This window comes from Pavona decussata, unplaced genomic scaffold, assembly GCF_977016875.1.
Source record: "Pavona decussata unplaced genomic scaffold, jaPavDecu1.1 SCAFFOLD_38, whole genome shotgun sequence".
In the NCBI taxonomy this organism is placed as follows: domain Eukaryota; kingdom Metazoa; phylum Cnidaria; class Anthozoa; order Scleractinia; family Agariciidae; genus Pavona; species Pavona decussata.
The window spans coordinates 1,109,964-1,253,812 of record NW_028145460.1 but is presented as its reverse complement, the minus strand read 5'-3'; the positions used below and the strand labels follow the sequence as shown (position 1 = coordinate 1,253,812).

At 39.5% G+C, this 143,849-nt stretch overlaps 9 protein-coding genes and 2 pseudogenes across 11 annotated transcripts in view; 6 read left to right on the top strand and 5 right to left on the bottom strand.

Annotated features, from left to right (window-relative positions):
* Nucleotides 1-6,606: 6,606 nt before the first annotated feature.
* Nucleotides 6,607-8,846, bottom strand: LOC146483487 (importin subunit alpha-6-like). The gene is made up of 4 exons (XM_085105598.1): nt 8,565-8,846; nt 8,351-8,440; nt 6,851-6,947; nt 6,607-6,644 (listed from the first exon to the last, which is right to left on the bottom strand). Exons 1-4 carry the CDS (start codon nt 8,685-8,687, stop codon nt 6,607-6,609), a joined length of 348 nt encoding a protein of 115 aa, XP_084961724.1. The 5' UTR covers nt 8,688-8,846.
* Nucleotides 8,847-26,907: 18,061 nt separating this feature from the next.
* LOC146483485 (tetratricopeptide repeat protein 28-like) lies at nt 26,908-41,690 on the top strand. Its single transcript, XM_085105666.1, has 2 exons — nt 26,908-29,450; nt 41,561-41,690. Exon 1 carries the CDS (start codon nt 28,015-28,017, stop codon nt 29,446-29,448), a length of 1,434 nt encoding a protein of 477 aa, XP_084961792.1. The 5' UTR covers nt 26,908-28,014; the 3' UTR covers nt 29,449-29,450; nt 41,561-41,690.
* LOC146483486 (uncharacterized) lies at nt 36,670-37,400 on the top strand. Its single transcript, XM_085105597.1, has one exon. It carries the CDS (start codon nt 36,670-36,672, stop codon nt 37,246-37,248), a length of 579 nt encoding a protein of 192 aa, XP_084961723.1. The 3' UTR covers nt 37,249-37,400.
* A 15,210-nt stretch (nt 41,691-56,900) lies between the features above and the next one.
* On the top strand, nt 56,901-83,454 carry LOC146483483 (uncharacterized). The gene is made up of 5 exons (XM_085105584.1): nt 56,901-56,966; nt 75,977-78,408; nt 78,439-79,856; nt 80,922-82,397; nt 83,207-83,454. The coding sequence occupies exons 2-3, from the start codon at nt 75,988-75,990 to the stop codon at nt 79,852-79,854; spliced, it is 3,837 nt and encodes a 1,278-aa protein (XP_084961710.1). The 5' UTR covers nt 56,901-56,966; nt 75,977-75,987; the 3' UTR covers nt 79,855-79,856; nt 80,922-82,397; nt 83,207-83,454.
* Nucleotides 68,885-71,581, bottom strand: LOC146483484 (uncharacterized). Its single transcript, XM_085105683.1, has 3 exons — nt 71,363-71,581; nt 70,670-71,121; nt 68,885-70,294 (listed from the first exon to the last, which is right to left on the bottom strand). The coding sequence occupies exons 2-3, from the start codon at nt 71,085-71,087 to the stop codon at nt 69,378-69,380; spliced, it is 1,335 nt and encodes a 444-aa protein (XP_084961809.1). The 5' UTR covers nt 71,088-71,121; nt 71,363-71,581; the 3' UTR covers nt 68,885-69,377.
* Nucleotides 83,455-89,295: 5,841 nt separating the features above from the next.
* Nucleotides 89,296-92,595, top strand: LOC146483482 (uncharacterized). The gene is made up of 2 exons (XM_085105706.1): nt 89,296-89,695; nt 91,785-92,595. The coding sequence occupies exons 1-2, from the start codon at nt 89,455-89,457 to the stop codon at nt 92,351-92,353; spliced, it is 810 nt and encodes a 269-aa protein (XP_084961832.1). The 5' UTR covers nt 89,296-89,454; the 3' UTR covers nt 92,354-92,595.
* A 1,328-nt stretch (nt 92,596-93,923) lies between these two features.
* Nucleotides 93,924-115,164, bottom strand: LOC146483481 (zinc finger-containing ubiquitin peptidase 1-like). Of its 2 annotated transcripts, XM_085105675.1 has the most exons (11): nt 114,750-115,164; nt 114,557-114,619; nt 114,077-114,142; nt 112,498-112,676; nt 110,865-110,996; nt 109,573-109,741; nt 100,513-100,704; nt 99,691-99,753; nt 97,673-97,778; nt 95,853-96,022; nt 93,924-94,803 (listed from the first exon to the last, which is right to left on the bottom strand). In XM_085105675.1, exons 1-11 carry the CDS (start codon nt 114,922-114,924, stop codon nt 94,538-94,540), a joined length of 1,581 nt encoding a protein of 526 aa, XP_084961801.1. In that variant the 5' UTR covers nt 114,925-115,164; the 3' UTR covers nt 93,924-94,537. The 2 variants fall into 2 exon arrangements, with proteins under 2 accessions (XP_084961801.1, XP_084961802.1); XM_085105676.1 differs by lacking the exon at nt 114,077-114,142 and having other exon boundaries at nt 114,750-115,163.
* A 574-nt stretch (nt 115,165-115,738) lies between these two features.
* The window catches only part of LOC146483476 (serine/arginine-rich splicing factor 5-like), a 34,121-nt gene continuing 6,010 nt past the window's right edge, over nt 115,739-143,849 (top strand). Inside the window, exons 1-8 of one of the 2 annotated variants that reach the window (XR_014863789.1) lie at nt 115,739-115,968; nt 116,081-116,151; nt 117,823-117,888; nt 118,210-118,300; nt 119,618-119,691; nt 123,006-123,099; nt 123,443-123,513; nt 124,208-124,604. Coding sequence is in view for 1 of the 2 variants with exons in the window: in XM_085105699.1 (XP_084961825.1) it covers nt 115,831-115,968; nt 116,081-116,151; nt 117,823-117,888; nt 118,210-118,300; nt 119,618-119,691; nt 123,006-123,099; nt 123,443-123,513; nt 124,208-124,544 (942 nt within the window). In the remaining variant the exon portion in view is untranslated. Of the gene's footprint in view, nt 115,969-116,080; nt 116,152-117,822; nt 117,889-118,209; nt 118,301-119,617; nt 119,692-123,005; nt 123,100-123,442; nt 123,514-124,207; nt 125,357-143,849 lie in introns of those variants that run through there. The other variant, XM_085105699.1, reaches the window with a different exon arrangement.
* LOC146483480 (uncharacterized) lies at nt 124,933-127,788 on the bottom strand (annotated as a pseudogene).
* On the bottom strand, nt 127,957-130,137 carry LOC146483479 (uncharacterized; annotated as a pseudogene).
* Nucleotides 131,632-135,913, top strand: LOC146483478 (afadin-like). Its single transcript, XM_085105711.1, has 4 exons — nt 131,632-131,955; nt 132,095-132,164; nt 134,316-134,441; nt 135,643-135,913. Exons 1-4 carry the CDS (start codon nt 131,791-131,793, stop codon nt 135,777-135,779), a joined length of 498 nt encoding a protein of 165 aa, XP_084961837.1. The 5' UTR covers nt 131,632-131,790; the 3' UTR covers nt 135,780-135,913.

Sequence of the window (143,849 nt, the reverse complement as noted above, 5' to 3'; positions counted from 1 at the left end):
CGTTTAGGGGTTATAAATCCTTTCGTTTAAGGGTTGTAAATCCTTACGTTCGGTGGTTGTAAGTCCTTACGTTCGGGGGTTGAAAATCCTTATGTTTGGGGGTTTTAAATCCTTGCGTTCGGGGGCTGTAAATCCTTACGTTCGGGGTTTGTAAATCGTTTGTTTTGGGGGTTTTAACTCGTTAAGTTTGGGGGTTGTTAATCCTTGCGTTCGGGGGATGTAAGTCCTTTCGTTTGGGGGTTGTAAGTCCTTACGTTTGGGGGCTGTAAATCCTTACGTTTGGGAGTTGTAAATCCTTACTTTCGGGGGCTGCAAATCTTTACGTTCATGGATTGTAAATCCTTTCTTTTTGGGGTTTTAAATTCTTACGTTTGGGGGTTGTAAATCTTTATCTTCGGGGGCTGCAAATCCTTACGTTCGGGGATTGCAAATCCTTACGTTCCGGGGTTGTAAGTCCTTACGTTTGGGGGATGTAAATCCTTATGTTCGGGGCTTGTAAATTCTTACTTTCGGGGGTTTTAAATCCTTTCGTTGGAGGGTTGTAAATCCTTACGTTCGGGGGGTTGTAAGTCCCTACGTTCGGGAGTTGTACATCATTACGTTTGTGGGTTGTAAATCCTTATGTTTTGGGGTTGTAAATACTTACGTTCGGGGGTTGTAATAGCTTATGTTCAGGGGATGGAAGTTCTTACTTTCGGTGGTTGTAAGTCGTTACGTTCGGGGGTTGTATATCCGTCATTTGGGGGTTGCTAGTGCTTATGTTCGAGGGTTGTAAATCCTTACGTTCGGGGGTTTTAGGTTTTTACGTTCGGGTGTTATAAATCCTTACGTTCGGGGGTTGTAAGTTCTTACGTTTGAGGGTTGTAAATCCTTACGTTCGGGGGTTGTAAGTCGTTACGTTCGGGGGTTTTATATCCGTCATTTGGGGGTTGTTAGTGCTTATGTTCGAGGGTTGTAAATCCTTACGTTTGGGGGTTTTAAATCATTACGTTCAGGGGTTTTATTTCTTACTTTCGGGGGTATAAGTCCGTACGTTTGGGGGTTGTAAATCTTTACGTTCGGGGGTTGTAAGTCTTTACGTTCAGGGGTTGTAAATCCTTACGTTCGGGGGTTATAAGTCCTTACGTTCGGGGGATGTAAATTCTTCCGTTCGGGGGTTATAAATCCTTACGTTCGGGGGTTGCAAGTTCTTACGTTTGAAGGTTGTAAATCCTTATGTTCGGTGGTTGTAAGTCCTTACGTTTGGGGGTTGTGAATCCTTACGTTCGGTGGATGTAAGTCCTTACGTTTGGGGGTTGTGAATCCTTACGTTCGGTGGTTGTGAATCCTTACGTTTGGGGGTTTTAAGTCCTTACGTTTGGGGGTTGTAAATCCTTACATTTGGGGGTTGTGAATCCTTACGTTTGGGGGTTGTGAATCCTTACGTTCGGTGGTTGTGAATCCTTACGTTTGGGGGTTTTAAGTCCTTACGTTTGGGGGTTGTAAATCCTTACATTTGGGGGTTGTGAATCCTTACGTTTGGGGGTTGTGAATCCTTACGTTCGGGGGTTGTAAGTCCTTACGTTTGGGGGTTGTAAGTCCTTACGTTTGGGGGTTGTAAGTCCTTACGTTCGGGGGTTGTAAGTCCTTACGTTTGGGGGTTGTAAGTCCTTACGTTTGGGGGTTGTAAGTCCTTACGTTCGGGGGTTTTAAATCCTTACGTTTGGGGGTTGTGAATTCTCACGTTTGGTGGTTTTAAGTGCTTACATTTCGGGGTTGTGAATCCTTACGTTCGGTGGTTGTAAGTCCTTACGTTTGGGGGTTGTGAATCCTTACGTTTGGTGGTTGTAAGTCCTTACGTTTCGGGGTTGTGAATCCTTACGTTCGGTGGTTGTGAATCCTTACGTTTGGGGGTTTTAAGTCCTTACGTTTGGGGGTTGTAAATCCTTACATTTGGGGGTTGTGAATCCTTTCGTTCGGGGGTTGTAAGTCCTTACGTTTGGGGGTTGTAAGTCCTTACGTTTGGGGGTTGTAAGTCCTTACGTTCGGTGGTTGTAAGTCCTTACGTTCGGGGGTTTTAAATCCTTACTTTTGGGGGTTGTGAATTCTCACGTTTGGTGGTTTTAAGTGCTTACATTTCGGGGTTGTGAATCCTTACGTTCGGTGGTTGTAAGTCCTTACGTTTGGGGGTTGTGAATCCTTACGTTTGGTGGTTGTAAGTGCTTACGTTTGGGGATTGTGAATCCTCCCTTTCAGTGGTTGTAAGTCCTTACGTTTGGGGGTTGTGATTTCTTCCGTTTGGGAGTTATAAATCCTTACTTTCGGGGGTTGTAAATCCTTACGTTCGGTGGTTGTAAGTCCTTACGTTTGGGGGTTGTAAATCCTTACCTTCGGGGGCTGCAAATCTTTACGTTCATGGATTGTAAATCCTTTCTTTTTGGGGTTGTAAATTCTTACGTTTGGGGGTTGTAAATCTTTATCTTCGGGGGCTGCAAATCCTTACGTTCGGGGATTGCAAATCCTTACGTTCCGGGGTTGTAAGTCCTTACGTTTGGGGGATGTAAATCCTTATGTTTTGGGCTTGTAAATTCTTACTTTCGGGGGTCTTAAATCGTTTCGTTCGAGGGTTGTAAATCCTTACGTTCGGGGGTGGTAAGTCCTGACGTCTGGGGTTTGTAAATCCTTACGCTCGGGGGTTGTAATTCCCTACGTTCGGGAGTTTTAAATCATTACGTTTGTGGGTTGTAAATCCTTATGTTTTGGGGTTGTAAATACTTACGTTCGGGGGTTGTAATACATTACGTTCAGGGGTTGTAAGTTCTTACTTTCGGTGGTTGTAAGTCGTTACGTTCGGGGGTTGTATATCCGTACGTTTGGGGGTTGTTAGTCCTTACGTTCGGGGGTTGTAAATCCTTACGTTTGGGGGTTGTAAATCCTTACGTTCAGGGGTTTTATTTCTTACTTTCGGGGGTTATAAGTCGTTACGTTTAGGAGTTGTAAATCTTTACGTTCGGGGGTTGTAAGTCTTTACGTTCAGGGGTTGTAAATCCTTACGTTCGGGGGTTATAAATCCTTTCGTTTGGGGTTTTAAGTTTTTACGTTCGGGGGTTGTAAATCCTTACTTTCCGGGGTTTTAAATCCTTTCGTTTGAGGGTTGTAAATCTTTACGTTCGGGGGTTATAAATCCTCACGTTTGGGGGTTGTAAATCCTTACGTTCGGGGGTTGTATTTCTTACGTTCGGTGGTTGTAAATTCTTACGTTCAAAAGTTTTATTTCTTACTTTCGGGGGTTTTAAGTCGTTACGTTCGGGGGATGTAAATTCTTACGTTCGGGGGTTGTAAATCCTTACGTTCCGGGGTTTTAAGTTTTTACGTTCGGGGGTTATAAATCCTTACGTTCGGGGGTTGTAAGTTCTTACGTTTGGGGGTTGTAAATCCTTACGTTCCGGGGTTCTAAATCCTTTCGTTTGAGGGTTGTAAATCCTTACGTTCGGGGGTTGTAAATCCTTACGTTTGGGGGTTGTAATTCCTTTCGTTCGGGGGTTGAAAATCCTTACATTCGGGGGTTGTAAGTCCTTACGTTCGGTGGTTGTAAGTCCTTACGTTCGGGGGTTGTAAATCCTTACGTTAGGGGGTTGTAAATCCTTACGTTCGGTGGTTGGAAGTCCTTACGTTCGGGGGTTGAAAATCCTTATGTTTGGGGTTTTTAAATCCATGCGTTTGGGGGCTGGAAGTCCTTACGTTCGGGGGTTGAAATTCCTTATGTTTGGGGGTTTTAAATCCTTGCGTTCGGGGGCTGTAAATCCTTACGTTCGGGGTTTGTAAATCGTTTGTTTTGGGGGTTTTAAATCGTTAAGTTTGGGGTTTGTTAATCCTTGCGTTCGGGGGTTGTAATTCTTTTCGTTTGGGGGTTGTAAGTCCTTACGTTTGGGGGTTGTAAATCCTTACGTTCGGGATTTGTAAAACCTTACGTTCGGGAGTTGTTAATCCTTACGTTTAGGAAATGGTAAAACCTTATTTTCGGGGGTTATAATTACCTACTTTCGGGGGTTGTAAATCCTTATGTTCGGGGGTTTATAAATTCACTGGTTATAGATCATAGTCGCTCTATAAGTGAGACGATTTACATAAGGAGTGTTCTATTAATTTTTTGTGTTATTTTTTACAATTTTTTGTGTTATTTTTTACATAAGAGTCTGTGCCCAGCTACTGATAATGATCCCTTATTAATTAGTCGTTGTTCTTCGTTTGTCCGAAGCGCTTGTAATAGCAAGTCTCGTTCCTGTTCAGTCTCATTAATTAGTCGTTTTTCCTGGTTTGTCCGAAGCGTTTGTAATCGTAAATCTCGTTCCTGTTCGGTCTTATTAATCAGTCGTTTTGCCTGGTTTCTTCAAAGTTAATCGAAGCTCACGTTCAACTAGCCTGCGAACAGCAGACGTATTTCCGGTCGTGCCTCCGAAAAATAACGTCTGCGATCTCGAGCTCCGAAACGATTTCCGTGACGTCATTTCTTTTCTTCTTTACTCGACCAATGAAATTGAGTGATAGAAAGATGTTATTGATAACACCCGCAAAATCGCGAGGACCGACAACTGTTTCAGAAGCGGCATAAGTAGCCATGAGTGCGGAAACGTCGAAAAAAGTTACCTCGGCCGAAGGAGATTGTTTTTTGTGTAAGGATAAAATTCTCAGTCTGAAGAAGAAAGTGAATATCTTTGGTAAGAGTGAACTGGAGATTGGTGCGTTAATTCATCGCTCACTTGGAGTCGATTTGTCTGTTTACGTCGGCAGCGAGAACCTCGCGATATGTCGCTTTTGTTTTCCGATGTTGATTTGCTTTTAACAAATAGTTTAAGTGATGATTTGAACCAGAATTCTGTAACTTCTGTAATTTTCATCGCAAACGTGCACGAATTTACTCCGAGTGATCCGCCTTTGAACAAACACGGAGTGTCTTCAAATTTTACATGCGTGTTTGCACTCACGCGAAAAAACTGAAAGGTTTTTGCCTCTAATAGCAAATGTATTGTTTATTTCAACAAAATGTTTTGTTGGAAAAGCTTTTTGTTGATTTTTGACACTTTGTGAATCCATATATGCGTTTGAGAAGCGACAGATGCGTAATCAAGGACAATTTGCATCAGCGGGTTGAAATTTGATATGCCAAAGGTCTTCATCAACATGCCGTGAATTGTAGCAATTTTTGCGTTCAAGTGTGTTTTTCGGCAAATGATTAATAGGTAACGATATTATTTTACTTCAGAAAACATTTGTTTAATCATTCCAGTTTAATATTCAAAGGGTTAAGCTTCTCAAAGCCGAAAATGTCACATACTTTGGGAAACGCTTGGTCTAGCTAGTGAACTCTCCCCATCTTCCGCCATTATGTTTTTCTCGCGGACATCGAGATCCCCACGTAAAGCCCACGCGTGTTGGCTCCACAAACAGAAGAGCCGCATTCTGATTGGTGAAGAACTATTGACGTCACGGAAATCGTTTCGGAGCTCGAGATCGCAGACGTTATTTTTCGGAGGTACGACCGGAAATACGTCTGCTGTTCGCAGGCTAACGGGTTGTACTGCCTGTGATACTCCAAGCTGCCAGGCTCGTAGCAAGGCTAAAACAACGGAGGGGGCTTAGCGAAATGGTCAAACAAAACTACTCCCCCCCCCCCCCCCCACCGTCACTCAAAAACAGACTGATTTGGGAGTTTAAGACGCAACGAGAACATAAAAAAAACCGGTAGATTTAGTAAGTAAAACAATAACTTTGCACTTGGATCACACTCTTAGGTAAATGTTGTTGCCTTTTCTTTAACGTGGACTACTAGGTGAAGTTTCCTAATTTCAGGTTTGAAGGAGGACGTAGACAAACGACGACAAATTTTTCTTTCTCTTTTTAAATTTGGAATCGGGCAGTAAGAATCCGACTGCAGGAAAATTTTTTTTCTCTGGTCTTGAGGACATCAGTATTTGTGTGGCCTTTTTGTGTGACAACGCAGGAACACTAAATTGTTATTAACTAGGGACATTTGTATTGCTTAAAATGAGCGGATGTCTTAGAAAGCAAGTAGTTTATGTCGATAGCTTTCACGGCTTCAGATTGTTGATTTCAATCCATTTTGATTCTTATTTCCGATTCACAAGATAGGAGTGCCTGTTAGCGAAGGAAACTGACAGGAAACTGAAAGACTATTAAAGGTTGTGGAAAGGCACTTGCAGCGTCAGAATTCAAAATTAATTTGTTTTAATTATATATTTTTGGGCACATTGCTTTTTAACTTCCAAAAATTCGGGGGGGGGGGGGAGGTGGGGCTCAAGCCCCCCCTGCCCCTCCCCCCGCTACGGGCCTGTTTGCGGTTCCTCTGCTCTTGTGTTTCTTCCTGACGGCGGTGTCTTTGCTGAGCCAAGCGATGTTGCCTTTGCTCTGTGCTTTCCTGGTGTCTCCTTCATCTTCGCTGCTCGCACTTTCTCGTTGTTAAGGAGTTTCGTTGTTTAATCTCCGTCGGTGAATATGTCTTGTCCCTTCTGCGTGGTCCTGTTGTTCATTTGCATCACAATTTGGTCGTGTTTCACCAATACTAAACATTACTGTAGAACGCTCTGACTTCTATATTAGGCTCTACTGTCATGTAAACCAATCAACATTCGAGATTTCCAATGAGGCTACGGTTGAAAGATTACAATAATCAATTTAACATTGCACATTTGAAACAAACAATATGGTTCGTTCGTTGAAAATTATTCACAGATTAAAACGTGGAACGCACCACGTATTTTCACTGTAAATATAAAAAAAATTATATAAATGCAGCTTGAACAGCATGGCTTACACTTAAAACATGCTAATTCAATTAAATTATTGTACAAACCTTTGGAAAGTAGTTTTCTAAATTTTTGCATAGCTGCCAACTGTTTTTCTGGATCCTCTGAGTACAAGGCTTCAACTACATCTGGAGAAAATATTCCCTACAAAATACAAACTCATTTCAAATTTCATGCCAAAAATATTTTCCACTTAGTGTTAGCACATTAAACTTTAATCTAACAAGTAATAGCAAAACATTAAAATTGTGACATTATATGACTAGAGGTTTTACTGAAAAACTTCGGTACAAAAATTCCAACTAATGCTGTATGACGTTTCGATGATACTGCCATCATTATCAAGGTAAAGTGGCTGTTTCTTCATGGTTTGAATATAAATGAGTGAAAACAATATTATAGACATTTTGTTTCTTTTGTAATTATGTAAATATCTTAGTGCAGATAGAGTCGACCAAACTTTGAACCAACTTTAAACATGGCGAATACCAAAGGACAAGGGTATAGAAATCTTATCAAATAATTTTCTTAATTACTGAATTTCAAATTTAGTAGTAATTAAGTAGCATGGCACAACTCGACTTGAAATTCAGATGGCATTCATACTCCAGCAAGACCTAACAAAGCTAGGTACGCAAGTCATTATTTCACAATTTCTATTTCTTCCATAATTCTTAATAATTACAGTTACCTTACTTATTAAAGCTAGTGTTGTAATTTAGTTACAATTTTAACTAGTATGATATTCGTAATTTCTCTTTTCTTTCTTTCCCCGCCTCAATTAGTTAACTACATGCGGGTGGAAGTATGTTTTGCATTAATTTATTTGCTTGTAATAAAATAACGTTGTTGTTGTTGTTATTGAGAGGTTTCATAAAAGTAATTGCACAAGCTCTTGCTTAGAAGAAATATTGCAACTTTCTTTATTACTCAAGAATCTTAGTGTTTACCAATGAGTGCTAATTTAAAATGCTCAATCAAATGGGAAATTTGTTTATTTTGAGTAGTCTAAAACAAACAAATGTACAGGTTCACAAACAACAAATCACAAACAACAAAAATGAATTTGATGTAAGTACGCAAGCATCATTTAAGTTGTTACCTAACGTTCACGAAAGGTCATCATACCAAATGAAATGACTTTTACCATTCGTGACGTGGAATTAAGAAATTATCCTAAATTTTAGCGAACAAAATGAAATGTATTCTATACCTATACGTGCATATAAGGCGATTTTCACAAGTGAAATTTATAAACTAAAATATAAGGCATAAGCTTTATTCCTATGAAATGACAAAGTTAAATAGTCCAGAAGTCCATTGATGTTTCTCAACTTTCATTTTTTCCGGATTCAAATGAAGGAAGAATTGATTGGCTGCATGTGCCAAAATTTTAAATTAAAACTTGTTTCGAAATATTAAAGCTAAACAACTATTTAAAAAAAACTCTCCTTATCAAAATCTGGAGAATTCCCAACGATAACTTACACTACAGACAAAGGTACCTCGAGCAGGATTTGAATTGCGACACCGAAGTAGCTTTTTACCTGACCAACGTGGTCCGTGGTGAGCAGCGCCTCCAGTTCAGAACCTTGACTTGAAGATTTTGTCACATCAACATTTCTACGCTTAAACATCTGCGAAAACACACCAAAGGCGACACAAAAACAGTCATATTATCCAAAGACGAAGTCAGAAGCAGAATCGATCGAGATATCGTGTAGAAAAGCACGCTGTCATTTTTGTACATTTAATACTCACTTGTTCCTCACGCTTGGCCTTACGAATTTGTACCCCTTCTTCTTCGCGCCTTCGTCTCATTTCTGTGGAATCTAAGGCCTTGTTCTTGTAGGATTTCAGTCGTGCATTCGCCCGAGTCGCCATCTTCAAGACGGATCAAGGGAAAGCACAAAATCTTACAAAGAAAAGACGGCTATGAACCGCGAAATTGAAAATGTCTTGGCGAAATTTTTCGGCTCTACTCTGGGTGGCGTGCTTCCACATGAAAATGTGCGCTTGCGCAACATCTGTGGGCTCCAGTCTCGCGCAAAACTGAGTAGCTGGCAGTTTGAATTTGAAGCATGCACGAAAAAAAAAAAAAACACTCGATGTACATGTCTTACAAGGCAGTTCTTTAAATTTACTTGAAAAAAATGTTACAATGAGGTTCACGGAAGCTATTAAAGCTGGCAATTTGTAGCATATGAACGAAAAAAAAAAAATAAGCTCGAAGTCCTTCGTTTATACAAGGCAAGGCAGATCTTTTAATTTTCTTGACTTAAAAGAAGCTAAGTCAAACTAACTTGATTGTTGCCATACTGATTTCATTCCTCTTACCAAGAATGAAACCTTCAGGTTGTAATGAAGCCAGCTGAGGCAAAGTCCAAACTGAAACTCTCTCCCGGATGAAGAATTTTTATTTAGTTTTAAAACTTAATGGTCAGGCGCTTTACAATATTTGACAGTTTCCAATTTGCTGTAACCTTCAAGTTTTTCCCCTTTTCTGTTCCAAAATACTGAACACCTCGCTACGTATTTTTATATTCTGACACTGGTTGGAGAAAATTAATAAAATGCAGATGACCGTTCTGACATAGAACTACATATGGATTAGGAATTTTCTCTTGGCGAGCTAGACACATGAAGCCTTGCTTTTATCCGATAAACATTCGGCTCCTTGGAGACATATGACCGCTCTAAAAATGACCGTGTGGGAAGCTATTTGAACTGTGGATTATTGAAACGAATAATTTATTGCAATAATCACCTTCCAATTTTATCCTTGGTAGGGATGCTTGATCTAGCTTCACCGTAAAATCATTTCCTGGAAATTTCATCTCCACTTGGCCGGAGAACTCGGATTTTCTTTTTCCGAGAATATGCCGGCAGGACAAAATTTTTCAGACTTAAAAAGTTTTGTCCGGCCGGTTTTTGCCCGGTTTTCTTCGTCCTGTACATCCTCTTTTGATATACAGTGTACGTTACTAACGAAGAAACGTTGACTGAACAGCTGGGGGGTATATATGTACTGCATTTTACTTTTTCTTTTCCAATATTTCGTTAAGAACGGCCGCCCAAGTTAAGATATCCTCCCAAGTATTGTTTCTGAACAGTAGCCTATTGTTAGGGCCTTTTCATATGAGCCCGGTTACCGGGCTGGCCCGGAAGGCGGGACGAATTTTGTCTTCTGATCATATGCGAAATTTAATCCCCGTTACCGAGATGAAAAATGTCCTAAAGGCCCAAAATACCCGTGGACCCGCGTTCAACACAAATACAAAAACATCCTGAATAGGGAAATCGTGGGGTTAACCCTGTATAAAAACAATTTCCCTGACTTGTCAGCGACCTTACGAGCCATGCTCGGTTAAAATTGTTTCGTCCCGGTATCCAGGCTGGAGTGTTCATATGGGAAAAATTTCCAGCTCGGTTACCGAGATCTCGGTCGCAAAAACCGAGATCTCGGTAACCGGGCCAGCCCGCCTTCTCATATGAACACATCGAAATTTTTGTAAAGAAAAGAGTGGCGAAGCGAGATCTCGGAAACCGAGCCAGCCCGGTCGACCGGGCTCATATGAAGAGGAATAATCTTTGGTTAAGAAACAATTAGCCAGTAAAACTCAACGACAAAATCAAACGACGTCTCGGAGTCGTCCATCTTTGGAGACCCAGGGGCAGTTAGTAGGGTAACGAAACTCCCTCAGTTTACCCCACTAACTGCCCCTGGGTCTCCGAGGATAGGAGTCGTCATGCCGGATACCATTTTCAAGTTCGGTGAATTTCTTACACGAGGCTTCACCAATGGGACCACCAATAAGCCAAGCTTCGCTGTGTATCGCTGTTTTGGCTTCCGGTATGAAGCAAATTGGATACAGCAAGTCTGACATGGCCATGTTTACGATGAAAAAGTTTACCGACGTGTTCTCATTGCCTGAGTTCTGTAAAAAATTATTCCAATAAAACAGTTTCCGACCAGGGAAACCACAGCGATTATACGGTTAAAAAAAAAAATTTCAAGTTCAAAATTAAAAATTATAAAATGACGATGGCCTCGTGAATCTTGTCCCGACAACTTTGCTTTTGTCCTTTGTGTAATTTTAGCAGTTGTTCTGATAAGTATACGTTACGCAGCAGATTGCAACACTTACCGCAAAAAAAGTACTAACAATTGACGCCCAAAAAGAGTAATAAAGGAGTCCGCCAAAGTAAAATGTAATAACTCTATGGATGGATAATGTTATAACGCAAGATCCAGTGAGCTAATGACCCTCAATTATGAGTATCAGCGGCCAAAGTAGACTGCGCAAAGTGTATTTAATCGAGCTTCACACAGACCTCAAGTATTTCTTTTAAGAAATATTTAAAAATATTCTAATTAAACAGGTGCTAGATAAGAAATTGTAATAAATGATATAGATGTTTTCTTTTTTTAGTAAGGGACACAGACATGCTCGGAAAATGAAAATCCGAGTGCTCCTGTCAGGAGTCGAACCTAAGACCTTTCGCCGGATTACTAGTTCGGATGCTCTACGACTTAGCTATAGGAGACTCAGGTTCAGAGACAAATAACTGGCTCAAAATGTAATAGTAACGCAGACTGCAAGGTTTTATTACGCTAAATGTTATATTAACGCCGAAGTGCAATGATTTACGACGCAAACTGTTACAGTAACGCAAATTGTAATAACTCGTTTTCTGGCGCAAAATGAAGTTTTATAGCAACGCTCAATGTAATATAAATAAAGTAACTCACAAATTTAGATAAGATTTTGAACGGCATTTATTCTTTAAAATATTGTGGAGAGAGCAAACCGCGTGACCTGCAAATAACTGCCCACAAATAATGGTCAGTTCATGTGCATCACTGTCAAACTGTTTTGCTGCAAATGATCCTGCTCATGCGTAACTGAAACCACGCTCTTGCGTGTAAAATGGCAGACTCCTGCAAGGCAGCGCGCGCGTAATCGAATGATAAAGCAATTATCAGAACTAGGAGTTATCGCAAAATATCGTGATTTGTCAGTGTCTCGCGGATCAATTATTTGCCTCAGCCTTCGGCTTCGACAAAATAATTGGTCTGTTCGCCACTGACAAATCACGATATTTTTGCTCAACCTTGTCCAATCATGTTACTTCTTATTATTCAACACATTCTAACACTGCCCAAATATCGCCATGGTGCACTGAATAGTCTTCGTCCGTAGTCAACAGATATCCTGCGATATACGTAGTTTCGTGTATTGGCCAAAAAAAGGCGTAGTTTCGTAGTTTCGTGTATTGGGCAAAAAAAGGCAAAATAAACTGATCGCTACCAGCTTTTCTGAAATAAAAATGTGCTCTGTTATCTGTGTGTTGAATAAAAAAATAATTATTCTGCTCAATCTTGTGTGGAATTCCCCTGATTCTACGGCCTCGTCGGCTAAGTGTCAGGCGATAATCACCGCGATTTCGCAGTATAATTGTTAAATATTTGTATATAGAACTCGCCGGCAAACCATATTTTCAAATGGTATATTATATCTTGCTTTTAAACATTTACACTCCGGCTTTAACTATGTGAATTTGTTGAGCAGTCTCTTTAGCCCTTGGCGATAGTTTCCACAAAAAAGGAAACAAACACAAGGGTTTATAGCACAATTTGCGTGAGATACGAAGTAAGCAAGAAACGAGTAGCGTGAGATACTACAAGGAGGCCTGTCCCATGCCAATAAAACTAGCAAGGTAATGATGCTTCCTGGTAGCCAGCATATTATAAACACTAACACGATAGCAATGGCCATCTTTAGCACCTTTCTGTTTATTTTCGCGCGCTTTTCCTCGGCACCGCTGTCGGATTGTTCACCTGGAATCTTCTGTGACTTCAGTTTAAAAAGGATGGCGGAGTACATTAATGCTAATAAGATGAAAGGGATGTAAAATAATACCGTAAACAATGATACAATATATATTTTGACGGTTGATGAATCTTCAAAGATGCCTTCCCACCGGCTCAGACACATCAGCTTTCCTCGGTATTTAACAAGCTCTTGGGCGAATAAAAATGGCCAACTGAAAGCTATCGCGACAACCCACGTAGCGAGGATCACGTAGGGGCATTGCTTTGAATTGATGAGTGGAGAACGAAGTGGGAACATAACAGCTCTGAATCGATCCGCTGTTATGAGAACCAAGCTCTGAATAGACACGGCACTGGAAACAGCCGCTATAAAGCCGGCGAATATCTTACACGAGGCTTCACCAATGGGACCACCAATAAGCCAAGCTTCGGTGTGTATCGCTGTTATGGCTCCCGGGATGAAGAAAATTGGATACAGCAAGTCAGACATGGCCATGTTTACGATGTAAAAGTTCACGGGTGTTCTCATTACCTGAGTTCTGTAAAAAATAATTCCAATAAAACAGTTTCCGACCAGTGAAACCACAACGATTATGCAGTAAAGAACGGTTTTGCCGATCACTGTTGTTGTAGAATTCAGAGGATTGCAGTTGTTTGATCCATTGATCGTTGTATTCATGTTTGCTGACTTGTTTAATTTGCTTGGTTTTTACTCCCTTGGCACAAATGTTTGTGGGTTGTTGAGAATAGGCGCTGTCCTTTGTCGGTTAACTGAATATTGAATAATCATCTGCATGCGTAAGGAATTAATAATTTAGAGGGGAAGTATCACGCGAATTCGATGTCATTTCAGAACCCAAAAAATGTTTGTCTGTTTGGCAAAAACAAAATATAGTTGTCTAGTTTTGTTATAAATTATCACCCCAGTGCAATAAAACTGTTTATTAGTGCCTCTGACCAGAAACAGAGTAGGTTGGAATGGATTGAAACTTGAAAAGTCTTAGGCAAACGTTTCTCAAGTTCTCGCACTTTTGTTTCCAAAATGCGCTAGAACAGATCACGAGTTGTTCCGACTTTCAAGAATTAAGTAGCCTTCTTTCCTCTCGTTGTTCTAGCATTATTTTGTAGCTAAATGAAGGTCTTATTTCAGCATTTTTAACAAAAGAGCTCAAAAACCCCGTGACACTTCCCCTTTCCCGATCATTTAATTCGGTGCAATTTTGACCATTAGCCTGGTTTAGCGTCAAGGCGCGAATTCAATTTTATCAGTTTTAGGCTTCAAGATTTGAACGGGCACTTATGTGCTGTTTGGAAACAGGTCAACCTACGAATGCAGACGGCTGTCATCTTTCCCAGCCGCTTGGTCTGGGTAAACTGCATCATTCTCGGGTATAAGCCTATAAAGGACAAATTGACTATCTCGTCAAGATTGACAGGCATTATTCTCATATCATATTTGATATGCATTAGAGCCAGGGTAGACAGTCTACTCTCTCCCACGGTACACCTCATGTAGTTGTTCAACCTCCTCATTGTACTTATGGAACGTTCACATTCACAAGTGGTGACTGAAAGGGTGGCAGCAATTTTCAGGAGCACGTACAGGTTGGGAAAGTCGTCGGGAACACATGCTTTTAGGGTCTTTTAGTGACGAAGCACACGAATCAGCAACGATTCGTCCGTCCTGAACCATAATTTTCCACCTCTGAAATTCGGAGGAAAAGAGTTGTGGAGAGGGTACTTTCTTTGGCTTTTTCGGGCGGATGCGGTTTTACCGCAAAAATGAAACGTCATTAAAATTTTGAATCTCCAAGGGTTCTTGACAATTTTTATTTTTACTGAGGATAAGACATAAGGCCTAAAGAACGGGTTTATATCTCTATTTTTCTTTGGTTGATGTATTTCGACCACAGGAACTTTATTTAAAAGTTTTTCTTCCGCCATTATTGATCTTCAAAGGGGGTTCGTTCGAACCCCTCGAACCCCCCCTCCTACGCGCCTGTAGCAAAACTGGAGCTACGTGAATGCATAGCTTGCGAGGGCAGGCGCTTTTTCGGCCTTTAACGTTTTTTAAAGCTTCGCTCTGTATTTCTTAAGGATTTTAAATGCCAAGGGAAGCTTAAGTGTTTAAGTTTTGAAATGTTCACGATTAGAAAGAAAAGACCGACACCCACGCAGACCCTACTGGCGCAAAACTCTTTATTTAATTGTCAATTTTCTTCAGTTCTGTTCTTAAAATCGAATTTAATTTACATGTACCTGCCACACTTTCATGTAATATGTCAAAAACGAGTGCGATTGCTTCATCGGGGTATCCAGACACCGAGAAACAGGTGAAACCACGAGGCCGTAAGCCGAGTGCTTTTATAGTTTCGAGGTGTCTGGATACCCCGATGAAGCACGAAGCAGGAGTTTTTGATATGACTAATTAGTTTTTTAAATTTATTGCAATTTAATGACTATCAATCAATTAATTAATCAGCAAGGAAAATATAGAAAAATAGCCATAAGGACGATTTGTAAAAGAGTTCTAAAGACCCCATATACAAACAAATCACCTAATTAAAAAAATGATTTTGATCCAACACACGTTTGATTTTCATCTGGGTTTTCATTGGGTATCAAAGCTCATGCACGTGGCGAATTAAGCCTCTTTTATTCTGTATATTACTTGTGCCACCTATATAAATTTAGTTATATTTCACAATCAGAGATGACATGAAGTCGTCGAAACGTCCTGTAACTTTTTATCGCTAATTTCAGTTCCTTCTGGCATGTTTATCAAAATGAAAATCATCCTCATCAAAACCGGAAAAAGCGTCTGCTATGGCAGGCTATGCATTTTCTCGTAAGGCTCCATAGTACACTGAATATTCGTCGTCCGTAGTCAACAGATATCCTACGATACACGCAATTTCTTGTGTCGGGGAGAAAATACCAAACTGAAGATCATCTCCAGCTTTTTTGAAATAAAACTGTGCTTTGTTATCAATGTGTTGAATAATCTTGCGGAATATCTCCTGATTTTAGCCAACTCGGCCTACGGCCTTGTCGGCTAAGTATCACGATAATTCTTTATAACTGTCAAAATTCCCGCGCGCTGATTGGCTCGTAGCTATTGTCTATAAAGAGTACAGATAGTAAAATGATGTCAGATGTAACGCCCGCTCTCTCAACGGAAAATGAAGCCAATTCCGCTCGAACGTTTACCATGATTTCGTAAAAAGCAAAACGATGACAGTTTATTTTTTATAGTCTACACTCTTGTAGACCTTCTCTGCGAGAAAAGCTTGCTTTCGTCTTTTTCTTTTCTGAGGAGGAGAAAACGCCAAAATCGAGCAAGAAAAAGAAAGGCTCTGCTAGCAGGGTGTTGTAGACCATAAATTGACGCCAAACTTGGCAGTGAAACCGGCCACTCGCCTGCGCCCGGCAGGAGATTCCACTTGAGTTTGGAACATTTTATGACGTCATTTTATGGTCGACGACAACCTCGTTCTTCACGTCCCTAGGGGAGACCCAGTTCTCGAGTTTTCGCTGCTGGATGTTTTGTTTTCAAGTTTTAGGTGCAACCGTTAGGTTTTTACATGTTTTTAGTTTATCGTTTGCTAGCGTTGGCTCTTTTGATCATGATATTTGAGTTTTTAGATGCATCATTTTCGAGCCTTGAGTGTTTCGTTTTCGAGTATTACGTGTATTATTTTCGAGGATTGCGTATTTTTTCAAGTTTAAGGCGTGTTTTGTTTTCGACGCGTGAACCTTTTTCTCTCCACCACGTAGCGTGTGTATACCGACGATTGCGAACTGCGACGATTTGTGACTGTAAGTGGCGTCGTGGTAAGTTTAAGATGTTGTAAAAGTCTGTTGTATGGCATGAAAACGTAGTCTAGTGTAGTTAAACTCACCCCTCCGTCTTTGTATTCCAAACTACGGTTTCTTAGCTACTCGTAAATTTTGACTTTTAGGACAGTTGATTGTAGAATTGAATAAAATGTAGGCATTGAGTGTTCTGTATATTATGCCACCTTACAACGTCGTGTAACTTTTTATGGTTAATTTCAGTTCCTTTTAGCATGTTTATCAAAATGAAAATCATCATTATTAAGCAGGAAAAAGTGTCTGTTATGGCAGGCTATGCATTTTCTCGTAGCTCCATGGTACACTGAATATTCGTCGTCCGTAGTCAACAGATATCCTGCGATACACGCAATTTGGTGTGCTGGGGAGAAAAATAGCGAAATGAAGATCGTCTAAAGCTGTTTTGAAATAAAACTGTGCTTTGTTAACAATGTGTTGAATAATCTTGCGGAATATCCCCTGAGTTTAGCCAACTCGGAATACGGCCATGTCAGCTAAGGGCCGGTCCAAAAGTCGAACTTTACATGAGCCGAACCTAATCATTTGGTTCGGCGCATGTAAAGATCGACGTATGAATCAGTTAGGATCGACAGATTTGTATTTGGGTCGACCCGCCGTTCTATTCGACTGCGCCAGTCGAATAGAACGGCAAAAGTTCGACTTCGATTCAGACGTCGAACTTTTCATGTGCCGAACCAAATGCATACGTTACGTATAAATTATATAAATTATATCTATCCCAGAGGTCTGTGCTTTCCATCGACTTGGCATGTGCGCAAAGGACTTCATTCTGAACAAGATGGCGGGAAAAGAGGAATGTGCTTGTTCTTCTTGTTTCGAAACAACTGAATATACTAGTCTGAGATGCGGAAGATTAAAAAAAAAAGAATGTATTCTTGAAGTGCACACGCACTTCAAACCGACCGAAACTTTCCAATACAGGCTATATCAAAGGCGAAGCGTCAAGACTTCTCAGAAGAAAATCTTCAAAAACAACATTTGAAGAAAATATTACTCCATTCAAACAGAGATTACGCAACAGAGGTTACCTCGATAACCTTATAAATAAAAGTCTTTCAGAAGTCAACCTCCGCGAAAGAATGTCGGCACTACAAAACAAACTCAAAACCCGTTTGTTATGGAATATCGTCCTTCTGTACCTAACCTAAAACAATTCAGATGAGTAAATACAGGAGCCATAATCAGGGATGGAGACCGTAAGCGTTGGGTCCACACGTCCCCGTGAGTTGTACCAAAAAAATTATTTTTAGAAAAAATTGCCCCCCCCCCCACTCACGTCATAAACCCGCGTGAATACACGCAAATTTGCGTGGGGCTACTACCTTATATGTGACACGGAAAGCAGCTGAGAAAAAAAGTCACTAAAGATAAAAAAGTCCTTACCTGTCTGAGTACATGTCCGTAGAGTGTAAGCTTTTTTCATTCATTCAACAGTAGAAACGCACGCAGCGCCACCGGTTTGGCGCCTTTTTGACTTTACTGTGAGAGTCATGTGATCAATAGGCCGCTTATTTCAACTTTTCCCGTCTTCGTTCAATTGTTACCTTTTCTTTGTGAGAGTCTAATTCCTTAAATGTGGGCACTGAGGAGATATTCCCTGGCAGAATTTTAAAATTTGGACGCCATTTTGAACGGGTAGAAAAAAAATTTCAATTTCTCCACGCGCGATCCTGGCCGTTTGCACGCGTGCGCGCACGCGCGTATGGCGCAATTTTTTTCCAAAAATAGATTTTTTGGTACAACACATGGGGACAAGCCCACAAGTCAAAATGGCATCTCGTTACGGTCTCCATCCCTGATTATGGCTCCTGGTAAATGACAGCCTCTGCTAAGGGAGATCTACAAAGACCCTTCCTTACTTTCGTACAGAAAAGGGAGATCTTTGAAAGACGTACTCGTAAGAGCAAATTAGCTTTGAAGGTCATATTCTTCCTATCTCGACCAGTAAGAGCCGTGTTTGGCCTGTCTTTATTATTTTACCAAACAAGCTCTTCCATGTTAGAATTCATCTTTCCCGCCATTTTGAATCTTGTTGAGTGAAAACAACAGCCGCTGACCACGAAAATCTACTTTCTCACTTTAGCTTAAGTAAGTTCGACTTCAGTTAGGTTCGACGTCTGAATCAACTGCCGAACTTAATTATTTGGGTCGACCTTAATAGGTATTAGGTTCGGCTCATGTAAAGTTTGACGTATGAACCGGGCCTAAGTATCAGGATAATTGTTAAGTAACTGTCAAAATTCCCGGCCGCTGATTGGCTCCTAGCTAGTCTATAAAGAGTACAGATAATAAAATGACGTGAGATGTAACGCGCGTGCTCTCTCAACGGGAAAATAAAGCCAATTCCGCTCGTACTTTTACCATGTTTTCGTAAAAAGCAAATCGACAACAGTTTTTTTTATAGTCTATACTCTTAAAGACCATAAAATAACGCCATTAAATGTTCAAAACTTGGCAGTCAAACCACTCGCCTACGCCCGGTTGGAGATTCCACTTGAGTTTGGAACATTTTATGACGTCATTTTATGGTCTATGACAACCTCGTTCCCAGGGTCTCTCCTCTTCACGTCCGTGGGACGTGAAGAGGAGAGATCAAGTTCTCGAGTGTTCGCTGCTGGATGTTTTGTTTTCAAGTTTTAGATCCGTTAGGTTTTTACATGTTTTTGGATTATCGTTTGCTAGCGTTGGCTCTTTTGATCATGACATTCGAGTTTTTAGATGCATCATTTTCGAGCCTTGGGTGTTTCGTTTTCGAGATTTACGTGCATCATTTTCGAGCATTGCGTATTTCTCAAGTTTAAGGCGTCTTTTGTTTTCGACGCGTGCACCTTTTTTTCTCCACCACGTACCGTGTGTATTCCGATGATTGCGAACTGCGACGACTTGTGATTGTAATATATAAGTGGCGTCGTGGTAAGTTGAAGATGATTTTAAAGTTTGTTGTATTTATGCCAGTCAAGTATAGAACGACGTCACCCAAAAAAAACATTTAAGGAAATACTTCAAATGTTGTCTCTTGTGTTCCCAGATCGTTTTGTGCTCTTTGAAAGACATATTTGTGTAAGCTATAAGAAATACAGATTGATCTATTAATTTAGCTGAAATTTTAAGTTGCAAAAAAGTTTTAGGAAAGGATATTTTATTGTCCAAATTTACTAGCTGCGAAATGAGCTGGACTTTTAACGCCTTCTTAATGTCATATTTGCTCCCTACGGAAAGGACAGGAATTAGTTTTCTTGTATTACGAAATTTTGAGCTGAAAGTTTGCCGAAGACAACTTTAGATTTTGTGTACGACTAAAGCTGAATTTGTGACGCGATCAAAGCGATCAGAACAAATATCCACCGAAATGAACCGATGGGTGCCGCCCATGATGGAACTGCAACATTCATTCTACTGACAACAAATAACAACTTAACACAGTTGTGTCAAAAAGGTTTCATTTGTTTTCACTGCAAAGGGCTGTTTGCTTGTATTATCTCGATATGTCTGTTGGGCCCTCGTTACGAATAAAATCCATAAGGAGGCTAGGGTCCGGGAGGCGACCCAACAATTCATTTCAATTCAATCATTGTTTGGAAGCCGTAAATCACCTCAGAACTCCAGATTTAGTGGTAAAGAAAATCTAAAGTTTTCTTCGAGAAAATACCAGTTCAAAATGACACTCTACTGTAAAACTTATCCTTTCGTTTTCGAAGGGACAAACATGTCGTAAACAACACAAAAAAAATCGGCTTGCATTTTCGTAAAGCAAACAGCTGCTAGTAAATCTGGAATATAAGATTTTACTAAATTTTCTCGTTGGGTGCCCCTGAGAGGGAATTAGTGGGTTTGATCAAAGCACCACTTATTTTAGTTACAGAACGGATGAAATACGAACGTTGAATACTACGGAACTTCACTTTGTTTGATAAGAAAATTTTGAAATCTAAAGGAGAGAATAGCAACAGAATTATCAACCTTTGTATGGCGAAACACATGGTGATGGAATTCAACAGAACTTTAGCAAAAGGGTCACAAAGGATACATATTTCCTTATTTCTTTTTAAGTTTATTCCTTTCACTCGCGCATGACAGTTTGCTAAATTTACACATGTGTCCGTGTCTTCCGGTTGCGAAAGTTTCATTTTCCGCCTAAGCTTATTCCTCAATTTCGGCCTTTCTTTCACTGATCTCATATGGAACGAGAACATATTCACTCTGTTCGATAATCATTGTCGTATTGTTCGCTTATATTTATTATTATTTTATATCCCGAACAGAGCTCAGCAGACAATTTATCGAATTCAAAACTCTGTTGAAAAATCAACGCATGAAAACGTAGTCTAGCGTACTTAAACTCACCCCTCCGTCTTTGTATTCCAAACTACGGTTTCTTAGCTACTCGTAAATTTTGACTTTTAGGACAGTTGATTGAAGAATTGAATAAAATGTAGGCATTGAGAGTTCTGTATATTATGCCACCTATATAAATTTCCTCGTATTTGACAATGATGACATGAAGTCTTCGAAACGTCGTGTAACTTTTTATCGTTAATTTCAGTTCCTTTTCCCACGTTTATCAAAATGAAAATCATCCTTATTAAAGCCGAAAAAGCGTCTGCTATCGCAGGCTATGCATTTTCTCGTAGCTCCATGGTGCACTGAATATTCGTCGTCCGTAGTCAACAGATATCCTGCGATACACGCAATTTCTCGTGTCGAAACAGAAGATCGTGTCCTGCTTTTTTGAAATAAAACTGTGCTTTGTCATCAATGTGTTGAATAATCTTGCGGAATATCCCCTGAGTTTAGCTAACACGTCCTACAGCCTTGTCGGCTAAGTATCAGGATAATTGTTTATAACTTTCAGAATTCCCGCGCGCTTATTGGCTCGTAGCTATTGTCTATAAAGAGTACAGATAATAAAATGATGTGAGATGTAACGCGCGCGCTCTTTCAACCGAAAATAAAGCCAATTCCGCTCGTACGTTTACCATGTTTTCATAAAAAGCAAATCGACGACAGTTTTTTTTTATATATAGTCTATACTCTTATAGACCATAAATTGACGCTAAACTTGGCAGTGAAACCGGCCACTCGTCTGCGCCCAGCTGGAGATTCCACTTGAGTTTGGGACATTTTATGACGTCATTTTATGGTCTATGACAACCTTGTTCCCAGGGTCTCTCCTCTTCATGTCCCTGGGACTTGAAGAGGAGAGACTCAGTTCTTGAGTTTTCGCTGCTGGATGTTTTGTTTTCAAGTTTTAGGTGCAACCGTTAGGTTTTTACATGTTTTAGTTTATCGTTTGCTAGCGTTAGCTCTTTTAACCATGATATTTCAGTTTTTAGATGCATCATTTTCCAGCCTTCAGTGTTTCGTTTTCGAGTTGTACGTGTATTATTTTCGAGCATTGCGTATTTTTTCAAGTTTAAGGCGTCTTTTGTTTTCGACGCGTGCACCTTTTTCTGTCCACCACGTACCGTGTGTATTCCGATCGGATTGCGAACTGCGACGATTTGTGACTGTAAGGGGCGTCGTGGTAAGTTTAAGATGTTTTAAAAGTTTGTTGTATTTGTGCCGGTCAAGTATAGAACGGCGTCGCCCAAACAAAACATTTAAGGAAAAATACTTTAAATGTTGTCTCAGGACTATGTTCCCAGATATTTTTGTGCTCTTTGAAAGACATATTTGTGTAAGCTATTAAAAAAATACAGACTGAACTATTCTGGTGCTTTAGCTGAAATTTTAAATTGCAGAAACGTTTTAACAAAGGATATTTTACTGTCCAAATTCACTAGCTACGAAATGAGCTGAACTTTTTACGCCTTTTTAATGACATATTTGCTCACTACGAAAACGACAGGAATATTAAAGTTTTCAAGTATTACGAAATTTGGAGCTGAGAGTTTGCTGAAGACAGCTTTAAATTTTGTGTACGACTAAAATCCGAGTGTGTGAGGCGATCAAAGCCATCACAACAGATATCGATCGAAATGAACCGTTGGGTGCCGCCCATTATAGAACATTCTAGTGACAACAAATAACAACTTTTAACATAGTTGTGTCAAAATGTTTCATTTGTTTTCACTGCGAAGTGCTGTTTGCTTGTATTATCTCGATGTCTGTTGGGCCCTTGTTACGAATAAAGTTTATAAATAGGGTCCTGAGGCGACCCAACAATTCATTTTGGTCGTAAATCACCTCAGAACTCCGGATTTAGTAAAAAATCTAAAGTTTTCTTCGGGGAAAAATACTAGCTCAAAATTGCATTCTACTGTAAAACTTATTCCTTTCATTTTCGAAGGGGTAAATATGTCTGTTCACGTCCCAGGGACGTGAACAGGACTCAGTTCTCGAGTTTTTGCTGCTGGACGTATTGTTTTCAAGTTTTAGGTGAAATCGTTAGGTTTTTACATGTTTTTAGTTTATCCTTTCCTAGCGTTGGCTCTTTTAATTATGATATTCGAGTTTTTAGATGCATCATTTTCGAGCCTTGAGTGTTTCGTTTTCGAGTATTACGTGTATTATTTTCGAGGATTGCGTATTTTCTCAAGTTTAAGGCGTCTTTTGTTTTCGACGCGTGCACCTTTTTCTCTCCACCACGTACCGTGTGTATTCCGTTGATTGCGAACTGCGACGATTTGTGACTGTAAGGGGCGTCGTGGTAAGTTTAAGATGATTTAAAAGTTTGTTGCATTTACGCCAGATAAGTATAGAACGGGGTCACCCAACGAGAACATTTAAGGAAAATACTTCAAATGTTGTCTCCCGTGTTCCCAGATCGTTTTGTGCTCTTTGAAAGACATATTTGTGTAAGATATTAGAAATACAGTTTGATCTATTCGAGTGCTTTAGCTAAAATTTTAAGTTGCAAAAATGTTTCAGGAAAGGATATTTTATTGTCCAAATTTACTAGCTACGAAATGAACTGAACTTCTTACGCCTTCTTAATGTCATATTTACTCCCTACGAAAAGGACAGGAATTAGTTTCTAGTATTACAAAATTTTGAGCTAAGAGTTTGTCGAAGACAACTTTAGATTTTGTGTACGACTAAATCCGCGTTTGTGAGGCGATCAAAGCGATCTGAACAAAAATCTACTGAAATGAACCTTTGGGTGCCGCCCATGATGGAACTATATCATTCATTTCACTGACAACAAACATTAACAAAACAGTTGTGTCAAAAATGTTTCATTTGTTTTCACCGCGAATTGCTGTTTGCTTGCGTGATCTAGAAATGTCTGTTGAGCCCTTGTTACGAATAAAATCCATAAAGAAGGTCTGGGAGGCGACCCAACAATTCATTTTGGTGGAAATATGTTTGGAAGCCGTAAATCACCTCAGAACTCCGGATTAAGTGTTAAGAAAATTTAAAGTTTTCTTCGGGAAAATACCAGCTCAAAATTACATTCTACTGTAAAACTTATTCCTTTCGTTTTTGAAGGGGCAAATATGCCGTAAACAACACAAAAAAAGTCGGCTAGCATTTTCGTAAAGCAAACAGCTGCTGGTGAATCCGGAAAATAAGATTTTACTAAATTTTCTCGTTGGGTGCCGCTGAGAGGGAATTAGTGGGTTTGATCAAAGCACCACTTATTTTAGTTACAGAACGGATGAAATACGAACGTTGAATACTACGGAACTTCACTTTGTTTGATAAGAAAATTTTGAAATCTAAAGAAGAGAATAGCAACAGAATTACCAACCTTTGTATGGCGAAACACATGGTGATGGAATTCAATAGAACTTTAGCAAAAGGGTCACAAAGGATACATATTTCCTTATTTCTTTTTAAGTTTATTCCTTTCACTCGCGCATGACAGTTTGCTAAATTTACACATGTGTCCGTGTGTTCCGGTTGCGAAAGTTTCATTTTCTGCTCAAGCTTATTCTTCAATTTCGGCCTTTCTTTCACTGATCTCATATGGAACAAGCACATATTCACTCTGTTCGATAATCACTGTCGAATTGTTTGCTTATATTTATTATTATTTTGTATCCCGAACAGAGCTCAGCAGACAAATTTTCGAGTTCAAAACTCTATTGAAAATTTAAGGCATGAAAACGTAGTCTAGCGTACTTAAACTCACCGCTCCGTCTTTGTATTCCAAACTACGGTTTCTTAGTTACTTGTAAATTTTGACTTTTAGGACAGTTGTTTGAATAATTGAAAAAATGTAGGCATTGTTTGAAAACAAATATAACAGATCTATCAGTTAAGTGGTAAGACTCCCGACAAAAAAGTTTGATCTGATTTAATTTCTCCTTACAATATCACTTCAAGATCAAACATACAGGTAATTAGAAGATACGAACGGATCACCAAAGATGGCAACAAACATGCGTAAAGCATTTGGGAGAATATACCCGTTGATACTGAGGGTTGAAAGATATTCTGCCGTTTGCTTGTGTTATCCCAAAATGTCTTTTTAGCCCTCGTTACGAAAAACTGAAATCTGTTAAGAGGGAGTTTGTGGGATCGATCAAACCACGGTATGTTTTTGTTATAGAATGATGAAATAAGTAAAATCAAGAGATCTGAAGGAGAAAAAGCAATAGAATTATTACATTAACCTTTGTTTTGCCGAGCGGAAAATGCAGTGAATTTAGCGAGATAGGTCTGGGGTGGATGACCTACAAAAAAGAGAAAAACAAAATTATTCTTACATTTCAAACCAAACAAAGGGAAAGCCCCGTATGTAGTGTGTTGAATTTTTAGTTTTTCTGGCCTCGCTTTGGACGTCTAGTATTTTGTTGTGCTTAACCCATTCAATTGAAAAATACTCTTCAAAATTCTTGAAGTTTTCAAATAACTTCTTCCTATTTTCACCTGCCAGTTTCATTGCACTGCAGGGACGTAATCGGGATTTTTTTTATTTTGGACAGAAGGTGTAATTATAATCAGTCGACGTGCGTTTGATGGGGGATCAGGGGGACTACTAAACAAGAAATGTTTGGAAAAACAAGTTTTACAATGAGGGAATTTCGGTGTCTTTTTAATAGACGACTCGAGTTTTGAATTCTGAGTAATATCATTTGATGATGTTAGTCACGTGGCACATTTCATCCCATTGTAGGCAAGCAAAAACTAATTGATGGATCATAAGTAATATCATTCAGAAACTAGAGGGTAAGCACCATTGAAAAACGTGGAGACGATAGAGAGAACTTAAAAATCACAGAGTCAATAGAAAACCTGAAAAAACGGTTAAACTAAAATAAAGATAAACCATTATCTGCACTGCACGAAGGATGCTCCAAACGTGAAACGAGGCGGAACTTTAATACAGGCTTTAAGTTTACAAAAACCTACAAGCTTTCGTTGATAAAATTCCGCTTTCTAAAACTTTCTGCAGCTTAAAGTTGAGGCTGAAGGAATCCGAACAGTCCGGGTATAAGCTTACACAAATATGGTTTATAATAATTAAAAGACCACGGAGCGATCTGGGAACGCAGAGTTGACATTTCATATATGTTGTTTACATGTTCTCGTTGAGTGCCCCTGTTGTAATATAAATGTATTTTATGTTCACTAAAACTGGCGTCCTTATCAGTTACTGGCGGTTTTTTGAAAACATGGTGTCCACTCACCACTGGTTTGCCAGTATAACAGCAAACAGCCCCAGACTACTGTGCTTTTGTTTTATTTCAATGGTTTTTAGTTAACACCGTCATGAACAACACAGAAGAAATTATACAGACGATCTTTATTGGTACATGCGTTGCCACATTTCTTGGAAAAACAAGTCGATTTCTACCAGCTATTAAGTTGTGCAAGCAATGTTTGATTATGCTAAACAACAAAGGCCTGGGAAAAGGAAAGGAATTTGGTGAATTAGCATACAGTTGTATATACTTATCATTGTTTCAAACTTACTACCTTCATAACGATCAAACAAGTGCGATAGAATGTGGCAGGAAGCTGTTAGACCTTCTGCGCGCATGTGGCAAAAAATCCATAGAAAGCAAGGTAACCTATAAACTGGCAACATTATACCAACTTCAAAGTAAATATCAAGAGGCAAAAAGGCTTTATAAGAAAGCGCTCAGCATCATGATAAAAATAGACGAAAGGCAAGGACAATCCGCGTGTTATGGCAACCTGGGAACTGTCTATGAATCTCTCGGTGAATATGGAAAGGCCGAAACATACTACAACAGCGCACTTGTGATCACAAAAGAAATCGATGACAAACAAGGAGAAGCGAATTGCTATGGGAACCTGGGCGATGTGTATCAATCTCTTGGTGAATATGGAAAGGCCGAAACATTCCACAAGAACGCACTTGTGATCACAAAAGAAATTGGTGACAAACAAAAAGAAGTGACGTGTTATTGCAACCTGGGAAATGTGTATCAATCTCTCTGTAAATATGGAAAGGCCGAAACAAACTACAACAACGCACTTGTGATCACAAAAGAAATTGGTTACAAAAAGGGAGAGGCTGCGTGTTATGGGAACCTGGGAGCTGTGTATCAATCTCTCGGTGAATATGGAAAGGCCGAAACATACCACAAGAACGCACTTGTGATCACAAAAGAAATTGGTGACAAAAAGGGAGAGGCCGCGTGTTATGGGAACCTGGGAGTTGTGTATCAATCTCTCGGTGAATATGGAAAGGCCGAAACATACCAGAAGAACGCACTTGTGATCACTAAAGGAATTGGTGAAAAAAAGGGAGAGGCCGCGTGTTATGGGAACCTGGGAACTGTGTATGAATCTCTCGGTGAATATGGAAAGGCCGCAACATACTACAACAACGCACTTGTGATCACAAAAGAAGTTGGTGACAAACAAAGAGAAGCTGTGTGTTATGGGAGGCTGGGAAATGTGTATCAATCTCTCGGTGAATATGGAAAGGCCGAAACATACCAGAAGAACGCACTTGTGATCAGAAAAGAAATTGGTGACAAAAAGGGAGAGGCCGCGTGTTATGGGAACCTGGGAAAAGTGTATCAATCTCTCTATGAATATGGAAAGGCGGAAACATACTACAACAACGCACTTGTGATCAGAAAAGAAATAGGTGACAAACAAGGAGAAGCTGTGTGTTATGCGAGCCTGGGAACTGTGTATGAATCTCTCGGTGAACATGGAAAAGCCGAAACATACCAGAAGAACGCACTTGTGATCACAAAAGAAATTGGTGACAAACAAGAAGAAGCTGCGTGTTATGGGAACCTGGGAATCGTGTATCAATCTCTCGGTGAATATGGAAAGGCCGAAACATACCAGAAGAACGCACTTGTGATCAGAAAAGAAATTGGTTACAAACAGGGAGAAGCGGCAAGCTATATAAACTTAGGATCGTTGTTTCGTTCTCTTGGTAAATATGCTGAGGCTAAAAAGTATCACGAGAAAGCACTTGCCTTGAGCAGAGAGATAAGATACGTAGCGTACGAGGCTACCGCGCACCTCAACCTTGCATACGACGTCATATCCGAAGGAAGTGTAGATTTACAAGATGATGTGTTCTCAAATCTCTTGGCTTGCATTTACACGTGCGAGAAAATGCGAAGTTTTCTTGCACGCCATGACCAATTTAAGATATCCCTGTTAGACAAGTACAGTCCTTCCTATCAATTACTCAGCGCAATGTATTGTCTTAGTGTGGAAAACCCGAAAGAAGCTCTTTGTGTTCTAGAGCTTGGACGAGGCAGAGCTCTGGCAGACTTAATCTCGGGTCAGTATTGTGCACAAGAACGAATATCAGTCAATCCGCTGTCATGGCCTGACATTGAAAGGATCGTGAAAAAAGAAAATGACTGTAACTGTCTATACATTTCATATTATTCCCAAGAAATGTTTTTGTGGGTCCTTAAAGGAAACAAACCAACATTTTTCCGTAAAGTAAACGTCAACGAATGTTTTGTTCAAAAGGGAATGGAAAGAGATGTTCAGGAAGTTTTCAGTGAACAAACCTTCAGAAGGTTTAATGTCCTCCGTCATGATCAAGAGCACTACGAAGATCGATCACTGTTTTTTTCAAAAGCCGGTGACTCAACACATGAAACATCGGAGAAAGGAAGCTCGGCCGCTTTTCGCCCAATAGAGACCGAGGAAGAGGAAAACCTTCAACCCGTTCCAACCCTAGCCGAGTGTTACCAAATGATCATCGCTCCCGTGGCTAACTTGCTTGACGAACCTGAAATCGTAATTGTTCCTGATCGCGCCTTGTACAAGGTTCCATTCGCAGCATTAAAGGATGAAAGTGACAAATACCTGTCACAGAATTACAGAATCCGCATTGTTCCTTCTTTGTCGACTCTCGGGCTCATTCAGGACAGTCCAGCAGATTATCACAGTCAGACCGGAGCACTGATAGTGGGCGATCCGGACGTTGGGGACGTGCTTTACAAGGGACGCCTCGAGAATCCTTGTCGCTTGCTCTCTGCAAGAAAGGAAGCGGAGATGATAGCAGAACTACTCGGAGCTGAGCCTTTGTTAGAGGAGCGAGCAACTAAACAAGCAGTCCTTCAGATGATACCCTCTGTAAGTCTGATTCATTTTGCTGCTCATGGTCATGCCGAAAGAGGAGAAATTGCTCTTGCCCCTCAACGCCCCACTAACGCGACTCCATGCGAGAAAGACTACCTATTGACAATGGATGACATTTCACAAGTTCAACTGCGAGCCAAACTTGTAGTACTCAGCTGTTTTCACAGTGCACAAGGACATGTTAGAGCTGAGGGAGTTGTTGGAATCGCTCGGGCGTTCTTAGGATCCGGTGCACGCTCAGTGCTGGTGGCCCTGTGGGCCATACCAGACAAAGGAACAGAGCAGTTAATGAGTCGTTTCTACAAACACCTGGTTCGTGGGGAAAGTGCCAGTGAGTCTCTTCACCAGGCCATGAAGTGGATGAGAAGTAACGGCTATGCTGACTTGGGGAACTGGGCGCCTTTCCTGCTGATTGGGGATAACGTGACGTTTGATTTCGGAAAGTAAAGGTAAGTTTTATCAATGAGTTATATCATTATGGGTGTTGGATGAATTATTCAAGAAAACTGTTCCATTCTCCCTGGAAACAGTTACTGTTCTGTGACAGGAGACCAAAAGAAGCATTGTTATTGGAGTGTTCGTATTCCGTGATTTATGAACATCATAATACGATGAACAACAATTCTACCTTTATTGAGTTAACTTAATAATAATAATAATAATAATAATAATAATAATAATAATAACAATAATAATAATAAAAATAATTTTATTGAATGACGAATAATAAAACAAATTTTACAATCAACATGACTCTAAGCGTACTGTACAAGTATGGTTGCATGCAATAAAATTCAATAACATAATTGGAAATCAATTTTTACACACTATTTATATCGTGAAATGGATAACAACTCAAAACATTCTCAGTTTACATTGCATTATCCAGCCTAAAAATACAAAGCTAACAATAATAATAATAATAATAATAATAATAATAATAATAATAAAAATAATAATAATAATAATTTTTTTTATTTTTTTTATCATTAATGAAAATTCTTTATTAAAATATTCCACACAAATTGCTATTTACAAGTTAAAAGTATATAAAAAAGAAGAGCTATTAAAAACCTATTCACATTTCTTTTCGATTAAAAAAAGATAATATTTTTAAGCAACAATATTTTTGTAAAGAAAAAGAAAAAAAAAAGAACAAATGTCATGAAGTTTTTAAAAAAAATTAAATTCGGCATTTTAAAATCGGTCAACTTGATAAAAAGAAAAAAAAAATAAATAAATAAACAAAATACGCATCGCTCAAATGGCCCCTTCTGCAGTTTCAATGTCAATGTCCGCGTTCTTGATGTCACGTTGCATTCTTCGTAGTGTCGTAGAACCTCTAAGACAGACGAGTGCAGATCTTAACAGTGCAAATGAGATTCGGCTCCTGATCCATGACATGGTTTTAGCATATTGCTCTCCTTTCTTGATAGCAATCAGCTCCGCTAATCGACTATGGTATCTCAAGCATTCATTGCCCATTCCGCCGGTTGTAGTGAAGACCAAAGGTGTAAATGTTCCATGCTCAATGTCGAGAACACAGGCGCTTTTTCTCATTCTCATGCATACGATAGATCTGTTGCGGCTCCAGGTCCTTATACGATTCAGCATTGGGGTGGCAAACCCTTACATCAAAGAATGCCGATCGTCGTTGCTCCCAGAACCCACGTGCATGGATATCCAATCTCGCATCTTGTGCTTTGTTGGATCCTCTACTTAACTGTTCTCCAGAGATGTCTAGGAGAACTGGCTCAGTCTCAACGTCACTGCAAACTGTACTCAGGAGTTAAACCTCCAGATCTCTGAGCTCATTGTGACGCTGAATGACGAAACCTCCTAGTTTACAGATCATGGAGTGGTCAACTGTAAAAACTTCCCCACATGCACATGTGGAAGGGATGTCGTCTATTGGCCAGTCATAGCGTAGTTTAACAGCGCGGCGGAACTGCCTTTTATTGAGGTTAAAACCCAGATCTTTAAGAGGGAGGACTGTAAGCCACGCCGATGATCCTTTTTCCGCCGCCAGATTCAGTGCTCGCTTAGTCTTACATGGTGCCATCTCCTTAATACGCTCTGTTCTGTCTACGAGTTCCTTTGATCTTTCCCTTGTTACTGCCTGTTGTGCTGATTTTACGAGGGAATCTTCTGGTAGCTCATGTGACTGAGATACGATTTGTTCAACGAGGGGTGTTGTTGTAATAATAATAGTAGTAGGTTATGAGTGGAATTAAGCCCCGTTAGTGGATCCCCTTGGATCCCCTTCGATCCCCTTGGATCCCCTTAATTAATATTCCTAAGCGTCGAGTCCATGACGTCATCTATTGTTATAACCTAGGGAAAAAATGCGTTCCTCCATACTAATGAAGTGTCGAGGTTTACTAATGAGCGTCACTCTTGCACAAAGGAAACAATAGACATGCCCAGGCTTGCCCGCTCTATACCCACCCTGATTGGATCTTAAGATTTGTATGGTCTGTTTTGAATAAAAAGCGGTTAGATTTCGAAAGCGTCATTCCTTCATTCAACTTAAACTCGCTGGGAAAACTTTTTTTCGATTTTCAAAACGTTAGTACCGTTGAAAATGGCTTTTTTCACCAACGTTATTGATCTTCAAGCTGCCTTGAGCGCTTGTTTAACTGTCCGCGACTGGGAGGTGTTGTTTGAAGCCCCGTTTGCTGGGAAAATTTATCTCCGATATTTCAGGTTATTCGTGACGATTATCGATCATTACCGTCAAAAAAACAAAACACACACACACATATATACACAAAGTGGCGCTGAAAACTCTATATTTCAAGTTTGTTTGACTATTACAAGACCGTTTTCTCCTACCTATCTCGAGGAAATAAAAAACTATTAAAGTCACGCACCGTTAGTCAGTTAATTATGCGGATCCACGAGTCTTAAGTTGCATACAAATTAGTTCAGTTCTGCTGGAAAAACCCAAGGGAGTATCTTGACGCATTAGTATATAATCAATTTTATATAACTTAACAAGGATCAATTAAAACACGCGACTTATAATTGCTAGCAATAGAACCAGACAAGAGATACCGTTTAAAAAACTTTATTAAAAAACAATGAGGAAAAAGAGTCAAATACTCAGCGATTTGAAAGGAAAAGGAATGAAAATGAATCATTTGACTGACTATTACAAATCCGTTTTTTCCGTTTTATTTCGAGGAATAATAAATATTCCTTCCGTGTCTACACAATTTTCCTATGGCCTCTAAGCCAAGAGTTCGACTTTCTTTGTTTCTTGCGGTTTGCCTTGTTCTTTGAAGTCGGTCTTTTAGTTTTTGCTTTAAAAGAGGCCTCATTTCTCCGCTGTCTTGACAGTTCGTACACCGTTTCTTGTGTCTGTGCTGGATTGTGAAAGTGATTTTTTCCGGAATTATCCGCTTCACTTTCGTAAACGACGACTTTAACTTTAGGTTGCAGTTTCGCCTCTTGTAAATACTGTCTTCGCTGTATGTGCCCTAACTGATGAACATCCGCGAGATGGTTAGCTAATCTGACAAGGTACTTCGCCCCGCAAGATGGAATCGGACAGTTTCTGCAAACTCTCTTGTAAACCATGTTGACAGTTTGGTGACTGAACACAAATGACATCTTTTTCGCAAATAGTCAGGTTATATAGAGTGTCAGAAGGGCCAAACACAGATCAGAAAGGCCATAACCAGGCCAAACACAGGCCGGAAAGGCCATAACCAGGCCTGAAAGGCCAAAACAACGCCAAAAGGGACAAAAGGAGACAAACGGGCCATTTGTAGTTATATGTTTTTATTATTATTATTATTATTATTATTATTATTATTATTATTATTATTATTATTTTTCTCAGACACACGCGTGGGTGTCGCGCGTCGCTAGTCACGCAACAGCTCTCAACTTTGGAATCATCATCTTTATTCAAAAGTGTCATCACAAATAACAGTGTTTAATTAAAAAGTTTTGATCTTGCTTTAGTAATTTGTATTTCAAATTTCAGATTTTTTTAAATTTTTGTACAAGTTTACCGATTATTGTTATTATTTTCAAGTCATCAATCAACACACTTAAAGTTTGCTTGTTTACAGTTTTATTGAAATGCAACAATACAAAGATCCAGGAAATAAAAAAAAAAAATCCATAACAGTCATAGTAGGTTTAGTCTTGATCTTGTGGAATGGGCTACTTTTCGTATAATCGATTGAGTAAGAATTTTCGCTTATCGATAGCAAGTTCAGTCGATTCCAACCAATCAAATCCTTCTGTGTCTTTAAGCTCTTTTTGAGTTTCCATCACTTTTTTGAAGGTGGGATCTTTTTTCATTGCACGCATCCACTGTAGATTCTCTAAGAGTACTTTTCTTAGCTCTTTTCTGTAAACAGGAACGAGAGCGTTTACGGCTTTACTACGAGCCACATTTTCTGAATCGCCGTTTTCTTGGTATTGATTGATCAAAGCGTTAAGCTGGGTCTTGTGGCGGTTCTCGGCTTCATCAAGAATGCGTGACCACGGCTCTAAGTTTTCTGTTTCTTCTTCTTGGGAAGACTCTGTTCCTTGACTAGAGACTTCGCTTTCTTGGGAGAAATCGCTTTCTTGGGAGAAATCGCTTTCTTCATTGTCTTCATCATTTCCAGCACCTTGTTGCAGGTATAAGGTATAGTTTGTGCTCGTCATCTTTGGTTTGAACCGCACGCCTTCTGACAGGAAACTAAACTTCAGAAAGTAACGCGTCTCTTTTATAGAAAATTGATGAAGGCGGGGTTACTAAGCGTTCTCCTTCATAAATAAAAGAAGACCAGAAAGGCCATAACCAGGCCAAACACAGGCCTGAAAGGTCATAACCAGGCCTGAAAGGCCAAAACCACGCCAAAAGGGACAAAAAGAGACAAACGAGCCATTTCTAGTCATGTGTCTTTATTTTCTCAGACACACGCGTGGGTGTCGCGCGTCGCTAAGTTTTAATTGTCTTATAAGCTCTCTGTGATAATTCCCTTGTTCCGTTCATGGTTTTGAAACAGGTCGCTAATAGTTTCCGATATTCTATTTCAATATCACCATTCTACACTTTTTCGAGGGTGTTTGGGGTTCCAACAGTAAACTTGCTAGCCATGTTGTTAAGAAACTGACGGTCTGAGAATCGAAGTCGATGAAGATTTCGCATAAAATAGATTGCGTGTAGCCGGTTCGGGTATTGTTATCGACACTGACTCTGGGACTACCCAGTTGGATATGACTTATTGTTTCTCAAACAAAAGACACACGAGATAATTCACATGCAAATTTTAGAGCTCGAGTCAAACATTTGTTAAACATAATTAGTGACTAACGCGGTGTAAAGATGAATAAAACTTTATTTCACTCAAAACCTTTAAAAATCTTTCAAAGGATCTCAAGACAGCTCTATGTCCACACAGACGGTAATGCAATATATTTAATTAGAACAAACAGGAAGATCTTGGTTCCTTATATTGTTAAGCATAGCAATACATTTTGATCTGCGTAAATCTCGTGCAAAAGCTCTAGAATAAGAAGATAACTGTTTATCTCTTTCTATCTCTTCATGTTCTTCGGGGCTGATGACATAACCTTCAAAAGGTACGTGTTTGCCTTCAATATGTCTTTCATATAAAACCTTCAACACTCGGAAACTTTCGGGATGATGGCCGTCATCACTTGCGTACTTGAAATACGCCTGACGCAGCAAATCGTCTTTATCTTAACAAAGTGAAGGATCTGGGTCGTCTCGAGAGTCTTCTTTCATTTTTTGGACATAAAACTTGTAAGATTCCCATACTTCGTCCATCCATTTTCTGTATCTAAGACCGTGAAATATTTTAGGACTTCCTAGACTGTTGAATCCGTTGTCACACATTAAAAATCCTTCGTCATATTTGCGTGCATGGCGCTGGCGCTGAGTAAGTCCTTTCTGTTTAACCTCCTGGCGATGATTTTCAAACATCTCCTTTATCTCTCTATAAGGATGAAATCTCGTGAACAGTGGCTGAGGTGAATATGAGAGCCGCTCCTTGATAGCATGCGATATTGGCTGGTCTATCCACATGAAAAAGTTACACTCTTTTTTGTGGCACGTCAGAAACATGGGATCCTGGCTCCACGGTTGTTTACTTTTTCTCAATGCTAGCTTGTTAGAACAATCACAGACCAACTGAGCTGCATACCTTTTCACATCAGAGTGTGTATGATGTGCGATACGCTCTATGTACTCTTTTCATTCTGAAGCAGGGGCAAACATAAAGCACATTTTCTCGGGACAGTAAACATAGCTAAATCCTTGCGCTTTTTCTACCAATTCTAACGTTGAGCGGGGATGAAACGGGCAGAACTGACCGGGTAAGGAACTCGCTTTATCTTTTGTCGACAGAGGTGTAGCGCTCGATTCGACTTGCATGTTTGGAACCATCCTTGCGAAATATAGCAGCGATAAAATAATCTTTACTCTAGTTGAATGATAACGCTTTCAAATTTTGCGCTGTTTTTATTAACTCTAACAATAGAGTCTTGACTATCCAATCAGGGTGGGTATAGAGCGGGCAAGCCTAGGCATGTCTATTGTTCCCTTTGTGCAAGAGTGACGCTCACTAGTAAACCTCGACACTTAATATTATGCAGGAAGACACTTAATTAGTATGGAGGAAGACAGTTATTAGTATGCAGGAACGCATTTTTTCCCTAGGTTATAACAATAGATGACGTCATGGACTCGACGCTTAGGAATATTAATTAAGGGGATCCAAGGGGATCCAAGGGGATCCACTAACGGGGCTTAATTCCACTCATAACCTACTACTACTACTACTACTACTACTACTACTACTACTACTAATAATAATAATAATAATAATAATAATAATAATAATAATAATAATAATAATAATAATATTATTGTGTCACAAAAGGAATGTAGCTGAGGGGAGAAGTCCCCTCTACTAATAGTGGACACCTAACTAAATAGCCTATTTCAACTCTAGCTAAAAAAGAAAGAACTACAATAAATTGAAATTTACATCGTAGACCATATTAAAGAAAAATTTCATACATCAATTGTAAAACTCATGTAAACGACAGTCATTCTCGGCATAGGTCGCAGCCTCGACAGTCACTGACATTTGCAGCTAGGGCAGTAAGGTCCTGATTACGTATGACTCTTTTAAATTGCTTCAGAGAGGGTTGATATCTTATTCTAGAAGAGAGATCATTCCACAGTTTAGGCCCTAGGTAACGAAGTGAGTGTTTTCCATATGTCACCGAAGAGAATCGAGGTTGAACAAATTCTCGTTTCCTTAAGTAATACGAGCCACTGGCTAATTGGAAAAGATTACAAAGTCTCTGTGGCAGTAATTCATGCTTAATCTTATACATGAAGATGGCAATGTCCTGTAATCGTCTGTTGTACAACGATGGTATGTCTGCTTTTGCCAGTAGTTTCTCGTAGCTAGAATGTTTGTCCTTAAAAACTGCCCTGAGTCCTCTTTCTTGTATGCGCTCAAGCTTTCTCCTATCGCTTGCCTTGCAGAAGTGCCAGGTGAGGTAGCAATAAGTACGGTGTGGTTAGATAGCATCTTTATATAGCTGCAGCTTGGCTTCTGTTGGTATCAGGTTTTTCAGTCTCATAAGGACCCCAATCCTTTGGCTTGCTTTTTTACACACGTTAATATGATGGTTAAAGTTCAGTTTACTATATATCGGGAGCAAGTAGGAGAAATTGCCGAAGCTATCGACGCCATTGACCGCTATAGTTATCAGTACAACGTCAAAATAGTTGGGATTCCTGAAGTGAATTCTCCCGAAACTGCTTTGGATACATCTACTTTATGCGTCAAATTATTTAAAGAAATGGGAGTGGAAATTTCCCTGCAAGATATCGATATCGCCTACCGTGTTCCGACCAGAAGCGCTTCTTCAGGCTCTCCCCCGATCATTTGTAAGTTCACAAGAAGGCTTGTTAAAGACCAAGTTATCAATCGCCGTCGAGAAATCAGAGCGGTTTCTCCAAGTCTCCTTGGACTATCAACTGAAGTGTCCTTATCTCAAGCTGCGGTATACGATCATTTAACCCCGAAGACTCAGAGATTGCTCATTGACGCGAAGAAGTTTCAAGAGGAACATCGCTACAGTTTTTGCTGGGTGAAGAACTGTTCTATCTTCCTGCGGAAATCCGCAACTTCCCGTCCAGTAAAGATCAAGAACCACACTGAACTCCAGCGTCTCGCTGAACCGACCAGCTCAAGATAAGTTATCTTATTTATATTAAAATTATCAACATTATGCCGATCGAAAACGATGCTGATCTGTCATCTCTTCCTTTCAATCACTTAGACAATGCTTCTTTCAACACAGTTTTATACGAATTATCTCATGGACCTTTAAACTATAACACTGAACGCTTAAATAGTCTTTTATTTAACCCAACTGATCAATCAAAGTCTTCTGACTTTTATACTAGTCAACTTGACCCAGACAGAAACTTTTCATTCTGTTCTACTTCTAGTAACTATTTTGTCGAAGATGAAATTAATGCTAAAGCCTCTACTGAGCATTACAACCCGAATTTTTCTGTACTTCATTTGAATGCACGTAGTCTAATTAGAAATTTTGACAAGTTTAAATTCCTACTAGGTCGTCTGCAAAAGCCTTTTTCTGCGATTGCGGTATCTGAAACTTGGCTAAATGATCTATCTGCTGATCTAGTCAATATTCCGGGATACGCTTTTATTTCAAATCACCGTGGTACTAAATCTGGCGGTGGAACGGGTCTTTATTTGCAAGATAATCTTGATTACAAAATTTGTTCAGACTGTAATGTCTCTGATCCAGATGTCATTGAATCGTTGTTTGTAGAAATTTCAGTCCCCCATGGGAAAAATATAATAGTAGGCGTCATCTATCGCCCTCCAAATCATCACCTAACCGGCTTCATGGAAAAATTCACTGACATCCTCTCAAAACTCTCTAGAAGTGATAAGTATAAAGTATAATTTATGTTTCCCATTGAAGCCTCATAAAGTTAAGAATTGTAAAAGGCCTTATTCCCCATGGATAACCAAATCTTTATTAGCTTCTGTACGAAAGAAAAACAAGTTGTATAGACAATTACTGAGATCACCTAATCCAACGAGGGAGTTACAATATAAGTCTTACAGAAACAAATTAACCCATCTCATTAGAATTGCCAAACGCCATTATTATGACCAAAGGTTTGCTTCGGCTAAAAATGACCTAAAGGAGACCTGGAAATTAATCAATGAAGTTATCAACAAGCGTAAATGTAGACCTCCTTTTCCTTCGTCATTTAGATCTGATGGTAGCATTCTTACCGACCCTGTAGAAATAGCAAATGGATTCTGTAATTATTTTGCTAACGTAGGACCTAATTTAGCAGCGAAAATACCTCCGGTGAACTCTTCTTTCCACTCTTTTTTGAATGATCAGTTCAATGAGTCTCTGATTTTGAAGCCGACGACTGTTGAAGAGCTGAATGGAATCTGTATGTCCATGAAGTCTGGGAAAGCCCCAGGATATGACGATATTTCTATGTATGTTATCAAAAACACTTTTGAAGTAGTATCGGAACCTCTTAAGAATATTATTAATTATCCTTTTCCAAAGGAATATTCCCAGACAAGCTAAAACTTGCCAAAGTGATTCCTGTATTTAAAGCTGATGAACCGGATTTATTCACTAATTACAGACCAATCTCACTACTTCCTAATTTTTCGAAATTCTTCGAAAAGGTCATGCACAATCGACTAGTAGAATTCGCAAAAAGCCATGATATCTTTTACCAACTCCAGTTTGGTTTTCGTAAAAACCATTCCACTGCGCTGTCGCTAACTTACCTTGTTAATAAAATTGCAACGTCCATTGACCAAAATGAAATCACGGCAGGTGTTTTTCTTGACCTTTCTAAAGCGTTTGACACGCTAGACCACCAAATCTTATTTGAGAAACTTGAACATTATGGTGTCTGTGGACTAGCATTGCAATGGATTAAAAGTTATTTCTCCAACCGTACCCAATTCGTTCAGATTAACGATACCCGTTCCTCCGAACAGATAATTAGATGCGGTGTTCCACAGGGTTCCATATTAGGCCCTTTACTTTTCATATTATATATCAATGATCTTCCCAAAACAACCAGACTGGCAGAATGCCTGCTCTTTGCAGATGACACTAGTATCTTTTACTCCAATTCAGACCCTGATCATGTTGCCTCTGTAATGAATAGTGAACTGACTAAGATTAGCTTATGGATGAAATCAAACAAACTTTCTGTTAACATAAAGAAAACCAATTATGTTATATTTAAACCCAAACAAAAATCTGTCCGCATGAGCTCCCAAATTTCACTTGACAGTATACCCCTCAAGCAAGTAACAGAAGTTAAGTTCTTAGGTATTTATATTGATGAAGGTCTCACCTGGAAATCGCATATCAGTTATATTTGCAAGAAAATCTCTAAGTCCGTTGGTATAATGTACAGATTTCGTTTCCTTTTGTCATCAAACACTAAAAAATCTTTGTATTATACCTTAATTTATCCCTATTTAACTTATTGTACTACAGTTTGGTCTTCTACTTATGTAACAAACTTAAATCGCATTTTTCTTCTTCAAAAACGAGCTGTGCGAGCTATGACAAATTCTAATTACCTTGCACCTTCTGCACCTTTATTTGCACAATTGAATATCCTAGATATTTTAAAAGTGAATTCCTTTTATATTGCAAAATTTATGTTTTCCTATCACCAACGTTTGCTGCCTTCGCCCTTTCTAAATTTATTTCCGACTGGTGGTCAAATTCATAATTATGATACTAGAACCTCAGCTCATTTTCGACCTCACACCTGCCGAACTAATATCAAGCAATTTACTATACTCTATAGAGGGCCAAAAATATGGAATGCTTTGCCATTATCAATTACGTCTTCCCCTAGTCTATCCACCTTCAAAAGAAAGCTTCTTGATTTCCTCAGTTAATTGCATGAAACGTCCGACTCTGTTATGTCTTTATAGTCTTACCACCACCGTATGTTAAAAAATCTCAATACAATGTCTTTACTGGTCTTAAAGTCCCAACATATCTCCGAGGAGACCTCTCAGTATAAGCCCGGGGGTTTCTTGAGGTCTCCTCGCCACTTCTTACTTCTTTTACTATTATTATTTACTCTAAACTTATGTACTTGTAATCCTAGTCTATTATTCATTGTAACTTTCTATGTTTGTATGTCGTGGTGAATAAATAAATAAATAAATAAATAAATAAATAAATAAATAAATAAAATAAAACTCCTAAAAGGGTTAGCTTCTCTTTCGACTCGATTTCGCTGCCTTGAATACTCATGGTCGAATTTGTTATCTCTCTTTTGTTCTGCATTGTCATGGTTCTATATTTACTATAGTTACCCTTTAGCATGTTATCTTCATACCAATTAGATGCTTTTTCTGCATTCCTGCTAAGTGATGACTTTACGTTTACGAGATCCTTTCCTGCTTCGTAAATCTGATGAAAGGTTCAAATTAATTTCGTAGGCCAGGGTGTTCTGAAAGATGTTCCAAAGAAGTGGTCCTAACGCAGATCCTTGTGGGCATCCTCTGTTTACCACTTGCCAAGAACTTGCTAGTGATCCCAGTCTAATTCTGTTTTGTCGGTTGAAGATATTAAGAGCGTAGAAGATTTATGATTTATACCGCTCAGTAATAAACGGCGTTCCCGGTCCATTCTTTTCTTTCAGAGTTACATAAAGAAAATAATACTGATTCAGTGTATTTGCTGATATCTAAGAGGTTGCGCTTACTCAAAAAACTTCAACAAATACAGGGGTAGCGTGGTGGGAGGAAATAGACAATTGGAACTGCATTTAATAGAATGATTTAAAACGATTTAATTACAGTTCAAAGGTTACAGAAGTATCGGAGTTAGCGAAGTAGTATTGTTACTATCAGGCTCGCGATCCGGCGAAGTAAGGGGATGTTTACATGTGAAAACTCGCCCCGGTGCGAGTTTGATACCGGTATGACATTGCGATTTCATACCGTGTTTACATGAATGGACACTTCATTTCGATCGACGTGATTGTGACGCCCAGGTGACGCCATATTGGCTTGTATATCGAAGACTGCGCATGCGCTACCCGTTCTAGACTCCTAGGAGAGTGATTTCATACAGAAGCGAACAGCCGTACCGCGTTTACATGACATCAGGGTGAGTTTTCGTACCGGAATGAAAATCTCGCCCCGGTACAGTAACCGGGGTGAACTCGCATCGGTATGACTCGCTCCGGTACAAGATTTTGTGCTGGTATCATGTAAACGAATACAGAGCCACAAGAGGGAACTGGAGTGAACTCATACCGGAATGAAAGTCGCGCCGGTATCATGTAAACACCCCCTAAGTTGACTATGAACAGATTCAAAAATTTCTTTTCGAAACCAACCTGACGTGACTCCTTTAATTCCCAAGCCCTCCAGTTTGGTAGTTATACGCCAGAGCTGGTAATTAATGGCGATGTCAGATCACGACACTAACCCTAAACTCCGATGATCAGTTGCAGGTGTCCTGCCCAGGCCACCCACCAAGGAGTGACCGACAAAACAGAACATTCCGTTTTTGAAACAGGAGGTCAGTAACTTGGACAGTAAACCAAAATAGAATCGCTTGGGCTGAAAGCATTGACTTATCACAGTTGTATTTGAATACAACTGTGATAAGTAGCGAGTTGGGCTTGCGTGCTTTTGTTGCAGTTTTCGTTGTCAGGTCGGTCTCTTCAGATTCAACTAATCTAAGAACAGAGGCAATCCTCACAACTTTTAGGGGTTTCAGTATGGGAATTTAATTTGTTGGCATTTAGAGTTCTCGAAATTAACACAGTTGAATTTTAGTGTAGTAATATCTTACCAGGTATAGAATAAGGTGGAGATGCACGTGGTCACGATGGAGTGAAGACGTGTCTTACTGAGCTCCGACTAAAATTGGAAATTTTTCTTATTTGAAATGAAATTGCTTCGAATAATGCTTCATGTCAGGTAAACGTTTAAGATCCGGAAAGCAACTGACAATTTTAAGCAGCCATAAACAACGTGAACACGAACCGCCGAAGAAAAATAGAAAGGTGACGCCGACACACGAAGACGCCATGACTGCTGAAGTTCTGCAAGAGTTAAAGTCTATGCGGAGCGAACTCACCGGTCAAATAAGGAAACTAAGTGCAGATCTAATTGACTTCCAGCAAGACACGAACGCCAGGTTAGTCAAGATAGAAAGTGCAATGTCGAAAATTGACGAGATAGAAATCCTGAATAACAAAGCTCAAGTACTTGACGAAGAGGTCGACCGAATCAAGGTTTCTTTAACCTCTACGAAGTCTACGGTTGAAGCGATGGACAGCAAAATGGAAGACTCCTTTAAAAAACTTCAGGAAAGTAACAGAGAACTTAAGAATAAACTGGAACACTTGGAAAGATACTCCCGCGACTTCAATATTCGCCTGATAGGGGTCGAAGAAGAAGAAGGTGAAGATTGCATGACCATTGTTTTAGACCACTTCACACTTCTTGGCTTCGAAGAAACTCACGGAGAATTAGAAAATGCTCATCGCACAGGTAGAAGACAGGAGGGCAAACCCAGGCATATTATTGCGAAATTGTACGCTAGACCATTTAAGAGGACCCTACTTCGAGCCCCGAAGAACCAACAGAGTAAAAACTTGCTTAATGGAGTAAGATTAGTCGAGGACTTTACACCCGGTGATTTCGAACTCCGCAAGAAAGCTCTACCGATGATGAAAAAAGCTTTTGAAGAAGGCAAGAAAGTACGTTTTACAAAAGGCAAACTGTTAATCGACGGTAAGGTTGTTCCGGTACAATAATTAGATTAAAATAGCGGACTAAACTAGTATGAAGCAGCTATTATAAAATATTATACTATTTGTTTTGGATATACTCACTTCGGAGCGAAGCTAAGATCAGCGTGTAAACAACGCGCAATGATAGTGGCCAAAACGCTAGCGACGCTTGTGCATTGCTGCACATCCGCGAATTTTCAAAGTGTGTGCCTGCTGTTTTTCATGTTCTTTTTCTTCGCTTTATTTTTTAATGTACTATACGAACCAAATTATTTCTTTACCTCAAACACCTCAAATCGCAGTATAAAGATTAGATCTACAATATTTATTTTAGGCCCGGTTCATACGTCGAACTTTACATGAGCCGAACCTAATACCTATTAAGGTCGACCCAAATAATTATGTTCGGCAGTTGATTCAGACGTCGAACCTAACTGAAGTCGAACTTAATTCAAGTTAAAGTGAGAAAGTAGATTTTCTTGGTCAGCGGCTGTTGTTTTTACTCAACAAGATTTAAAATGGCGGGAAAGATGAATTCTTACATGGACGAGCTTGTTTGGTAAAATAATAAAGACAGGCCAAACACGACTCCTACTGGTCGAGATAGGAAGAATATGACCTTCAAAGCTAATTTGTTTTTACGAGTACGTCTTTCAAAGATCTCCCTTTTCTGTACGAAAGTAAGGAAGAGTCTTAGTAGATCTCCCTTAGCAGAGGCAGATTTTCTATCAAGTGTTATTTACCAGGAGCCATAATCAGGGATGGAGACCGTCACGTGATGCCATTTTGACTTGTGGGCCTGTCCCCATGTGTTGTACCAAAAAAATCTAATTTTAGAAAAAAATTGCGCCATACGCGCGTGCGCGCACGCGTGTAAACGGCCAGGATCGCGCGTGGAGAAATTGAAATTTTTTTCCACCCGTTCAAAATGGCGTCCAAATTTTAAAATTCTGCCAGGGAATATCTCCTCAGTGCCCACATTTAAGGAATTAGACTCTCACAAAGAAAAGGTAACAATTGAAAGAAGACGGGAAAAGTTGGAATAAGCGGCCTATTGATCTCTTGACTCTCACAGTAAAGTCAAAAAGGCGCCAAAACGGTGGCGCTGCGTGCGTTACTACTGTTGAATGAATGAAAAAAGCTTACACTCTACGGACATGTACTCAGACAGGTAAGGACTTTTTTATCTTTAGTGAATTTTTTCTCAGCTGCTTTCTGTGTCACATATAAGGTAGTAGCCCCACGCAAATTTGCGTGTATTCACGCGGGTATATGACATGAGGGAGGGGGGGGGGGGGGCGATTTTTTCTAAAAAATATTTTTTTGGTACAACTCATGGGGATGCGTGGACCCCACGCTTATGGTCTGCATCCCTACTTATGGCTCCTGTATTTACTCATCTGAAATGTTTTAGGTTAGGCACAGAAGGGCGATATTCCATAACAAACCTCAAAATGTTTTTGCGGGTTTTTAGTTTGTTTTGTAGTGCCGACATTCTTTCGCGGAGGTTGACTTCTGAAAGAGTTTTATTATAAGGTTATCGAGGTAACCTCTGTTGCGTAATCTCTGTTTGAATAGAGTAATGTTTTCTTCAAATGTTGTTTTTGAAGATTTTCTTCTGAGAAGTCTTGACGCTTCGCCTTTGATATAGCCTGTATTGGAAAGTTTCTGTCGGTTAGAAGTGCGTGTGCACATCAAGAATAGATTTTTTTTATCTTTCGCATCTCAGACAAGTATATTTAGTTGTTTCGAATCAAGAAGAACAAGCACATTCCTCTTTTCCCGCCATCTTGTTCAGAATGAAGTCCTTTGCGCACATGCCAAGTCGATGGAATGCACAGACCTCTGGGATAGATATAATTTATATAATTTATACGTAACGTATGCATTTGGTTCGGCACATGAAAAGTTCGACGTCTGAATCGAAGTCGAACTTTTGCCGTTCTATTCGACTGGCGCAGTCGAATAGAACGGCGGGTCGACCCAAATACAAATCTGTCGATCCTAACTGATTCATACGTCGATCTTTACATGCGCCGAACCAAATGATTAGGTTCGGCTCATGTAAAGTTCGACGTATGAACCGGGCCTTAGCGACTTGCTATTTGTTGATATCCATTCCCTCTTCAGAGTATATATTTTTTATTGTATTATCCTTGTTTGCTTTTATTTGGTCAAATGATTACGGGTAAACTTATTTCACTAAACATCAGAGGCATCAGCAACTTTCGAAAACGAAAAACAATTTTCACCTGGTGCAGAAAACAAAAAGCAGATATTATATTTCTACAGGAAACTCATTCGACCGGGAACAATGAAGCCCAATGGAAAAGGGAATGGGGCGCCCCATTCTTCTGCTCCCACGGGGCTAACAACGCCCGTGGGGTTGCGATTTTGATTCGAAATAATTTTGATTGTATCGTTGAACAAAAGGTAGCTGAGGCATATGGCAGATTTCTCATACTGAAAGTGATACTCAATGGTGAACAAACCCTTCTAGTAAACATTTATGGTCCAAACAGAGACAATGAATTAGTTGCCTTCTATCTCTCGCTATTGCAGACTATTGTGAGAAATGATTTTGATACTATTGAAAATATTATTATGGGTGGAGATTTTAATTGTCCATTAAACCCCACAGTGGACAAAAGAGGTGGTAACCTCTTCCCAAGGCAATCTGTAATTAACACAATAGAAGAGCTACAATCAGAGCTGGATTTACATGACATTTGGCGCATTAAAAACCCTACGACACGTAGTTATACATGGAGTCAATCGGAACCCCCAATTTTTTCTAGATTAGATTACTGGCTAATTTCAAACTCTCTAGCGGATAATGTTTGTTCGGTCGATATAATACCCTCTATCAAAACAGACCATTCCGCAATCCTAATAGAATTTCAAGGTGTTGCTGCAAAAGCTAAGGGTCCTGGGATTTGGAAACTTAATTGTTCCTTGCTGAGTGACGAGACTTACGTTGAAAAAATAAATTCTCTAATACCTAAATGGGTACAGGAAGGTTAGATCGATCTTGAAGACCTGCGATCAGTGTGGGACTGGGACTCCAAATATTTTTTCAACTTGGAAAAACGAAATCATATAAAAAAGCATATTCGGAAACTTCATATGAGTGGGGTGATTACAACTGATCCTTTTGAAATTTTGGATGCTGGTAAGACCTTTTATGAGAACCTTTACAAATCTAAGCGGAATAGCCGGCAACAAAATGAACAATCTTTCAAATTTGAAGACTTGCCAATGCCAACTCTGTCGAATGAGCTCAGACAAAGTGGCGAGGGAGCGATTAGTTTGGAGGAATGTACTGAAGTTTTAAACTCCTTCCCTCCAAATAAGGTTCCAGGTAACGATGGATTACCGGTAGAATTTTACAAAATATTTTGGGCTTCTATTGGAAACCGTCTAGTAGAATGTTTTAATGTATCATTTACAAAAGGAGAATTGAGCTCATCACAAAAGCAGGCTGTAATTACTCTCATTGAAAAAAAAGACCTAGATCGCTGCGACCTAAAAAACTGGAGGCCGATTTCTCTTTTAAATGTTGATGCAAAGATTGTTTCGAAAGTCATTGCCGAAAGGATGAAACGGTTGCTACCGGGAATAATACATCATAATCAAACTGGATACATTCCCGGAAGAAACATCGGAAAGAATATACGTTCAATTCTTGACATAATGAGTTTCACGCAAGCTAAAAATTTGCCAGGCCTTTTGTTATTTATTGATTTTGAAAAAGCTTTTGATAGCTTAGAATGGCATTTTCTTAAAAAGTGTTTGGAGCTATTTAATTTTGGACCTGACCTTATAAGATGGGTTAATACTTTTTACAAAAATGTAAAAAGCTGCATAATAAATAATGGACTATGCTCCCACTATTTTAATGTTGAGCGTGGGGTTAGACAGGGAGATCCCCTCTCTCCGTATCTCTTTGTCATTTGTGTTGAAATATTGGCTATTGCAGTACGAAACGATGAAAATATTAAAGGGATTAAAATAAGTGATTCGGAAACTAAATTACTTCAGTTTGCTGATGATACAACTGCCATTTTAGCGGATTTGAACTCTGCTCAAGCTTTGCTTAAACTACTTAACGATTTTGAGAAAGTCTCGGGCTTAAAACTGAATGTTATGAAAACAGAAGCCATGTGGATTGGATCTCTTCAAAATTGTGAAGACGAACCTCTGGGATTCAAGTGGAAAACATGTGTCAAATTTTTGGGCATTTTCATTACATACGATGTAAAGATACTTGTTGAGAAGAACTTCAAACAAAGATTGAAGAAAATCGCAAATTTAATAAATCTTTGGAAGTCAAGAGGTCTATCAATTCATGGCAAAGTGAGCATTATCAAAGCAATACTTCTTCCCAAAATGATTTATCCTAGCTCTTTTTTAAGTACACCAGCCACGCTAATAAAAGAATTTAACGCTTTGGTGTTTAATTTTTTGTGGAATGGGAAAGATAAAGTCATTCGACGCTCAACGTACGCGCCTTATGATTCTGGTGGTCTTAAAATGATTGACTATGAAACTATTGTAAAGGCATTAAGAGCGAATGCCCACAAGAATCAAACAAAATCGGAAAATAGCGGCAAAAGTGTAAAAACTCAAAATCGCTCAAACTTTGACTATCAGTAGTCCACACTGAGTTATTTATTGCAATGTAATTTATTTGTCAAAAAACTTTTTGTTTTGGCAGAAAATGACTATAATAAATTTCGTTGCTAGTCACGAGAAATTTCGACTTGAAAATTTAAAGGTTTTTAAGCAAGCCGCTCGCCTTAACTGTAGAGCAAGAAGACATCCACTTATTATCAGCTTATTCTACATCTCTTCCCGATTTGATTTCATTATTTTTATGAAGTTTGAAAAAAACATGACATCGAGAGGGACCTGAACGAAATCTCACTGTTACTCTATGGAAAGGACGAGCTAAATTTAAAAGATTATTTACCACGCTACCTTTATCACGAATGGGATGAAATTTCAACAGTAAAGGTAGGAAGAAATGGACTCTTAATTGATGTAACGTTTGTTCTGGGGAAATTAAATCGTTGTCTATAACAGAACGCTAAAACCCACTGAAATACAGGCAAATAAGAGATTGCGTGAGAGATCGTGACAGAGGTTACAATATCCCATTTTACAGTTGTGTGCTAAGTGACCTGGTCTTTGATTCTAAGCGAGGCTGGGGGTGACCTTGTTTTGATACAAACCTCACTGCTTTTCATATGCAGATCAAACTGTTCTTATGCTCACTATTTGCATTTACATATGAAAAGCAGTGAGGTCTGTATCAAAACAAGGTCAACCCCAGCCTCGCTTCCAATTCAAGACACTAAGCACACAACTGTAAAATGGCCTATTGTGTTCTACGGATATTTAAGCCCGAACTCGATATTAACGCGGTTCATAAAACAACAGCATTCTCTTTTGAGAATGTAATGTTTTTCCCGTATTATACGACACTTTGTTCGTACTTTGTGTAAACAAATTCATAACTCCCAGGAAAAAAAAAGTTATGGCATCGCGAGACATCGGGAGGTGTTCTTGTCTCGGACCCCTCAATGTTTTAACTGTAGTTTCCTTTCGAAGTATACCTATTTGTTTGTTGCGTGTGAGATAATTTGTCTTTATTATATTCGGTTGTGAGAACTACAAACTCACTCGTCTTATTTAGCATGAGACCTGATCATGACAATAAATGCTATTATTGCCTACTTGTGACAGCTTTGATTGGCAACAAAATTTCAGCTGCTTGTATATAAACGCCGTATTTCCTCGAACAAAGCTGGGGCGATTTTTTCCACACCAAAAGAGGACAATTATTCGAGCGAAGGCGATTATTCGAGGGAGAGGATTATTTCAAATATTGCTCTCTAGAATTTGTGTTCTACGTATTTTGTTTCATCATTAAACCCATCAGGAAATAATCGCATCAAATAAACCGAAAATACGGTGAGGGTAAAAGGAGGAATGAGTTTGCGGAATGGAATGTGGAATGACGTGCGGAATGGCATAATTATGCAAAATAAGAAGTGCGGAATGACATAATTATGCGAGATACGATTTATGCATAATGACTCACAGAAATACATTAAACTGAAAAAGCGCGCCTTTTTTTGGGCGCCAATTTGCAAATACAGCCTTTTTGTAACCATTTCAACCGAAGAATGCATCACAAAAACCCAAACAATGGTATCTTCGAATTCAAACTTTTTTCCTTCGATTCTCATCGCATAGCCGTTGATGCAACATAGCAGCTCGTGGACTTTTATCGTTCGCGAGTGAACACAAGATTTGTAATACATTTGCATTAAAGAGGCTTATTTATTTACGTAACCTGGTTTCTATTCCACACGAGTCGTCCGCCATTACCGGAGATGTATACAACTCAATCGAAGGCTGGTTAAACTTGACATGTTTCAAGCTTTCACAGCGCCTCGCAGGAAAAAGACGTTAGTAAAGAACCGCCTCTGTTTATTTTTGAAACGATATGTCACTTGTCGAGGATTTATCTGGTTATGACGAATGTGTTGTGGTTCGGTCATGCTCATTTCCGTTGTTTTACGTTTTATATTAATCAATTTATCATACACAGCCAAACACACACACACGAAAAAAATAAATAAATAAATGAAAACGAAAATAAAAATTTAACCGCAATCTATACCGCAGAACTCTTTCCCCGTATTTTGACGTGTAGATTTCGGCTTTTTATTTTCGAAGGAAGGATCTTGATGAAACAAATAAAATTTTCAACTCCAACATTTTATTAGAAACAATATCTAAGCAATTCGGGAAAGATTTCCGCACAGCCCCATACATTATTTATCCATGCACAACTGTCACACTAACCCACTTCCAAAAACGACGAGCGTGGAAACAGAGTGTGAGTCGCAAAATGTATAGATAATTATGCATGGGGCTGTGCAGATATTTTGACGCAACTCGTACTAAAAATACTGTAAGAGACTAATGTCACTTGAAGCCTATTTTCTTGTATTGTACTGGCGATCCCATACCATAAAATCTCGATTTTGGAGAGGAAACATGAAATTCAGTCCACTTTGGAGAAGAGAGGGGTAGGGGGAGGGGAACTGCAATAACTGTTGCAACGACGGTGTTGAAATAACACCCATGCCCATTTTTAACCATGAATAGTGCATGTCCCTCTGACTTATCAGTGATGGAATCACCTTCAGCGAGTATACTTTACAGTTAGAAGAACTTGCAAATAAATCATACTGATAACATCCCAAAATATTCCTAAGATGGAGAAAGCTTCTTCACCACTGTGACAACTATCATCCATCACAATGGCTGAACAATCCAGTCACATTGTATTTTATTTTCAAAGTATAAAACATGTTAACCCAAACATTGTTATTCCGATCTTTGAAGTGGGTATCTAAGTAGGTGTTTCAACATTATGCTAGCTTATAGTGGGGCAAAGCCTTAAAGAATATGTTAGTATTATATACTGGTTTTTCGGCTTTTTTTTCTTTCTTCTTCTTTTACTGACCATTTTGTCTGATACTTGAACTGTCTCAGACAAATAAAAACTAAAATTGATCAGTTTTTAGAATTTGCTTTTAAATTTTGGCTTTATTAAATGATAATGCATCTTTGTTGTATACTGGCAAGGTTCCACATTAAATCATTTTTTTTTTGACATTTTACAAACTGTAAGCAAGAACATTACAACATCACTTTGAAAACCATAAGTTTGTTGAGTTGTTTTCAAATTACATTACATAACTAATTATGTAATGAACAACTCATTTTTTGGCGTGAACACAGCCTTGTTTATATTATGCTCAAGTATCTTCAAACTTTATGTTAAATGAAGATACTGTTTGTAGAGTTTTCATATTACAAGCGTTATATATGTGGACATGGAAACTGCTATGACAACTAGAATTACCAGCTAAAGTTATGGTGGATATAGTTTTGGTTGTCATAAGAGAGGATCAAGTATATGTGTGGGCTTAATCCTCTAATGGTCTTACATGACTTATTGGAATGATGACGATTCCCCTTGGTTTATTTTTAGGTCAGTCATCAAGAATCATAAAAATTAATTTTTTAAAAAATTATGTGTACGTAAACAGAAAACAAAAAAACTCTGGTTGTATGGTTGACCTAAAAAAAAGTCATAAATAGTGAACAGCTGGATATGTATCAGAACATGTATAGAGAATTCATACTTTTGATCCTCTCTTGCTTGTTGTTGTTGTTGCCAAACGTTAACTCCATGTGAACAGTTAGTTATTATTGCTCTACACCCCAAGGGGAAATGGGAGGTCAATTTTAGGGCGATGTAAAAATGCTTGTCCCTGACAGGGGTTGAAAACGTGCAGTTTTGTACCATTGCGGTGGAAATCTGAATCTCTGCTTACAAAACCTCAAAGGAAAGCTTTTTTGTTCTGTGTAATGAGGAAACTGCTTGATTATTTCAATATTTTGTTTTGGTGACCCTTAAGGAAACTACATTGGGGCCACACCTATGCCAAGAGAGTCTGGTACAATTTAGAACATTCTGTTCAACATTTTTGACGGCTTGTCCCTTCAGTTTTATGTAAGAGTCCCCCCTTCCCCTGGGGTGTAAGTGTGGTTACATTACATGTTTGTAGGGATACTTGAGTTACTGTTGTTGAGCTACTGAGCAATCCAACTATTGTTGGGTTTACCTCTGCGAGACCTGTGATACTCACCAATCAGATAAAACAAGGAAAACCAAAAAAGTCAACCATAGGTTGAGTCTAGGAAAACTTCACAGGCTCTTGTAATGAGGCACAGACCATAATACCGTAAAATTCCGGTTACGGGTGGGGATACGTAAAAAGGAAATGTCACCGGCTTTTTTAGGGGCAAGGGGGGGAGGGGTGTTACGTGTTTATATAAAGATCAAAGATGGGCCTATAAGTGGAAGAGTGGTAGGGGTTTATCACGGAATAAAATTTTCGTTTACAAATAGATGGCCCAAAAATCGAGGCGATTTATTAGCAGGGGAGGGGGACTTAAAACCGGGATTTCATGGTATGGGATAACCAGTACAATACAAGCTTATATCGATTCTTTAAAATAAAATAAAAAAAAAAAGAAAAAAGAAAGTAGATAAGAATTACGGTATGGTATTAATTACCGAGGCTTCAAGTGACATTAGTCTCTTACAGTATTTTTAGTACGAGTTGCGTCAAAATATCTGCACAGCCCTATGCATAATTATCTATACATTTTGCGACTCACACTCTGTTTTCACGCTCGTCGTTTTTGGAAGTGGGTTAGTGTGACAGTTGTGCATGGATAAATAATGTATGGGGCTGTGCGGAAATCTTTCCCGAATTGCTTAGATATTGTTTCTAATAAAATGTTGGAGTTGAAAATTTTATTTGTTTCATCAAGATCCTTCCTTCGAAAATAAAAAGCCGAAATCTACACGTCAAAATACGGGGAAAGAGTTCTGCGGTATAGATTGCGGTTAAATTTTTATTTTCGTTTTCATTTATTTATTTATTTTTTTCGTGTGTGTGTGTTTGGCTGTGTATGATAAATTGATTAATATAAAACGTAAAACAACGGAAATGAGCATGACCGAACCACAACACATTCGTCATAACCAGATAAATCCTCGACAAGTGACATATCGTTTCAAAAATAAACAGAGGCGGTTCTTTACTAACGTCTTTTTCCTGCGAGGCGCTGTGAAAGCTTGAAACATGTCAAGTTTAACCAGCCTTCGATTGAGTTGTATACATCTCCGGTAATGGCGGACGACTCGTGTGGAATAGAAACCAGGTTACGTAAATAAACAAGCCTCTTTAATGCAAATGTATTACAAATCTTGTGTTCACTCGCGAACGATAAAAGTCCACGAGCTGCTAGCGCTATGTTGCATCAACGGCTATGCGATGAGAATCGAAGGAAAAAAGTTTGAATTCGAAGATACCATTGTTTGGGTTTTTGTGATGCATTCTTCGGTTGAAATGGTTACAAAAAGGCTGTATTTGCAAATTGGCGCCCAAAAAAAGGCGCGCTTTTTCAGTTTAATGTATTTCTGTGAGTCATTATGCATAAATCGTATCTCGCATAATTATGTCATTCCGCACTTCTTATTTTGCATAATTATGCCATTCCGCACGTCATTCCACATTCCATTCCGCAAACTCATTCCTCCTTTTACCCTCACCGCCGAAAATAGGCTTTTAAAGTGTTTTAAATTTGGCTTCTTGATTAATTTTCAATGTCAATATCCTTGGCGTCAGAGCTTGAATCGTTACTGATCAGTTTTGCTGGATAAAAAAAAGGAGATGCCGAGAGGGGTGGGGTGAGGGCGATCATTCGAGAGAGGCGATTACTTGAAATATTTTGGTCAAAGGGGAGCGATTCCTGGAAGGAGGCGGGTACTCGAAGGACGGGTACTCTTTTAGAACACTGTATTTCATAAAACTCCGGCCTTCAAGTTCTTTCCGCGTCAGGGAGTCATACATCTGAGTGGCATATATACAATAAAAAATTACTGCTAAATGAACCTTCACATTTACAACAAAACGTATGTAAGATCCTAGTCTATTATTCACTGTAACTTTCTATGAATGTATGTCGTGGTGAATAAATAAATAAATAAATAAATAAATAAATAAATAAATAAATAAGTAAGTAAGTAAGGAAGGAAGGAAGGAAGGAAGGAAGGAAGGAAGGAAGGAAGTAAGTAAGTAAGTAAGTAAGTAAGTAAGTAAGTAAGTAAGTAAGTAAATAAATAAATAAATAAATAAATAAATAAATAAATAAATAAATAAATAAATAAATAAATAAAACGGCTCGTGTTTTCCTGCCCTAAAGATTAACAACATGTACTGTTTTCATTTCGAGCACTTGCTGGCTTGACAACTGCAGCCCTGCACCAGGTTTGAAATCATGTCCACGAATGGCTTTTTCCGTTTGACTTTAACTTCTGATGTGTCAAGTCCGAAGGCTTCACAGATGTTCCGTAACATTACAGTCAACCCAGGTCACGCGTGAACGATATTTTTGAAATTTGAACGGAGTTTTGAAATTTACATCTCAGTTTTTAAAAAATCGCCAACGAGATTTCAGAGTTCCCATGTAAATTTCACTAGCTTACTGACGGTATAAAGCTATGAATTTTTCTTTACATTGCAAAATTGAATATTTCAAGAATAACAATTGTTTCCCAAGTATTTTGAACATTTTTTTTAAAGTTAATGCTTCTTTTTCGGAACGATTTCCAGAAAAGGGTCCAACATTCCATTCACACGTCGGACATTACAAAGAGAAATTCGAATGTTCATTTCATTCTTGCAAATACTGTTCACGCGTGACCTGGGTTGACTGTAACACTGAAAGTGAGCTAAGGATGGAGTTAAAGGGCCCTAGTCAGCCACACCTTTGTTTTTGTTTATATGCGAGAGTTTGGCTATTATATTTTATTCGCAGCATGTGGAAATGAACGAAATCACTGTGAAACTACTAAAGATAATGTACAGTAAAGCAGTAAGATTCCACTTCACGATGCAATATCAATGATTTCGATGGCATCGAAAATGGCGGAGGCTGACTAGGGTCCTTTAATGACTAGCTCACAAATGTTGTAGGAGTCATATATATCGGATGTGAATGCTGCTATCGGTTAGTGCTGCACAATACAAGAAAACTAGCTAGCTTTATAAAGCGCGTTACTCTAAGTAAGAAAGTTCGGTGGGAAAAATTCCACAACTTTTGCGTGGAACTCGTTTATAATTGGCTATCAGTATAGCAACACGCTCAAATAGTTAATTTCAAGAGTCAGCAAAATAATGATTTCCGAGCCTAAAATTAAGCAAAAACTAGAGAATTAGTCTCTGTTTTGATCATCGGCATACGGTTTTTTTTTAACTCGTAAAGAAACTCGTAATCATCCAAGTAAAGAGACAAATATGTGCACTACTGGCTACGTGAAAATTGGGGAGGCAGCGAGGGAAAGCTTGAATGAAACAAATATGCTGTTAAACATTTTATTTATCAAACAAAATGATGAATAATAAAAATCAGCAACAATAACAAGGCCATCAATGTATTTCCATCCGGTTAGGTCTGAATTAAAGGTCTGCATGTTTCCCGAAATACGTACGTTTGCAATATTTGTCACGGTGCGTCACGCAATCTCGGTTTGATTTTGCGATTTTGTCAGATTTTGAGCGATCTTCCACAGAGCACAATTAAGTTTCCCCAGAAAAATTTTTATTTCAGGTAAAAGCCCATTTCCTCCTTACTTCACTCTTACAGTTTCATTTGATTTGTGATAAAGGTAGTAGGATAAATTATGTTTTCAATTTGGCGAGCGATTTCTATAGATTTACGGGTCCCTTTTCTTCTGGTCGGTCTCAGTGTTACAAGCTCGATCGATCTTGATGGGAATTAAAAGATAAAACCTTAAAAGGTTGTAAAACAAGCTGATAACAAATAAATGTCTTCTAGCTTTATCAGAAGGGCAAGTGGGTTGCTTCAAAATAACTGATTTTTTAGCCCGAATTTTCTCGTGTCTGGCTATGAAATCAATCTTGGTCATTTTCTGCTAAATCAAAAAGTTATTTCACAAATGAACCACACAGCAATGAATAACTCAATATGGACTACTAATAGCCAAAGTTTCAGCTATTTTCAAAATTTGAAAGTTTGCCACACAATGTTCGATTTTTGTGTGCACGCGCTCTTAAAGTCTTGGCGTAATCTGGGGTAGTCTTTTAAACAACGCTTTTTTCCCCACCGTATGAATGCCTAGAACAAGCTTTTTATATAAAGTGGAATTTAAAAAAATGGCTGACATTTGAAATATTCTTTGGTTTGCATTCAAATTAGCCCTACTAACCTTGTACGGTGCATATATTCTTGAGTTAAAAAATCAAATGAATATTTTACCGAACGAAGCTAGTCGGGACAAAAGAAAATGTCAGTATTTTTTGTACCAGGTCTATTGACTGTTTATAAATTAATCTGTAGTGAGTTTTTGATTTTGTCCTGAACAAGGGCAACTTACGTGTGAGGTCATTTGCTACACCCAAAAATATTCAAGTACCACTTCTAAAATCCTTCACCTTCCCTCTGGCAAGGTTAATCCAACCCTAATTAATGGGCATCCACAAAAGTTGAAAGAAAAACATTAATAAAATTTAGTTACCAGCTTATGTTGTCAGTTTCTTGTAGTTTGTATTAACATCAAATTTAATAGTCGCTACAGTACTGTAGTCGTGTGCTGAGCTGTTTTTTGCGCGAATGATCCACACATCAACTAGGTGACCAATAAGGAAACTTAAATTGGCCTGCAATGTACAGAAGTATTATTGTCGTAACGGTAAAAATGACGTTGTGTTTCTGATAAAACCTGCGATCAGGCGCTCCTTTTTCGCGCTCCCCGAAGAAAAAGAACGCCTGATCGCAGATTATTTCTGATGCAAACCCTTTGTTTCAGTTAGTTGTGCGGTAAAATTTGAAGATGTTAAATTAAATTCTATTCAAAACTCATAGTTTTAAAAAGGCGTCCCTCCCCCCTCCCCTTGTCACCCTTCTTGGTTCATTAAAATAAATAACCGGCCTAGCGGCTCATGAGAGCTGTTTTAGCTTTACGCGCTTCCTGTTTGAGATACGCGCCAAAAGAGGATTAAAGTCCTTATATAGAATTCATTAGCTGATATCAGTCAAATTAACAACACACAGTTAAACTGGTTTCACCCAGGGATGATTTGTTTGCCCGACTTGTGTGCAGTTTTCGGATTTTCGATGCTGGGTGTTTTGTTTTCAATTTTTCGGAGCAAGCGTTAGGTTTTTAGTTTTAGTTGCATCGTTTTCTATGGCGTTGGCTCTTTCGATATTCAAGTTTTAAGATGCATCATTTTCGAGCCTTGGGTGTTTCGTTTTCGAGTTTTACGTGCATCATTTTCAAATATTGCGTGATTTTTTTTTCGAGTTCAAGGTGTCTTTTGTTTTCGAGTTCACAGTGCTGTTTACAAACGACCTTTTTGTCTCCACCACGTACCGTGTGTATTCCGTTGAAAGCGCACTTCGGCGATTTGTGACTGTAAGTGGCGTCGTGGTAAGTTTAAGATGTTTTTAAAGATTGTCGTACTTATACCAGTCAAGTATAGAGCGGCGTCACCCAACGAGAAAATTTAAGGACAATACTTTAAAGGTGTTCTCCTGTGTTCCCAGATCGTTTTGTGCTCTTTAAAATACACCTGATTTGTGTAAGATATTAGAAATACAGATTGATCTATTCGTGGTACTTTAGCTGAAATTTTAACTTGTAGAAAGCAGTTTTAGGAGAGGATATTTTAGTGTCCAAATTTATTAGCAGTTGTTGTTTCTATGAAAATTCCAGCTGACCTTTTTTCGCAATTTTAATAACACATAAAACGACATAAATTTGTTTTCCAGTGTAACGAAATTTTCAGCTGAAATTTTGCCGAAGAAAACCGAACATTTTGTGTACGACTAAATCCGAATTTTAGAGATAATCAAAGCAATCAGAACAGATATCCACCGAAACGAGCTGTTGGGTGCCGCCCAGGATGGAACTATAACATTCATTCTACTGACAACAAATAATAACATAGTCATGGCAAAATGTTTTATTTGTTTTCACTGCCAAGGGCTGTTTGTTTGTATTATCGCGATATGTCTGTTGGGCCTTCGTTAAGAATTAAGTGTCATTGTCTGAGAAAGTGTTCCAGGGGCCAAAACTTGTGGTCAACCGATTTGGCTGAAACTTGGCACAGAAGTTGGTTGCCATGAGATATTTGAAAAGCCAATTTGGCTCACTTCTCTGACTTTAAGTTTTAGAGTTTCAGGGGGGGTCTCATTTTTTGCCTGAACAGTTCTTGTAAATACCCACCAGTAAAGGAGTATGGCCATGCATACATAGATATATAAACTTACGTAGAGATATACGAGCTGCAGTTTATAGTAGTGCCGATGTGACCCGTTACTTCAGAGTCCTCTAGAGCGGAGTAAATGAAACCATCCGTCAAGAAGGAATGCACAGTTAGGAGAGCTCGATAGTAAAACAAAAAACTTGTGTTGCTAAATACAATAACCAAACGAGGCCAGGGCATTGAGATGATGCAAACTCAACTGGCCCGCCATTTTGGACATAGGAGAGAGTGGGGACTGGACCGAGGTTACGTTCTTCTTCCGTTTCGCGGCTATGTTTCATCAGGAGTAAGAAATTCAAGGGTAATTTCACGATGGCACTTTGTTCCTTTGGAGGGGTAAGGGATAAGTGCGGTGCCACCGCATGGGCTCCGCACGAAACAGGAATGGTTCCTTTATTATCTTGCGAGAATGATATGACTGAATGGTTGAAGGAAAAGTACAAGGGGTCAGGTGCATCTGGGGCAAGAGGAAGACCTGGTCATACCAAAGCAGCAGGTGATTCAAAATATCTGTTAGGCATCATACACGCGCACAAATGGCTTTTATAACGATCAAGTGGACTCTTTTCTGTTGAAGAGAGACCACGATATATATTGTCGTCTCAAATTGTTTGTTTATGACTGATTGAAGATTTCCCGAGGTAATTTACTTGATTCTTGCGATGAGAAACAAACATTCAACAAATTGTTCACAAGAAGGGCAAAGTGGTTGACTGAAAACCCTGCAGTTATTTTATCGCAACAATCTCTATGACCAAAAACAACGATAAGAATAACTTGAAGTTGAAGGCTGTTTTTCGTCTGCTCGCTCTGTTTGTTTACATTCAGCATTACCTGTTCAGACGCTTATCATGCAATCACAAGTCGAGCGTGAAACCCTACCGGTTTCCTATATTTGCCAGTTTCGTCTAAGAAGAGAGAACTTCAGAAATCTTTGCAAACATGCTGCATCGAAGCTTTTCGATGAAATTGACATTTTGAGCGAGAAAATGTCTTGTTTCACGGATAACTTTCTTGGTAACAAAAATTATTCGGATTCATTTTTTAATTACTTATAATTAGTTTTTTTAGTATGTAAATAGAGGCGGTATAATTTTAGCAATCTTACACCCAGTTTAAAACCTATCTCAGATTTATCGTTGTATTCTGAGCTCAACTAATCGATTAATCATTTTTTTCTACAAGAATGGATGAATCACGATAAAAAGAAACTACATTCGATTTTGAGACGGTATTACGACTTGATAATGACACCATGACATACGTACAGAATGTTTTCCCGTATATGGACTCTCTGCTTAATTCGCATCGTTAAGAAGTCCTTATAATGTCTCAAAATCTGCCGATTTGTTATGAGATTTGCTTGAAAGATTTGCTTCGAGGCAGCATGTTTGCAAAGATTTTTCAAGTTCTCTTATCTTAGACGAAACTGGCAAATGTAGGATTGCGTGATAAGCGTCTGCACAGGTAAAGCTGAATGTAAACAAACAGAGCGAGCAGACGAAAAACAGCCTTCAACTTCAAGTTATTCTTATCGTTGTTTTCGGTCATAGAGATTGTTGCGATAAAATAACTGCGCTCTTACCTTTGAAAGTTAGGGCTTTAGTCAACCCCTTTGCCCTTCCTGTGAACAATTTGTTGAATGTTTGTTTCTCATCGCAAGAATCAAGTAAATTACCTCGGGAAATCTTCAATCAGTCATAAACAAACAATTTGAGACGACAATATCGTAAAATATCGTGGTCTCTTCTCAACAGAAAAGAGTCCACTGGATCGCGATAAAAGCCATTTGTGCGCGTGTATGATGCCTAACAGATATTTTGAATCACCTGCTGCTTTGGTATGACCAGGTCTTCCTCTTGCCCCAGATGCACCTGACCCCTTGTACTTTTCCTTCAACCATTCAGTCATATCATTCTCGCAGGATAATAAAGGAACCATTCCTGTTTCGTGCGGAGCCCATGCGGTGGCACCGCACTGATCACTTACCCTTTCAAAGGAACAAAGTGCCATCGTGAAATTACCCTTGAATTTCTTACTCCTGATGAAAACGGAAGAAGAACGTAACCTCGGTCCAGTCCCCACTCTCTCCTATGTCCAAAATGGCGGGCCAGTTGAGTTTGCATCATCTCAATGCCCTGGCCTCGTTTGGTTATTGTATTTAGCAACACAAGTTTTTTGTTTTACTATCGAGCTCTCCTAACTGTGCATTCCTTCTTGACGGATGGTTTCATTTACTCCGCTCTAGAGGACTCTGAAGTAACGGGTCACATCGGCACTGCTATAAACTGCAGCTCGTATATCTCTACGTAAGTTTATACATCTATGTATGCATGGCCATGCTCCTTTACTGGTGGGTATTTACAAGAACTGTTCAGGCTGTTAACAGACATAGATTATATGCTAACGAACGTTTTCGTTAAGCTAACTTTATCTTGTAATCATAATAAAAATCAGGCCTGACAAAATATAGAGACTTTCCATGCTTGGAGCAACAGAGAAGAATTATGACTTGGAACTGAATATTAATCAATGAAAAATTCAAGCATCGTTTAAAAAGATCGTTATATCGAGGTTAGGCCTTCATCATTTGTGCTGTTTGATGGGTACTAGGTTTTCAAAGTACAAACTAAATCTTGTTTTGCCAAATCAGGGTATTTGTTTTGCTAATCAAAGGCCTTTAAGAGCAATTGTAAGGTAAGAATCAGAGTATTTCTAAACAATTAAACTGATTTGGCTTTAGCAATTCATTTTCACTGACCAAATACAGAATAAGGGCTTCATGTCAACAATTTGGTTTGTTTATGGCGTGAATTATGCTCAAAATTCCATTTTGCATGACCTTATAGAGGCATGGATTGTTTGTCAAAAAAATTCAACAAACCGTGATAAGCCAAATTTTTCTCAACTGATTTTGATAGTTGGGTCACTAAAGTAAATAACGGTTTAGGTACGGATATTATGCTAGAAGGCAGGTAGATACACTGATTTTTTGAAAAATGGCAATTTTGAGTTGTAATTTTGACATTAATTTTGGCTTAACTCTAGCCCCAGGCTCCTCTCTGTCCAATACCTTGAGGGCAAAGTTACGTGTATGAAATGAAAGCTCTATTATAGTAATATTCATTGTCAAATTCATTTGGCAGCACAATTTACCAGTTGGGTTTTATGGCACTTTCAAAATGACCCCTGAAAGGCTGGATTTTTTGTGCTCAAAGGGCAAAAAATGAGACCCCCCCTGAAACTCTAAAACTTAAAGTCAGAGAAGTGAGCCAAATTGGCTTTTCAAATATCTCATGGCAACCAACTTCTGTGCCAAGTTTCAGCCAAATCGGTTGACCACAAGTTTTGGCCCCTGGAACACTTTCTCAGACAATGACACTTAGGCCCGTTAACAGGGGTCATGGGCTGACCAAAAGGTTCATTTCGGTGAAAATCTGTTTGAAGTCGTAAATCACCTCAGAACTCCGGATTTAGTCTTAAAGAAAACCTAAAATTTTTCTCGGTAAAATACCAGCTCAAAATTTCGTTATATTGTAAAACTAATTTCTTTCGTTTTCGAAGAGGGAAATACGTCCTTAAAAACAAAATAAGGTCGGCTAGCATTTTTCCTAAAGCCAACAGGAGCTTGTAAATTCGAATAAAAAGTACAATTTTTTATTAAATTCCCAGAGAAAAAATTGTGGGATTAATCAAACCACGACGGTTTTTGTTACAGAATGATGATTCCGTAGAAATAGTATACAACTTCCGATTTCATCATTGTCAAAAAAAAAAAAGAAGGAAAGAAAGCAATAAAGTAATCAAGCTTTGTGTGGCGAGACTGATGGTGATAGAATTCCACAGAATTAGCAAAAGGGTGACAAGGGTATATAATTTCTTACATTTTAAAGGGGAAGTATCACGAGAATTTGATGTCATTTGAAAACCCCAAAACGTTTGTCTGTCAAAACAAACAAGAAAATAATTGTCTATTTTTGCTACAAATTATCACCCCAGTGAAATAAAACTGTCGATAAGTGCCTCTGGACTAGGTCGGTATGATCGTAACTTAAAAATTGTTATGTTTTTCAAGTTCTCGCATTTTCCTTTCAAGAATTGAGCTGATTTCTTTCCTCTCGTTGTTTTAGAATTATTTTGCAGCTAAGTTAAGGTCTTAATTCGCCGTTTTTGAGAAAAGAGGTGAAAAACACCACGACACTTCCCCTATAAGTAAATTATTTTTCACCAAGGATATGGCAGATTTAAGATTATCTTGCTCAGTTTGCATATGTCTGTGTGTTCAGTAGGGAAAGTCCCTTTTGCCGCTCACGCTTATTCTTCAGTTTCGGCAAGAGAAAATTTTCTCTTGGTTTCGGCCTTTCTTTCACTGATTTCCGTATGGAACAAGAACATATTCATTTTTTTCGATTGCTAGTCGCAGCGCTCGCTTATTTTGGCCGTCGATAAAATTAGAAACATGGAACATTCCGGCATATTCTGGAACAGAAATATAAACGGAATAAATAAATGAAAAATATCAAAATATATATATGAAAACTGAAAATACGTCAAACTAATTTATATAAAAAGTCAAATAAATCGGCTTCAATAAAATACATGATGAATTAAAAAAAATCCTTATGTAAAAAGGTTTTTCATCCAGCCAACAGTTCCCGCTGGGTGATCAATGTGGTTGTAGTTTCTTTTAGACGTTATATGTTGGAATGTTTAAGGTAGCAGTTTTTCTAACCGTTCCATGAAGCAATGGCTGATTCGGCTTATAGCGATATTGTCGACCGATGAAATATGAATAACACAAGCAATATGCGGATGCGTTTTATCGTAAATGCTTGGATAGTCCGATACGGCTTCGCCTGAATGTAAATGGAGACAGCCTATGTACTTGCCTAAGAAGTGGGCATAAGTAGGGGCGCGGAAGCTCCCGGACATTTAAACCAGTCATTAAGAAGCAATGGACTAACACAGTCTAGCATAAACCGTGTAGTACTACCTAACATTTTGCCTATCGCCTGTTTGCCCAGAATTTTACTAGGGTGTTAATAAAGGACCAACAAGGACAGATCATGGCAAGAAAGGCTGTTGAAACAATCACGCACTTAAATGAGCCAAACCCGCAAACCTTGCTGAAATGCCTTATATGGCATCAAAACACCATCGTTAAACACTCAGAATAAGATGTCCGCATACTCAAAATGAAGAAACGGAACTCATCATGCAGAAAAGACCTTTAATGTCTTACTTACGATGGTTTAATACAACGCCAAACCCGCTACAAATGCACCGAAGTAACGCAGACCTTAAACTGAAAACCAATTTTAACACTGAAAGATGCACTGGTGGAATGCAAGCTAAATTTAAAAAGGCTAAAATACACACGAGGGAGTATTGCAGGCTTGTCACTCCAGGAGAAGAACGATTTTACTAAGACACTTTGAGTTTCTTATTCTATTTAAGCTGATTTATTTTGTTTGTTTGTATTATAATTAAGTTTGTCTCATTTTCAGTTTTCATATATCTTCATCAATTTATTTCGTTCTATTTCATGTTCCGGGCTAATCCTGAATGTTCCCTGTTCCGGTTTTTTCGACGGCCGCTTATTTGATATCATGAGCAGAGATCAAAAATTAAATGAAATTACAGTCAAACTTCCCGTACGCGGACACCCTTGGGACCAGAAAAAGTGTCCGCTTAAGAGAGGTGTCCGCTTGTGAGAGGTTAAAAATGTAGTGTATGTATGTAACTGAAAATTTGACCAAGTGTCCGCTCATGCATCACGAGAGATGTCCGCCTACGGGCCGAGGTGTCCGTTAAGGAGGTTTGACTATAAAAAGTCTAAGGTAGTCTAGCGGACTCAAACTCATGCCGTCTTCCATGGTCTATACTCCTTTATACAATGAACTGTGTAAAACTCGCGTTTTGATTGGTCTAGAGGAGTGTGTGATTAGAGTATAGACGAACGATTGACGTCATCGAGTGGTGTGACCAGCGCACGTGATCAGAGTCTAGAGTCCAGCCACAGCGACTGGTCAACAAAGTTTTGCAAACTGTTTTTGCGAGTAGCGGACAAACACAGGCAAATTTTCACAGGAAAGGAAAACTGCCCAATAAAAAATTGAACAAAGACTGCTGAGAGTGACCTCAAACAGGATAGGAAAGCTAGAACTTTGTTGTGACGTGAAAGGGAAGCAAATATTTGTCGAAATATGTCGCCGATAAAAAATCCGGTAATTGCGAGTAATCGATTACAAATCGCAGTGAAACGACATACATGCTGTAATATTTTGGGGTCAGGATTTCCTTCTGGAATAAAGGTTAGTTTTGAAAATATTGTTAGTGAAATTCTTTCGGATTGTACTCTAATTTAGAAGAGCACAATTGCATGTGTGTAGTACTCTAAAACTGAGTTCGTTGGATAGTTTTTGACTAAGCTCAGGCAACGCGATGCCCGCTCACGAAATGTGTTGAAATGTCTTGGTTATTGTATAAAACAAATATATTCCATTTTGCCGTGGGTCTGTACTCTGATAACGCACAGAGGACGTCAAAAAACGTGGTGAGAACATCAGTCACGCTACTCGCCTGCGGCTCGCAGCGTACTTCTTTGTTGTCACCACGTTTTGACGTCATCTGTGCGTTATCAGAGTACAGACGCACGGTAAAATGGAATCTATTTGTTAAATAAGCTATAGAATGTCGTTTTAAGAGTATAGACCGTAGAAAATGCTGTCGATTTGTTTTTTACAATAACATGGAAAAACTAGTAAAAGCGGATTTGGCTTTATAATGCGTTAAGAAAGCGCGCTCGTTACATCTGACGTCATTTTTATTCTTCTGTAATCTTATAGACAATAGCACGAGCCAATCTGCGGGCATAAATTTTCAAAGTTACTGTAAAAAGTTAGTATGTCGCTCCGATCAGTGTATAGAAACGCCGTGAATTTTAACTCTTACGACTGTGGTTTGAAGGATTGAATAAAATGTAGATATTAAGTGATATGACTCTCGGCTAAAAACTTTGGGCTTTTGATCGGATTTATTTCTCCTCACAATATCATTCTAATCAGATTATTTAGAAATACAGAAATTTACAGCTAATTTTTATAGTCAACTGTACAATATCATTACCAGATCAAACATGCAGGTCATAAGAAGACAGAAACTGATCACCAAAGATAGAACGTTTTGACATAGATATCAATTCTCCCAAAAAGCAAGAAAGAAAACATATGTAAAGCAGTGAGGAGAATACACACCTTGATACTGAGGGTTGAAAGATATTCTGCTGCCTTAATTGTGTTATCCCAAAATGTCTATTTAACCCTCGTTACGAAAACAAAATCTGTTAAGAGGGAATTTGCAGGAACGATCAAACCACCGCATATTTTTGTTATAGTATTATAAAATAAGTAAAATCAAGAGATCTGAAGGAGAGAAACCAATAGAAAAATATTTCAGCAACCTTTCATTTGCTGAGCGGAAAATGCAGTGAAATTAGCGAGGGAGGCCTGGGGTGGATGACATACTAAAAAAAGAGATAAACAAAATCGTTGTATTACTGGAGCCACCGGTCGCAGCGATATCTACTAACCGGCTAATAACCTCAGTTATCTAGGGTAAAAATATACAGGCATTATTTGTTTGTAGCCATTTACTGTTCCGTAAAGGGGACAGTTTTTTGACAGCAAAGCTCTGTTAGAGAAACTGTGAGTTAGAAGAAACAGATGTTAAATTTCCAAGGAAAAATATTCTTACATTTCAAACCAAACAAAGGGAAATCCCCGTATGTAGTGTGTTGCATTTTTAGTTTTTCTGGCCTCACTTTGAACTTCTAGTATTCTGTTGTGCTTAACCCATTCAACTGCGAAATACTCTTCCAAATTCTTGAAGTTTTCAAATAGCTTCTTTCTTTTGTCACCTGCCAATTTCATTGCACTGCAGGGGTGTAACCGGGATTTTTTTATTTTTGACAGAAGGTGTAATTATAATCAGTCGACATGCTTTTGATGGGGGATCAGGGGGACTACTAAACAACAGATGTTTGGAAAAGCAAGTTTCACAATGAGGGAAATTTGGTATTTTTTTTAATAGACGACTCGAGTTTTGAATTCTGAGTAATATCATTTGATGATGTTAGTCACGTGGCACATTTCATCCAATTGTAGGCAAGCAAAAATAATTGATGGATCATAAGTAATTTCATTCAGAAACTAGAGGGTAAGCGCCTCTGAAAAACGTGTAGACGATAGAGAAAACTTAAGAGCGGCTGCCTGAGAATATCGAGAACTCGCGGTCAAAACTGAAATTTCGAATTCCCTCATATTTTGTCAAAAGAATCCCTTTAAGAACTATTTACGAAAATAACAATAAAACTTTCCAAAGAGTTTTCGTTTTCGAGAATTTCGCCATAATGTGAAATGCCCTGATCGCGTCGCCGCCGGCTTTAAATTGTGGCGAAATTTGGTGCATTTTCAAATCGCTCGGGAAGGAAGACGGCTTAGCGAATGAAAACGATCTTTTGAAGTTAAGTTAGGCATCCTTCTGAAAAGACGGTCTCATAAAAATATTGCTGGAGGATTGTTATTTACATCTAGGTTTTCAAAGTCCTAAGATTCCTATTTTCAGTTTTTTTCGTTAACACTGGAAATTGCGGAAACTTTGGGGACAAATATCGTGTCCTGGTACATCGAAATTTGTAGCAAGTATTATGCTTTAGGAAAGCTCTATACATGTACTGAAATATATAAAAAATCCAGCTTGGGTAATTTAAAATCCAACCGTTGATGGAAGTATTAAAACACATAGGGAATTTTAATATATTTTTTTTCAAAAATGGCAGTGGTCACGCAAGGACAAGTTAATAAGTTTAAAAAAAATTTATTGTTGATGTTTCATTTCTGGTGAAATAAAACTAATTTGTTATTCGGAAACAATAAATCCCATAAGTTGATTGATTTTTCCCTATAAAAATTTATTTCATCTCTAGTAGGTGATCACCAATCGCAAACGAAAAAATGAAACGTTCAGGTGTTTTGTCACGCTTTCCTAGGTACGCCCGCGTCAACAATGCGAAGGATAGGAAACAAAATCAATAAATATTTCATATTAAAGTGTATCTGAAACCCCCCCCCCCCCGACAACAACAACAACAACAACAACAACAACAAATACTTTATTTACCCACGCTACATCTAGGAGTGATAAAAACTTGTTAAAACATGTGCGTGAAATGAAAAGCATCAACAACAAATAAAATATATAATTTAAAAATTACTTCAATTACTTAAATTACTTAAATCTCAAATCTATCTAAAAACCTGCTTTTTCAAAAGACAATTAAAAGTAGAAATATCCTTTGCATTTCTAACATACGTAGGTAACGAATTCCAAAGTTTTACGGCTAGAAATGAGAATGACTTATGGCGCCATTCTAGATTAAAAGTGGGTAGCCTTAAAATTTTCCCCGACTCTCTTAAATTGTAATTACAGATTTTAATCTCAAAAAAATCTTCTATGTACCTTAGGGCTTCTTTATTAATACATTTATATACCAAAACTAGGGCCTGGAATTTTCTTCTTTCTTCAAGCGTTCTTATACCAGCCATATTTAATAAATGGTTGTATGGTGTATGCTTTCCATACCCTAAAATAGATCTAAGAATATAATTGTTGGTATCTTCTAATTTTTTAATTTGACCTCTTCCAACCCCAAGTAATAGCGGACAACAATATTCTAAATGAGGCAAGATATATGCTTTATAAAGGCGGCACATTACGTCTAAAGGAATAAACCGGCGAAGCCTCCTTGACGCATAGGCTTTGGCACACGCCTTTTTTGTTTGTTCGGACACATGAGTGACAAAACTGAGCTTACGATCTAATGTAACACCAAGGATTTTAAGTGTATCATTAGCGTCCACTTCATTGTTATCTACACTGAAATTATAGCGATATGATACTGGACCTATAGTCATTGCCTGTGTCTTAGATGCATTGATCTGAAGATAGTTTTGCCGAAGCCATGTTGATAATATATGTAGATCAGAGTTCCAGAGTTCCCCCAAAGTTCCCCCACAGACGATAATGTTTTATTAAATTACTAATCGACTTGCGTGAAAAACGCCTTTAGTTCAGAAACGTTGTGCAAAAGTTGCAGTTTTTATAAATCCTAGGTTTATCAAAGATGCATCTCATCCTCACTGTCAGTAAAATGTCGTGACAGGCACTACATTGAGCTGGACAAGCGAAGACGAGAATTCTAAAAGCTGAAGAACAAGGTATCTGTGTTTTCGATTTGCAGGTCCTAGACTATATATCATAAACAGAACTGAGATATCAGAGACGGTAGAGAAAATCATGCTTTCACTTTAGTGCAAGGCTGGCCATAATAATTTTTTTATCAACAGCTACACGGCTATAATATATTTGAATGAGCACTTACCGTTCCAATGCCAACAAAATAGGCATTTAATGAACCATCCCCATTAATGCGAGCAATAGTCCACCCTTCTCAGTCCGATCCGGATAGAAGAGCTCCAGAAAATAACCAAGGTTGTTTGCATATTATGGCCATCACTGTGTACATAGCTATTTTAAACTTGCTATTTATAAACAATGACGCAAAATGGTTATAAAAAGCAATGTGTGTTCTTGGTTTGGAGTGGTTTGCTCGATACAAGAAACTGTATTTCTTCTTCTGCGATGTCATATTTTGCAGTTTCTATATATTTTCGGTTGCATTTATGGCTCCGTACTCATTTTCGTCCTTGATAGACGACGAGCCCGGTTGCGGTCAAAGTTCGTCCTATTACAGCAACCTGCGTTTCTTTGGGTTAATGCCAAAAAGATATCTCCAGTCATCCAGGTCCCAACGCCAGGAAGGCAAAACTGACACAATCTCGTTCCCAGAGCCCACGTTGCCCTTATCCAGCGGAACGGGCAACGGACGCTATGGAATAATCAAAAACCGGAACCACCAAATCCTGGTTCCGGTTTGATTGCGCCTGCGCGAGGTTTAATGAAAAAAGAAAATGGCGGCTGCTATTGATCACTTCCATTGTGCTTTAGATTTCGCTATTACATGAAATCTATGTTCACCCGAGTGCCCTAAACTATAATATTATAAATAACTGTTTTGTGCTGCAAAAAGTATCATTTACTGCAGGTGTACCCCTGTCAGAAAAGTTTTGTCCCCTGCGGCTTCAAACTTTTTCCTAATTTTTAACTTTTCAGAAACCTAGCCATTTTTCTTTCATAATTTTTAGTGACTACATGGAGTGGGTATTGATGTCTTCTGGAACTGCACAGTCTTTGCCAGAAAGTAATAAAATAATAGCATCAATGAAATTAAGCAAGGAAGCAAGATCCATGATACAGCTGCATGTGCTCTTTACATAAAATATACTTTGAGTTTATCTAGGTAATAAAAATTTATTCCAGGATAAATTCTTCTCCATCATTGATATCTGGCTCACTGTCTTCATCTTCATCCTGCACTTCATCATGATCATCATTGACATCATCTTCATCACATCCTTCAAATGCATTGACAGCCAACCTTCTCTTGTTTCTTGTTAACAATCAAATAGTGAGGCAACATCGAGTTGCTCTAGAGGACTGCTAGGTATGTTTGGGAAAGATTTCAGGGTCCTACCTACTGTATGCTGGAATGACCTTTTTGCATGCAATATTTCAATCATCTCTGCCACTGTCTCCTGTGTGCTGGTGGTAGTATGTCGTGTTGAGTCTGGAGGGACACCACTCTCACTGTCTACCACATGAACTATCTCCTTAAGACCATAAGCTGAGCTGGTGCTTCTGTCCACTGCTTTGAGTGTTTTGTTCCCACACATTCCTTTCAAAATTCCTTTGTCATCCTTTACCATCATTTCCATTCTTAAGTAATTGGCATAGTTTCCTGCACCTCCTCTGACATTAACAAATTGTCCATGAGTGATTTGAAAAGCGATTCTTTCTGTGTGCAGGGCCTTTACACAGGTTATTAATCTCATAGCCTCAAAGACGTATTTCTTGCCACGTGATCTTGAGCGGAAGCACAGCATTAAGAGTTTCCAATTCATGATACATCTCTCTCCATCACCCTCCTTCTCAGTATCATTCAATTGCATCAACAGGACACCAAGTTGTAAGCACTGTGAAGCATAATTATAGAGCCTATTTTCCGTTGTTGATGTTTTAGTTGATGCTGTTGATGATAAAGGGCTTGTTTCTTTACTTGAGTGTTCCTGTGTAGAGGACTGGTTTGGGGGTCTTGATCCAGGTATTGCTAAGTGAATCTTTGGCCATACGACTACTTGCCCCACTGATAGAATATTTGAATACAAAGTCTTCTCCACTGCTGCTACAAAGACAGGAACTACATCATGGGGGAGAATACCATCAGTGTCTTGTAATGTTACCACTTTCCCTATACCAAGAACCTCATACCCTTGGCCAGATGTTTTTGGCTGGACCATTATCACAACTTGACCTTAAAAGAGACATTGTAAAGAAAATGAAACTTTGGAAGTGGCATGTGTATAATTAGAAGCAGCAGCATATATTGAAACCAGCTGGTAGAAAGTAACTTTATAGACAATGAAAATTTATTGTCTGTAACTTTATTTTTTTACTACTGCTCTAAAATTTTCCCTTTTGTTTTTTATCACTTCAGTGACTATATTGAGTGAACTTTTTTTTCTTTTTAATACATACAACTCTCTCTTAGACTACAATCTCTCTTGCCACTATCATTATTTTTGTGGTCAGTTTTAACAGCAGCAATATGAAAAGACCAACAAAATTACTAACTTGAAAACTCTGCTTTCTAAAGCTACTGTAGATACTCTATGCACTGGTATTGTACCTGTTTGTATCTGAGGATTGGCTGTAGAAGAAGTACATGTGGAAGGTGTGCTTGCTGTGAAGGTCTGGCAGGGACACCTTTGCTGTTGCCGCTTCTGTTCATGTTGTTCTCGCCATGCTTTCTCTATGTCACATTCCACTAAGACAAATTCCTCAACAAATTTGCCAATGGTGTCAATGAGAAATTTTTCTCTCTCCTCCTGGCTACTTGTTTTGGGGGGAAGTTTGATGTTCACTGGACTACCACTCATGTCCTCCATACCCGCCCATTGCATGAAGGCACAGCAGAGATATGCCTTAGTTGCGGAAAGCATAAAAAGTTCAGCACTCTTATAGTTCTTCTTGACATCACTGTAGACATTCACCATGCTGAACTGTTGACGTAGGTTGTATAGTGTTCCAACTTCCCTCCCACACATCGGGCTTGTATCATAAAGAAGTTCCCAGATACAGCTATTTCAATTAACGTTGTCGGTTCAAAGCATGAAGCTAAAAGACAAGACCGAAAGTTTACGCGGGATCAAAATCAGTCATGCCTGGAGAAAACAATAGGTTGTAATTAGCAGTACAATGACCTGCACGTGCAAGGATGTTTTTGATGAAATTATTCATAAAAAATAATTCCACAAAACATTGCGGTCTTGTCTTTTAGCTTGATTTTAATCCGACCACGTTAATTGAAATAGCTGTTTACTGAAATGCATTTTATAAAATCATGTTTTATTGTATTTATTCATATCATGCACTTAGCATATTCCTCACATAAGTGTTGGGTGCTTATTTGTAATTTTGGCCAAAAAGGAGGATGCCTCATCAAGGGTGGGGTTTTATAAGTTTTGCTCAGTCAGTGAGCGAAAACTTTATTTTTGCTGAGTCTCTGTATGAAAGACAAATCTGCAACACAGGGAAATAGATATAATATATAATAATATAATATAGAGAGATATAAAATAAAACTACAGTAATTGACTTTATATGTTTAGACCCCCACACCATTCCAGCTGCCCATAAATTTTATGGGTGGAAATTTTTATCATTTTCTTAGCTATCACACATTTTCCTTTAAAAGTTGTACCTCTTACCTCCACAGTTTTAAATTTAATTCTAACTTTATTGCTGTTTCCAACACTTGCAAATAGTTTGGCAAATCCAGTTGACATACCATTTACCATGAACAGAAACCATTGGCTCATGAGTGGACAAACTGTGTGTTTAAGATATTTCATCACAATAATTATAAATTATGCTACAGTATGACTGTTTTATGTGCATTAATTGTAAGAGTCAGAATACATTGTTTGTATTTCTTACCCCCAGGAAAGACTGTTTGGCATGCCATTGTGCTACATTCTCTAGTCTGCTTTCGGCTTCGGTAGCAAATACTTCAGTAAGGCTCTTTCTTTGGTGGCCTGTGTATCAGCTGAATCGGTTGTGGCCATGGGTTTCGGTGCCATTGGTTTAAATCGAGAAGTCAAGGTAACCTTTGATTTTGGTAGTGTTGAAGTCATCGCTTTTTTCGTCAAGTGACTTTGGGGGAACTTTCCTCATCTTTACGCCCTCTTTTAACACGATCTGCACATTTCCTCGCCTACTCTGACTCTTCAAATAGAGACTTTAGCTCCTTTATTTTGCTCTTGATGTGCAAAACTCTGTTGACACACGAACGCCACAAATAACTTGAAAGTTCGTCGGACTCTGGTGACTCATTTCTAGTAAACTGTTTAAGCGCTATTAAAATCCAATCCGATTTTGATTTTTCTCCGTATATATAAACGCAGAGGTTGTCATTTGTATTACAACAACGACGGCAATTTTCTTTTCTTTCCGCAACTTTCGTGGGAGTCGTATCGGGAGTCGTAAACTCCGCCATTGCCTCATGTTTCAATTTTGCGCCGAAAAATAGCTTCCGGTCCCTGAAATAGACAGGCTTTTACCAGCCAATCAAAGGTGGCCTCATTTGGATTTGCCCAGAGGTCCGCGTTCTTGGTGCTGACCAAAAGAAAAGCGGGCTCTGGGAACGAGATTGAAACTGACAATGAAATGTAATTAATCCTTGCGCGCGCATGTTACTGTGTTAGTAAAGTTATCGATCATCTGATGTTGTTGATTGAACATATGAAGTTAAGTTTACTGACTTTACATTTACGGAATACAAACAGCGGCGATATTTCAAGCTACGATGACTCAAGAACAAAAGTCTTTACATTAATGGAATTTGATATTCTGAAAGGGTGAGTCGAATAACAATCTGACCATCTGCCCGCGCCGTCGAGATGTCTACGGTCTTCGTTGGCGGTAGCCTCCCACGCAGTCGTTTTTAGGGGACTCGTATTATCTCCTCCCCGAGTCCCTTCAAAGCGACTGCGTGGGACGCTACGTTGGCGGTGCAACAAAAGGCACTGCGCTGTTACGCAAGAAATGGCCGTCCACAAGCTGAAGACGGCAAAAGACGACCGGGGAACCGAAGTTAATCAGTCAGCAATGACATTTCAAAGCTCTGGCGTCGTAGTCCCCATCGGTTCTCGTGAGTATAAAATACTGTCTAGTTTAGTCGGAAGGGGTCGAGAGGGAGCAAATCTGCGTGACTAACATTCGGCAAGCGCTGCTCGTCTTCGCGCTCGAGAAACCCAGATATGCCTGGATAAGTCCTAAAATCATCATCATCATCGTCACCATTGCCATTATCGTCATCATCATCATCATCATCATCATCATCATCATCATCATCATCATCATCATCGGTGAATCGAATAAAGGCCTTAGAGGTAAGGCATGTTGCTTTGCATTTATTGTGAGCATGAGAAACCTGCAGTTACTATTAAATGACATCTGTAGTGCAGAAATACTTCAGATTATTGTTGAATACCTTTTACGTGCAAGGGTATGTGTGTACTGAAGGAGATTCAAAATTCGTTCAAATTAAAGTAGCCACAGTGATAGAATGATTGCAGAGACCATTGCGGTTTTTGAATTTTATTTTCTCTTTTTTTGGTTAAGTTTTATCAGTCACCTTTCCTTCTAAGACCAGAGTATTGTGTCTCAAACCCACATGGTACTCTCCTCTTAGATAAAACAATAGTTTCCCTGCTTCCTTTTCTCCTCGCATTAACTACATTCATTTGTCCGCTTTTTAAAATGTCATATTCACTCAAGATTGTTTGAGGGCCGGTTGGAAAAAACCAAGCGCCTGGGATCTAGGGATTATTTTCAGCAAACTTATGTATCTATTAACAAGTTGAATGCGTTGTAACTAGCTTTAAATCAATGTTATTTTCTTTACTATGGAAGAAAATACTCAAAAAGACTCAGAAAATGCTGTTTAATTAGCTACGATAAAGGTCGTTTATTGACAGGCAGACAGACAAACAGACTATACGGGGTAGTTGAACTCCTGCGAAAGAGATGAAAATACCGTAACGTTTGTTTGATGGAAGTTTCGTCTTCAGTGAGCAATACCACGTGTAGATGAAACCTTTTTCTCGAAAATATGCCAAAGCGCCGGGCAAAATGGAATTTTATCTCATATCAGCGGTATCGAAGCGGCAGGTAAATACAACTCGGATACTACACTGTAGCCAGTATATTAAAAACGTAAACATGTCATCGACTGTGAGGTAGAAAATGTCGCTGTTTCGTACAGCTTCATTTAAGAACTGAGCAAATTGTCACTCTTCTGTTTGGTGAAAAACGTACTAGTTGCGTGAAGTACAACAATGAAATTTGTCGATCATTCTGACGTTGCGTTATCGGAAAACATGCCACGGCAATCGGCTTTTACGAATTTTGCTGTGGCATTAGTAGATATTTGCGGGCTAGCGTTGTCCTTGAATTGTATGTTAATATTTTTGAATAAACTTGAACTTGAACTTGAACTCATTCTAACTGTGAATAATTTTTTGTATAGGAATATTCAGCAACGAAAAACTGTTAAGAGTATTACATTTTGTTTTGTACCGATAAATTCGTCATTCTCTCGGGAAAATATATTATACAAATTAAACGTATTTCAAATGTGTTAACTAGTACTTGCGTGACAACTGCAATATTTCGAAGAAAATACACAAAAAATTCCCTTCTGTTAAATTTTTATTTAAGGTAAATAAAACAATACAAAACTTATTAGATCATTAGATTTAGTTTTGGAACAAGAATTTTACAATTCTCCGTTAAAAATGACATACAAACAATAATTTATTGAAACATGTCATCTTGTCCTTGCGTCACCACTGGAATTTTTTGAAAAAATATGTCAAAAATTTCCTATGTGGTTTATTCCGTCAAAGGCTGGCTTTTAAATTAACGAAGCTGAATTTTTTATATGTTGCAGCACAAGAATAGAGCTTTTCTTTAGTGTAACTTTCATTGTAAATCTCGATGTACCAGAAAGAGAATTTTGTCCGCAGGGTTTCCACAATTTCAAGTGTCAACAAAAATGCTGAAAATAGGATTCTTCGGACTTTGAAAACTGCATTTGAATAAGAATCCTCCAGCAATATTTTCATAAGACCGTATTTTCAGAAGGATGCCTAACTTAACTTCAAAAGATCGTTATAATACGCTAAGCCGTCTTCCTTCCCGAGCGATTTAAAAATGCACCAAATCTTGTCAAAATTTAACGCCAGCTGCGACGCGATCACGGCATTTCACATTATGCCGGAATTCTCGAAAACGAACAATCTTTGGAAAGTTTTATTGTTATTTTCGTAAATAGTTCTCCAAAGGGATTCTTCTGACAAAATATGAGGAAATCCGAAACTTCAATTTTGACCGCGAGTTCTCGATATTCTCAGTCAGCCGCTCTTAAAAATCACAGAGTCAATAGAAAACACGATACAGCAGCTGAAAAAACGGTAAAACTAAAGTAAAGATAAACCATTATCTGCACTGCACGAAGGATGCTGCAAACGTGAAAGGAGGCGGAACTTTAATAAAGGCTTTAAGTTTACAAAATCCTACAACCTTTCGTTGATAAAATTCCGCTTTCTAAAACTTTCTGCAGCTTAAAGTTACAGCTGAAAGAATCCGAACAGTTCGGTTACAAGCTTACACAAATATGGTTTATGATAATTAAAAGAGCACGGAGCGATCTGGGAAGGAAAAGTTGATATTTCATATATTTTGTTTAGATGTTCTCGTTAAGTGCCCCTGTTGTAATAAAAATGTATTTTATGTTCACTAAAACTGGCGTCCTTACCAGTTACTGGCGGTTTTTTTGAAAACATCGGTGTCCACTCACCACTGGTTTGCCAGTACAACAGCAAACAGCCCCAGACTACTGTGCTTTTGTTTTTATTTCAATGGTTTCTAGTTAAGACCGTCATGAACAACACAGAGGAAATTATACAGACGATCTTCATTGGTACATGGGTTGCCACATTCCTTCGAAACAGAAGTCGATTTCTACCAGCTATTAACTTGTGCAAGGAATGTTTAATTCTGGTAAACAACAGAGGCCTGGAAAAAAGAAAGATATCTGGTGAATTAGCATACTCATGGATATACTTATCATTGTTTGAAACTTACTGCTTTCTTAACGATCACACAAGTGTGATAGAATGCGGCAGGAAGCTGTTAGACGTGCTGCGCGGATGTGGCGAAAAATCCCAAGAAAGCAGGGTAACCTATAAAATGGCACAATTATACCACCTTCAAAGTAAAAATCAAGAAGCAAAAAGGCTTTATAAGAAAGCGCTCAGCATCATGATCAAAATAGACGAAAGGCAAGGACAATCCGCGTGTTATGGCAACCTGGGAAATGTGTGTCAATATCTCGGTGAATATGGAAAGGCCGAAACATACCACAAGAACGCACTTGTGATCACAAAAGAAATTGGTGACAAACACGGAGAAGCGGCGTGTTATGGGAACCTGGGAAATGTGTATATATCTCTCAGTGAATATGGAAAGGCCGAAATATACCACAAGAACGCACTTGTGATCACAAAAGAAATTGGTGACAAAGGTAAAGAAGCGGCGTGCTATGGGAACCTGGGAACTGTGTATCAATCTCTCGGTGAATATGGAAAGAACGAAACATACCAGAAGAACGCACTTGTGATCACAAAAGAAATTGTTGACAAACATGGAGAAGCAACGTGTTATGGGAACCTGGGAACTGTGTATCAATCTCTCGGTGAATATGGAAAGGCCGAAACATACCAGAAGAACGCACTTGCGATCAGAAAAGAAATTGGCGACAAAGATGGAGAAGCAATGTGTTATGGGAACCTGGGAATTGTGTATCAAAATCTCTGTAAATATGGAAAGGCCGAAACATACCACAAGAACGCACTTGTGATCACAAAAGAAATTGGTGACAAACATGGAGAAGCAACGTGTTATGGGAACCTGGGAACTGTGTATCAATCTCTCGGTGAACATGGAAAGGCCGAAACATACCACAAGAACGCACTTGTGATCACAAAAGAAATTGGTGACAAACACGGAGAAGCGGCGTGTTATGGGAACCTGGGAACTGTGTATCAATCTCTCGGTGAATATGGAAAGAACGAAACATACCAGAAGAACGCACTTGTGATCACAAAAGAAATTGGTGACAAACATGGAGAAGCAACGTGTTATGGGAACCTGGGAACTGTGTATCAATCTCTCGGTGAATATGGAAAGGCCGAAACATACCAGATGAGCGCACTTGCGATCAGAAAAGAAATTGGCGACAAAAAGGGAGAGGCCGAGTGTTATGGGAACCTGGGAACTGTGTATCAATCTCTCGGTGAATATGGAAAGGCCGAAACATACCACAAGAACGCACTTGTGATCACAAAAGAAATTGGTGACAAATATGGAGAAGCAACGTGTTATGGGAACCTGGGAACTGTGTATCAATCTCTCGGTGAATATGGAAAGGCCGAAACATACCACAAGAACGCACTTGTGATCAGAAACGAAATTGGTGACAAACATGGAGAAGCAACGTGTTATGGGAACCTGGGAATTGTGTATGAATCTCTCGGTGAATATGGAAAGGCCGAAACATACCACAAGAACTCATTTGTGATCAGAAAAGAAATTGGTGACAAACATGGAGAAGCGGTGTGTTATGGGAACCTGGGAGCTGTGTATCAATCTCTCGGTGAATATGGAAAGGCCGAAACATACCAGACGAACGCACTTGTGATTGCAAAAGAAATTGGTGACAAACATGGAGAAGCAACGTGTTATTTGAACCTGGGAGCTGTGTATCAATCTCTTGGTGAATATGGGAAGGCCGAAACATACCACAAGAACGCACTTGTGATCACAAAAGAAATTGGTGACAAACGTGGAGAAGCGGCGTGTTATGGGAACCTGGGAACTGTGTATCAATCTCTCGGTGAATATGGAAAAGCCGAGACATACCTGAGGAACGCACTCGTGATCGGAAAAGAAATTGGTGACAAACGTGGAGAAGCGGCGTGTTATGGGAATCTGGGAGCTGTGTATCAATCTCTCGGTGAATATGGAAAGGCAGGAACATACCTGAAGAACGCACTTACATTCAGAGAAGAAATTGGTGACAAACATGGAGAAACGGAATGCTATATAACCTTAGGATCGTTGTTTCGTTCTCTTGGTAAATATGCTGAGGCTAAAAAGTATCACGAGAAATCACTTGCCCTGAGCAGAGAGATAAAATGCTTAGCGTTAGAAGCTGCCGCGCACCTCAACCTTGCATACGACGTCAAATCCGAAGGAAATGTAAGTTTACAAGATGATGTGTTTTCGAATCTCTCGGCATGCATTAACACGTGCGAGAAAATGTGAAGTTTCCTTGGACGCCATGACCAATTTAAGATAAACCTTTTAGACAAGCACAGTTCTTCTTACCAATTACTCAGCGCAATGTATTGTCTTAGAGTGGAAAATGCGAAAGAAAGCCTTTGTGTTTTAGAGCTTGGACGAGGCAGAGCTCTGGGAGACTTAATCGCTGGTCAGTATTCTGCTCAACAACAAATATCAGTCAATCCGCTGTCATGGTTTGATATTGACAGGATCGTGAAAAAAGAAAATGACTGTAACTGTCTATACATTTCATATTTTTCCCAAGATATGTTTTTGTGGGTTCTTAAAGGAAACAAACCAACACTTTTCCGTAAGGTAGATGTCAACGAATGTTTTGTTCAAAAGGGAATGGAAAGAGATGTTCAGGAAGTTTTCAGTGCCTTCAGAAGATTTAATGTCCCCACACATGATCAACAGCACTACGAAGATCGATCGCTATTTTTTCCAAAAGTCGGCGACTCAACACATAAGGTATTGGAGGAAGGGAGCTCGGCAGCTTTTCGCCCAGTAGAGACCGAAGAAGAGGAAAACCTTCAACCCGTTCCAACCCTAGCCGAGTGTTACCAAATGATCATCGCTCCCGTGGCTAACTTTCTTGACGAACCTGAAATTGTGATTGTTCCTGATCGCGCCTTGTACAAAGTTCCATTCGCAGCATTAAAGGATGAAAGTGACAAATACCTGTCACAGAATTACAGAATCCGCATTGTTCCTTCTTTGTCGACTCTCGGACTCATCCAGGACAGTCCAGCAGATTATCACAGTCAGACCGGAGCACTGATAGTGGGCGATCCAGACGTTGGGAACGTGCTCTACAAGGGACGCCTTGAGAATCCTTGTCGCTTGCTCTCTGCAAGAAAGGAAGCGGAGATGATAGCAGAACTACTCGGAGCTGAGCCTTTGTTAGAGGAGCGAGCAACTAAGCAAGCAGTTCTTCAGAGGATACCCTCTGTAAGTCTGATTCATTTTGCTGCTCATGGTCATGCCGAAAGAGGAGAAATTGCTCTTGCCCCTCAACGCCACAATAACGCGACTCCATGCGAGAAAGACTACCTATTGACAATGGATGACATTTCACAAGTTCAACTGCGAGCAAAACTTGTAGTACTCAGCTGCTGTCACAGTGCACAAGGACATGTTAAAGCTGAGGGAGTTGTTGGTATCGCTCGGGCGTTCTTAGGATCCGGTGCACGCTCAGTGTTGGTGGCCCTGTGGGCCATACCAGACAAAGCAACAGAGCAGTTAATGAGTCGTTTCTACAAACACCTGGGTCGTGGGGAAAGTGCTAGTGAGTCTCTTCACCAGGCCATGAAGTGGATGAGAAGTAACGGCTATGCTGACTTGGAGAACTGGGCGCCTTTCATGCTTATTGGGGATAATGTGACGTTTGATTTCGGAAAGTAAAGGTTAGTTTTATCAATAAGTTTTATCATTATGAGGGTTGAATGAATCATTCAAGAAAAGTGTCCTATTCTCTTGGAAACACTAACGGTTCTGTAACAGGAAACCAAAAGGTACATTATTATTGGACTTTCTTATTCCGTGATTTTTGAACATCATGATAGCATGAACAACATATCTACCTTTATTGAGTTAAGGACTGTGCCTATTATTGTTACTGCGCATACGTTCTGCGCATCTCAAGAGACTTGGGTTTCCTATGGGTGGTGCCTGCTAATACAGGAAAATTTTTTTGGCGGTTTAAAACTATACGGAGAAAACAGAACGTAGCATGTGCTCTTGGTATCCCAAAAGAATTTGGGGATAACCAAGCATTTTTCAGAGATAATCAAGCTTCAATTTAGAAATAAAGTCCCATACATTGCTTTATATTTTGGCACTTTTTAAAAATACTGTTGCTTAATTACCTCTGAAAAATACGTGGTTTCCCCCAATTTTCTTTTTGGATTCCTATAGGCCTTGCTAAGATCTGCTTTTCCCGCATAGTCATAACCGCACAAAAATGCTTCTTTATCATTAGGCACCGTCCTTAACTTAAATTTTTATCAAGAACACAATTCCTCTTATACCGCTTTATAAACGGCGTTCCGTTCATTCTGTTTTTGAGAGTTACATAAATGAAATACTACTGATTCAGTGTATTTGCTGAGATCTAAGAGGTACTAGAAAAAAAATCTTCAACAAATACAGGGGGAGCGTGGTGGGAGGAGATAACCAATTGGAACTCCATTTTATAGAATGATTATTAAATCCATTTAATTATAGTACAAAGGTTACAGGACTATCAGAGTTAGCGAAGTAGTATTGTAACTAGCAGACTCGCGATCCGGCGAAGTAATTGAATTAGCGGTAGATAAGTTGACTAAGAACAGATTCAAAAATTTCTTTTCGAACCCAACTTGAAGAGACACCTTTAATTCCCAAGCCCTCCAGTTTGGTAGTTATGCGCCAGAGCTAGTAATTATTTAAAATGACAGGTTTCAACACTAACCCTAAATTAAGATTTGCAGGTGTCCTGCCCAGGCCATCCGCCGAGGAATGCCCGACAAAACAGAACATTGTTTCGAAAAAGGACGTCAGTAACTTGGACAGTAAACCAAAGTGGAATCACTGCACTTGGGCTGAAAGCATTGACTTATCACAGTTGTATTATATAGTTAGAAGGTAGACGCAGTGCGTTTTCAAACTTACACAACTGAATGTGTGACAAAACCAACTAAATCGTCAATCATGTTGAAGGTCTCGAGAGCAAAAAGAGCAGGAGATGTTAGTTCCCATGCTTAGAGCGGTTTTCGATGAAGTATCGAAAGGAATTCGCATGTACCTTACTACGCTCCGTCATCGGGTTTGCAAAACCCGCTCCACTTTCTCAGCCAAGAAGAGAGCGAAACCAATCGTGCCGCTTGCTCGCGTTTCCCCGCGCTTGGTTCTGGCTATCTGTATTTTTTTGGTATTCTGATTGGTGCATTGCGCTGTTTACATCTGTTGTGATTGGTCAGAGTGATCACTTAGAAATATTTACTTTCTCGTTAGTGGATTGGAATTCCCACTACTTTTTGTTAATATCGAATATTTACAGTAATTCATTTTTTGAAGGAGACAAATTTGATGATATTTTGTAGTTTTAAAGCAAAAGTATGTTTACTCAGTCACTTTCGAATACAGGAAACATAAAAGTGTTTTGTATATATATATGCAGTTGGAAAATCGAATGTTGTCTGGTGACACAGATAACACAGTATTGTTCTTTATTATTCTCTTTACGTTTTTTGCGTATTCCCCTTGTTGAGCACCTTCGGCTTTAATAATCGCATTTTAGTGCATTAAATCTAGAATAATTAAACACCTCTCAGAGAGAAAAGACAGTCCGGGCAGTGGGACCCAACGAGGACACAGTAGTAAAATACGTAAAATGTTGTCGCCTGTTTTCCCAGATCGTTTTCTGTCCATTTAAGGACAAAGACGCTTTAGCATAAAATCTAAATTGCAGAAATTTTTAGGGAATGGAATATTATGAATCCTGAAAGTTTCTAGCTGATGTTGGTTTTTTCGAAAATTTTAGTTTACATTTTTTCGCAGTTTTAACGACATATTTGTCACTTCGAAAACGAAAGGAATTATTTTCCAGTGGTACGAAATTTTGAGTTGACATTTTTACCAAGAAAATTTTCGATCTTCTTCACAACTAAATCCGAATTTCTGAGGCGATTGAGGCCATTCGAACAGATATCCACCGAAATGAACCGATGGTTGCCCCTGATCACCAAATGTCCATCGTTGAAGACAATTATTTAAAAAACTTAGCTCTCTCACTGTCGAGGGCGCGTCAGTGATTTTGTTTTTGATGAACATTTTAAAACAGCCTGAATATGGTAGAGAGCTTTCAGCAAGATTCCTTTACATAGGGGGAAATATGTTGATATTTGACGACGATACATTTCAGCGAAGACAGTAGCATATGTTTGCAGTCAAACAGTTGCCATAAAGTAAGCATTAAAGTGCTACTATGACGAAATTCGCGTCTTTCAAATCTAAGCCATTTTAAAACATAAACAAGTCGTCTGTACGAGAAGAAGAATGCTGTTTACTATTTTCAAATATCTCTATTTGTTCCAGAGAGGTTCAAATTTTTAAAATATGCAAATTAGCCATATGATGACGTCATAATATCAACCGAATTTTATTCAAATATTATGAAAAAAGATATCTCAGCCAATTTGTATCAGAAATGCTTGATTCTTTGCAATGACATTGTTCTAGGTGTGCTCCACAATATGAGCTTATCAACTTAGTTACCATGGCAACATACTGGGTTCCAGTCCTCCCTGATACCTAAGGCTTTGCTGGCCACCGTTGGCGATCTGTTTTGATACTTGCCAATGGTGCCCCATCTGCATGATCCAGCAAGCGTATAAATATGTTAGGTCGGGTTCGTGGCCTTGTGAAATGTGTTTCAAGCTGAAAAGGGGAATGGAAAAGAGTGAGTTGCCATGGGAACCGACTTTCTTTATAGCTGTAGGTGTATTGCCTTTAGGACTTTTAGCCTGCCAGGTTTCAATGGTCTCTGCTGTAAATTGACTGAGATAGCTCTATTTGTATGCTTGATGTTATGTTGAGTTGATACTATGACGTCATCAGTCCTCTCATTTACATATTTTACACATTTTTTAAAGTTAAATATCTCCGGAACCAATGCAGATATTAAGAAACGGTATAATTCTAATACCTATAATTCTATTTCCTATAATTCTATGTGATAACTTTTAAAATTCAAGACGTGAAAATTTGATCACAGTAGCACTTTAAAGTATCTTTCAATAATCTGTACAGGTGTTAAACTGATAATATTTTAATAAATATTTTTGGTAACTTTAGATGTCAAAGTCCTCTCATTCCCAAAATATTTCATTTTGATTTTCCATTATAGAGTATCCTGGCTGATAGAAATAGCTGTTAGCTTTACTTTGTAATGCAGGCCGGTTGCCAGATCAAATTCTTTATGATGTAATACTAAGTTAAGTAAAAATTGGGGAAAGTGATATGCGTAAAAAGGGCAACCCAAAAGATGCTCCTTTCCTTGAGCACATTTATTTTTCTTTTATCGTATTGTTCCTTCGCAGAAATTCCAATATTTGGAACCCTCCATCCACAAAACGCAAGTGCTTGCCGTATACATAGCACAACTTGACCAAATTTGACATCACGGTAGGAAAAAAGAAATTACCCGGCACTCAATACTGATAACACATACAACTACCATGGCTGGTAATCATTAAACTTTTTCTACTTAATGGAAACAAGACCCTCGCAGTTATTTACGCAACTTAAGCAGTTGCGAAAGAAAACCTGAAAAATTTTAATCTTTCACCGGCAGTTCAAATATATGCTTCAGATATTCATATTCAAACTTTGTCTACTGTTAAAAACGTTTCGTAAAACATATTTTGTATTGGAAGGTCTTAACTAAATTCCAAATGCTTTTAATGCGTTTAGCTTGGACATTTTACCAAGGTAACTCACCTTGGATGCCACTACACTGGTTGGGGGACTGCTTTCGACCTCTTCGTGTATGCTAAATAAAACATCCTTGAAGCTTGGCAGGATTTTAAGCGAATCATTAGGTTCTATCATTCATCGCCTTAATACTGAGAAACCGGAAAACTAGCTCCACAAAGTTAATCGTTTGTTTCGTTTTTAGCTATTTTAAGTGACCTATTAGGTCTACTAACAGTCTTAGTTTTAGTTTATCTTCTCTTGATATACTTTTGCGATTCGTCTGAAACAAGTTTTCAATTTTGACTTCTATCCTGTACTCCAGTGCTTTGCAGTTTTTAACAGCCAAATGGCTGATGGAGGCGCACTGAAACTTGCCAGCCAAAAACTAACATTTTACAAGAGTGTGAATCATAAGCGTTTCACACTCAAGTTTCCTTCGGCATTTAAAATCCTTAAGAAAAACCAAGAAAAACTTTAAAAAAGCGTTCAAAGCCTAAAAAATGTCTGGTCTCGTAGGCTGTGCATTTTCTCGTAGCTCCAGTTTTACCAAGTTACACAGAAAAGGTCTTCGTGAATTTTCGAACTCTTATGGATACGCCCCCGAGCGAATGGAAAAGATGACAGCTGGTTGTATTCGCAGGCTATCCTGTTTTCGATAAAGCAGGTATTTGTAAGTGACATACAAACCATGTAGCCTAAAAAGTGAATTCACGTCTTGGTGCTGAACCAGGCTAATGGTCCACTGATGTTTATTCTTCAGAATCACAGTAGCATATCTACATCAACTCACAATTCTTTGTAGCCTTCACAACAGGCGTTGTTTTTTGTGTGTTTTTCAGGCGAGCGGAGGTAAGCGCGAGTAACGCGCGATGCGCTCTCCGCGCTCGCCTCGTGCTTACCACCGAAGGAAAACCACTTATTCTGCGGCTAAGTTCCTTACCACACAAAAACCTACAAAAAAAAAGAAACCCATTGTTGTCTGGCAAGCCTTAAATAGACAATTATTATTGGCTTGAAAGCTTTATCAATTCAGATAATCAAACCAAACCCACATACGCTATCTCTAATAACACTCTCAACGCAATAATCAATTAACGATCACGCAAAATAAAATAAAAACCTTTGTACTGTTTCCGACATGGTAAAAATTAATCCGTAATCTCTTAAAGTATTAATTCGTTACGCAAGTGAGACCGCAAACAGACTAGGTAGACAGCCAGCTTGTTATTCCACTCAGCTAACATGTAAAGGACAGCGTCTACTCTCAACAAACCACAGCAATTTGTGTCAGGGAGTCACAACAGAGTTAACCAAGTCAGCAAATATGAATACCACGATAAATGGATCAAACAACTGCAATCCTCTGAATTCTACAACAACAGTAATTGGAAAAACCGTTGGTTACTGCATAATCGCTGGGGTTTCACTGGTCGGAAACTGTTTTATTGGAATAATTTTTTACAGAACTCAGGCAATGAGAACACCTGTAAACTTTTACATCGTAAATATGGCCATGTCTGACTTGCTGTATCCAATTTTCTTCATCCCGGGAGCCATAACAGCGATACACACCGAAGCCTGGCTTATTGGTGGTCCCATTGGTGAAGCCTTGTGTAAAATATTCACCGGCTTTATAGCGGCTGTTTCCAGTGCCGTTTCTATTCAGAGCTTGGTTCTTATAACAGTGGATCGATTCAGAGCTGTTATGTTCCCGCTTCGTTCTCCACTCATCAATTCAAAGCTATGCCCCTACGTGATCCTCGCTACGTGGGTTGTCGCGATTGCTTTCTGCTCGCCATTCTTATCCGCTTACGAACTCGTTAAATACCAAGGAAAGCTGATGTGTCTGAGCCGCTGGGAAGGGATCCCTAAAGATTCATCAACCAGCAAGACATATATCGTATCATTGTTTGCAGTATTATTTTACATCCCTTTCATCTTATTAGCACTAATGTACTCCGCCATCCTTTTTAAACTGAAGTCACAGAAGATTCCAGGTGAACAATCCGACAGCGGTGCCGAGGAAAAGCGCGCGAAAACAAACAGAAAGGTGTTAAAGATGGCCATTGCTATCGTGTTAGTGTTTATAATATGCTGGCTACCAGGAAGCATCATTACCTTGCTTGTTTTATTGGCATGGGACAGGCCTCCTTGTAGTATCTCACGCTACTCGTTTCTTGCTTACTTCGTATCTCACGCAAATTGTGCTATAAACCCTTGTGTTTGTTTTATTTTTAGCGGAAAGTATCGCAACGCGCTTAAGAGACTTCTCAACTTTTTCACGTCGTTGTAGCTGGAGGGTAGATGTTTAAAAGCCAGATGTAATATACCTTGGGAAAATATGGTTCGCCCCCGAGGATTATATAGGAATATTTAACAATTATCCTGCAAAATCGCGCGGAATATCGCCTTATATTTATAGCTGACGAGGCCATAGGCCGAGTCGGCTAAAATCAGGGAATATTCCGCAAGATTGAGTAGTATAATTGTTTTATTATTCAACACGTTGATAAACAAAGCACAGTTTTATTGCAGAGAAGCTGGAGACGATCTTCATTTCGCCTTTTTTTCCCGATACACGAAATTAGGTATATCGCAGGATATCTGTTAGTCTTCTGTTGACAGAGGACGACGAATATTGAGTGCACCATGACGACCATAAAATTGGGTAGTGTTACAATGTGTTTTTCCCGATATACGAAATTAGGTATATCGCAGGATATCTGTTAGTCTTCTGTTGACAGAGGACGACGAATATTCCGGGGAATATTCCGCATGTCTGTTTCATTTTAGCTAGAGGGAAACTTTCACATTATGCTAAGTAATCGTATAAAGAAAAACGAAAAAAAGAAGAAACAAGAATGATGGATCAGAGAATTAACAGCTGCAGTTAATTTGAAAATGCTAAAGTGAACCCATGAATGAAATGTAACAATGGCCGAAAAATGCGCCTGCTCTCAAAGACTTGGCCTTTCGCGACCAACCCGTGTGTAAATTTTGTATTTTTGCTCGGACAAATATTTCTTTTAGTAAATTTCGCTTTCTAGTACGCAGATTTTTTTTTTGTTTCTTCTATTTCAAGTTCTGGTTCTTTGGTTGGCCTGGCATCTCACTGCTCTGTAATTTAGAGTTTCCTTGCCTGATGCAAACCTGACTTAGTGTCTATCTAGCCAGATAATCAATCCACTGATAGGACTTCATGTCATCATTGTGAAATGTGAAGAAATTAACATAGGTGACAAACTAATATACAGAAATGGAAGTGTGCCAGGTACTTGTAAATTAATTTTGAAGATGAGAACGGAAGAATATTTACAATTAAACAAAGAGTTTCGCGCCTACGCTAAACCTCTATCCGTCTTTTGTTTTTTTTCATGAGCCGAAACTTAAACACTCAAGTTTGACCCTTGGTATTTAATCCTGAAGAGATACCGAGGGAAGCTTTAAAAGCATTAAATTAAGGCGGAAAAAGCGTCTGCTCTGGCATGCTATGCATTTTCTCGTAGCTCCAGTTTTGCTAAGTTACAGAGCCGAAGGCCAAACAGCGCTTTTCTAAACAAGACTAAATGTCTCCAGCCCTTTGCATTTGGAAAAATCGTCCGATCCATTATTCCCTAAATAGAATTTGTGAGGGCAAAGGTAACTTCTGAATCCAAAACGTCTCTCTTTGATAAGCAGCAGATAAGTGCCAGCCATACTTTGATGACTACAGATAAAACCTTGTGCGCACCTTGGCGCTAAACCAGGCTAATGATCAAAATGACACCGGTTTCCCTCAACTAAACTATTTTAAAATTCGTTACGAGAGACTGACCGAAAAGTGACACAGATGGACAGCCAGCTGGTTATTCCACTCAGTAAACATACAAAGGACAGCGTCTACTCTCAACAAACCACAGAAATTTGTGTCAGGGAGTCACAACAGAGTTAACCAAGTTAGCAAACATGAATACAACGATAAATGGATCAAAAAACTGCAATCCTCTGAATTCTACAGCGACAGGAAATGGAAAAACCGTTGGTTATAAACCTGGCTTAGTGTTATTATTATTATTATTATTATTATTATTATTATTATTATTATCTCTACTCATCCCACATAATACTTTAAAAGAATATAGTATAAATATAACGGAGAAAGGGCAAAAAATAGTTTAATACTTAATTACATCCATTTTGAAATCACTGGTGATCCTTGGAATCTGATTGGTCCAAAATGATGCAATTTATTCCCAAATTGCACCGTTTTTTGCTCTAAATTGCATCCTTTCTTTAGCCATCAAAATGGAAATGAAGTAACACAAATAGAATATTAATATTGACAATGATACTCTGTGATTTCAAAATAGATGTAATTAAGTGGTAATTGAACTTTGTGTCGTGCAATTTTGGTCTAAAATCATACTTGTGATTTCAAATCAAACTCGCGCTGCGCGCTCGTTTGATTTTGAAATCACGCGTATGATTTCAGACCAAATTGCACTCCACTCAGTTCAATTACCAATATTAACTCTTAACATACAAGGATGGTAAATTATCGCTTTTTGTAGGGAGAGAACGAAAGAAAAATATAGACATTTTAAAACATTAACACATACATAGACACAGGACAAAACTATTTATAAGGGCATAAGAGCAAAATATTTATACTAAGTCATCTTAATATTCGGCAAATATCAAAGGTGGCTTTGAATATAGCTTCCTGACCTCTTCTTAATATTTTTAAAATCCTGTATAGTCTTCCGGCTGTTAGGGTTATCGAATATATGTGCATGTATGATAACAAATAATTCTTCTGTGCTTAAATATTTGCCGCCGATTTACTTGACATGAGAGTAAGACAGAGAAAGGCAATAATTTTTCTTGACGGCATTGCAGAAATAAGCGAGGTCTTCTGTCGCATGCACTTTGTAATAACACTTGTCACTCTTTGCACTAAAAAAGCTGTCGCACTTTATTATAACAGTCCATTATACTTTGTACTAAAAAATCTGTCGCACTTTGTAATAACCGTCTAGGCACTTTGTAATAAAATAAGCAGTCGCACTTTGTACGACGGTTATGACAAAGAGCGACAGCTTTTTTATTAGAAAGTGTGAAGCCGGTTATTACAAAGTGCGACCGCTTTTTTATTAGAAAGTGTGAAGCCGGTTATTACAAAGTGCGACAGCTTTTTAATTACAAAGTGCGACCGCTTCTTTTATTACAAAGTGCGACCGCTTTTTTATTAGAAAGTGTGAAGCCGGTTATTACAAAGTGCGACCGCTTTTTTATTACAAAGTGCGACAACCTTTTATTATAACGTGTGATGGTTTATTATTACAAAGTGCGACGGCCTATTTTTAAGAAAGTGAGATGGCGGTTATTACAAAGTGCGACCTTGCTGGCTTTTTTTTTTTCGTACACACCGGAGTCTCACTGTAAGATGCGCGTGCGCTGTCTAGTCTCAAGACAAACTTCTTCAACTGTGACGTCGCGCGCATTTTTAAAACAAAGAACACAAACCTACGCGTCGAAACAGCTAAAGTCGTATTTAGTCTTTTCGCCATGGCAATCAGTCTGAAACATGTTATCACTGTGGTTCCGTTGCAAAGACCGCGCGAGAAACCTTGGGCGAAAGGAAGGTGCGACAGAGAAAAGGCAAGTCAAATAACGGAAGTGTTGGAGAAGCTCAAAGGAGCGGATGATCGAAAAAGTGTCGCTTTATCGTGGCCTGGTAGGGATAAAAACGACACTGATAACAGGCCAACTGCTTGCAGTTTGAAAGGATTTGCAAGAGAATCTCCGGGTACGTAGGACATAAATTTGAATAAGTTAGCCGTGGAAAAAAGTACAAAGCAGATTCATTATTTTAATTGATCTATCATCATTAGCTAGCCAGCACAAGAGCTAGTCACTTTGCTTGATGAATCCTTCCCCGTTTGGAGAAGGTGAAACGAATACAGGAAGGAAGCCGCTAAAAAAATAAGGACAGCAGATTGCTTAGCTTTGTTGCCGCTGTCGTTCCTTTATTTTTGAGCTGGAAGATGTAAATGAGGAAATAGATTGCCTTTTTACTAATCAGCGAACTCACTGAAGAAATCACATCGAAGAAAAACAGAAGAAAAGCATTTGGCAATTCATTGAACCAGTGTGCAAAACAAAAAGTCAACAAAGAATCAAATAAGACATGATTTTCATGTATTTAACTTTCAAAGAATCAAATATTGACTTTATTTATTGGTACAAGAATGATAGCCGTCTATCGCTGCTAAGTTCTTTAAGCTCATAGTTTGAATCAGGCTGTGCATGCGCTGTGCATGAAGCAGAAATAAGTTTCCAGTTTGCAAAAATGTTTAAGTGAGACTTTCCTAAAAAACAGTTCTTAATCGCCAGCGCAAACTCAGGTGTCTTTACAAACGCTGAAAAGTGCGCTTAATTGTTTTTCCTACATTTTTTTCTATGAAGTCTTGGCGTTTCCCGATATGTCTGACACTTATAACAACCCAGCTATCTTATAATGAAAAATAACCAATCAAAGACCATGCTGAATAAGGAGTACACAACGGTGTTAAATTTATCCAATTAACGTTCCGGTTGCCGTGGCGTTAGCTAGTGAAGTGATAACTCGCCCCAGTCGTCTCTCTTGTCTTTCACGAGAAGCGCACGCAACAGGTACGCTGAAGAGGGAGCACAAGGTGGTCATAGTGTAGTGTGCCTCTCCTAGAAAACTGGCTTAAGTGTAGCCTGCGAACGCAGACGTTTTTCCGGCTGTCGCTTCACTCCGCCGAGTGAAGCGACAGCCGGAAATACGTCTGCGTTTGCAGGCCAGGTTAAGGGGGGATTTAACCTAAATTTGAATGAAATTTGAAGAGGTTTTAAGAAGAGATAGAAGAAAGAAAATGATTTTTGGAACACCAACAGACAGTTGATACCCACGCAAGAGCACCCCAGGTTGCTAGTGGACTAACTTGGTGTCCGTCTATTAATTATTAACTTCAAATTCTAATTTTAAAACTTCACTAAATCTTCAATATTTCTTCTAGAAAAACTATCTCCTCCCAAATATACCCAAAAATCACCCAAAAAATTCATTCCGAAAAAATGCTTGAAACGTGAACGAGATATTTCTATTAAAGCCATGTCAAGTGGCGGAAAAATGGCGTTTAGGTGAAATCCCCCCTAAAGCCGCGGCCACACGAGCGATTTTTTGCTCGCGCAGGTGATGCGTTTTTTTCAAATTTTGTCGCGTCGCCAGCGCGAGATGAAAATCGCACGTGTAGCCACCCTCGAACTTGCAACGCGACAGGTGAAAAAATGGCAAGAAAAAAGTCGCCAGAATTGAAATTTTCGCGACAAAATCGTAGAGATAGCGCCCGTGTAGCCACCCTGCAACTAAGCCTCGTCATCCGCAATAGCTCGGGAAGCGCCGGGATATCAACGACTGAAATTTCCGCCAGAAGTTGACGGTAAAATCCTTGTTCCTTTCTCTTTGCGAGCCACGAACGGACCCACCCTGACCTTTTCTTAATTGTCTTCTTCCTTCGTTTGCTTTTTATCGTCAAGAAGAAAATGCAAAAAGGCGAAAAACAATATCCTCGCTTCGGACGGTCCAAAAGGGCCGTCCGCCTTCGGTCTGTTTATAGCGCCAGGTCTCTTGAAGTATGCGATTCACGCGGCTTTCAATTTGTCGCCAAACTTGCTAGAATTTGTCACTCGTGTAGCCACCCTCTCGCGCTGGCGACGCGACAAAATTTGAAAAAATCGCATCACCTGCGCGACCAAAAAATCGCTCGTGTGGCCGCGGCTTAAGCTAGCCTGCGAACGCAGACGTATCTCCGGCTGTCGCTCCGTCCGCACCCTTTAACAAAGCTGTAACCGTTCTTTTTGTTCTTTAGGTCTTATTCGAGCTCTTGAAGTGTACAGCCCCAAGAACCCTGCCGCGGCCAAGTGGCGATCAGGGCTGCGTCCACTGAGCATTTACCAACAGAGTCAGTTGGAGAAAACCGTGAGGGACTATACAAAACTCTACAGCATTCACCATTCTCCACCGCTAACAACGTTAAGTGTACGTTGGCGAAACCATGGCTCCGATACCTGTTACACAGAGGAATCCCTTCGGAGAATTTTCAGTCATTTTGGCTCGGTCAGAAAAATTTGTTTTCAGAGTGACTGCAGCGCGCATGTTGTCTTCGAAAACGCTGAAAGCGCATGCTCAGCTCTTAGCCTATCAAATTTGGGCTTCCCGAGATGCCCGCTACACGTGCGCTGGTTGCCAGAGGAACATAGACGACTTGTCTGGAGGAGAAAAGATGCGATTGCCAAGCCAATGCCAATCGGCGAGCGAGAGACTGGGACCAAGGAGTCCAATAGAAAGGAGTCCACAAAGGGGTCTATTTTCAAGTCGCCCCAGGCTCTCACCCGCGCCAGTCAAATTTGTTGTACTATTCACAAGTTTCGCGCTTAGGAGCTCTTTAAGTTTAACGTTTACTATTTTTTTTTAGGCTTCTAAAGCCCACGATGAAATTACTGTACAATCTCTTTCTTTTAACCCGTTGCCATTAGTTACCGTTTTATGAATTTAACATCAACGTCACAAGTTAAATTAATATAAAATAAATATACTTTACTTTATAACATTTTCGATGAATAATACTATATCTTTCGATGAATTTGAAGAAATAAATACCTGAAAATACAATTATTGAACCACGTTCCTTCTATTATCTCTCTTCACTTTCTCGAAATGCTGATAATTTATTCTAGTTGAACGTAAAATACATCTCTCGCAATTCAGTCAAAAACATGATATTGTATTTAGCTTATTACAGCATGTTGTAGAGAAATGCATTATATTGCCATATCGGCTTAAGTTTTTGCTAACTTTTGACCATTTTTCTATTGGCTTTTAAAGCTTCTTTCGGGGTAATTAACACTGAATTAGTCTTTCGTAGGCAGAATTGTAACCATTGTGACAAGACAGCTCGTTTGTGTGCCGGAATCACTATGACAAGCAATAACCAAACTTTTATGATTGGCCAAACAGAGCGGGAATATATCGATAGCGATTGAAGGGGTCTAAAATGAGTGAAACAACCAGTTTGAGATCAATTTGTAACCAAAACAGCGAAGATAAAGCTTAACGAAGTCTGAGAATTTAGCATCCTCGGAAACCCAGGGGCAGTTAGTCGGGTAGCAGGGATTTTCGTGGGCGAAAGTTTATTGTAAGAACGGGAGAGCCCCTGGGCAATTACTCTTACCGAATCAGTTCCAGAAGCATTTGACTTCCCCGCATTTGATTGGCCAGAAAAATTTCAGTCTGGCCAATCCCTTCTACCCGACTAACTTCCCCCTGGGTCTCCGGGGATGAGAATTTAGTAGAACAGAAATGGCGTACGAGCGTCTCTGTTGAAGACGAGCAAGACAACAGAGAGACTAATGGTGAACTTAACGAATTATAAACCACTGTCATCTACGTTGAAGAGGCCAATCGCTTGCAAAGATAGTACAAATCAACACCAGAGTTATATTTGGGTTTGGCATCGGCCTGCAAAAGAGTGGCCGAACTACAAGGTTCGCCGGCATCACACGACTACTGAGTTGTACTGTTGATCCTAGGTGTCCTCCGTCTAAAATGGCTAGCAAATCAACCCGTTTCACATGCGGTCGGTTTCGCACTGCGATTTAGACTGCCAAACAGTCCGTAGTTTCTGCGTTGGTCCGTCACGGTTGTACGAACGCACGCGGTCTTCGGACTGAGGGTCTTCTTGCGTGAAATTCAAGAGGAAAACAACTGTTTTGCGGTCTGCCCGCGATTTTAAAAAGAAACCTTGAAGTCGACCGCAAGATGGGTAACGATGATCTTCAACTTGCAGTCGTCTCAAGAGTCCTAAGATAACGCCGTCTTCCCCCCCCCCCCCCCCCCAAAAAAAAAAAATTCGGTACGATAGTTACATTATAAACTTCAGTAATGGTGGTTATCCAAGAACATGTTTAACGTTACCGATCTTGCAGTTAACAAAATTCCCCAATTCAGAAACTGCGAGGAGTCTAGTTCGAGTGGGGGATTGTGGGACGGCATTCGCACCGATGAATTTTTTGCAGCTTTCGGTGTTTTTTCGGCGTAGCGTAGATCTTGTACCATATGTCTCATCTAAAACAATGTTTCCTCCACAGCTGACAGCAAATAAATGCACTTTATGCACTTATCCATCCGTCTGCCCAAATCATGCACAATTTCTCACTCGTACCAGTCTCCCCTTAGTTTCTGGAATGAGCAGTTGTGACGACATGACCATTTTGTTTTAAGCCGCTGACTGAAACCGACGGTACGTATAAAAAGAGGACAGATTTCCAAGCCATTTCAGAGGAGATCTGGGGTGCTTACCATTTACGCAAACCACCCGGATGGAAATTTTCGGCATAAATACGAAATCATTTAGCTTGTTTGAACAGAAGATGGATAACATGCAAAATGTATGAACATCAGCGGTAAATCCCAAAAGGAATAATAAAAATGGGTCACTTTGACCAGAAGTACGTAATTTCAGGAGTACTCCAAATGGAATGATGCGTACCATTTGATTTTCCAACAGGAATTTCCGGGTTTTCCATGTAAATGGTAAGCACCCCTGGTATCAATAATCAAGCATCAAGGAACTCTCATAGAATCCAAGGTTTTACTCTGTTCCATTTCAGATGGCTCCATGATTCCGTCCACATACACGATCTGATACTGTTTACACCTCATCTGCTTCAAGGACCGGCGCAGGTGACGCAACCCGGAGCTGCTGCTTTGAATATCTTCCAACAGGCTCTGCATCTGTTTGGCGGAGTGTGACGGATCAAACAGCAGGAGATACAGACCTCCATCCTTCCCAGAGTGCTCTTCGACGCCTATCACCAGCCGACTATGGCCTGGGAAGAAAAGATAATATCTAATGGTTAAATGAAAACTAATTTTTTTGTTCTTATAGAGAAAGTTGTACTTTATCAGCCAGGGACACAGGCATACTCGGAAAAAAGAACTAAGTTCATTGGAAGACATCCCGCATACTAATAGGATGGTTCGCAATGGAATAAATATGATGGTATGAAGATATTCTACGCGAAGGTACTCGAGTACGCTTTTGGTGGGTATCTGCCGTAGTCAGAAATGTCAGCCGTCTCCTCCCCCTAACCCACAGGGAGCCTCCCCGTGCCCCCTGTGGGTTAGGGGGAGGAGACGGCTGACATTTCAGTCTAGTATAGTATGTGCCCACAGGTTCTAAATTTGGACCCCGCTTATAAAGTTCTAAAAATAGGCAATATTCTTGATACCCCGTTCTATTGATCTATGAAATTTCAAAACACCATTTTAGAACAGGTATCGCTTTGTTTGTTCGACTGATTAACATGCAAAATACTTTATTTTAGGTTATTCTGCTTGGTTTTCAGGCACAGGAAATAAAAAGAAAAACAGCAACTGGCGTGTCGACAGGGAGACCACAACAGCTTAACCAATTATAGTGAAAAAGAAAAAAAAAAAAAAAACAGAAACACTGGCAATAGAACAGTTAAAAAAAAAAAGTCAGTTGACGATCGAGGGTGCAAGTCATGTTACACTAAACGCCAATACTGCTGTTGTGCTGGTCCGCACAAATCTGGTTCTGCTATATATTTCTGCATCTCTTTACAGCATTAGCCAATTATCCAAGTTTTCACACCTCGTTCTATAAAACTCCTCGAACATGGACGCCCCATTCTAAATCAGGAGTCCCAAAATACGACCCCGTTGGCCGGCACATACCCGCATAGGTCTTGTGAAGGAATACTCTCCCCTCTTCTAAGGCATGGGTTTCCAAAGCAGTTACTTGCTATGGGCCTCTCTTACTACCTTTGGCATTCACTTCCTATGCACTGAAATACCTCATAACTCAAAACGTCTCAACAATAAGGAACTAAGCATGCTAGGTAAGTCAACAAACCTTGGTGCTGAAGGTAAAGAGGAGGAACAGAGGTTTGTCGGAGAACAGATGACCCCACAGGGAGGACAGTGGAATTCACGCTACAGCTGAAATAACGCTTGATCCATGAAAACATTTCTGGGTGTGTCCCATCGCAACCTGTTGCTTGATGAAAGTCAATTATTTTGGCTCTGAGAAAAAAAGAAATAAATAAATAAAACTATGTTTCAACATCGAAATACTCTTGAAAAGATCTGGTGTTCAAGTAAGGTGGTCACGTTTTTCTAAGGCAGTAAAGCGAGTGAAAATAACTTCAAAGTCCTTCATTTTGTTGGTCCAACGAGGCAACAAGTCCTGGCCGCAAACTGCCCGCTCAAAGTAGCAGACAGTATCCACTTCCATCAAGCTTAGTTTCGACATTTATCCTTATTTTTCATGTCTTGAGGCTTTATTTAATGTTTAAGCTTCATTTATTCTAATATAATTTAGTCATTGGACCTTTTCAAAACAAACGCACAAGCGCAAAAAACAGTCTGGGTGTTCTGACCAAACCGTATTCCGTTTGTTCTGCTGTCAAAAGCAGAATGAACGGAAGACTATTCTATTGATTTCAGGGCTCGAAATAACGGCCGGTCAACGGACAATGTCCGGACTGATTTGGGAGTTGACCGGTCAACCTTTTGTCTTGCCGGTCATGTTGACCGGTCACATTTGATCGTTTTGAAAATGAAATAAATTAAAATTTCCATGCTGTTCAGTTGTTTCAGTGGTAGCACGTCTCTGTGTATTGTCAGTTGCGGAACTTTGATCTGAAATCCTGGGTGAAATGCAACAAGAACCGTTGTTTACAATCCGGGCATTGAAAACAGACATCGGGGTTCACGCATCGAAATAATACCGGTTCCGGCACACATGCAGAAGTGAATAGTGGTAACGGTAAAGCAGTACTCGCATCAAACTACACTACAACTAAGGATTTGTGGACGACATGCGGGAATGAAGTGTGACCTGAAAGGTATAAAACATTGTTCGCATTGTGTTTGGTTGGCCCAGGAGTCGAAATATAAATCGTATTAAGAAGAAAGACATACAAGTCTTAATAAGGGGCCCTCATAGGCATTTATTCTGCATTCTTCGCCGCTGAGATTTTTAGCCGTTCCGCTCAGCAAGACTGAGCTCCACGCGGGCACCACTCCCGAGGAACAGATTAACTTTTGTATTTAACAGTTGTTTAGGGTGTCTAACTATCTGGCACCCGTGGCGCTACGATTTTGACGGTCAAATGTCCTCGGACCTCCAAAGAAGAACACGCGAATGAGAAGGGAACACCCTCAGACGTTTCTCCATCATATTTTCTCCTTCCATTTTGCGCGAAATCCCTGTTGACTGTCGACGATCTCGGCCTTGAGCGCCTTTCAAGGCAGCACTTTCAGTCACTAAAATAACTAGCTGTTTTCTTTAAAAATAAGTTATTTGTTGCCTTAATTTTAGGTCGTTGTTTTCTACGCCGCTATGGCGGCTGATGGTGAATACATGCGCTATACGTAGACTAATGAATAATTTATGATTATGATTAAATTCCGATTAAATTAATATAAAGTTTACGACAGATCGAGCGAGTGACACTTTCCCCACATTACGATAACTCGTTCATTGCGCATGCGCGCATTCGCGACTTAAAAACGGAATCGTTCCCAAATGAACACAGGTACCGTCTATTAATTACATGTATTCTTATTCCGGAACAGCCTCACAATAATGCACCTTTGGTTTCTCATCCTAAGTGACAGGGTATCCCGCAAGCAGCATGTGTAGGCGCCTTGTGGTCACTTTCATCTTACCTTATTTGAAGTGACCTCAACACTGCTGCAATCTCTGTCGCCCCAATCCATTTCCTTGTGTTAATCAGTTTGCAGCCAAGCTGTTCAGACCCTTGCCTGTCAAAACCTTAAGTGACATTAAAAGAAGTTGGGAATTTTTCTACAGTCAAACTTTTTTAAGTAAACATTTACACGTTTCCTTAGTACAAAGCACTAAATTTTTGATCATGGACTACTTGTAACGTGAGAAACATGGTTTGGTAGCTATTTTTAAGGGTTTACTTTTTAAGAATTAGTTTACTAATCGAAGTAACTGACACAAAGGAAGTGGAACGCTCAGTTGACTTTTGTTTCCTCTTAACAGACCAAAGAATAATCTGAAGATATTTTTCATTATTTACTCGATTTACTCATGATTTTAGGACTGCAGAGAAAGAGGCCAGCCCTTTACGAAAACACCAAAAGAAAATTAAAATACACAACTAACTTCCGTGCATTGTAGGTACAAATAAATTGAGAATGATGATTATTCTAGAAAGTGACGCAGGCATACTTGGAAAAAAGGCCATTAAACCTAGTTTAATGGCCTTAGCTCCCACGAGTCTCCTGTAGCTCAGTGGTAGAGCATCCGAACTAGTAGTCGGAAGGTCTTAGGTTCGACTCCTGATAGGAGCACTCGGATTTCTTTTTTCCGAGTATGCCTGCGTCACTTTCTAGAATCATCATCATTCTCATTCATTCACCAGGCTAGAAATACACCATCACATTTCTTTCATACAAATAAATTATTAGACAGAGTTAATTTTGGAGCTTTTTGATCTGCTTTTTGGAGCCAAAGGTCATAGTAAGTACTGTTTGCTTTGCAAGCACAAACGCGTTTATGAACCTTCAACATTATGACTGCATTTTCCCTATTAGAGCAGTTTTCAATTGTTTGTCAAAAGTAATTTCGCGTTTGCATTGGTTTTGCTTCATAATGCTCCGTTATTAAATTCGCGCCACTTTTTCAACCAATAAGAAGAAAAACCAACCTAATCATGCTTTGCTCGCCCGCGTTTTCCCGCGCTTGACGCCGGTTGCATGTACATGTATTTGCGTTGACTTCTGATTGGTTCATTTCGCTGTTTGTAGATGTTGTGATTGACCACAGTAATTAGTTTAGTTTTGGTTTTATGACACTTGTTTGAAAACTGCTCTAAGCTCCAAGGGGCTGATTAATTCTAGGTCTTATAAAGTGGGTCATATTTTTACTAGAACGGTTTGAGGTGGGCTTAAGGTTACCGTATACTTTTAGAGGTGTCTCGCGTCCAAGCGATCTACCGCGTCCAGTTTAAACTGTAGATAACTAAACCCCATATCAAATTAAAGCTTGTAGAGCTGGGTATCAAAATTACCAAGAATTTTGAAATAAAATGAATTGTCGAATTTTTCACGACCTCTAAATGCGAGCGTCCGAATCACCTTTTGAAAGCTACAAGTCAAAGCGAATTTTGTTTTTCGCTAATTTAATTTTGCTCCTCAGTTTCCGGACCCAAAGCGCTAAAAAACGTGTCTGCGTTTTACCATATTCAATTGCAGTAAAAAGTTACACAACATTTTCGAAATAGGATGAAAAAAATGTGGAGTGTTCGTACAAAAATCGCTCTCTGAGAAAAAAATATTTTGAAAGAAAAAATTCGCAGACACGTTTTTGTTGTGTATATGTTAAACTAGCTACTGTCCAAATTTGAAGGCAAACGAACAAATTCCCTTTGAGTTTTAGCTCTTTAAAGTGTTTCCCCCAAGTGAAAAAATTGATTCGAGAAAACAGCGCTACAAATTCGACAATTCAATTTATTTCAAAATTCTTGGTATAGTATAATAGCCAACTCTACAAGCTTTAATTTAATATTGGGGTTTAGGTATCTACAGTTCAAACTGGACGTGCTACATCGCTTGGACGCGAGACACCTCTAAAGGTATACGGTAACCTTAATGAAGGGAGGAACTAAATAGAGGGAAAACAGTTTACTGTTACATTATACCAACAGTATACTCACCACTTGTCCAAGCAGATTCTATAAACTGTTGAATTCTAGGGATGGATGGCACTTTCTCTCCAACTGGGTTGAAAAAAAAAATAGTCAAAGAGTGGCAAAAAAAAAACTGTTCATGTCTCCCTGGATAGTTACAAAAGGTACAAGAAGGGTTAGTTCAGCCCAGTAAGGTCAGTTGGTAGAACACATAAGTCAAGGCTACTGAGCGGGAGGTTGCGGGGTTCAAACCCGGGCAAGACCAACACTCAGGGTCTTAAAGTAACTGAGGAGAAGGTGCTGGCTTTGCTTCGAGAGCTGCGTTGGACAAAACCTGTCGGTGACCACTCTCAGTGCCAGTATGTGCCGTGGTCGGCTTGGTGTGATTCTCTGAAAGGCTTCTGAGTGAAGGAGACCACAACTGTGTAAGACAGCCAGAAGCCAGTGGGGTGTGCCAAGTGTTGGAGGAAATATACTCTGTATTCTAACTTTCTTGGCAAGTATGTGGGCAAAAGTTAGAACTAACATTAATTCTTGTAGTAGTACTTCTAGTAGTAGTATCTTGTATTTTTGTATTTTATTTAGTGGTACCTAGTCCATACTACAGCCACCTGAGTTGCTCCTTAAACCCTTTGAATATCCGCTCAGCATTTCACGCCAAATCATTTTAAACTTATATCTAATTTTGAAATATATTTTTTTTATCTGTACATAGGTTCATACTAACTGTTTTTCTTTTAATTCAGCTGATCTATCTTTGCAGTATAAACAAAGTATTTATTGATATAATTTAAATAAAGAAACTGATATTGCATTGATGTTGAAGACATGACTTGCTAAAACACTCACCATTTAACATGACAGGTCTGTAAATATCCATTTTCAGCAAAGCAGAGATCAGCATTTGTAGATTTCTGTAGCCGCACCCCCAGCCAGCATCACCCACTGTACTGGCATAATGATCTGTGTCTATTGCAAGCCATGCAGCTTTGGTGCCACTAACACCCATCTCATACCGATGGTGAAGTTGAGGAATGATACCTTATGACAAGCAAACACATTTTTTCATGATTAAATAGTGAACTAAATTTAATTTGTTTTTGCTCAGTTTATGTCTCTGTCTAAGGTTAAGCAAAGAAAAACAGTGCCTAAACTAATTTTTTTAAAATTTTCAAGCCATTAACCAAAAAATACAACATAAATACATTAAAGACAAATGATGGTTCAGAGAATTAACTCTGCAGTGTATGTTGAAAGTGCTAAAGTGAACCCATGAATTTCCCACAGGGTGTTACTGTCCCTACTAAGGAATTGGGAGATCGCACGAGGCATTAAAGGAAAAATCTATGACCACGGCGCAAAACCATTGTGTTAGTGGCACAACATTCATTTGTACCCTAAATTTCTGGTAGACATGTACTGCCAACATTCTTCCAAATGCTTTGGAAATGTGTGCTTCAGTGATAAGGGTGCAAAGTTACAGAAGCATTTATCATCTCAGATAGAAATCTCAAACAGGACTGTAAAAGATCTTCAGCTATAACATCCTATTTAAGACCCTATAGGAAATGAAGAAGCAAACTAAACTCAGACAGAACTTTACAGGATCCTGTAGGATTGTTCAGGATCCTAGCTAGAAGAGGCTATCAATCACTGTAGAATGCCTACCAGGTGTTGTGTTTAAGGGCCGCAGGGTGACACTAAGTCAGACACAAAGTCACTAAGACACACTAAGGTCCGCCATTATGGTTTCTATTTCAACAACACATTCCTTAAAGTGCACATGAACTAAAAATTTTTTTTTCATGAATTGGTAGGTGGTTATACCCTTATTCCGAAACGCACAAAAAAGAATAGTGCTAAAGAGGAAAAAAACCGTGTTTTGGCTGTTCAAAGTGACTTAAAATGCCCAAAGTGGTGTCTCCGGAGACTGGTAACGAGTTTAGCTCTGATGACGTAGCCAGTGGTTTCAGAGCTCTGTTTACGCTTTGTTTTCTGCTATCGCGTGCTCGAAAATATCTTTGCGCGCTCGAAAATATCTTTGTGTGCTCAGTTCAGACCACGATAAAGTGAATGCTATACAGCTTTTGAAAATATGTCTGAAAGTGATGGTACGCTATCTTCTGCTGAGTCCGTTTCGAGCCAAGAAACATCCAACAGCACCGAGTCATCCGATGAAATGGAAGTAGTCGGACATGTGGAACCCTACGCAGGTGAGCCGCTTGCTCACAGTAGTGATGAGGAGGAAGACAACGAGGAGGATCAAGATGGTCTTTCCCCGAGGAAATTTTCGAATTCCCCGAGGGATTTTCGATCCTTCCAACGAGTATAAATCCTAAGAAAAGAGCGCGTTTATTTGAAGTGATACCGAGAACTCATCTCTATCATTTCTCAGGAATCGGCAACTGGAGAGATCCACAAGATTAGGATCTAAACCGTGGTCTTGCCTGACCATTGCCTAAAATGCCACAGAATTTACTAACGGCTGAAGGACTCGTAGCGGCAAAGTTTCGATCTGTAATATATAATTCTTTTACTGTAATTTACATATTGCAAAGTTGGTGATTTTTTACTCGTTCTGTATATTGAAACAATCACATAATATGTGAAAGTATGTACACCCCTCGTAGCAGCCCCTAGCCAGAGCAACACAGAAGAATTGCCTCAGTAATCAATCTAAGGCGTAATCAAAACACAGGAGGAAAATACTAAGCTCCCGCAACATAAACCTCACAGTTACAGAGCGGAGCTGAGCAGAGCGATAACAAAAAACACAGCCGTACTGAACTAAAGCGGCCTTTAGCCCTCAAATTAACGCATTGTACAGCTTTTCAAAGCTACAATGCTAAAGAAAGGATCAAGAGACAAATAACCGTCATAAGTCAGATAAGTAACACAACATCTTGCCACAAAAGCAAATAGCCGGGTCCGGCAATACAAAAGCTCCAAGATAATGATTATTACACGGTTCAAATCCTATCCTTACAAAGATAAAAAGAGAGGCTATACTGTCGCAAGACACACTGAAATGAGCCATACGAAGCCTGAACCAATTGCCACCAACGGCATAAGAACGACAGTCGCTAAACAATAAAAACAAGAGGTCAAATAGATAGAACATAAAAACCCAGAAATGACCTTTGAGATCAAAATCCAAAACATCACATGGCTTTGTTCAGTGACTATCACGCAAATCCTCCAAACCATAAATGGTATTTAATAAGAAGAAAATACAGCGCTAAAAGAAAATTTACAGGGAGCACCGCTCATACAAGAGAGGGCTTTTCCCCGGCTGAAAGACATACTTGTTATACTGAGCAAAACTATAACTGAACATGGCAAAAAACACGCGAGTGGGAGTCGCGCAGGCCTATCTTCTTTCCTTTTTACACCGTTTATAAAACAGCTCTCATCGAAATGAGCCGAACACAAACATAAGGACTTCTTCGGGACGAAATCTTTCCGATGAATGCGCACAAAACGTGTCCACTTTGCACGTATTAAACTTCTCGTCCGACGGAAAGTAATGCATTGTGATGTTCGGTGTCCCTGTCTTGTTATCACAGTTTATTCCACCGGAGCCACCGGCCGAGAAATAGTTCTTTCCCCCTTTCTTTGCTTTCTTCTCCGTCATAATACTCGTTCTTTCGAATGTGCTTTCGTGCTTTCTGAATACTCGTTCTTTCGAATGTGCTTTCGTGCTTTCTGAATACTCGTTCTTTCGAATGTGCTTTCGTGCTTTCTGAATACTGGTGCTTCGAATGTGCTTTCGTGCTTTCTGAACCACTGGCTACGTCATATCCGGTGAAATCTGATCGCTTTGACCGAGTGCAAGATGGAGACACTTCGAAGCGCCAATTTCGAACTTTGAGGCGAGAAAAATACCCCATAAAAGAGCTTTAGTTAGTTTAAAACCGGATATTTCGATTAATGAGGATATAAACAAACACATAAGTCAAACTTGTTTTTTATTTCATATACACTTTAATTACATTCCCGGATGTAAACGTGTCTTTACTCGTACCCAGTACACCACAATCTCTCCTTTTCTCGAGTAACAACTTCTAACATGCCATTAAAACTGATCAATGCAAAGGACTTAGTTCAACTTGTAAACAACTAAGCATACTAGAAACAATGTTCATCAAAAGAGTTCAAGCTCTGTCTTAAACAGTTCAATATCAACAATATCAACAAAATCACTAATGCAAAACAAGTCAAGGTCTCTGTTTTTCTAAACAGTTCATCAAAAGCTCAATCCAGAACATAGTCATCAAGGCGCCTGGGAGGCCGACTAACTCTCCCCGAACGACGTGGCGTGACTGCTGCTTCCTGAAGCACCTGCCCTTCAGGTGGACGGTCCACTGGTTCTGGTATCAGGGTTTCCTCAGTTGGTTCTGGTTCCTGTTCTTTACTGGGTTCAACATCTGGAGTCACAAGTGGTTTTACGTGTTGTAGATTCCTTCTGTATTCGACTCCATGGGGTGACTTCAGAACAACCTGATCACCATGAGATTCCGTAACTTTGTAAGGTTCAGTTTCATACGATGGTGACAATTTGTTCTCCTTCCTTCTTTCCAGCAGTACAGCATCTCCTACATTGACAGCTCTGTCTTTTGCATGATTTCTTCTGTCAGCATAGTCTTTGGCTAGCTGTTTTCTTTCTGCGTCACGATCTCTGACTTGTTGGTAGACCACATCACTCTGTTTTTCAGCAACTTCTGTTAGCTCTGGTAGCTTGGTTGTCGACTTTCTCTTGAAAAACAGCTCAGCTGGGCTCACTCCTGTGGTGGTGTGGTTGGTCGATCGGTAAGCCAGCAAGAACTTGTTGAGTTCGGCTCGCCAATTTTTTCCTTCAGCGTGGAAAACTCTCATGGCTTTGAGAAGAGACCGGTTTTCTCGTTCCACCTCACCGTTGGCTCTTGGCCACAAAGGCGTTGTGTGATGATGAATGATGCCCATTTCCTCTAGGTATTTCTCCATCTCTTCAGACACAAGATTTGAACCATTATCAGTTCTCAAGCCAACTGGTACACCGTACCGAGCAAAATGGCTGTCTAGGCATTTGATAATTGTGGCACTTGTCGTTGAGTAGATAACATCTACCTCCATCCATCTAGAGAAATAGTCAACCGTTACTAATAAATACTCTCCTCCAGGCAACGGTCCTAACAAATCCAAAGCTACTTCCTGCCAGGCTCCATCAGGTAGTCTTGTGGGCTTAATTGGTGGGGGTGGAACATGCTTGGTTACTAGCTGACACCCGAAGCATTCTCTACATTTCTTCTCTGCTTGCTTGTCAATTCCTGGCCACCACACCTTTGATCTTAGACGCTCTTTGGTCTTAACAATCCCCTGATGCCCCTCATGAGCCAGGTCAAGCACTCTCTTCTGTAATTCTCTTGGGACAACAATCCTCGTTCCCCGCAATACAATCTGGCCGACGTTGGTCAACTCATTGCGCACCATCACAAAGGCTTTCGGTGCTTTCTCCCAATCCCCACTCTGCAAGCACTCACGCACGACTTTCAACTCTTCATCTTCAAATGAAACTGCTTCTATCTCCTCTATTCGGAGGGCTGCAGGTACTGCTTGGAGGGTAATTGCACGTACATATTCTTCATCATGAACATAGCCACGGGATGCTGGTACCTTTGTTAGCCGAGAAAGGGCATCTGCTATGTTTTCCCTGGATGGCACATAGATCACTTTGTAGTTAAAGGGCTGCAAACGCAATACCCATCGCTCAATGCGTGCAGATGGCTTTGATCTTGGACCATAAATGGTTTTCAGCGCTTGATGGTCAGTCACTAAGTCAAACTCAGGTAGGCCACACAAATATAAATTAAACCTTTCACAGGCCCAAACAAGTGCCAAAGCTTCTTTTTCGGTTTGGCTGTACCGACGTTCAGTGTCACTAAGGCTTCTACTAGCATAACATACAGCGCGGCTCTGCCCCTTTACTTCCTGCACCAGAACAGCACCAAGACCGACAGGGCTGGCATCCGCTATCACTCTTGTGTGCGCATCTCTATCAAAGTAGGCTAGCATTGACGCTCCCGCCAGTCTCTGTTTAAGTGTTTGAAAAGCTTGCTCCTCTTCCTCATTCCACTCAAACTTTTCTCCCTTCCTAGTGAGTGCTCTAAGAGGTTCAGCTACAGTCGCAAAATCTGGGATAAATCTTGCGCTGAACCCAACCAACCCCAGAAAGCTTCTCACCTCCGAGGGCGAGGTAGGACGGCTCGCCTCCACAACCGCTCGCACTTTCTCCTCGGTGGGTCCAATGCCATGCTGAGAAAGAATAATTCCCATGAAAACCACTTTACTCATTCTGAAAGTACACTTCTCTCCACTTAAGGTAAGGTTCTTCTCTTCCAGCTTTGCTAGCAGCTTGTGCAGGTTCTGGTCATGCTCTGGGATGGTCTTACCATGGACAATCAAGTCGTCAGCAATGTTGACAACTCCCTCAACATCTGCGATAATCTGACGGATAACATGCTGAAACTTCTCGTGTGCGGCATTCACACCAAAGCTTAGCCTTTTGTACCGGAACAAACCCTCATGTGTAATGAAAGTGGTGATGTCCCTCGAATCTTCATGCAACTCTATTTGGTGGAAACCACAGCGCAGGTCTAGCTTGGAGAAGACAGTGCTACCATTTAACTCCTCAAGCACTTCATCAATGGTAGGAATAGGCAAACTTTCTCGAATGATAGCCTCGTTAGCACAGCGCATATCCACACAAAGTCTTATTTCACCTGACTGCTTGGGTGCTACAACAACCGGGCTCGCCCAAGTGGTAGGGCCTTGTACTTTCTCTATGATATCTTCCTTCAACAGTTCTCCTATCTTAGCAGTCACCTTTTCACGAAGTGCAAATGGAACCCGCCTCAACTTTTGTGCCACAGGAGGTACGTTAGGGCTAACATGCAGTTTCAATTGGAAATCTCTCAGTTTTCCAATCCCCTCAAACACTTTAGGATACTTTGCCTTAAGCTGGTCAGCAATGTCACCTTGGACCTCATTATAGCTGGTACCTCTAGGTGCAACAGGTGGTCCAATGTGAAGAACACCCAGTTCCCTTGCTGTCACATTTCCCAGAATGCACCTCCCCGGCTGACTAGGATAAACTTGGTGGTTACTTTGGTATCCCCAGTGGAAATTTCAGCCTCAAATTGGCCAATCACATCAACTTTCTTCCCCCCCTAAGCAAACAATTTCTTTGAGCAATGTTCAATGTCCCCTTTAAAGCCTAAACCCTTCAACTTTTGAAAATCATCTTCCCCCATCAAATTGCTCACTGACCCTGAATCAATCAACACTTCCATCACAATTCCACTGATACTCACATCCATTGTAGGCTCACTTGCAACTGACACCACACAAACTTCTTCTCCTTCCTCAGCTACATAAAATGCAAACGCTGGGTTTTCGTCCACTTGAATCTCTTCTTCTGAACAGCCTCCAACATGATTTGTCTGACGGGCCGACCTTCTATTATTGTGGCTGGTTCCCTTTGGACGACTCTCTCTATCTCTTGCAGGTGAAGGTCGAACGTTACCTCTGCACAACGCCGCAAAATGGCCGTACCTGAAGCACTTAGCACATTTTCTCCCTTTTGCCGGACAGCACGAATCGCGTGAAAAATGTCCACTTTTCCCACAGCTGTAACAAATTTTCTCACCGTGATCTGCTGTCTTCTCTCCTTTTTTCCGTATGGCGTTGACGTCGCTTCCCCCCGCCATGTACTTCATTTGTTGTCCAGCCGCTTCCGAAGCTCTCGCTTTCTCCAACACGTCTGCTAAAGTGATATATCTCGTTTCCAACAACTTCTTCTTTAGCTCTCGGTCGGTCAACTTTTCAATCAACTGGTCCCTCAAATTATCATCCAACGAAGTACCGAAATTGCAATGCCTAGCTTGTTGGCGAAGACGCACAACGAACTTATCCACAGAGTTGAGAAGGGCAATGTTGTTATTTGAAACAGATTGACAAAAATGTCTTGGCTTTAATAATAATAATTATTCTTAATAATTACTACTTAGCAACTAATATTCTAAAAAAGAGCACAACTGTCCTGAGTTTGGCATAAAACATGCTTTGGATGAAATATTATCCACCATCAAAAACTGTCATTAATTTGAATCATCTACAAAAAAATGGTTGTAATACAGAACTAAACCCCTTAAAATACCAGTCGTTAAACACGGAGCGATCCTATAAGACCAGGCTGAACAGTTCAGACTGTCAATCAAAAATCCCAAACGCGCGTATCGGATTGGTTGATTACCAAAGGTCTTATTTTAGCACGTTCAAGTTCCCGCAACTTCGATTCGAAAGGAAGTGAAGAGTTGGCGGAAAAGCTGTTTTAGTTCGAATAATTTCGTTCAAAATCAATCCAACGAATATGGCTACAGGAGAAGAATTTAGAAAGTTAAGTTATCCGTCTATTTTGAGATCGGAAATTCATTTATCGGCTGGTAAAATCTTATCCTTTCGAGATAATTCCAAAATGATTAGGATAAAGTTCGTAAACAAACTCTGTCTCGAAATATGTTGTTCTTCTGAAACCGGCTTCCGAGATGGAATCGCTTCGATCCTTTGTGTCGTTTAGTGGGGGAGAGCTATTAAAGTAAAGACACAAAGTCGCGGAGGCGAAGCCTAGAAGAAACAACGGAGCGGGCAACGGAGGAGGAAAGTGAATTGAAGTGTCTCAAGCGGCGAGCGATCGCACGCAAGACGACGGAGCTGGTAATCTTTTTGAAGTCGGTCTCTCTATTGCTTACTGTATAAACTTAGAATATTTTTAGTACTGGCTAATTTCAATACTGATGTGAGAGCCATTGCCATTATCAGTTCATCCATAAGATACATGAGAGCAACGTCAGGTCGTGTTTTGTTTATATTGGTGATTTTTCGAATTAGCAAATTATGCAAATATGCATGATCAGGTACGAAATGTGTTTAGATGTTTTTATTTTTGACTTGTGCATAGAAGTTTAGAATTTATTACTGCCACTTCCAGCGGATTAGTAGAGTTAGTTTTCACGTACGTGATCGATAGATACACAAGCGGTAATGAACTTGAACCCAACATGACGACTTGAGCGGACGTTTAGCGGAAAACATCTGCAAAATTTTGAAAATCCCGCCAGTTTTAGCGATCAACACAGATTTGTTTTGGTTATCAGCATGTTCAGATGGTGGGATACAATGTCCAGTTCGTCGCAGGCTTCAGTTTATAATGGTTTCGATCTTTGTACTGTGTATTTGGTAGAAGGATTTCGAGGTACGTTTCGTATGATCTTTTGATTGCGGCAACGAAACTTGATTATTTCCGTTGTTATCGTTAATCTCGCTAATTTCTGGTGTTTTACAAGATATATAGTTAGCGTTTATCTTATTTTTATTGATAAATCGATTCCCTCTTCGATTTTACAAACGATAGTTCTTCTCTCTTTTTTCCTCGACCGTTACCGACGTCATCCACCATTATACTGATCCGTTTGGAAGCCAACAAAGCGCTTCAAAGGGGGCATGCCCTTCCCTTTTATAGGATCGCTCCGTGTTTAAAAGCCTTTTGCAAATCCATATTAAATAATGTACAACATATATTCTAAAATAATACACAATGATCAGTAACCAGGGCCGTACCTAGGATTTTTTGTCTGAGGGGGGCAAACTTTGCATACCCCTCACACAGGTCTCCTGGTCTCCTGTATACAGACAAGGTTTCTAGTTGGACATTTTTGTTTTCACCCCTACAGAGAAAGTTGCCTCTAAGACCTTTAATGAAAACACAACACACTGAATTCATATTGACCCCCCCCCCCCCCCCCCCCCCCCGCCGCTATGTATAGCCCTGGTAACAAAAAGCTCAGCCAGTAAATTGTTGTGAGTTGATTTTACCTCTGGTACAAGATTCTCCACTGTCGTTGTCTGTCATTAAAATTTTCAGCATTTCTGCTTTCCTTGCATAATAATCACCCACAGATGTTTTGCTCCTTGTTACATCTCTCTCTAGCTGTCGGCTGTACTGAGCAGCATATCCACCAGTTGATGTCATTCCATACATAGCCTTTTTCAAGATGAGAAAAACAATTTCATAACTCTAGCTCTGTTTCTGATTCAAAAATGGCATGTGATAGTGTTTCTCTTCATCTTTGGTTGAGGCTTTCGTCACTAAAAGTATGACATTTGTTTTCATGTATCCAACACTGTTGCATTTTTTTGGCCAAACAACATCATTTTGGAAAATGTGCCTATTAAAGTTAAATGACTAAAATACTTAGTTAGCAAGCAAGTCAAGTAGAAATGGAATGAAATTATTATTATGAGTGCCATGAGGACTACTATCCTACTAATCCCCCGGCTTGCTAGCACTGTGAAGGAAATGCAGATTGCTGAGGTCAAACAAAAATCTTTGACCTCAGCGGAATTTGAACCCACGACCTCTGGAGTAGATCATCAACGTAAGTCAAGTGTTGCTCTGTGATCTAACTATGAAGGATTATAGGACACAAATAAAGGAAACTAAGGGGGTTACTCATGTACATTAACTAAGTATGGTGTTTATGCTTGCAATTTTCAACAAATATTTTTGTGGTACTGGTTTTTCTGATGAAACTGAGATGACATGAGTATGGAAACTATTGTCACTGAAATTCTAATTTGACAACTATTGGATAATATGCATGTAACCCCAACTGCTTCGAGTATAAAAACACATTTTTATACATAAATGCTTGCATGCATGTATGTATGTATTATGAATGTCCGCGCACTTTTAAAGTCAATCCACATCACGGGTGACCGGTATTTGAAATTTAAGCGGAGTTTTGAAATTAACATGTCAGTTTTGAACACATCGCCAAGGAGATTTCAGAGTTCCCCGTTGAAATTTCCCTAGTTTATTGACGGTATAAAGCTATGAATTTTTCTTTACATTACAGCATTAAGTATTTCAAGAATAACAATTGCTTCCCAAGTACTTTGAATCTTTTGTTTGTTTTTTTCTGTTAATGCATTTTTTTTGGAAAGATTTCCGGAGAAATGTTCAACATTCCATACACATGTCGGTTATTACAAACAGAAATTCGAATGTTCATTTCATTCTCGGAAATACTGGTCACATGTGACATGAATTGACTGTAAGCATGTACTGTAAACTTCAGGGAATGTTTGCTTGTTCATTATCAAACCTGAAGCTTCTTGAACTCTTCTTCCTCCTGCTGTCTCTGTTCTCCAAGCTCTCTTCTTTGTTCACTTTCTAGAGCTTGAGCTAACATGTGATCATCCCATTCACATGGTTGGTTTTCAAGTCGTTCCATCTCCTACAAAAGATCAAGAAACCAGAGTAAATGTGTTTCTCTAGACTAGAGAGAAAAGTTGACAATTATTTTTGGAAACTATTCCTGGTTGTCTGCTTTAATGTAAAGTTTCAAAGATAAGAATTAATGTTGAAGGAAGAGAAGGATGTGGAGGAGGAAGAGAAGGAGGACTGCAGAAGAGGTGGAGTTGGAGGTGTAGAAGGAAGACAAGCAGATGTAGAAGAAGGATGAGGAGGAGGACTTCAGAGGAGGAGAAAGAGAAGAAAAGGCTGAAGAAGAAAGAGAGGAGGAGGAGGAGAAGAAGAAGGAAGAAAAGGAGAAGAAGGAGGAGGAGGAAAAGAAGGAGGGGAAAAGAAGGAGGAGAAAGAGGAGGAGGAGGAAAAAGAGGGGGAGGAGGAGATGGAGGAGGAGAATGAGGAGGAAAAGAAGGAAGAGGAGAAAGAAAAGAAGAAGGAGGGGAAGAAATGAAGGAGGAGGAGAGGGAGGAGGAAGAGGGTCAGATAAGAAGAAGAAGAAGAAGAAGAAGAAGAAGAAGAAGAAGAAGAAGAAGAAGAAGAAGAAGGAGGAGGAGGAGGAGGAGGAGGAGGAGTAGAGGGAGAAGGAGGAGGGTCGGAAAAGAAGAAGAAGAAGGAGGAGGAGGAGGAGGAGGAGGAGGAGGAGAAGGAGGAGGAAGAGGATCAGAGACGAAGAAGAAGAAGAAGAAGAAGGAGGAGGAGGAGGAGGAGGAGGAGGAGGAGGAGGAAGGGGGGGAGGAGGAGGAGGTCATTTTGTCTGCAGATTCACTCAGACAACTACTATAATTACCTTAAATTAAGTCTTTTTTTCAACATTACTATTAATTCCTTGTGGAGGCGCTGTGGTGTAGTGGTTAGCGCGTCAGACTTTGGAACGGACAGTCGGAGGATCTGAGGGTCATTGGTTCGAGGCCAGGTTCGTTCCTTAGACAAGAAACTCTGCTCCACATTGTCTCTCTTCACCCAGGTGTATAAATGGGTACCGGCGACATACTGCTGGTGGTAACCCTGCAATGGACTAGCATCCCATCCAGGGGGGAGTAGCAATACTCCTAGTTGCTTGATGCTACAGAAACCGGGCTAAGCTCCAGCCGTGTAGGCCACTTAGGCTCTGTGTGCAACTTTACCTTTACTTACTATTAATTCCTACCAGACTTGATGAATATAACACCTACCTGATGAGGGGTACCAAAGTACAAGTTACAGAATTTATTTTATTAATAATATGTTCTTCACTTTTAAATTTACATAGTTCAGATGTATGTACATGTATATCTAATGTTTCCTCAGTTGATAAAATTGTTAATTAAACAGCATAGCATCTTGTTCAGGTGATACAAAAGGTTTTGGTATTCTTTAACGCTATTAAGTTTGGTTTATGTTCACTGACATTTCAGCAGTGCTGCCTTCTTCTGGGTGGCAATTTGAAATTGCCATCGTATGCAAATAATACATACCGTTTGTATTATTTGCCTATCTATGTTTCCTACCTGTTTTTCAAGTTCCTGAGCCAGTACTTGATCATTGTGTGTATAGACTAATGGCATGTCATACTGATCTTGTTGCTGAAATGTTGCAGGCACCAATAAGCTGTTGCCTGCTGTGTCACTAAGGGCTTGATCTTCTAAAGTGTGTGCAAATATGTGATCATCCCAGTCTGATGTAGAAACTGAAAGAAAGGAAAGACAGTCATTCCTATTTTTCTAATTTCTGGTATGGTTACAGAAAGAATTCGACTCCATGTAGACCTATTAATAAACTATAAACTTGATTCTTGAGATGAGCAACCTTTGCCAAATGTTTCCGAAAAACTATTTGCTCTGAGCCAGTAATTTTTTTTAACATCAGTATAGTAACTAAAGATTTAAATTTCTCTTTTGAATGAATTGCTCATTAAAGGAAAAGTGCTAAGGTTATTCTTCAAAATATAAGCCTCTAGGTGAAAAACTGGTGTCCAGTTTGTATGCCAAAATAGAGCTGATTTAAAGAGAAGAGAGAGAGGGCTCCTAGTGAGAATGTGGACAGTAATTCTCCCAACAAGCAAAGGATGAACATGGAGCAGTTTATAAGTGACTATTTCTAAATAGATGTCTATTTCAATCACCATATTCACATTCTCAGTATTAAACTGTATCCAGCTTGCAATGGAGGTTCTTGCATGAGAATATGTTAAAAAAAATTATTTGCATGTGAAAAGACCCCCTGCCACTTATGCCTAAATTTTGGCTAATGTGTAAGCTGTAGTTGCAGAGCAATACCAAGAATGCTAATATTGGTTATTCATTTAACAAGTGTTTTGACAGTGGATTTAGATTTTAATTTCAAGTGATTCTGTAACTTATAAGTTCTTAATTCTCCTAAGATGTTAAACATTGTAGCCACCTGTCTGTAATAATAAAGAGTTGCTATCATTTTTGTTTAGTTAGAGCAATTCAGATTTCATGTCCTTCTTGTAGCAAGCTTTTCATTTGGGGACAAGATATTGGTATGTTTTTTTCTTTATATTTTTATTGCTACAAATAATTTTTAATGTGATTTAAAAGTAGTTCATTTAGGTTTTGCACTTACACAGAATGTGTAATCCTATGCTTAGGGATCAATAACTTCATTATTATTTTATGCTTGTTTTCTATGTGATTTTTTTTTTCCAACAACAAAAGGGCAATCAATAATTATTTTTTATTAAGAGATATTTATGCCTTACTTGAAGACCTATTTTTATAAACATATATTTTGTTGTACTACCCACAAATTCAGATCATCCGAGCCCAAGAGCTGTAAGTTATAGTCAGCTGTTTTAAGCTATTTTAGTCCATTGCCTTAGTATTTCAAGCTGTTCTAACCTTTCTTATTACCAAGCCCCAAACTGCTTTGAAACACAAAATTCTTTCTAATAACAAGCTCCCTCAAAAGGTCTATCCCAACCCTGCAAAAAATGCCTTCAAATGAACAAATGTGAGCCTGGGATGTACATTCAGAATTTTATGGCATTTAGCCAATCAAACCAATTTTCTTCAAAAGTTTAATGTGGCTTCCCTAATTTTGAAAATTTAAGATTTCAGTTCTTACAAGGAATAAATTCTGTGGCAGCAACCATTGACTGACCCTGTAAGCATGCCTGTTTGGCTCTGTCATCTGCAGAAATTAAAACACACTTGAAATAATTAACTTACAACACATTTGAAGAAAATCATTTAACAATTAAGAGTTTAACAATGTTTTCACTTTTCTTTCAGTTTAAATTTGTCAACAACAACAAACAGACATAATTAACTGAAGTTGTGCTGATTACACCAGTTTACGTACAGTGTTTTAAGTTTAAACATATTTTTTCCTTTTAAATCAATTTACATTTTGTTAGAGAACTTAACAGTTTTAAACTGTCTGCCAAAGAGAAAAAGGACATTATTGTCAATATATAATATTTAAAGAGTCGTTGAACTAAAATATTCATGGGTAGCCATTTCAACAAGAAAATGATACTGGGAAATATTTTAATTTGTCTTTTCAGATTTCTATCCAGGAAAAAACAAAGAATCTGTACATTACCTATCTCTTGACACTTTCCATATGTACAGGACCGAAAATCGGCTGAATCAGAGATCCCTGGAACTAAAATGACCACCAGACATTAATTCTAGCTAGAATAAATACTAAAAATATGGAACCTGCTAGAGGCTTTTAATAAACTCAACAATGTTTTCTTGGCGTGAATTTGCGCTTTTGAAATAGTTCACCGTACCTTCTAAATCGTCGAATCCATTGGTTTCAGAAGATGTGGATGGCTGAGTGAAATGCTCTTCAACGTGAATTCCTATGTTTTCTTTGGACACTGATGTCCCACACACAGGGCAGATCGAGAGCGACGGAGGAAAATCGATGTCGTGGCGGTACAACTCATCCCGCCGTCTTTTCATATCAATGCAATTTTTTATGAGGAAAGCATCACTGAAAGCATATTAAAATCATGCTTTCTGGTTTGGTTGTGGTTTAAAGAGGGAATAATCCTAAAGAAGTTGATCGCAAATGACTTGTGTTGCGTTGCCACCAGCCAGAAGTCACCAGGCGTTACAATCAAATGTGAGCTTCACAACGAGGTTACCACCAGCACATTTGGCTTGTCACGTTGTCACGCAACAAGCTTTGTCAACAATTGCGTTACGCGTGGTCAACTTCTACACTCATTCAGTCGGTTGGCACTTTAAATTTCAAAACGATAACGAATAATTTGAAAAGAAACAAAAATTAAAAGAACAACAGCAGCTGCTCGCGGATTTCGCAAATATTTTTGTCCGGATTTCGGATTCAGAGGAAAATTTAAATTTGTTATAAAACTGGATTTGTGGATTTTGCTAATGCATCCAGTGGATTGAAGATTTATCCATTTTTTTAGGCCTGGATTTTGGTTTTTGCCGATTATAAAGTGCAGATGGTGTGTCTCTATGTTTTGCGTTGTTTTTGTACCGAGATCAGACATATGAGAAACTTTGCTTAAACAAAATCGTGTGCAAGGTAACTGTTAAATAATTCAAGGATTGGGATTTGAGCAATTTTTTTTTGTTTTTTGTTTTTTTGTTTTTGGCTAATCAACGGATTTGTATCGGCGTATTTCAATACCCCTATACCCCAATTCACCCCTTGCCCTCAAGTGCCCATGCAGGGATCATAGGGACCTTTTCGGGGAAGATTTCTGAAGCCCTGAAAGACAATAGCGGCACAAACGCTTTCATCCGGGACATCGGCGTTCTCTTCCTCGTGAACCGCCATCTTGTTCTTCTCGATTGGCATCTTTTCTTCCCTTTACACAATTTAGATTGCCGAAAATGTCTCGTGGTAGTGGTGGCACACGAGTTTACTTTGGAAGGCTTCCCAGAGATACAAGAGAAAGAGATTTAGAGAAGTTTGTCCGGGGATTTGGTAGAGTGCGCGAAGTTAGCATCAAACTTGGATATGGTTTTGTGGTGAGTTCGCAAGGAACTACAAACCTTACATTGCGAAATGTCCTTTAACGGACCTAGTTTAATTCCGATGTTATTTTTTTTTTTAATTCTTTCTTCTTTTCTTGTTGCCAAGGAATTCGAGGATTCAAGAGATGCTGATGACTGTGTGTATGATTTAAATGGAAGAGAACTTTTAGGAGAGAGGTACGAAATTAACTAGGTCACGAGTTTAGTCTGTGGCTTACAATAGTCAAGTTATAGCATGGAAAGATTGTTGTACGCCGAACTTTGTCGTTAATAACGGCCAAAAAGTTGTGTATGGCTCTTGCTTTAAAGCTTTAGGGTTTAGATACAACAAGCAACACTTCTATCTTGTAATAAGGAAGGAAAATCCAGGCGTATCTTATCGATCATTCAGTGATAAAAGTGAAACTCGATCAAACTTGTATGCCAATCACTTTGAACCTTGACCCATCCCCCCCCCCCCAGGGGAAGCAGGGAGGAGGTGGGGGGGATTTGATTGGTGTGGGGAGCTGGAAGTGGATTTATCTTTTGGTCTGGTGGAGTTCTTAATCTTGGGTGGGTTTTGTTCTGGTTGTTGGTAGTTGAGGAGCTTTTGAAGAACAGACTTTAACCTTTTAAGCAAATCTTTCACTTGAAAGGGCTTCAAAAAAGTTTGGAGGGAAGTCCTTGATATATTTCTGCATGTAAAGAATACGCAGTGATTAATTGGAGCAGAAAATTTGCCCTTGAGTGAAGGTATTCATGGCTTGAAATAATAGCCGGTCAACTGACATTGTTCAAACTAATTAAGGAGTTGACCGATCAACCTTTTGTCTTGCCGGTCAGGTTGACTGGTCACATTGATGGTATTGAAAATGAAATAAATTAAAATTTCCATGCTATTCAGTTGTTTCAGTTGTTATCAGTATGTAGCAAGTCGCTGTGTATTGCAGAACTTTGATCTGAAATCCTGGATGAAATGCAACTAGAACTGTTCAACGATTCATGACTGGCTTTTTGGTCTCGGGATGAGCAAATCATCAAAAGTTCAAGCGCTTGTTGATTTGCTAAGATCTTTCTGGGGGGTTAAGTTTCTAACTGGGGTCTTGGCTGTTTTTTGGAAATTCATTCTGTGGTTGGTAGGTTGGATGAGAACTGAAAATCTATAACACTAACAGAAGGTCACCAAACATTGTTAGGGGAACAATTTATTGGATTTTCCAACAAAAAAAACTTTTCCATGGGAAGGGCATGGGTATTGCTATTTTCTTGGATAACACAACATAAATCATAATTAAAAATTAGATTGTGAGCTCAAGATTTCTATCACGCATAGACATCGAGAGCAAATAAGCTAATTGTTTTGGTATAAATCTACTACTTGGTCAAAACTAAACAAGTAAATCATCTATTTCCTCTTCGCAGACACTTCGAAAATGCGACCTAGCAGCCGCCATTTTGTTGAAAACTGCTACTCACTTTCTATCACAGAATAGATAGTGAGTAGCGTAGCCAATCAGAGAATGGCATTCATGATAGAACACTAGTAGATTTATACTAATTCAGCATTGTCTAACCTTATCCAACATAGTGGTCAAATGAATCTGGCTCTGATAAGCACTCAAGCGACTCAGTGTTAACTTTGTTGTAAGGAACCTGCCTTTACTAGCCAACATTCCCATGGCGGCCTTCCATGTAGTGATCCAGCTGTTTCAGACTCTAGTACCCCAAACCCTTCAGATCCTTTCTGAGATTTTAAGATAAGCATTTATTTAAATTCAGTGGTGGAAGGTAATAGGTTTGGCTTTCAGGAGATCCTGGTGATTGTAGCCAAATTACTTAATGACTTTTCTTCTCTTTTTTGAAATTCAGAGTTCTTGTTGAACATGCAAGAAATCCATCCAGAAGCATGGACTATGGTTACAGGAGTGCTCCAAGGTAAATTTGGACCAAAGTAAAGCACACTAGGGGAAATTTTCTGTGTAATACATATTGAAATCACCCCACTGAGCTTGTACACATACGTATCTGCTTTCTGGTCATCATAAGTCACTGGGACTGTGACCCGTAGTTTGAGGCACCATTCTTCAACACAAATTCTTGGATTTAAATTATTGGCAAATTTTAAGTGAGGCTAAATACTGGTGATCACTTTAAACCCAGGACCAAGACTGGCACCCCAATCACTTAGCATACTACCTCCTTTTACAGTTGACAAGTTTATTTCAACTAACCAACTTTTAATGCTGTCATAAACAGCAGCAGACCACAGAGAAGAGGCCGTACTCCTCCCCTGAGGACAGAACACAGGCTTGCTGTGGAAAATCTATCTTCACGCATCAACTGGCAGGTGTGTATTGAGTTTGGTTGATTGAAATTTTATGTTTTGCCATATATTGTAGGGTTCCTCTCTCTGTTTGGGTGTGGGTGTTTTCAATGCAAGTAACTCTGATGTACATGCATTTTTCTTTTTTTGTAATGCCCAGGAATAGGACAGGAGAAAGTTTGTGGAATGTAATAGTGGGATTCTGTTTTGGTTGTGAGAGTCATGGTCTTTGTTTTGTTTTGCAATGGTAGCATAGATTTATCTTTTTTGCAAAGAACAATATTTTACCCATTGAATGTTATTACTATGCTAGTTACTGTTACTGTTTAAATTTAGTTTGATTGTGCCCCCTTTCAGGACAGTCCATTTTCAATTCGGGTTTTGTTTGGTTATTTATAGGTAATGGCAAAATTGCAACTCAATTGGTTTTAATTTCTAAAAAAAATAACTTATGATCACACCTCTTGATTGATCTATAGATATCCAAAGCTAGCTATGCCATGTCCTAGCCAGTCCGCCTGCCCTACTCCTAGTCAGTCGTTCAGTCAGTCGTTCAGACAGACAGACGGACACCATTTCGAGCCTCGTCGAAGGAGTACGCAATCTGACCTTGCCTTTGCTACCCAACCAACCGTAGCAGCAAGTGCCAAGACGTTTGAGCACCATGTGCCATGTAATTTTTCCATTCCGACCCTTGCCTCACCAAACAGACAGTCATTCAGGGCTTAGTTAGTGCTATTGTGGCTGTCCGTCCATCCTGTGAGGTCTCTCTCACCAGTGCCAGCTATACCTGTCCTAAATCTTACAGTTGGCCTCCAGCGCTCGCCAGCCACATTCTGTTTCCAATTTGTAACGTTTGATTCTGTAAAATTGATGCAAAAGACTGTTGCACAAGTAAGTATCATGGTTTCAAGGTCATGGAAGTCTCATGGATGCTCAAGGAAATGTTGTGCAGATATTAAAGAAATATTTTCAGCCCGTATACATCTGAGCCTACATGTACCTGTAACATACAGTAGGCATGACCTACTCCAGCAAAGAGTGTTTATAATGCATTGTTTTGGTTCATACATTTAAGCTCTGAGTTTTCAAGCACTTCATGCAAAGTTGCAAGAAATACACGTAATTTATGTATAGCAAAATTTTGGTACAGAAGTAAGAGAGGACAGAAATCTATATACGCATAGCAAGCATCCAGCTAGTATATTTTCACCTTTTTTCAGATCCCTGGCTTTTGTATTGGTTGTGGTTAATAGTGCTAGTTGTTGATCAGATTCCTGTTTGCATTGCTTTGCTGTAGTTTTGTGTTTGTTTTAAACTGAACTGGAAGTGTTGTTTCAGGATTTGAAAGAGTACATTTCCAAAGCAGGAGAGGTGACATTTGCAGATGCTCACAAAAGAAGGCAGGGTGAAGGGTAGGTGTCCAAGTACATTTTACATATTTTTTTTTTAGTCCTCGCAGAGAAAACAATCTGGGCCAAGTTGTTGAAAGCCTGATTAAGCTAATCCTGGCTTAACTTGAACTTTTAATTCGAGTTAAATAACCAATCTATAATGATTTTTCCAAACGATGTCTGTCCCTCAGTTTTGACGTAGACTTTTCTTTGCCATTTGTTTAAAATTAGCTTTCAAAAATATTTTCAAGGAGCGAGCTGAAAACCTGTTTAGTTTCCACAATTTTTAACTGTGGATTAGTGTTAATCGGCTTTCAAACAACCCGGTCCTGTAGGTGTTGATGCTAGTTGGGCTGAAGGCCATTCCTTTTAATGACACTCTCCTGAAATGCAGATTGAAATTGGACTTTGTTCAAGTTTTGCTTTAATGTTTGGTTTGAATTAAAATAAAAAGAGAGGGTTGCCATACTTATTATTGAGGGACAAAGTGTTAAAAGGTGGAGTTTTATGCATTTTTGAAGAAAAGTGACTGTGATAGAACATTTTGCAAACAACAGGAAGTATTTTCCAGAGGAAATTCATGTAGTTAATAGCTCATTTTACGGTCTTTTCTTGCTGTTGGCAAATTTTATTCAATCTAAAGTCTGTTTTAAAACTATTTTAAGCTACAGTGGAACCTCTCCTTACGGACTCCTCTATAATACGGACACCTCTCTATTACGGACAGTTCACTTGGTCCCCGAGAGACTGAAATCCCTATAAAGCCTACCTCTCTAAAACGGATACCTCTATAATACGGACACTTATTCCTGTCCCCTTGGTGTCCGTAATAAAGAGGTTTGACTGTATTCTGAACCAAGAATTCAAAGTTCGATTGGTTTGATTAAGTCACAACTATTTGTTCGTCCTATCAATGGAATTTTATTAAATTTTCACACTACGCCCCTTTGTAGTTTTATTTAGTTTAATATTTAGTTTATTTGCCACACACAAGTTACAATGATTAATAAATTACAATGATTACAATGGTTACAAATGATTACAAAGTTATAGTGATTAAGGTGGTACTGGAGGCTAATTTTCGCATTTTTGTCACATATCTACATGAATCATATTTGTTGAAATACTTGTTCAATTTTTATCATATGTTCACATGTAAAACGTTTATGTATGTAGTTCCTGCAAAAAACATTTTCAATATGAAAGAATGAAAGGAATTTGTGAAATTTGAGCTCTCAATGGGCGTGGTTGATATCTTCCCAATTCGTGTTTTCGAATGTAGCTTAAAGAGAATTCATTCCACTTATTTAAGCTTGGGCCATCTGACACATATCATTAAAATCTAAACTTTGGTAGGAGTACGTCACAGAAAAGTCAAATGGAAACGAATTACCACTAGAAATGTCATCAATGCACCCTTTCGAAATAGGCAATGAGGCTATCTGTCTCGCATTCGCAGCTATCTGACGTACTCGCACAAAAATTTCCCTTCACTAATGTAGTTTACGTCTGCCAAGTTTCTAGTCCATGCTATAAATCAATGAAGAGATATTGCACTGATCCAACTCCCACCTTTCTATCAACATGTATTTTTTTCTCAAAATTGCGCTGGAGTCGTCAAAAAATCATCTCGAAAGCTTTCATCGGCTTGGATTCAGTGGCAGCCATGTTTTTTTACGCCTGTAATAACAGTTTACAGCGGTAAATCATCAAAAACGGTCCTTTTTAGGCCCTTTCTTTCCTTTTTTGGGGTGCTATTTTTCCCGCGAAACCAATCAGGAGAAGCGATTATAAACAATGACACCTCTGGATAGCAACGGCACCCGCAACAGAACCCCAACAGTGTGACGGCGTTGAATCAAACAGGCAAACACGTGTGATCGAAGAAGCTAGTTTAGAGAGGAAATATACGTTTAAAAAAAGGGAAAAGTATAAGTGATGCCGCCAAGAAAGCGGTGACACACTATGAAGGAGAAGTCCGAAAAGGCTAACGAAGCTTGTGGTTCAGGATCACAGTCGAGGATAGAGCTAGATTTTGATAAGTTGAGGGAAGCTGGCTGGAGAATCACGCATTTCTCTCCTGTTTTCTCCTGGCTTCGAGATCGCCGTTAGACTGCGAGCAGTCTCTGTCTTCTCCTAATTTTTGGAGCGCGCATCTAGCGCACGATAGATCTAGTGAGCGGCGAAGTCGCATAATTTTACCGTCACTTTTCGTGCGTGATATGAGGGGGGAAAGTACGGCTGCTCGCAGTCATAGATCGCCGTTCGTTGGATTACACAAGGCGACCCGTATCCGTTCGGCGTTTCAGCAAACCTGAAAGAAAAATATTGGAATAGCGTGTGCTGTTGGGTAGTTGGCTAGGTGGTGAAAATAAGAAATAGCGTTTATTTGTAAAATTATCGCGCCAAGAAGTGAATTGCGATATTACTACAAACAATATTAATCATGTAATAGACTGCTGAGATGTTCAAATTACCGGTTTTGAGGAAATTTCCGGCGTCAAAAGCGTCCATGTTTCCATTTCCTAAATTGTCACCACTGAGTTGATCGCAAAAGATGATGTCTTTAGCGAAGACAATAATTTTATTTCATCCATCTAGAGATCCAGAACGGTCTCATCTTTCACGTAAAAGAGAGCACTATTGACAGATCTCTCAACATCATACTCTTTGGGGAATTGTACACGAAGACAACACAAGGATTTTCGCAGTAGGCAGTCCGTGTTTTTTTCCGCGAAAGACCCCGTAGAAACCAAACTTCTCTCGCTTATTACTCGTGAACGCTTCAGTCTTGATCTCTGAAATTTGGCGTACATGTCCCATTTTAAGTAATCTCCCATATGTTTAAAAAAGGTCATGATCCGAAAGATCCGATTTAGCCTCCAGTACCACCTTAAAGTACAAGAGATAGAAAAGAAGTGGCGAGGGAACCTAACAAAAACCACGGGGCTTGTAAAACTTAGGTTCCCTCCAAGAGAAATAAATGATGACTAAACCTAGACAATATGGTAAAATGATAGTACTGACAAGTCATATTTGTTTGTTTTTAGTCATATTTGCAATTGTTATTATGTGATCTACATGTAATATACATTTAGCGCACAAAAAATCCTTCAGAACACAGAGAAAGGTTGCAGAAAACTGTCACTTATTCTCCACCTGACCCTAAGCAGCTCTCATATTCAGTCATAAAGTATCAGTGCTTTGTTGTTGTGATTTTTTTTGTCCCTTCTGATCCCTGTTGACGGATTACCGTGACAGTGCAGCATCATTGGGTGACGAGCATACCAGTGTATTGTCTTTAGTTAATTGCGATACACCTTTTTGTTCTTCAGAGTTGTTGAATTTGCCAGCAAGGAAGACATGAAGAATGCTTTGAAGAAACTTGATGATACAGAGTTGAATGGCAAACGTATCCGTCTCAAAGTAGTAAGAGTTATTTTTTTGATTTTCAGTGAATAGAAGAACATTTACCATCTGAACAAAAAAAACTCTGGTCCTCTCAACTACATGTATTGCTTATGGGTAGTAGTGCTTTCTGGTCACTGCAGTACCCTACAACTCTAATGACTAGAGGTGAAAGCCCTTATGTAATATCCATAATGTCATTGGAAATTCCAAACAGGTTTGCGTGTGTGGGGGGGGGGTGGGGTAGGGGGGGTACGTAGGGGGAGGTGAGAGTCCTGCAGGCAAGGATAGGTATGCATGTCTTCAAAGTCTTTTAATCCAAATCAGAAGGATTTTTTTTACAAATGTTCTTGTCTTCTCACAGGAAAAAGTCAAATCTTATTCGCGTCGTTCACGCAGTCGCAGCAGATCAAGATCCCCAAAACGGAGAAAGAGGTATGAAAACTGTGAATGTATGTATATTGGGTCTTTTTTAATCCAATTCGAAAGAAGTGTTGTTTAGTAAAATGTATGGTTTTTATGTGCTTTGTGTTCAAGTCGTTAACCCTTTTTAAAGGGTTAAAACCCCTAATATCAAAGAACAAATTCGACTCCCGCCCGCAATCCAGCCCCAACCCCAGCACCTGCCACACTGAGACAAGAAGCTCAGTGGAAAAATGATAAGTAAATAAGAGGTAGAACTCACACTCACCCTTCCCCAACCCTCAACCCTTACCCCAAGCTCAAACCTAACCCCAATCCCAACAACAGCAAGCTAACACTACCAGGAGGGAAGGGGGGAGGGGGGGATAAAAGCTCTACAAAACGTGATAAACTAACCACGCCATGAAAATGCTGAGTAGAGTAAAATTCCGAGCACATGCAAATATGCACGTCTAAACCGTAAGAGAAAACTGCTGGCCAAGCAACTGCCTGCGGACCTAAACCAGGCCCAAACAGTAATGCAACAGCAAAGCCCAAACGCTAACGCACTTCCAGCGTTCAAACTACGCCAATAAACGCTAACGCCACGCTACGCCATGCCACTAGGGAGCAAACTTGCTCCAAGTCGTTAACTAAGTTAAATTACATTTAACCCTATCTAAAATCGTTTTGCCAACTTCTCATCCGTGATCTTTTTTCACCCCAGAAGCCACTCCCGTTCCCGCTCCAAGTCACGTTCCAAATCTCCAAAGAAGCGCCACCGTTCTTCATCTCGTTCACGGTCACGCTCCAAGTCACGCAAGTCCAAGTCACGCTCACATTCCAAAGAAAAAGAGCGGTCAAGATCCAAATCTGCGGAAGAGGAAGAGAAGAAATCGCCCTCCAAGAGTCCTGAGAAAGACGAACAGGAGGAGGAAGCCGATGGAGATGCTGAGGGTGAGGGTGATGAAAAGGAAGCCAGCCCTGATGCAGTCAATGGAGATGAAGAAAATGGAGACGCTGATCAAGAGCTTGAGGTTGAAGATGAAGTTGAGGAGGACTGAATGACATTTTTGTGCTGACAATTTGTTGCAGTTTTCAGATGTTCCAATGAGGGACACGTAGTGAATCTGCAAATCACACTATTGCTCTGCCTGTTCTGTATTGCTCTTTCTGTATAAAAAGTCCTTTAAACAAAGTATCGCCAAATTGCTACAAGTACTCAAATTCTTTCGGGCTGTAACAAGGACTATTATAATTTTACTTTGAGTGTCTTCCTAGTCTTTTTTGAACACTCGCATCCCCTTATTCATTTTTCTGTCATGTGCATGACATTAGCATCACAGACACAAGGTATATGTAGGCTACATTGTAGAGAGCTGTGCTTTTTATCAAACCGAACTTTCTGTGCCATTTCGTTCACAACTGAGTGTTTTCTTTTAATAAAAGAAAAATTAACTAGTAGCCTTTCATGATCAAGGCGAAGCACAATAAATTTGCTCTTGGGTTTCTGTCCCATCAAAATCAAACCGTCCTGTGCAGCTGTGTTTGTATATATTTGGTGCAAAGCCATTCAATCGTTTGTACTTTTCCAGTGTCCATACACTGTATTACCGTTTCGAAGTTTTTCCCATCTCTTTAGAGCACCATTTTTAGAGTTAATGTTCAAATGTAACGTAGTTGTAGTCTATGTGATTTGGCAGTTTGAAGTGTAACATAACACCTACGCCAGGCTTAAAATTTTGTGTGTTCGACATTCAGTACTGTTAAAACTAATGTCATTTTATATCAACGTTTTATCGAGTGTCATAAAAATGATATCAGACTTTGTAATCTCCTATGTTCCCCTGGAATTAAACTGATGTACTTTTATCAACTCGTTGTAATCGTCGGTGCAGTAGACCACCAAGAAAGTCTCATATTCCTTGATTTAAACCCTGGGTCACAAGGAAGGGAGAGGACAAGGGTTTACCTACAGACAGTGGGTGAGAGGAGATGAAAGATGACAGACGAGATCGAGATTCAAACTCTTTGGTAGCGCACCAGCTGACTCGTCATTTCTTTCACTTGCAAAGCGCGTGTGAGGGGTGAGCGAAAAGGGATAGCGAGCGCCTCTCATGAACGATAAGAAAGAGGGTTGTGAAAGTACAAAATATTCCACTCCACTTAAGAGGACTATATAACGCTCAGTCGTACAAATTTTTCTAGCTAATTATTTGATACCGGTCAAAATCATTCACATGTCAATCAAGTTTACAATACACATTCACTACATTTCATTGTCGCTAATATCCGGTTTCCGACACTCCCCCCACTCGACTCAGTTTTGAGTCAAGGATGAACCGCTTCGTTTAGTTATGTTCAGAAGTCAGTAGCATGCCCCTCGTCTTTCAGGCAGCATCTAGCGCGGCAGCTCGGCGAGGTCTGTCCCGCCTTGTTTCTGCTGCACCTCCCTCATTCACTCTCGGTGTGTCTTCCAATGATGCAGCGCGGACTTCTAAGGGGAATAGCCTTCGTACAGGCCTGCTCATGCGGACCTTTGTGATCACTCTCACACTCGCTCCTCTTACCTCTTCGTCCTTTCCTGCAATGAGCCTTTCTACAACTGTCAGCTTCCAACTACCTTCATTATAAACTGTAACTAAATCTCCTACCTTAGGAGATTTCGGTTGGAAGAACCTTGCATTCTGAGGCTCTCTCGTAGATCTGTCATACTCTCGCCGCCATCTCTTCCAAAAATGTTGCAACTTCTGGTTCAGATACTTGTATCTCCTTGCACAAGCGCTCTCACTCTCTTCTTCCTCTTCAGTGACCTCCGGCAATGACTGAAGTCTTCTTCCGTAGATCAAGTGTGTGAGAGTTAAAACTTCCCCTTCGGGGTTGTTATACTCGTACGTTAGCGGTCTAGAATTCAGAGTGCCTTCCACTTCCACAAGTACCGTCAGCAACTCATCGAAAGTTAACCTGGCATTACCGATCACCTTATGAAGACACCTTTTAGCGCTTCCAACCATTCGCTCAGAAAATCTAGCCCACCATGGGGCCCTCTCCAAGTTGAATCGTCTGTTCTCCAGTTCCGCTATCCATTACCTCGGGGTGACGGTAGAGTGTTTGCAGTTCTTTGTCTGTCCTTTTGAACGTTTTGACGTTGTCTGACACAATCAAAGTGGGTGTTCTCATTCTGGTGGTAACTTTTCTCAAACAACGCAGAAAGGTTGCTGCTGAAAGATCCTCCACTAGGTCCAAAAACAAAGGACCTCTCGTCACACAACACGAAAACAGGGCGATGTATACCTTTCTCATCTGTTTACCTCTAGTCTTGACGTACAATGGCCCTGAGAAATCCACGCCAACCTTAGAAAACGGAGGGGACGGTCTCGCCCTATTTTCCGGTAAGCTAGAAACTGGTGGCTGCGCAAACGACGTTCCTTCCAATTTCTTGCATACAACGCACTGACTGAGCACCTTCTTCACTAATTGCCCACCTTTTGGTACCCAGAATCTCGAGCGCAATTCCGCCAGCGTGCCCCTGACTCCGCTATGCAAGACTCTATTGTGGCACTGTTGAATCTGCAGGTACGTTAAGCGATGGTCTTTAGGCAAAATTGTTGGCTCTTTCGCTTCTTGAGGCAAATCTGAGTACTCCAAACGCCCTTTGCATCGAAGTACACCATTGCAATCCTCTGACAGTCCAAATGTACCGACAAGTTGCTTGTAGTTGTCGTCCTGTTTCAACTCTTTCTGTGCCACTTTAATCCAGTCATTTTCCACTTCTCTTAACTCTTGTAATGTGAGGGCTTCTCGCTTTCTTTCTTCTTTCGTCTTCTTCTAAACGTTGAAACAAAACCGTTTAATCCACGTTGTTACTCTCAAAAGCTTTCTTATACAACTGTACCTGTCAATCTGTACAACTCTGTCTAAACCGAGAGGCGTGTCAACTTGTACTGACAAAACTGCGGCTTTACGTTCTTCCTCACTGTTCTCAGTCGTGGGTTGAATTGCTTTTACCGTCGGCCAACTGTCTTCTCTCTCCTTTAACCACATTGGACCATGCCACCACAACTCGCTCTGCTTAAACTCTAGCGCGGACACTCCCCTCGATCCAATGTCAGCTGTGTTTTCTTCACCCGGACAATGACTCCAATCTCCTTTTTCACTCAGCTTTAAAATCTCATTGACGCGTTGTCGGACGAACTGTTTCCATTCCCCACGGTTCATAATCCAATGCAGCGTAGTAATGTTGTCCAGCCACAATCTCGACCGCTTCACTCCAGCCTGATGAGACAGCGCCGTCTCCACATTACTCATAAGCCTCGCCAGCATCAGCGCCGACATGAGCTATAGCCGGAGCGACTCTCGTCTTCGAAGTCAAAATTTTTGTGTATCTTCCAGTACTGGTTGTGTACACCAGGTGAATAACCGCACAGTAAGCTTTCTTGCTTGCGTCCGCGAAGCCATGGAGTGAGCAATGCAGTACTTCCTCGCGCAAATGATCCCAAACACATCCGTGGATCGTGATCGTTTGGCAATCTAGGAGACTCTTAAACCAACTTTCAACACCTTGCTTGACTTCACCTTGAAGTGGATCGTCCCAACCACTCTTTTGACGACATACATCCTGAAACATAATCTTTACTTTCATTGTAACCGGACCTATAATTCCCAGGGTGGTCAAAGATCCCTGCTAGCAGCTTTAAGGTGTTTCGTTTCGTGGCAGGTAGGCCTTTTGTGCGTTCAGCAATTTCCGTCAAGTCAAAACTGATTACGTCTGCTTCGTAGTCCCACGCTAATCCTAACATCTTCTGACCCCTACAGCCTAGCCGCATCTTCCCCGATGATTTGGCATAGGTGATGTCTTCTTCAATTACTGGTCCACCGTCCACTTTCGCATCAGTCTCTATCCTGGCTCTCACCTGGGAATATTTGGTTAGCCACTTCCTAAGATTGAAACCTCCGTCTGCCATTCGGTCATTGGTCTTACGGTACAACTCTACAACTTCGCTCCACCCCCCACAAAATCAACTACATAAAACGAATCTCTCAATCTTTGCACAAATTTTGGGTCACATTCTTTATACTTCTTAAGGTGATGTCTAATTGTGGCGTTAAGAAGAAATGGCAATGCGTTAACTCCAAATACAACACGACAAAACCGGTATACAGCAATACGAGACAAATCGGGAGGTTTTTCCATCCACAGAAAACGCGAACAATCTCGATTCTGCACATCGACTTCAACATTCAAAAACGCCTTTTCTATGTCCCCGACTAGTACCACTCTGTTCTCCCTGAATCTCAACAATATGTTAAACAGAAAAGGACTCAGCGAGGGCCCAACATGCAAGCAATCATTCAAGTTCGTGCCTACCTTACCTTCCCTCGACGACGCGTCGTACATAACCCGCACGTTCGTGGTTGTTGACTCCTTACGAATCACGGCTTGGTGTGGCAGATAATGAACCAAAGGCGGCTTCTCCAGTCCAGCTCAACCACCCTCTCTATTATCCCAGCCTCTAGTTGATCTTGAATTATCGACGCATACTCCATCAACACTTCCGGTTCCTTTTCCAGTCTAGCGACCTGGATCTTGAGGCGGCGCAAGCTCGTAGCGTAGTTGCTTGGGAGTTCTGGGTGCCCCTCCTTCCATGGCAATCTAACGGAATACCTGTTTCCTGTAAATGACACACTGTTTACAAACACCTCGTGCACTTCGTCTTCCCATGCGTTCAATGATGCCTAACGTTTCCATATCCCACAGCTTATGGACGTCACTTTCTCCCAATCAAATTAACTTGCACTGAACGGGCTTTACTCTCATTCACCGAGCTCTTCATGGGACCTGATAGTACCCACCCTAATTCCGTTTCCACGGCAACAGGCTTGTCTGGTTTGCCCCTCATTGTGCACCCTTTCTGGAAGCTCCACAAGTAATCCGCGCCAATCAATACATCGATAAACATTTCTTCCCTTCCCGTACTCATGTCTGAAAACCACAGGCCTTTAAGGTGGGATATTCATATTTTGCAATCTCTACGTGGCTGTTTTGAATTGTTGAAATTTCAGGTACTACATAGGCTTCTATCTCAATAACTTTCTGAACCCCTAGTGCACTTACCTTCATAGGCACGACATCTCTAAGCTGCATATCTCGGGAGGTTTGTCCAAACGTACTAATTCCGAGCCAATCTTGGCGAATCACTCTGAGCTGCGCGTGCTGAGCCACTCTAGCAGTCACGAAGGAGTGATGACTACCTGTATCGAACAAAACCCTAACCTTCCGCGGTTCTCCCTCCTCGCTAACAGCAGCGCATGCTGTTTGGAAGGCTACACGCCCACCCGTACCCACATGCAAGCTACTAGGACTTGTGTTAATTGGATTCGCAACTGGCGCAACTTCGAATGCATGAGTTACAGGCCTAGATGGGTTGTCACATACAGAAATGTGGTGATTTCAGCCACAATTATTACACAACTCAAAAGATTTACACTCTCTCACACGATGTCCTTTCCTCAAACACTGAAAACATCTAGCGAATTTGTACAGAATGTCCTTACGTTTGTTTACATCAACTTCTTTCAGACAGTGTTCATGGGCGTGTTTGCCCAAGCAAAAGGCACAATTATTAGTCTCCTGCCTCGTATGCAAGGTAGTGTTCGTCATGGTTCCTCTCAATCTGTTGTCCTTGCTCCGGAATGCACTCTGTTTCTGATTCTGAGATCCAGCACCAGCGGTCACCACGTGGTCATGGTCTGCTGAATGTTATCTTTCAAATAAAACGCGTCCAAAGAGACAGTCCCATCTGCTAATTGTTCTTCGCCAAAACGGTTACTGTCGGAGTTTCGTAGCCGCTCCTCTCAAGGAGCCTCTAATTTTACCTTGATATTCTCTGTACTAGCAGCTATACCAGCTGTCGGCGGCACCGTCCATCAGTATTCTCCATAATCTCGTACCCAGATCTCCCACGGTCAGGCGGAGGGGAGATCTGCTCACATTTCGACATTTCTAGCCTGCGTCACAGACGGACTATAACCCCCGGTAATAACCGTTATTACCGGGGGTTATAGTCCGTCAGTGACGCTAGACTGTTCACAGTCCCCCTATTTTTCCGTGGGATTCTCGAGCGATGGAGCTGCCGCCATCTTGGTTTGTAAAAGCGAGCGCGATCTGGGGAGAGTGTCTAAACTACCGAGGGGAGGGGAGCGGAGTTGGGAGGCGGCGGGAAAAATATTTTTTCGCTTTCCCTCACCGACTATACTAACACCCACTCCCGCTCCCCTCGGTAGTTTAGACACTCTCCCCAGATCGTGCTCGCTTTTACAAACCAAGATGGCGGCGATTCCATCGAAGCGTACCGGTCTCGAGAATCCCACGGAAAAATACGGGGACTGTGAACAGTCTACTGTGACGCAGGCTAGACATTCCCGAACCGACTGAGATCAGGGTACGAGATTATATTCTCCATTGCGTTGCCTTTCTTCGAAGGCTAAAATCTGGTCATATCCGGCTCGTTCAGGACCACTGTGTACAAAATATTCCACTCCACTCAAGAGGACTGTGTAACGCTCAGTCGTACAAATCCTTCTAGCTTTAATATTATTTGATACCGGTCAAAATCATTCACATGTCAATCAAGTTTACAATACACATTCACTACATTTCATTGTCGCTAATATCCGGTTTCCGACAGTGAACGGGTCAGATAATATAAGGACCAGATAAGCACAAGCATAAACTTTTTGTAATCCAGCTTGAGATTTAAAGTGCTTTACATTTTGATTTTATTGTGATTGTGCTCGCCTCACACGTGTCTGCGACCAGGCCCTATTTTCGTTTCGTTTGTAAACCATTCCTGTTGGAAACGCAATAAGCGTGAGTTTTGTTTAAAATACATTACCTGCGCTGCAGGCTTTGTCGAACTGATGCTTTAACGGAAATCCCCTCCATAAAAAATTAAAGGTTTGATTGTCAATTTCTACTAAAAGTTTTCGTGTTCATTTAGGAAAGCTTTTTGTCTGTCTTTAATTTTTGTCTTCCACAATAATACTGTCTTCTGTCCGGCTTCTGAGTCAGATATTTAATATGCCATGGATCATGACGTTTACCAAAAGCTATTTCCGGTATGATCGCTATCGATCGATCGATCGAATATAGCTACAGATAAATAGGAACTGAATAGCGCGTGAGTCACCCTGTCATGACGTTTTCAGAACGAAATTCCCAGTATGATCTCGAGTACCGTAACGCAATATTTCGATTTGCGAAGGGAGGATAGCTTTAAAAATCTGCGAAGCGTACAAGAGAAATAAATCATGCACTGCAACACGCGTAAATGCCAGAATAGGCTTCTTGTTGAACTACCAGAAAACATCGACGCTTTTCGAACGAAGGGAGAAGAACGCGAGTTCTTACGAAAATTGATTGCGGAATGGAACGCAAGTCGAATGGAAATCTTTACGATAAGCGAGCCCAGTGAAGTAAGCCTTACGCTTACTAGCTGTTAAACTCCGCATCCTTGTGAATTTTCGCGTGATTTATACTCGGCTTTCTTGAAGATACCATGCTAGTGCAGCTCGTTTGTCTTTTAATAACACATTTGGCGTGTTCATTTTGTAGGACGTACAGTACCACGGAGTGATGAGGTTTTTCTTTCGAGATTTTCCAGGAGCGAAGATGGCTACCAAGTGTATCCGTGTTACTAGCCTGTTCCAGGCTTTTAGAGAGAAGCGCGAAGGAGAGGGCGAGGGGACGAAAACGAGGGGGGGCTGGGAAGAGAAAAAGAGGGAAAGAAGAGGAGCCTGTAATCATTCTCTTAAACACCTCATGCCGCCCACTTTTTCCAAAATGTGTCAACATGTCAAAATGTCAAACTTTTCATTGTCCGGGTTTCGATTACTCACGCGAGTTCTCGAGTTCGCGCGGTTGTCCTTACATCGCTTCGATGTCGCGGACACCGAGAGGTTCTCCGGGTTTGAGATTTCAACCCTCAAAATCCTGTAGATTTTGCCAAAAAAATTTGACGTGTCTTGGAACGAAAGTTCCCCGGGTGTACTTGTTCAACGCTGTTCGAAATAAGGAACTTATTAACGCGACGTTATCGAGCGACGAGACTCTAGTGTTGGCAGATGTTGTGTCTTCGCTTGGTTGTATCTTCGCAAGCTATTGAGAAACGAAGAGCTTTCCAGCGTCAGCTGCCTCATTTGTGCGAGGATCCTGGCCAGAATTTATGGCACGTTTAAATATGTTAAAATGCGGTTGACAGACCTGCACGACTCCCACTGTGTGTGCGTTGTTTTGATAAAAGCTTTTACAATGCAAGCATGTCTTTAAGCGATTTTCCTTTTGTATAAGAGCTTCTTCCCTTTTGATCAAAACGTGATGCGACGGCTCCGCTTAATGTTATTTATCTTAATCGTGAGGGGGAATTCTCATATATACTGAATGGAGAGTTTCTTACTGATCATTCTGAGCCGTTAGGATTAGATTTTGATATGCCATTGTGTATGCTAGCTCTGTGGCATTTGTTAAAGTTTAGCGGCTAGGATTAACTGCAAGATTTCAGGTAGCGCTAAATAAATTTTATCTGTGAAGATACAGGATCCGTGGAGTTCTTTACTTGTGAATTCATGCTTATGCTATTGCATATCACTTCGGGAAGATTGAAACTGCCGCAGGATGTTTGTTTATCACGGATATGAGTGTCTAACAGATCCTCGTCTTTCAAAGCTTATCATTGTTGTCTCTTGCTTTCGAGAGCTATAGCATTTGTTATACATTCGTCGCCAATTCCTATTGCTGCGGCCGAGAACCCTAGTTGTTTTAACTGCTCGACCTGATCTCTCATCACTGAAACCAACGGAGAAAACCACTATAATGGTTGACAACGGCTTGACTTCACTTGAGCACAAAGCACTCGAGACTCGAGGAAACAGTTGAAATATCAAGCTCTTCCCGAAACCGGTGGGTAGAATGGCGAAAACGTCTTTCCCACGAGCTAGATTGAGAAGGCAAGCTTTTTGCTCCTTCCTGAGTACTTTAACTTGCGGAAAATCTCGAAGACAATTCTCTAAAACTGTATTAAACTCAGTCTCATCAAAACCACGCGCGTGTGACACACTCGCCATTTTGACTCTTTCAGATTCTTTCGCGATATCTTTTGAGTGATGTCTGAACTGTCAAAACTGACCAATCAGAGGGTATACCGGGAGCTGGTATACCGGCATGAGGTATTTAAGAGAATGATTACAGGCTCCTCTTCTTTCCCTCTTTTTCTCTCCCCAGCCCCCCCCTCGTTTTCGTCCCCTCGCCCTCCTGGAACAGGCTAGTAACACGGATACACTTGGTAGCCATCTTCGCTCCTGGAAAATCTCGAAAGAAAAACCTCATCACTCCGTGGTACTGTACGTCCTACAAAATGAACACGCCAAATGTGTTATTAAAAGACAAACGAGCTGCACTAGCATGGTATCTTCAAGAAAGCCGAGTATAAATCACGCGAAAATTCACAAGGATGCGGAGTTTAACAGCTAGTAAGCGTAAGGCTTACTTCACTGGGCTCGCTTATCGTAAAGATTTCCATTCGACTTGCGTTCCATTCCGCAATCAATTTTCGTAAGAACTCGCGTTCTTCTCCCTTCGTTCGAAGATTCTTTCGCGATATCTTTTGAGTGATGTCTGAACTGTCAAAACTGACCAATCAGAGGGTATACCGGGAGCTGGTATACCGGCATGAGGTATTTAAGAGAATGATTACAGGCTCCTCTTCTTTCCCTCTTTTCCTCTCCCCCACCCCCGTCGTTTTCGTCCCCCCGCGCGTCTCTCTAGGAGCCTGGAACAGGCTACCGTGTTACTAGCTTAGAAACAGCCGAAGATGTAACGAGAGTCCTGGTGGAAAAGTTCCGGCCCGACATGAAGATGCTGACAAATCCGAACTACTCACTCTACGAAGTTCACCCAGACGGAGGTAAGCTGGGAAGCCTTTCAATGAATGAACTACTCCTTTCCGCTAGCTTGCGGTGGCAAATTTAATTTCTCCATGGACTCCCGCTTTGATCAAAGGACTCCTTTGCTTTGATCGGTTTTTTCGCAGTTGGAGATTTGAAATTCTCCGGACTAGTATTTGTTTCGTTTCATATTTCCGTTTGTGAAATTTCTGGCATTCTTTATGAGTAGACGATCGTGTGTTCTAAACTTTTCAAAGTCGTCCAGCTGTATTAAGGCTATCTTTTGATGCTTTTTGTTGATCGCAGTGTTTTTGTATGTTATATTTATAAGGTTTGTCAGTTTTGCAACATTTCTCGTACGTGATATACAGTATATTTATTCATAATAATTTCGGTGATATATGATATATTGATGCCACGCAAAACAGAAATAGTAACAAATAAATATTCAAAACCATATTTCATGTTCTTCAGCTCGTTGTCTTGATAGACATGTCAAGGTCAGAGTCTTTTTCTTTCTATTACATGTAACTAGAATTTATTGATAATTTTCCAGTTGCTTGTGAAGGCTTGGGAAATTTGTTCAATACACAGCAAAGCTACAGCTTGTACACTGCTGATCAGTGGCATACGTCGCATATGCCGGGGCTGATAGACAATATGTCTGATGATGAAAACACACTCGAGATAACTTAAGCCTCATTGCATCCAAATTTCTACAAAGACTACCGTTCAGTTATAGGTTGTTTTGGTCGACATCCAGCCTTGTGAGTTTCATTTTGAAAAAAGAAAAAAAAATGTTAATATATTGGTCCTTTTCACTCTGTTCATGGACATTAGTGTCACCAAATGACCCTCTGGTAGAACTATGAAATAAAGTTGTTATAAACATGTACTGTAATAAGCTGTTTTCCTCTTGATTTTGACTATTTTTCATAAAGGAGTTACTTGCACTAAAAGAGAGATTTGTATGCATCAGACTTGCAAGATTTGTATCACATCCTCCAAAAAATTAACTAGACACGTGCTTCTAGGACATCCACATATCTAGGTGGGGTCCGGTAAATGATCAATTGTAACTGGAAATACTGCTATCTGCCAGCCCATTTTTGGAGTTGTTTTAACATAAACTAACTTCATTTCCTGTTGGCCTAGTATCAGATATATATATATAAGAACAAAGAATTTAGTTTGTTAATCAGCTTTACAATTTCTCCACAGAGATCAGGAAACTTGGGAAAGATGAAAGGCCTTTATTTGTTCAACTTTTATGGCAGACTGATGACAGAGAGGGGCGATTTCTGTTGAAAGATGATTCTGAAAAACTGCCACCAAAGAAAACAAGAAGAATGCTTTGAAGAAACTTGATGATACAGAGTTGAATGGCAAACGTATCCGTTTCAAAATAGTAAGAGTAAAATTTTGTGATTTTCAGTGAATGAAAAATACATTTACCATCTGAATAAAAATAACTATGGTCCTCTAAGCTACACATACTGCTTACAACAATAGTGCTTTCGGTCACTGAATCACCAATTCTGCAACTCTGTTGACTAAAGGTGATAGGCTGTCGTTGGAAATTCCAAAGAGGTGTGCTTTTGTGTGTGTGTGGTGGTGGTGGGTAGGTGGGGGAAGTGAGAGTCCTACAGGCAGGGATAGGTATGGATGTCTTCAAAGTCTTTTTAATCCAAATCGGAAGGATTTTTTTTACGAATGTTCTTGGCTTCTTACAGGAAAAGGTCAAATCTTACTCACGTCGTTTGATTCACGCATTCGGGATCGCAGCAGATCAAGATCCCCAAAAGATAGGACAGGATAACTTTAATTATTAAAAACTGGATCATTGTATAATGCAATTCGAGCGATTTGATTGGTTTAGAGGCCATGGTATATGAGGCATTATACCATGCCCGAGAAATAGCGACCATTAAATCGTCTTCTACTTGTACTTGCGAAGCGAAATCAGAGAAATCTAGCAATACTTCTTGATTGTTTTTAATAAAACAATTATTCCACTCGCGCTTGTTGAATATGAGATGATTATACCCAACTCGGCGCTACGCGCCTCGTTGGCTATCTATCATCTCATATCCAACGCGCGCTCGTGGAATAATTGTTAATTATACACGGTTTTATCATCAGCTACCTAGATTATCATTAATATATATATTTAGGCTAACCTAAAAGCGGAGCTCCACAATTATTATATCATTGCATTCTATCATTGTTATGCGTGGTTGAGCGCATTTCTGTATGAAACCCATGCACTACGAATATTAAATATTATTATTTTTATTATTATTATTATTATTATTATTATTATTATTATTATTATTATTATTATTATTGTTATTATTGTTATTATTATTATAAATGACATATAATTGTTTTATAATTACATATAAGTCGGTTTATCGTATCACCTGTCCGGGCCTGCCCAGTCAATACTAATATAGCTCTTCGGACGGCACTGTTCAACAACTTTCTTCAGGATAGTCAGTTTACCTTTAGTTAATTAATAATAAAATTATAAATAATTGAAATTATGAATAGTCGAGGTATCATCGCAGGATAGGCCATCCAACATTCCTCCGCATTCCTCTTTTTCCACCCAACCACAAGCAGTGGTAGCGACCGCGCACTAGCGCAAAGCAATCAATCTATGATTGACAGCTTGTTGTCAGCATAACTCATTATAACTTCACGTCGATTTAAGTAAGTCATTGAGAAATGGGTGACTCCGCTGGATTTTGTTGCCTGAAGGCTCTCTTTATTCCTTTGGGCATTCACTTCGGCAGCCGCGCAATCTCGTACCCAGAGTCTTCAGGCTTTTGGTCAGCGGGCCAACGCCGGGAAGACTCTGGGGACATCGAAAAAATTCAATTTTTTTGATTGGCTGTTCCGTAACGGTTTCCATTGTTTTACCGCAGAAATCCTGCGGTAATAAAATTCGATGTCCCCAGAGTCTTCCCGGCGTTGCCCCGCTGACCAAAAAGCCTGAAGACTCTGGGTACGAGATTGGCAGCCGCGAAGAATGATGCAAATTAGGTCGTATAAATTTACTCGGTTGAGAATTGCAGGAAGACCCTGAAGCGAATTCAAAAGACAGGAACAATAGCCGAATTAAGCAGCCTTGAGCCACGAAGTTGCGAGAGTATTCCTTTGTTTTTGATATATTTAGGAACTCTGCGGAATCACTGCAGACATTTGATGGTTTTGAGTTCTTCGCAAGATATTTTAAGCTGTTATTTATATCAATGAACGAAGAGTCTTTTTAGAGCTTTAAAAAGAGATCTCAAACGTGGTGTTTTGATCACTGTAAGCCGAGTTTCGATATTTTTCGTCAAGCGGTGCTTTTTAGAACAGCGAAGTTGTTATGCTCAATTAAAATTTGTGCATGGCATGATCATCTTCCCGACGCGTGTACTGTGTGGAAATCAAATACCATCTGTTTAATGAAACTTTTTTCACGAAACAGCTAAAACATTGATTTGTATTCGCTAAAGAAAGCGTGAAAAGGAGGAGCTCTGAAAAGAGTTGTAATTGTAATTCACTGTAAGGAAACTGGCATTTTATGTTGGGCGCTTGTTCATTACGAGTGAAGAAGCGGTCGATAATAATTAAGTTTATGTTTTTAAAATACTTGCTCCTAGCAAAGAGATTCCAAAAATATCAAACCGAAAAAGGTATAAAAAAAGAAAACAGGGAAACTCAGCGTGGAAGTCGCATTCTGATTATACTTAATGACGCATTGACAAACATTAGCTCTTTGGCCGATGTACCACGCTTTCTTTCCCGGGGAAGTTAATCGATAAAAATTGATATCGGAAAATCATTCGATAAATCGATATCTATCGATAAATTGGATTTAAACAATATCGATTTTATCGGTCAATCAATAAAATTCGATACTCACAAGTCGACGAAGTGTTAATGTTATCGATTGTATCGGATTAATCGATCGTTATTGAATCGATAAAAATTATCCTGTTTCCGTTGAGGGAGCGTTTGATTGTGACTCTTTAAATGTAGATTTCAAAGGCGGCAATGAAATGATTTGTTGACAAACACTGTACAAGAGACCAAAGAGACTGCATTTTGATTTTCTTCCTGATTTAATTGTTCGATTAACCGGGTTCGATTACAAACGTAAATTATTTTTCCTTTTCCGGGTTCTCGGCTTCAAGGTTGTCGTCTAAATTTTTCTCTCCCTTTGTTCCGTTGTTTTTTAAACCACGTTTTAACCTTAGAAATATGGGGAACAAGAAGAATTTAGATTACGAGCCCGAGGCCGTCTAGATGATTTGTTCATATCTTTACTCAAAAAATGACGTTAAAGACTGGGTGAAAGAGCAACGAGCGTGCGATTGTGTTACATCAGCAAATAAGTAAAACATCTCAGTGGAATAATCAACCAGGAATCTATATCGGATTTCAAATACAACACACGCTGAGTAATACTAAAATTTTGTAGAAAGGATGAAGCAATTTATATCGTTTAACGAAGAGGGAAGTTGTTATAAGTGTCTCTGCGAGTTATCTTTTGGTGTTGCCGTTTCGAAAATTGGAACGATAATTCAGTTTCGATTCCTGATTCAAAAATCGATAATTATCGATTACTCTCAACGAAATCTTTTATCGATTTTTATCGAATTTCGAAAAAATTAATCGATTTTTATCGATTGTTATCGAATGTTATCGATTATCGATATTATCGATTGACTACGTACCCCTTGTTTCTTTTTGATTTTTGACCTTATTTACATTATATATATACAGTGATTCTCTAAGTAATTTTTAGCTGAAAAGCGAGAATCTTTAATAGAACGCTGTAAACAAATCGGCAAATCCATGTATCTGTTTAGCGAACGGAATTTGTTTATTGATTGTTCTGTAGTTCGCAGGACGGGAAGTTGTTTTTAAAAATCTCGATCCTGAAGCGGCGCGTTCAGTGCGAGTCGACGTGATCATGGTGATTCATTTCTCTAGCTTCCCCAGGGAAAGATAAAATATCTCAGCTACTTCAAAGAGTTTTCGATCTTCGGAAACATGCCTTATTGTCGGAAATTGTTCGACAAAAGAGAGAACAATAGCTTGAATATATGAATACTTAACGACCCCAAAATTTGGGGTACACACTTAATCGGCGTGAAGTTGTAATGTAATGCCATTGGACAAGAAAGAAGGTGTGCGAGGAGGTGTGACAAAAAGGCCTGGTCACTGAGCGATGGGAAATGTCCTAATCTCGCACAAAAGTTTTGTGATGTTTGCTGAGATCGCCAAATTACGGTGCTGTGGGTATTGGAGTGGAGGCTTAACTCTAACAGTCCAACGTTTTGGAGTTTTGAATACTACCAAGGTAAACAAATTTACCAATGAAAGATATTCGTTACCTTCTGAGGGCCATTACGCTTGAAGTGTCAACGCTTTATCAAGTCTGCTGATAAACCAAACATTCCCTTCATTCTGCTCCCTACCCACCCAGCACCATAGTTTCTTTATAAACTAACCATTATCCATGTGTAGCGTAATGTTTTGTAATTTTCTCGCATGGAACTGGCTCGAGAAACAAAATACAGAAAGATTTCTGTTAAAATGTACGTATACACTTGTTTCCTTTTATAAGTCCTTAGTCCAGGCTGAATATTCTTATTTTTCTGCAGATGTTAGGCTGAAAATGTTCCTGTGAATATTCTCAGATTTTAGTCTATGACCAGATGACATTTCTGTTTTAGGATGTATTTGGGTATAAATTAAGCCATTCCATTTAATATTCGCGCACCCATCCCCCCCCCCCCCGCCCGCCTTTTGTGTCTTTTGTGTCTACCCCAGTCAGGAACAACTTTTGAAGACCCCTTGTGACACATTCCCCCGTAGGTAAAAATAATGGTTCAAAGATACCAAAATAAGGGCCCCCTTAGAAATTACTCTTAAACACCCCCTCCCTCCCTCTCAGATTTTCTAGTCCCTCAATGGGGTGGGGGGGGGGGGTGGGGGTTGCAGATATTAAAATGGAATGGCCCATTATTACTAGTGTTTTGGTGCCTGTTGAAAGATCAAACTGTTATTAGCATCGAACATTTGGCTAGTGCAGGTTTCTATGATTTTATTGGCTTGTTTTGCCATTTAGAGAAAGGAAGAGTTTTATACAGTTAAGTTAAAAACATATAATTGTGTTAATGTATTTTCCTATTTTCGTATTTGATAATCGTATTGTATTTTCTTTTTTTTTATTTAGTATTGTATGGTGTAATGAAATTTATTTGCAGTAATAAAGCGTGATTGGACATCGCTGGAAATCGTGCTATATAAATAAAGTATTACTATTATTATTTACAAATTTTTAACACACAAAATTATATTCTTTGCAAAATCTCAGCCTTGGGTTTATTGTTAAAACATTCTCAAAATTTCGCAAATCTCAGCCTTGGTATTCTTATAAAATAGATTGTTATAAAAAGAAAAATAGTGTCTATACACCACTATCACACTTGCCCTCTTCTACGAACGGCAAGAAAGCAATACTATGTAATTGTATTATTATACGGTGGGATGGGAGCCGACTGCAATTGCTTTCTCAAACGCCTAGCCGAGAAGCTCTCAGAAAAGAATGAGGAACCTTATCACATGACTATCACTTGGATTAGAACATTGCTTTCTTTTGAGATTTTAAGGTCGGTACACACATGCATAAGAGGCTCCAGGACACCTTTCCACAGAATTCCACAAGGGGATTTCATTGATGACTGTCGCCTAAACGCTGGCCAAGCGTGTGTCCGTTGATTTTCTGTGAATTGTTTTTTTTTTTGGAATCGGAACTTTTAACTTGTAAATAGTTTGGAATATGTTGATTAAGATGTTGTTTTGTATTATTTTTATTATTATTATGACATTTGTATTTTCTTTTGAAAAGTTTGTGCTTGAAAATTAGCTTGAAATCGGAATGAATTGTAAATAGGTTTTAATAGTTCTTTTCTCAACTTTTAACTTGTAAATAACAATTTCAGCTGCTTGGTATATGTTGATAAAGATTATATTATTATTATTATTATTATCATTATCATTATCATTATCATTATCATTATCATTATCATTATCATTATCATTATCATTATCATTATCATTATCATTATCATTATCATTATCATTATCATTATCGTTATCATTATTATTATTATTATCATAAGTCACAACAATACTAACACTACTATTTTAAAAAGGGGATGTACTCCATCATTATGATTGTCAACAGAGCACTGTATAAAAGAAATAAACTGAAATAGCAACATTGGGTTCCCAGTCCCCCATGGCATTTTTAAAGATCTCTTTCAATCAGACCTTGCCACATATTAGCCGCTCTTGAAGGCAGGGGTATCATGATCATGATGGCACCAACTTCACTCATTGTTGCTGGGCTGATACACACCAACTAAGGTTGAGTTCCATTGACTGGATTTCGGAATAAGAATGGTCGGAATAGCTGATAAATTTCTCTTTTCAAGTAAATTTAGAAAGACATTTCTGCAAATTTTTGCTGACTCATGATAATTTAAGAGCGATTTTGTACAGTAGAACCTCGATTTAACGAACCTCTATTTAACGAAGTCCTCGATATAACGAACAATATTCTATGTCCCGGCCAAAGTTACAGTAAAATGTATGGAATAGAACCTCGATATAACGAATTCTTCGATATAACGAACATAATCCGGAAGCCCAAACGTTAAATCTACCTCGATATAACGAATTACAATGTCAACACTTTTAAATCGCTACTCTGAAAGTGTCGTTTCTTTGTAAACAAAAGCTGCGCGTCTGCTCAAAAGTGAAAATAATTGCTACTGAAAGCCACCATGCTTAATGAATTGCATCTCAAAACGCGGCACTTCTGGGTGACGAAAATTGCATTGAATTGTGTGGCAGAAGTCACCTGTGTTACAAATCAATCATTAACTATGACCTCGATATAACGAACATTTTGGTCGTTTCCCCTCAAGTTCGTTATATCGAGGTTTCGATATAACGAACCCTCGATTTAACGAACAAATTTGGCCGGTCCCCAGCGACTTCGTTAAATCGAGGTTCCACTGTAATCCAGTAATTTCAAAAACCTCTTATGAAGGATTTTTTTGACATCAATGTACAATGTATGTACTGTATTCCTATTCCAGAATAAGGTCAATCAAATGCACCCTAAGTTTAGAAGATTTAATTGTTATCACTTCATATTTAATGAACGGTTCCAATCTTAATTTTATACTGCCTGAAATTGAAAACAGCTATACAGGAAATATCATTAGTGACAGCAAAAGCAATACATACCACAATAAAAGAACTTAACCCTTTTTGTTTCCTAGAGGACTTTTAAAAATCCTAGGTATGTATTCTTGCATCTCAGTGGTATGTAGTTGTTGCATATACAAATTATAACAGAAATAGATGCTACAAAACAAAATAATGCATGAGCGTGCATGATGTGCCTGTCTTCAGTAAATGCCACTTTTGTCATTTGAATTGAACAACTACTACTAGTACTACTACAACTACTACATATAATAATAATAATAATAATAATAATAATGATGATGATGATGATGATGATGATGATGATGCTATTCCAATCAAAATTGATATTTACAAGTGAAATTTAGAAAAAAGAACTGTTAAAACCTATTTACAATTCATTTTGATTAAAGAGACTATAGCACAACAGAGCTATTTTCAAGCACAATTTTTTTAATAATAATAATAATAATAATAATAATAATAATAATAACAATAATAATAAATTTAAAAAATTTTGATGAAATAAAAAATTATTAAAAAGGTACAATACTAATTCACAAGCTCACGCCGTCTTTCATTTTCTAAAATGAGCGGACACATGCTTGGCTAGCATTTAAGCAGCAGGTAATAATAACAATAATTAATAACAATAGTTCTTCGTATTGTGGAAATTTCATAAAATAGAAAATAGCTATAAGAATATATAAAAATCCTAAGATTAAAAAATGTTATATAAAAAAGATGCCAGCTGCCATCTGCTCAGGTTCGATCACTGAGCTGGCATCTGCCAGTAATTAATTGGTGGCTGCCATCTGCCATATGTTCACCCTTCAATAACTTTTCTGCATTCCAATCATAGACCTTTTGTTGTGTGGGTATCAGTGATTCGACCATGGCAGCCATTAGTCACACTGCTCCACTTTGGGTACCAAGTCAGCCATGATACCATCTTTATTTAGGATGTCAGGTTTTGGATCTTCTTTGTTGTTCCTCTAACTTTGGTCTTGATTCTTACACTTCTCCTAAGACATGATAGCTTGTTGGAATCTACCAGTGTCTGCACTAGCTTCTGCAGGTCATTCAGCCACACAGGCTGATTACAGGATAACGTCATTCATATTTGTTATGCACGATCACTAAGG

Coding starts and splice junctions, on each gene's coding strand:
- LOC146483484 (XM_085105683.1), bottom strand. CDS start 71,087: ATGTGTGGGAGGGAAGTTGGAACACTATACAACCTACGTCAACAGTTC. Junction 70,295..70,669: donor CAATCCTCAGATACAAACAG/GTACAATACCAG, acceptor GTCTCTTTTAAG/GTCAAGTTGTGATAATGGTC.
- LOC146483482 (XM_085105706.1), top strand. CDS start 89,455: ATGGCAATCAGTCTGAAACATGTTATCACTGTGGTTCCGTTGCAAAGA. Junction 89,696..91,784: donor ATTTGCAAGAGAATCTCCGG/GTACGTAGGACA, acceptor TTTGTTCTTTAG/GTCTTATTCGAGCTCTTGAA.
- LOC146483478 (XM_085105711.1), top strand. CDS start 131,791: ATGCACTGCAACACGCGTAAATGCCAGAATAGGCTTCTTGTTGAACTA. Junction 131,956..132,094: donor CGATAAGCGAGCCCAGTGAA/GTAAGCCTTACG, acceptor TTCATTTTGTAG/GACGTACAGTACCACGGAGT. Junction 132,165..134,315: donor AGCGAAGATGGCTACCAAGT/GTATCCGTGTTA, acceptor AGCCTGGAACAG/GCTACCGTGTTACTAGCTTA.
- LOC146483486 (XM_085105597.1), top strand. CDS start 36,670: ATGATGGTTAAAGTTCAGTTTACTATATATCGGGAGCAAGTAGGAGAA.
- LOC146483483 (XM_085105584.1), top strand. CDS start 75,988: ATGAACAACACAGAGGAAATTATACAGACGATCTTCATTGGTACATGG. Junction 78,409..78,438: donor TTTCGAATCTCTCGGCATGC/ATTAACACGTGC, acceptor ATGTGAAGTTTC/CTTGGACGCCATGACCAATT.
- LOC146483485 (XM_085105666.1), top strand. CDS start 28,015: ATGCGAAGTTTTCTTGCACGCCATGACCAATTTAAGATATCCCTGTTA.
- LOC146483481 (XM_085105675.1), bottom strand. CDS start 114,924: ATGAAAAGACGGCGGGATGAGTTGTACCGCCACGACATCGATTTTCCT. Junction 112,677..114,076: donor TGCCACAGAATTTATTCCTT/GTAAGAACTGAA, acceptor CCTTTCTTTCAG/TTTCTACATCAGACTGGGAT. Junction 99,754..100,512: donor CAGACCTGTCATGTTAAATG/GTGAGTGTTTTA, acceptor TTTTCAACCCAG/TTGGAGAGAAAGTGCCATCC.
- LOC146483487 (XM_085105598.1), bottom strand. CDS start 8,687: ATGGCGACTCGGGCGAATGCACGACTGAAATCCTACAAGAACAAGGCC. Junction 8,441..8,564: donor AGGCCAAGCGTGAGGAACAA/GTGAGTATTAAA, acceptor GTGTTTTCGCAG/ATGTTTAAGCGTAGAAATGT. Junction 6,645..6,850: donor TAGAAAACTACTTTCCAAAG/GTTTGTACAATA, acceptor TTTCAACCGTAG/CCTCATTGGAAATCTCGAAT.